Raw genomic sequence first — 144179 nt, 5'->3', positions numbered from 1 at the left:
AAAAAGCAGACACAAGATCTTACAGCGACGTGGTTTGGAGGAGTATCTGCTACACAAAATATGTAATCTATATATATGGTTGTTATAGAGGTTGCACACATGGAAATATGTATTGTACCAAAAGTAGATTTTCTGTTCAAGAATCTGGGGTGGACTCTAGACCTCGTAAACCCACATCATAAAGATGACACACTGTTTTTCTCCTCCTATCAAGGAAGAGAGGTGACCCTGACCAATTCCTGTCCAAGGGGTGCACTTAGGATAAACCAGCACACACACCCCTTTATCATAAGCATAAATAGAGACAGCTCAGCACTCAGAAAGACACACAGATTCACCCACTAAACCATTTGCTGACGGAGCACCCTGCAGCAGAACATCCATCTTACTTGCTCCAGACTCCAGAACCTTGGCAAAGCAGAAAGGCCCATTCCATAGCTGAACCATTCTCAGCTAGGCCTTAAAATTCCAGAACCAGAAACCCAGAAACTTAAGGGGAATCAAAATACAGCCGGGCTGTGCTGTACTGCTTGCCTGCTGAAAATAATTATCATCAGAACAAAGAGATCCAATCCAGTCCTGTGCCGAACCGTGACCAGAGCCATTGCAGACCCAGTCCAATCCGGTGTGCCCAGCAGTCTGTCTGAACAGAATCCCTGACCAGAATCCCTGACCAGAATCCTGACGGTTCCGTTCAAAACATATCTAGTGAGTATCTATAGAATAGAACTGTGTCACTAGCCTATGTACTTGGCTTAGTCCAATCCCTATCTGAAATCCATCCTATCTTGTCTTCAGAACCTGCATTGTTAGAAATATTTTTGAATTGCCTGAACTCTCTATCCTATCTCTTCTATCTTTCCTCTTGTGTTAGTTTTGTTAAAACTATTTCTGCGCTGACCTTTTCTCCTCTGAAGTAGGTGAGCTCCACTGCAAGCAGTCGCCGTGGCTGTGTTCTTGTGTGGTATTCGTTTATTCATAGTCATCCTCTAGTTTAAGAAATCCTTTTTGTCATTTTAAAGTGCATTCCTGTTTCCCATTCTTGCGCCTATCTGAGAAAAACGACCTCCATTAAAACGTCCATAACTTCTTCATATGAATAGTTCTCCCGTAATCGCAATTATCGTGCACGGAAAAGTTTGCCGCAAATTTTCATTTAGGGAATTTCTGACACGTGTAAAACAGCTTTTGATTGCTTACAACCTCAGTTTTAAGATTTCACATTGTTTCTTACTATTACATCATTGCTAGTGTTTGTCTATAACTATATAAAGTGGCTCCCATAAGAATTTAAACCATTTCAGCAATTTAGCCCATATTTAGTGTTTTACCCAATCCATTCTCAAGATAACTTTAAAACCATTGTGACAGCTTGCCAATCAATTCTGTTTTTCTCTTGTGTTGCTGGGGGGGAAATTGCGATTGATATTCTGTGTTGAATTCTGCCATTCCTGAATACCTGCTCTCTCCTCCTCCTCTTTACATTGCCTATTGGGGGGTAGAGGGGTGTTGTGCAGGGGGAAATAGTAACCACACTGCTATCCGTTCTGAACACACACACAAAGCATGATTTCTGTGCTGAATTGTTTTGCTCACTATTGCTCTCTGTGCATTAAAGAGATTACTTAGGGTTACCATTGGTGATTATTGTATACCCATTAAACATAGTGGCCCTCATTACGACCCTGGCGGAAATCGTGGTGCAAAATGCACCATGGAGCACGGCGGAAAGCTGCCGATAGCGCCATGGGGGTTGGCGGATTTTCCGCCCCATTCCGACCTTGGCGGGGCGGTAAATCCCCATCCCCCATTTTACCCTTCCCCATTCCCATTTTTGCCCCATAGGGTATAATGGGAGTGGGGAAGGCGTTAATTACGCCACCGTAAAATACGGTGGCGTAATTAACAACAAGGTCCCGTAGCGCCATGGATTTCTCCGCCCGGAAAAACCAGGCGGAAAACGCTCCATGGCGCTACGGGAACTCGTAGTAGGGCGGACGGGTCCGCCGCGAATACCGCTGGCGTAAACCCACTCCGCCAGGGTCGTAATGAGGCCCAGTGTCATTAATTTGTAACTACATAAATAAATATTTTAACTTTGCAAACCAGCCTGATTCCTGGTTCAGTGTGACCGAGGGGGGGGGTGGGAGATTCCAAGAGAGGGGCGTGATATGAGTGGTACATCGTTCAGAATAAAAGAACTTTTAGACACAAATAAATAAGGATTTCAGTTGTGCATTACACGCTAGACGTTGACTTATGTGAAGTGCCGGATTGAAATCACTTACATGTTCTATTGTTTTAACACACCTGTTCATTTTCAAAATAGTTTATTAAAACAGGCCTGCAGAATGTCTTAGATGTGATGTCTGTAAATCCTGAAAGAGTAAAGGTGAAAAGAAAAGGCCTGGAAAGTCATCTTTTGATACTGTTATTTCACTGCACAAACACACTCTCATAGTTCAATGATACATCTGAACACTTCAGTTGAAGTCAGAAGTTTAGATTGAGAGTTTGTAGATCCGATTGGTAGATACCTCTGTTGCTGAATGTAGCCAACCAGAGTCCGTTGGGTAGAAAGTGAAGAAGGGATCTTGGGTGCCCCTAAATTGATCTCTATGGGCACATATAGTTGCTCTTGGATGGGTCACACATGCCATCCGGGCACTCTGCCACAACGTTTTCACACACCCTCAGGGAAACTCGCGGCTGTCCAGGGACATGATAAGGGCCAAACACCTGTTTTGTTTCTGGAGAAAGAGTTGAAATTGAAATTAAAAAAATAAGTAGTTAATTTCATTCTGTAAATTGCTAAAAGCATGGAGCTGTACAACAAGACTATTTGTGTGATTGGACAGTCATGGGTTCATTGGTTGCACTTGTATGTAAAGCAGCTTGCTACCTTACATGAACTTAGTTTTAGTGATTAGTTGGGCTGTGGTATGCAGTTTGTGGTATGAAGTGGGATTCAGTGTTACCAAATCTATCTATGCATGTGGACACATGAGACATCATAACTAAAGTTCAAGCCCATCCAATGCATGATCAATGCACAAGTTGAACCCCCCCCCCCAAATCCACACTACACATGTCCCTAATGAAAGTTGGGGTAAGAGGGGCATGTGGAATCATCACAACTGAAGTACAAGTCCCTCATCTCGCATGACCCATACACAAATTGACCCCAACCCTGCCACCCAATACGTGCCTGGTGAAAGTGGGGGCAATTGGGCATGTAAAAGCATGAGACATTGCAAGTAAAGGTGAAGCCCACAATGCATTAGCAATATACAAGTTGACCCCCGCCACACATCCCTAATGAAAGTCATGGTAATAGAGGCACGTGTAAGCATGAGACATCACAACTCAAGTAAAAGCCCCTCACCTTGCATGGGAGATACACAAGTTTCCCCTCAACCCCTGCCACCCTACACATCCCTAATGAAAGTGGGGGGTGAGAGGGATATGTGGAAGAACGAGGAGACAACCCAACTTAAGTATAAACCCCCACAATGCATGTGTAATACACAGGTTGACCCCCTGTCACACTACACATTTCTCTACTGAGAGCGGGGCAAGAGGGACATGTGGAAGCATGAGACATCACAACTTAAGTTCAAGCTCCCGCACATGCATGACCAATACACAAACCCATTGCCACACTGCACATGTCCCTAATGAAAGTGAGGGTAAGAGGGACATGTGGCAGCATGAGACATCACAATTCACGTTCAAGCCCCTCCAATGCATGAGCAATACCCAAGCTGACCCAGGCTACCCACATCCCTAATGAAAGAGGGAAGAGGAAGCATGAGAAATAACTCATGTACAAACCCCTAACCTTGCATGAGCGATACACGAGTTGACCCCACCACCGCAACCCTACATGTCCCTAATGAATGTGGGGGTAAGGCGGACATGTGGAATCATGAGGAGACAACACAACTTAAATACCAGTTGCCAAAACGCATGGGAAATACACAAGTGGTCCCCCCACCACCCTACAGATGTCCCTTAATGAAGGTGGGGGTAAGTGAGGCATGTAAAATGCATGAGCAACACAAGTTGACCTCCTCACCTCACTACAAGCCTCCTTAGTGACATTGGGAGCAAGAGGGGCATGTGGACACATGAGGCATCACAACTCAGGTACAAGTCCTTGACCGCGCATGAGCGACACACAAGTTGATCACCCCACCACCCTTCACGTCTCTAATGAAAGTGAGGTTAAGGGGGACATGTGGAAGCATGACAGACAGCACAACTCAAGTACAAGCCCCCATAATGCATGAGCAATACACAAGTGGACCCCTCCCCCCACACTATACATGTCCATAATGAAAGTGGGGGTAAGAGGGGCATGTGGAAGCATGAGACTTCATAACTCAAGTTCAAGTCCCACCCATGCATAAGCAATACACAAGTTGAGCCCCCGCCATACGACACACGTCGCTACTGAAAGTTCGGGTAAGCGAGGCATGCAGAAGCATAAGACATCACAAGTCAAGTTCAAGCCCCCAATTCATGAGCAATACACACACTGACCTCTCTGCAAATATCAATAATGAAAGTGGGGGTAAAAGGTGCATGTGGAAGCATGAGCCATCGGACCTCAAGTACAAACCCCTCACCTTGCATAAGCAACACACAAGCTGACCCCCTGCAATCCCACACGTCCCTAATGAAAGTAAGGGTAAGGGGAACATGTGGAAGCATGTGGAAACAACACAACTCCAGTTCAAACACCAACAATGCATGAGTAATATACAGGTTTCCCCCCACCACCCTACAGACGTCACTTCATGAAAGTGTGCATATGGGTGACATGTGGAAAAAGAGTAGACAACACAACTCAAGTACAAGTCCCCACAATGCATGAGCAATACACAGCCATGGCACGAAACAACCAGAAATCGGGGAAACCCATGAAAAGTTTATCTTTCGGGACATTAAACGAACATGGGTCGAAAAGAGAGACACGCAAAGTTTCTTGTTTCGTTATGAAAAACCAAAACTGGTTTCTCGTAACGCTGCACAAAATCAACTCGGGTCAGAAAAAGAACAGAGTAAAGTTTCTCATGTCCCTGCTCAAAAGCAACAGAGTCAGCAAAGTTCTTATGCCGTTGTGTGGCACTAGTGTGTTTTGACAAATTTGCATAAAGCTTATTTCTCTACACAAAACCAACACGGAAATGAAACAAAACAAAGTTTCGCCACATGATACAAAGCAAAACCAGAACCAATCTGATTTTTTATTGTACGCATGGCTGGTCCCACAACATGACAGGGTGGGCAGTGAATGGTTCGCTCAGGTGAAATTGGTCACTAATGTACGAAAGTACCAAAGCTGTGCACAAAACTGCAATAGGGCTGACCAAAATATTTTGGTTGTTGTGTGAAATGTCTGTGGTGGTGGAATTTCTGTGCAGTGGAACCGAAACATTGATTGTGTTGAACGGGTGCAAGCAGATTCTATTGCATATTTGGCATCTTTCGCTTTGTGGGGGGAAGTTTCACCTACCCATAGTTTTGGTATTTGCCTAGCACCTTGTTTTGTGAGGTGCAGATTTTGGTCCTGATTCACAAAGCATGTTTCAATGTGTAAAGACAATTGAAAACTCTTTTTGAATGAATCAGGCCTTTTGTCTTTTCGGTCAGGGGAGTTGGAAGGACAGAACTAGACAGAGGAATATGTGGAGCTCTTAAAGGACAGTTCAACAGAGAATATTCTGTACACACTTAGCCTGCCCGCTGTATGTTTTTGTATAAGAATACATGTTATTGGCACAACTCTCTTTGGGAGGCAATAACGTTATATTTTCAGCTTTGTATATGAAAAAAAAACTACATTGGATAGCTGTGTGGAAGAAAATCAGTAAAACTCTTATTTCAGAGATAGCAAAAAGAGGTGATTTTATTAATTGGTTTGCAGGTCAAGGAACACAGTATAGTAACACTAGTAACTCTACCTACCTAACCTAGACCACCTTCCAGGCCCGGTTTCTTTATACTTTGATGATCACTGCACTAGAAAAACTTCAGGAAAACCCACCAGCTTGGCCGTGTCGGAAAATTCATCCCTCCTTGGTGAGACCAATAGCCCCAATCATGAGCCTGGGAGTCCATTGTCTGTTTTTATGGAAAAGTATTACATTCTGGTGTGATGTAACCTGCCGGGGTTGATGATTGCATTTACGAGATTCCTTTCTGGTCAGCTGAATCAGTGAAAGGGATTCGCCCATCTCCCATATGACTACTTCCGTTATCATACAGCAGTCCACTATCCACACAGGTTTAGACCGGTTGAATCTGTTAGACACAATCCCATTCCTTGCTCCAGAACCCCTAGAGGGGACAGCACAGGACAGCCCGTTAAATCACGTAATCATGTGTAAACGTCCAGCATTGCCTTCAGTAAAAAAGAGAAAAGGGAGGCCTAATAAATGTCTGCAAAAAGGAAAAAATTAGGCACACACAAAACATGATATCATAGAAAAGTTTATACAAGGAGTTCCAAATCCCTTCTGTAAAGGAACTCCCCCGCCCTCATCACATCCTCTTCACTTACTTTCATTTATTCATGTATTCAATTTTTTGAAGAATGATCCACTGCTGCCCCATCCCCCTTTTGTGCTGTTATTGCACCTCTGTATATTTTTTCTTTTTTTCTTTCTAATGTGATGAATCTGATGATGTCAATACCCCTTTTCTGAAGGTTACCTCTCCTCATGTGGCCAGGGAACGGCGGCCACTGCCTGATCCCTTTGGATTGGCTATGAGAGGGAGGATCACCTGAAGTGAGGCAACCCTCGGGGGGTGGGAGGACAGGCATCATCAGATGAGACATGGTATCCCCCTTTTCCTTTTAAGAATACCCCTCAATTTCCCATGCCCTGATGTCATATTGTGATAAGCTCCTACAACACCCTGCAAAGGCTGATGTCAAAACACATGAACATTTTACACCTTTTGAACCAACATGTACTGAGACAAGGAAGAGGACTGCCATGAGCAAGAGTGCGAACCATAATGCACAGTCTAATGTTTGGAGCAATGCTATTGATCCAGGACACCTTCCAACCTGGAGCCAGGAGCTTAAATCAGCTGCTGAAAGAAGATGAGAGATCTTCCTTTTTTCAAGCATCTGCTTGGAAACTGGCGAGATACGTGGCATGCAGTGTCGAGCAGAGGGTGTCCTAACTTGGCGGTGAACCCTAGCGGCGAGAGTGGGACCCGATACCCAGCACTCCATACCGGTTGGGCAGAACAAGAGGCAGGTGGAACCGGGAGCCGGGGCTGTAGAGCGCTGCAAGTGGGACACGTAGTGAAGAGGCGAGCTGCGGACTGGTCGCACAGTAGAGAGGAGCTAGTTAACCAGAGGAGCGCCCAAAGAAGAAGTAAGTTGCGGAGGGAACTAGAAGCCAGGAAAGACTTCACTCCCATGCAAGGAGCGAAAATGCTCCATGTAGCTGACTGGGGAAAGCCGCTGGATACTGTCAGACACTAAGGCGAGTACCCAAATGAATGCAAGTGGCTTGAGAGAAAGCAGAGGTTGTCAGTGTAGCCCAGAGGGGAGAAGGGGATACCGAAGCTGAGGCACAGAGACCCTGAAAGTGTTAATTGATTGCCAAGTGTGGGGGGAACAAGTAATATTCATTGTAATCAATGCCATATTCATTGTTACAGTACTTTGCCATAAAGAATTGTTTGTTTAAGTAACTAGGGGAAGACCCATGTCCCCTTGTGCTGAATGAGAAAGATGAATCATGTTATAAAGTCCTGGCAGGGCAGTATACCAGGTGAAGAGTGGATCTGGGATTTACACCAATAAAGAATGTATTTATTTATGTTTTATTTATTTTTACATTTATAAAGCACACTAAGCCCAGGAACATCTAGGCCCTGAATTGTTAAAGTAAATAAGTAACTAGGGGAAGAGCCATGCTCCTTGTGCTGAATGAGAAAGTGAGATTGCATTATAAAGTCCTGGCAGGAGAGTATACCAGGTGAAGAGCGGATCTGGGATTTGCACCCATAAATAAATCTGAAAGAGAACCTGGCAGGGGAGAATGCCAGGTGTTTTGTGAGTCTAAGACTCAGACACAAGTTGTGTTGTATTGGAATGGGAATCCTAAGAAAGATTCATACCCTTAACAATTGGATTATATTGAATGTGAAATCCAGAGGAAGGAGTCCTTTCCCCTGGAGTGAGTTGCAACACAAGAGTAGGGAGGTATCCTATTCGGTTACCAGTCAATTGGTCGAAAACATTTGGTCGACAGGACAACTGGTCGACACCATTTGGTCGAATGCCAAATGGTCGAATTTTTTTTTTTTCTTTTTTACCCTTTTTGTGGTTTTTTTTGGGGGGGTCACCCGCCCAACCCCCTTTTTTTTCTTTTTTTTTTTCCCCACACGAAAACCCACAAAACACATAAATAAAAAAAATAAAAAAAATTCGACCATTTGGCATTCGACCAAATGGTGTCGACCAAATTGCAGTCGACCAGTTTGCTGTCGACCAATTGACTGGACACCATCCTATTCAGCTATAAAGAACTTGGTTATTTCTTTGAACCTTTTGTTTTGGTGAAGCAAACCCTGGGGAAGGGAGCCAACCCTTTCGGACTGTGAACATTGATTACTGCAACCTTCTTGTTGGAGTTATACCTTTTGCTGAACTTAACCTTAACCATTTGACCACCTTTTTGCACAGAAGACAATGCCACTTCACACCTTATAGTTCGTTTTTGAATGTGAGGGCTAGGATAGGATTTCAGACACACAACATTTTTTCTTTGGACATCTTGACACTTGACAGACCCTTAGTTTTGGTTGAGATAGGGAAATAACTCCTAGATTAGGGATAGTGAGGCATTTTCCAACTCCTTTATTGTTTCTATAAAGGTTAGTGACACATACCATGAGCTCTCTGTGTCTGTGTCTCATTCTTGGCTCCTCACACTAAACATCAGTACTTTTGTTACATGAAATTATACTATGGGGTCTGGGCCAATGCACAGAGGCCTTTACTGTTGCCTTCGTTTACAATATAAAACTTCTCTCACACACACACACACACACACACACACACACACACACACACACACACACACACACACACACACACACACACACACACACACACACACACACACACACACACACACACACACACACACACACACACACACACACACACACACACACACACACACACACACACACACACACACACACACACACACACACACACACACACACACACACACACACACACACCACCTTATTGTTGAACACATAACCCAGTTCTCTTAACAGAAACAGCAGCATTTAACAGTAGTTAGGGAAACAGAAAAGAGTGTTCTCAACACTAATGAGTGAAAATATATTTTTTCCACTAACTGAGCCGATAATACATGAAGGCCTAAAAGTCTAGTTAGATGCCTTGCAAGTAAGAAAAGCCTCACCACTGCAGAAAACATTAGCCAGACCCTTGCAAAGAACCGCACACATCTCAAGCCGCAAATTCCCAGAGCAAAAGACTAAATGCCACGTAGTGATTGGTTACGAAAAAGGGGGTAAACCACTTCCCAGGTGTGAGCTGCGGTAGAGCAACAAAGAGAGATAGTAGACTGCAGAGCTAAAAGACAGAACTATGCACACTGATTGGTCAAAATGCATTGGCTTAGCCAAGTTTCTGAGCCAGTATTCAAAAGAGATATAGCAATTTATGTTCATGAACAGTACATCAAAATGTATTATAATGAAGGACACAAGTCAGTAAGAACAGAACAATACACAGTGTGAAAACATGCCTGATGAGATAGAATGAATAGGGGACACCACTGTCCTCTGTAGTATACATTACACTAACAGGGCTCCAATTGCTAAGTGAGAAGCCATGCAAAACCCTATTGCATATGAAGTAGAATTGATTAGGATTTTTACAGAAGCTCACACATAACTGGGAACCACTTCTGATGGTGACGGTGCATGGTACAAATTCCTTTAACATAACATAAGATACCATAAGATAACATAAAATAAGCTAAGATAAGATAAGATAAGATAACATAACATAACATAACATACCCTCATGACATGTACATAATAGTAGTAAAGACAATTTCATGAAATCACAACTTAATATACAATGACAATATAAATACAGGCACATATGCTTGTATACATACACACATACATATACACATATTCATGTCATTGTAAGAGAATTAAGTTTGCAAGCAGCTAAACCCCAGTGCACAAGGTCAAAGGCAGGATAGATGAAATCATGAGAAAGGAAGCCAAGCAAATAATGTTTCCAATTAAAATGTGCAAAGTGTACTAGAGACAAAAAGTTCAAAATTATCTGAATGATATGATGGTGCCAATCGCTTAGGTCACTGAGAAAGGATTTTAGGTTAAAATTTCAATGTCACACTGTCACATCTCACATAGGGATTGGTTGAAATGTATGTAGTAATTTACTCCACACATACTCCTCTTGGAGCAACCAATTGGAAGTTGTGTTTAACTGATACATGTTCAAAAGAGTGTCATCCAATTAGCATATGTGTGAAAGGAGATGCACTAAATGCAAGATAGTTAATAGTTCAATATATTAATGTGCACCTATAGTGTGAATGACGATAGACAATCAGAGATGTGGAAACTGTGATTGATTTGTAACATTTGTTTGTCTTTTCCATACTGTAATTTGCTATAAAACTGGATTTCATACGATGTGTAAATGAATGTCTTTTTGAGATATTTCCCTGCCTACGCTGTTATAATGAATTGTTGTTTTTCTCATATCTTGTGCATTCATTTTTTGGCTCTTTTGGATTGATTTTTGATTCTTGGAGAGGGACTTGCCTTACATATTTGGTGGCCCGAGTATCATCCAGGTTTTTCATAAAGCCGTTCACACTTTAGGGCAGGCAAACACACTCGGAGAGAGCAGAAGGATGTGCAAACCATGAGGAGGTAGCAGGTGCCAGGGTTACCCAGAAGACCTGCCTGTTTGCTCCATGGCCCAGCCCAGCCCTTCGAGTGCAGGCCATTGTGGTGTGAGGTGGCCCCGGAAGACTATGGATGACCATAGTGAGCTAATGCACTTGATCTGAGAACTCCAATGGAGAAATTAGTATGAATGGAGAAGTTGAGTGAATGACGGCGTGAGTCACGTGTGTTGTTTGCTTTGTTTTCTTTTCTTTTAAGTAGAAAAAATGAAGAGGGCTCCTGTAGTGAGACGAGGTAACATCACGTAATTTTAAAATTTGGTAGGTGATGTGTACACATTTCATAGTAAAGGAAAAATAAGAGTGGGGAGTACTGCACTAGCGAGGACGGTACCCTCTCCCCCCAGTAAGGGGTGAGAGGAAGAGAATAGTCAAAAGTTGTAGAACTGTGATTTTTTTCTTGCATTGTATATATTTTCACTTATTGATAAATGATCAGAGGCAAATGTTGCTAAGACTGTGGGCCTCATTACACAGAAGGCGGTAATGGTTAACGGCCACCGTTAATGGTAACGGTGACCGTTAACCATTACCGCCTTACTACGAGGTCCCTTAGCGGGCAACCAACCCGCTAAGGGACCTCGGAGCTAATTATGGCACCGCAAAATTGCGGTGCCGTAATTAGCGCCTTCCCCATTCCCATAGAGCCCTATGGGGCAGAATTGGGAATGGGGAAGGGCAATGGCGGAAGGGGGATTTACCGCCCCTCCAACCTTGGAATGGGGCGGTAAATCCCCTTTCCGCCAAGGCGGTGCCGGTATTTTACCGGCATGAGCCATGGCGCTTATAGCGCCATGGCTCACCGCCTTCCGTGTAATGAGGCCCTGTGAGTGGGGAACGCATTTGGGATGGGTTGTGGTTTTAGAAATGTCTGTTTATGCACATGAGCAGACTGTGATTTTGTGTACAGGTGTTGGGTTTCATATTGAATTTTATGTTTTGTGGTTTTTGAAGCAGGTTAGGGGTGCGCCACTAAGGGGCAGCCCTTCAAGGTACTGTTGAAGGCATTGGGCCTCATTACGACCCTGGCGTTAAGGGTTTAACGGCGCCGTAAAAGGTGTCGGCGCCATTAAACCCTTAACGCCTCATTACGAGTCCCCTTTGCGGGACCTGACCTTAACGCCTGCTTTTAGCAGGCGTTAAAGTAGGGTGCTGCAAAGGGACCCTGGTGCTAAGTACGGTGCCGCAATTTGCGGCACCGTACTTAGCGCCTTCCCCATTCCCATTGAGCCCTATGGGGCAAAAATGGGAATGGGGAAGGGCCCATGGGGAATTACCGCCCCGCCAACCTTGGAATGGGGCGGTAATTCTGCCATTCACCATGGCGGACCCCGGCATGGACCATGGTGCTAATAGCACCATGGTTTAGCGCCGGGGTCGTAATGAGGCCCATTCTTTTGATTTCCTTCTCTGTGCAAATATTCATACTGATCATCTGTGCTTGTGATTTGTTATATAAAAGAAAAATGAGCACTCCATCAGAGCACATCTGTAAAGAGTTTCTAACTTATAGGAAAACAATAGTTAAATATAATCAGGAATGATCGGTAGGAACGGAAGGAAAAGTGTTTACAGCTTGACCAGCTGCAGCCATGCATGATAAGAGTATCATAGAGCACATGTATCCTCACTTATTGTCCACACATAAGGGTAAGAAGCTGACAAAGAGGCAAAGTATATTAGAACTATGAAAGAGATATGAAGAAGATGAGAGCTGTACTAAAGGAAAGAGGAATATTGAGGGTGTATGCACCCCGCCCAGTCAGCTAGCACAAATAGAACAAAGGCTTCAACGCCTATGCACTCAGTAACCAAGACGAGTGTAGAGAAAGGAACCCAGTTGGCACAGGCTCCAGTCCTGCGCATCCGACAGCCCCAACCATAATGGGCCATTATCCATTAAAACCAGCTGCAGCATATACAAACCACTGATATAAACCCCCAGCATATTAAGAAACAAACCCATTGAAGGGAGCAAGTGCACTGAATGACAGATGAGACCAGACAATAGCGAAATTAGAAAAAAAAGTGTGCAAAGATTCAGTAGCAGTGATCTTTCAGGCAGAAGAGGAATTTCGAAGGGTGACAAGGAAAAGGGAGAGGCCTTGCCCTACAGTAGATGCCAAAATGTGTGCAGCAGGAGAAATATTATTGAAATGATTATTAAAAGCAGTAATTAAAGATGTCAAATTAGAAACTGAAGAACCAGATCACTAGGATGTAGACTATGAATCTGTGCTGATTGAAAATGAAGATGCACAGTAAGGAAGTGAGGAGAACTGGGAAACTGAAGAGGATCAGGACGAGAGGACTACTTGGGGAAACAATTAAGACCTCGCCCTAGAAACATGGAAGTGGTTAGAGGGAGGAAAAAGGCTAGAAAACATCATAACCCATAATGGGGAAGTGAATTCCCATTGATACAGAAGGAAGTGGGCAGATCGCAATATATAAAATGGTCACATATGACAAGATTAATTTGATTAAAATATTGCCACCTCTTACAACAAGGTCGGGTAAGTAGATTGGTTTAGTAGAAAAACATACAGCAGGGGCTACTGTTGCAATTGCAGACCTGAAAAGCCTACTAGCCAGCATAATCAGAGATCAGACAAACACAATTTGGGAATGTGCAGTGTATCCATAAGTTCGACTAGAGAGTAATGCACTTGATGGGGCTCCATTTAGTAACTGCTGAGCCCAGGTATGGGTTGCATTAAGAAGGACATACCTTGACAGACCTGGTGTAGGAGCTATAATGACACGCACAATAAAACATGATGAAAACCCCACTTTGTATATTTAATGCCCATCCAAGAACCGTGGTGAGAAGAGACAGGGGAAACATGGGAAAAGAATTTGCTATTTTTCTATCATGTATTACGAAAAGGCCTTCCCACTGAGGTGCAAGTAGAATTAGATAGAATAGTAGGTATGGAACCAAAAGGATGGGGTGATATACAGGTACACATTTCTTTAAGCTCAAGCGGGAGAATGAAAGAGCAATGGAAGAAAAGGTGCAGCGTTCAGAAACCAAACTAGTGCAAAAGAAACTAGTGAAAGTCAGTATGGAGGGAGCGATAGTGACTAACCCCACAAATGCACAACAGCAGTCAGGATCAACACAAGAATGGATACACAGGATAATAATAACAGTAGGTGAGACAAGGGAGGAGTCCAAGGGGCAAGCAGTAATTCACATAGGGAACAAGGGGGCATTTGAGGGATTACAACCTCAAATTGGTGGGGCATGTTGGAGATGCAGGAAGATGGGACACATGTCTAAGGATTGTCGAAGAAGACCTCCCATGCAATATAACCCAGGAGCACCCCTAGTTCTGTGCTGTGCACAAGGGCCAACACAGGGATTTTATGCCCCACAGCAAGCCACTTCCCCAGTGCCAATGCATGCCCCAAGATCTGCACAACCACAGAACATAGGGCCAATACAAATGAGCACACCCACACAGGGACAGCCCATACAATATCTAACTCCACATGTGATGCAGAATGTCACCCAACAGGCCCCAGTACAAGTAACTACAATACAATGGGAACTGAGTGCCCTTCCATGAGGGACTGTAAAACATTGCACTGGAGCTAGCAACTTAGGGAGCAATGCTTTCCCACTTCCAGGGTCCTATACATGCACACAATAGGACAACCCATGGCAAGCCCTGATGTGCCGAGTTATTTCAATCACTTCAAATTAGGGGTGCAGACATGGAGCTGAATGTTTACCTTCATGGTAGACAATGAAGCCACCTGATCTTGCATAAGGGAAGGATGGTTTCCTTTCACAAACAACAGCATGGATACTGAGGGAGTTGCTGGTTCAATTGTAAGGGTTTCTTTCACAGAAGACGTACCACTCACTATAGGGACTCAAGAGATAGTCCCACCATTATTGTACAGTACAGAAATGCCAATAAACTTACTAGGGCACTAGGCTTACTTTTTAAGCAACAGATCCATGCAGGTTTTCTCCCCATCACCATCTGCTGACCCTGCTCCCATTTACTGTCGTGTTCCTCAAGGTTCATGTGTGTCACCCACACTATATAATGTGTTCACCAAACCTCTATCCGATGTTCTTGACTATTTGGGTGTCTCATACACCAACTATACTGATGACACCCAGATACTCATCCCCATCACAGGTGATTATGCACTGGACACCAAATCCTTGAATGACGTTTACATGGTTATTCAGGCATGGATGGCGCAACATGAACTTTACCTCAACGATGATAAGATGGAACTCCTCATTCTGGGTTCACATCAACGTCTTAATAAACTTGACGAGGCCTTCAAGGCATTCATCATTGATAGCAAAGTCATTAAGGTTTATAAGGATACTAAAATGTTAGAAATGTACCTTGACTCCACACTATCACTTTGCAGACAAACTAATGCTGTCAGTTCAACATCCGCCTATGCATGCAAACTCTTTACTGCTTGTAGACCATTCTTAACCACTCCCAACTGCATCATCCTGGCCAGAACACATGTTATGTCCAAGATAGACTATTGCAGCACCCTTTATCTAGGGACTAGCCAGTCTAACCTTAACAAACTGCAAGTCACTCAGAACAATGCCATTAGAGCGGCATTAAACATACCTAGAAACCATCACATCTCCAACCACAGAAGTCATCTACATTGGCTTCCTGTTAAGCATAGAATCTCATTGACAACACTTGCCCTGACTCACAAGTGTCTGTCTAACTATGCCCTAGTTACCTAGCCAACTGACTCACACCCTACACCTCTACTTGGCCTATGGGAGCTGCCAAACCCATAGCCTATCCCTTCCTAGATTCAAACTACAACAAGCCGGTGGTGTGAGCTTCCCTGTCTTGGCCTCCAAGCTCTGGAATACTCTTGCCAATGCTATCATAGCTGAGTCGTCCTTCCAATCTTTCAAGAGTAAAACCACATCATGGCTCTATGCTCAAAATACATGAAATACTTGTTGCTCTACTCCTGATACTGCCACACTGTTACTCACTCTTGTACTCTGCCACCTAGTATGTGTTTTTACGCCTGTATGATTGTATGATTCATTGTATAAATCTCTTGTACCTAACTTATTGCTCCTATATTGTCCTGCCAGCACCCCTGACTTTCTTGACTTGATTTTTAAGATATGCCTTTGCTTTCCCTTGCCTGTACATTATTTTTGTGCATACTCTTGTCACACTGTAGTCCTACCAGCATGTTGACCGTAAGTTGGTGAGCTACTCACTGTTGTCTCTGAATGTAACTGTAACTCTGTTCTCCTAAGATTATGCCCCCAGATGCCTTTGGGGCCTGGTGCGCTTTACAAATAAACATAATACAAATAGGGAGAGATCTCCTTCGGACGCTAAGTATGACCATTTCATTCACTGACAAAGGAATCATGTGTTCAACACAAAGGCTTGCATTACAACAGAATAGCCACAGTAATACAGGCACTTTGCAGAACCAGCACAATACAAGCATTACCATTGCACAGGGATCTGTTTATATGCAGTGACCATTTTAATTGGTTGGTTACCAGGTGTGCAACATGTAATATTTCACCTGTTAGCAGAGTTCTTATTCAGACCATCAGTGCCCACAAGGAAGCCCCAGGAACAGTCTTCACATAACGCATTGAGGCAGTGATCATGAGGAAAGACACACTAATCATATCAGGCACAGATGAGGAAGGGATGGAGTGGAGAACAGTACTAATCACAGACCCCACACTGCCACTAAGAGAGATCATAGATGAACAACTATTTGCAAACATGGATACAGATGGAGAAATAGTTTTTGAAATCAGTATACCCTGTCAGATGGTAATACAGCATAGGGAAGTACCTCAGACAATACTGACAGCCGCAGCAACACCATCACAGATCCACAAGGACTTAGCCCAAGTGCCTAGTCAACTATGGACCAGTAACCCACTTGATGTAGGGTGACCGGCCAGCATAGGAGACGTTAAATTCAAACTCAAGCCAGGGGTCATACTCCCTAAAGTAAAGCTATATTCATTTTCCAAAGAAGCATATGAGGGTTTTTATGACACAATCAAAGCACTGCTTGAGCAAGGCATCATCGTGCCTTCATATTCATCATGCAACACAGCTATATATCCCCCGAAGGAAGCAAAGGGATCATTGTGTCGATTCATCCAGGGTCTCTGTGCTCTGAACAATATAGTGCAAGCAGAATATCCGCTAATGCCAAAACCTGTATCAAAATTGTGCAAAATACCTGCTGACGCAGTTGACTTTTCTGTGATAAATCGTAAGAACACATTTTTCACAAGACCACTAGATCCAGACTCACAATACTTGACCACGTTTTTTTATCACAGAAAAAGATTCCAGCACATGTGTTTGACCCAAGGGTAATGTGAATCCCCCAGTGTTTTAACAGGGTCCTTGAGATGGACTTAGGAAACATCAACATGACTAGTGCAGTTCTACAATATGTAGATGCCTTGTTTGTGTGCAGCACAACAGAAGTACAGTGTAGAAAGGACACAGTGCAACTCCTGACAATGCTTGCAGGTAAAGGGTACAAGGTGGACAGAGACACGTTACAAAACTGCCAGTAAGAAGTGGTGTACTTGGGACAGATCATATCATTAATAGGGAAAAAAGAAAAGCCAAGACAGAGCCATAGTAGTGAGGAACACACCACAGATTAAAACAATCAGAGAAATCCAGCAATTCCTAAGCCTATGCAATTATTGCCGAACATGGGTATTCGATTACTCAACATACGGCAGGCCCCTATTGCAGGCACTGAAGGAAGCACAAACATTTAATGGAACACTTTCATGGACATTAGAGTTGGCAGAATGTTTTGAGGACCTAACAATAGCAATCAACAGTGCATCAATACTAGTAACACCAGATTAGAACAAGCCATTCTTTCTATTCTCACATTCAAATGACTGCAATACTCACAGAGCGATCATCACAGAAACACACGCCTTGAGCATACCATGGTGGTTTGTTTGTTTGTTTGTTTGTTTGTATTTTTATTTATTTATTGTGCGCGCCGGACCCTGAGGTAGCAGGGCACATGAGACGTGGAGATTTACAGCTTGGTTACAGAAGTTTACAGGTTACAGAACATGGAAAATACAAGAAATTCTTGGCTCTACAAGGTGAGACAAGTACAAGTGCAGACAATGCGCAGCCAAGCAGTCAACGTATGACTGGTGTTTACATAATAGCAAGTCAGTCTGTATTAGGTGCAAAACATGTGGAGGTACATGGGGAGAGTGCCGGTTCTATAGCATTCACGGTGAGCCATTTTATTGTGTTCTTTCTGAAACTGTTGAACATTTGGTCAGATCTAAGTGCATGAGGTAGAGCGTTCCACAATTGAGCTGCCTTGACTGGGAAGCTGGATCCTCCAATAGTGGTTAGTTTAAATCTGGGCACTAGAAGGCATTTAGGGCTGACTGTTCTTGTGAGTCTAGTAGGAGTTTTTCTAATAAATCGTTCTGTTAGATAGCGGGGGGCTTTGTTATTTAAGCATTTATGAATGAGGGAGGCAGATTTAAGGTTGATTTTTTCTTGGGTGGAAAGCCATTTGTGTTTACGTCTTATTTCAGAAATATGTGCTCTTCTGGGGATACTTAGGGCCGCTCTAAGTGCATTATTTTGGAGCACTTGTATTCTGTTGATAATTTGATTGGTTGTCCCTATGTTGAGTGAATTACAATAGTCTAATTTTGATAAGATGAGGGTTCTGGCTAGGATAAGACAACTGTCATCTGATAAGAATTGTTTCCCGGCTCATATTAATTTGCATGTGTATGCCGTGGATGAGGCCAGTGAATTCACCTGTTTGGTAAGGGATAGTGTTGAGTCGAGGTAAAAACCTAGGGCTTTTACTTCTCTAGCGACCTTGATAGTGTTCCCATCAATGATAAATGCTGAGTAGTATTGGTTGAGTTTAGAAATGTGAGCTGCAGTGCCCAAGATGATGAGCTCTGTTTTGTCATCGTTCAAGCATAGGCCGTGGTTGGCCATCCATGCTTGAACGATGCTATAGACTCTGTTCACCAAAGCCAGATCTTCCCCATAATCCCCGGTGAGTGATAGGAGAATCTGGGTATCATCTGCATAGTTGGTATAGGTGATACCCAGATTGTCAAGATCGTCAAAGAGTGGCTTGGTGAAGATATTGTAGAGTGTTGGCGAGACGCAAGGTCCATGGGGCACTCCACAGGTGATGGGTATCGGATCTGCTGCCGCTGAGGGGGCGAACACCCTCATGGTCCTGGCACTAAGGAATGATTGTATCCAGACTATACCCTCCCCTGAGAAGTGGGCCGCAGAGTCCAAGTGGTTACATAGGACTCTGTGGTCCACCAGGTCAAAGGCAGCTGAGAGGTCTAGAAGGAGGAGGAGAGCTGATTTACGCTCGTCTCTGAGTGAGTCTATTTGGGGCTTTAAGTCAATAAGGGCAGTCTCTGTGCCATGTTGAGGTCGGAAACCGGATTGGCGGACACCAAGGAGATGGTTCACCTCAGGGAAGTTCTGAATTTGGGTTTAAGCTACCTTGTCTAGAATTTTTAGTAAGAAAAGCACTGTGGTGATGGGCCTGTAGTTAGTGGGAATGTTGGGGTCCAGTGTTTGTTTTTTCAGAAGGGGGAGTACACTGGATTCCTTTAGGTTACGTGGAATGGTACCTGTAGTGAAGGAGGCATTGATAAGTTTTGTGATGAAGGGGGCTAGATCTCTAGCCGCGCCCTTGATCAGTTGTGCAGGGCATTGGTCACCTTTGCAATTAGATGGTTTAAGAGCCAGAATAGTTTTCTCTACCTCGATCACTAAGACCATGGGGAAACAGAATTGGGTAGATTCTTTGGGTTTAAGTATATGGGTTTTGTCCAAGGGAGTTTGGGATTTGGGCTGGTAATGAGGCTTTCTTTAGGGCAATTTTGGTTTGGAGGTTAGACACTTTATTGGTTAGTGCCAGCTGTATGTCTGTGCACCAGGTTTTATCTTTTATTGAGTCATCCTGTACTGCGATAGGAGTTTCCAGTTCTTTTAGGATGGAGAAGAGCTCCTTCATACTGGAGTTGGCTTGGGTATTCCTATTATTATACATTTCTTGTTTGGCCAGGATGATATCCTTTTTGTATTGCGTAGAAATGTTTATTAGATTGGTTTTATTATCAGCAGTGGGATGTAGGTTCCATGCGGTTTCGCATTTTCTCTTATGTAGTCTTAGGTTTTTTAGGTGGGGTGTAAAACAGGTGCTTTTTTGGTTTAAGCGGAGCAATGCTGTCAAGGGCAATGGTCATAGCATTATTGAATTCCTCCACTAGAAGGCCTGGGTCAGTATAGTCTGGTAGAGAGTTAAGTTTAGGTAGGATGTGGGGCAAGATATTGTCCGCTGTGATGTTTTTCTTGTTTCTAGTCAAAGTGGATACGGCGGGGGCGGGGGGTGTTGGGGCTATGGGTATTTTAGTGTTGAGTGTGAAGGAGATTAGGTAGTGGTCCGTCCATATTTGGGGGGCGATGGCTATTATGGAGGGGTTCCAGTTGTGACTGACAATCCAGTCGAGAGTTCTCCCTTTGGTATGGGTGGGAGTATTCACCTTCTGCGTGAAACCTAGTTCTGACAGAGTATTGGCTATGGCAGTGGCTTGGTGATCATTAATATCATTGTACCCTAGGTCAAAATCTCCTAGCACTAAGGTTTGTGAGGAGTTTTATAGCTTCTCAGCGATAACATTAGTGATATCTTCATTGAAGGTGCTGATAGGGCCTGGGGGTCTATAGAGGAGATGGATGTTTAGTGTTTGAGAATTGGCGGTAGGTAATTTGATAGAAAGAAATTCACATGATTTGAGGTTATGTGTGGAAGAGATTCTCAAGGAGAGGTTAGTTTTGGTGATAATTGCCTTTTGGATCCAGTATTGCAAGGCCACTCCCATGCGAGCATGTGCTAGCGCAGGGATCCCCAACGTGTAGCTCGGGAGCAACATGTTGCTCGCGGCACCCTAAATTGTTGCTCGCCAGTTGCTCTGGGCCATGGTGTGGAGCCCTAGAAGGAGGTGCTGAATGGATGAGACCTCAGTAGCACTGTAGTCAGGACAGAGTCCTGGACAGTGCAAGAATGTTGGCCAATGAGCTGCTGTGTTTCCAACTGGCTTATTTTTATACTTGCAAGATTTGTGTTTGGTGCCACCATGCACATAATTTTTCAGTAAATGTCTTTACTTGTTATGGTAGTGTCATTGTTAAAACCCTGTCATCTCCAGTTACTTTACCCAGCTGACAAATGTATTAATGAGTAAAATATTTGAACCATGTTTGTGTCATGGAGAAAATTGGCATATTCTGTTCCTTGGTACAGCTATTATGAGCATAATGAGGTGATATGCATACCCAACTTTCCTTTATTAAATAATGTGCATGCACACTTTCTGTGTAAGTGAGGTATGTGTTTGAAGCTACCATGCATATTTATCGACACTATTCATTTTGGTGTCACCTATATTTATTATTACATAGTATCCTAGTGGAAAAATGGTAATTGTTTGATACTCTGCCCATCTGGCTCATGGTTAATGGGCAGATACGGTAAATGCAAGCCACATTTTCCACATTTTTCACAATTACTTTGCCCTCTATTCCAATCTGATTAAGTTATTGTTAATAGGTTTAAACTAACAAGCCACTTAATTGATTCAAATACTTAGTTAACACCACCACACCCCTCTATGAAGTGGTCATCAAATGCTCAAAGGTTTGACCAATGTTTGCCACTAAGTTTTGTGTAAAATCTCTTTTGGCCAGAGAAAATAGGCTCCAAATAATTGAGAAAGGTATTCTTTTTTATTCCTAACCACTTTTTCACCAATGCAACAGCCTTCAGGAGTTTTAAAACAAAACATTTGCCATAACATTCCCAAATAATTCACAGGAGGTAACCTGCAAAGGCCCAATGAAGTGATCTTTAAAGCCTACCATGTAATGACCTGAAGTACTAATTAATATTTAATCGTACTTCTCCATTAAGTCAGCAACATTTATAAACATGTTTCATATTTTTCATACAATTCACACAGAGAAGCCCAAAATAAAAAAACAACTTTAACATATTCAAACTTGCTATATATAAAAGCCTGATCATTACACTTAATTATATATAACATAGCTCCCATGCATTCCACGCTTATGCAAAACAGAGAAGCAACGGCAAATGCACAGAAAATGAACTCTTTGACTCCTATTTTGCAATTGCACTTTGTGCTTCCTCCTGCACACTTTCTTAATTTGTTGAGGAGTAGGTACATTTAAACTTACCATTACCACCAGCCTCCTGCACTCTGGGGATCTTATTTCACAGATTTCTCCTTGCCATCTTATCTGTGTACGCAAGTCTGTATATAAGGCTAAAGTGGGCAGCCTATGTATATTTTGGACATCTGACTTTTTCCATTGGACAAGCTCTTGCTTTTGGAGCTATTTTGAGTTGACTTAATGAACCAAATTTAATTATATCCCATCCCTAGCCAAATGGATAGTGCCTTACATCCGCCCATAACCACAAGTATTTTTCTTCACCAGGGGAGGCTATAATCACACTTGCACTGAAATTCACTTTATGATTAGCAGAAAATCCCAGACGTGCTTTTAAAAAATAAGGAACTTTCTTAACTGGCCTGACACTTTAAAATTGAACACCTCCATTTCAGCTCACAAGGCGCTACCAGGTGTATCTGCAGGGAGACCCATTTGGCACAGGAATTTATTTTGCAACCCCTCCAGGAAATAACAGTTCTAACCACCCTAGATTTTGCGGCCTTAAAATCATGGAACAGGCCTTTGTCTTATATACCTCCAGATACTTCTCCAATCAGAATGCCGCAAACTTGAAATAACAAATTAAAAAGCCATTTAATCATTAATGATGCCTTTTCAGCAATCTTCTTAAAATGGCTGACACAAGCACTGCTCTTTCAGAACAGTAGGCTCAAATAAAAATGAGACTGCCTCCTCATCTCTACATTCATTTAAAAACTAGCTACAAGGTTTCACCCTTTGCCTGAACACCATTATTTTTGTTTTTGCTATATTTAATTTCAAACTTTAATTCCCAAAATAGTAACTTGTGTTTAGCAGGCCCTGTTGGAGACCTGCTGGGGGCAAGTCCAAAATAGCTGTGTCTTCTGCAGGTGGAGGGTGGATTAACTTTCCTAACAGAAGTACTCGAATCAACATCCAAAAGGAATACATTGGGACCAACTGACATCCCTGCTTGTCACCTTTATTGGTGTTAGAAAACAATGTATAATTCCACAATCTTGTATATTGGACAGATGCTGAGATGTCTGTGTATCACCGTTGGATAAGACTTAAAAAAACATTAGTGACCTTTAAGAGTGTAGAAGTAGAACTCGGACACAGTAGGCTCATGTTGATTGACATATACTTTTATTGAATGTAAAAGGGTGGGGGACTGGGGAAACTCCTGCCTTTCCCTAAAGATAAGAGGGGTTTCCCTACCTCAACCAAAACTAAGGAAACTGTTAAGATGTCTTGTCTAAAGCAAATAGTCCACTGTCACAAGTTCGAAGACTATTTCCATCCCTCACACTATTGACTAAACTATAAAAAACAAAAGGTCTTGTTAATTCATAAGACTATGTTGTAGATCCAATCAAAGGGTTCCAAGTAACAAAGGTCCCAAAACCAAAGTTCTCAAATGTAAATCAAAGTTTCATAAAATTCTTAGATATTTCTCTGTTGCATAAACTTTGCAACAACCAGGGGCAACAACTCCCTTGTCCTGGTTCCTTCTCTTGGCAATTCTCCATTTCTTGAACCACAACCAGGGGCAATGACTCCTTTGCCCTGGTGCCTCCTCTTGTAGGTCCCAGATCTCTGCTTCTCTCATTCCGGTTGGGCCAACTTGGTTCACTTCCCTTCCAAGAACGCTCCTTAGTAAATTACTCTGTGGTTTTGCTTGTTCTCATGGGATTGGGTGCCAGACCACGCTTTATGTTCGGGGAACTGGGAGCCCTCTACTCCCAAGTACCACCACGAAGAAGAGGACTTGTGTGTTTCTCATGTAGTGGGTCCCAGACCCCCCTTCTTTGTGTGAGGGTACTTGGAGCCCTCTTCTCCCATGTACCACCATGAGGAAGATGACTTGTGTGGTTCTCGTGTAGTGGGTTCCAGACACCTCTTCTTTGTGTGTGGGTACTTGGAGCACTTTCCTCCCAAGTACCGCCACAAGGAAGAGCACTCATGTTGCTTTTGTTTGGTGGGTCCCAGACACTTAGGTTTCTCTTGTTGGGGGACAGACCTGGTTCCCGTGCCTGCCAGGGACTGTGACTATTTAGATGCAGACTGCGGCGTCTTAGTTTCCCACCAGCCAGCCTGAGTGATCACCCTTTGTAGAGGGCTCTGGTCTGCCCGGGAACACTGCAGTGTCAATCTTTCCCAGGCAGCGTGGTCTTACTTTCACACACTTCCCAGTCTGCAGGAACACCGGGAGCTTCTCTCTGCCAGCTTGCCTTCTGGTCATTCCACTGTGGACTGGCCCTTGTCCTCCCAGCTCCTCTCTTGGCATCCTGATGTGCTTCCTTGCACCTTCCTGCACCTTGCTGGCTCCTGCAGCTCCTCCATGGAGGACTAGACAACTTCTTCCTGAGTCTCTCTTCCTTTTCTATGAGCAGCCAGCAACAACTAAACTGCTCATTGTGGTTTTTAGGAGAACTCTTCATGCCTCCGCTCCTCCTCTTCATCCCAGTACTTATTCCAAGTTGTCTAGAATGCTCAAGTTGGTTATGCGAAACACTCTACATTCCTCCAGTCATCTTCTTTGTCTCAGTGGTTTTCAATAGCATATCTTTCAACTCTTCTCCATTCTTACTCATCTTAGTATTTCTACACTTGATCTCCCTTGGGTTAGTTGTGCTGATCATAGTCCCAGTACTTATCTAGGGAAATGGCAGGGCGACTATAGCTCATGAGCCTATTAGGGAAGGGGTTGTTCTTTGGTTATAGGAAGGGGTGTCTAGGGCCTGGTGATTGGTGGGGATATCGCGTTCTCAGGGGAGGGGTTTCCTCTCCCATGTGACCCTCTCCCTGTGCACCACCCTCAGGAGAACTATTGTACCAAGGACATCACGCCCTGGCCCCATGGGAATGGTCTCCCCCCCCCCCCCCTAGGGGAGAAGGGACAGCATCCACAGATTTGTCACAGACTCCAATAAAATGTAAAACTTACACCACATTACTATCAATCAAATACCGACAAAATCCACCCTGGAGTGCTACGGACTCCATAATTGGGGACTAACACCGCCAAACCACCATTTGGAATCTGGCAGTGATACCGCTGGATCAAGTGGCAGTAACGGTACCATTGAGATGCCACCAAACTCCTAATGAGCCCCAATGTCCAGTAAGGGAATTGGCGAATAACCGTCAGGGGCTGGTGATCCAAGAAATACTTGTCTAACGGGATGGCATAATGCCTGTCTTGACAACAGCAATAAACATAAACCGATTTTGTGTCTTTCAAAAAAGCTCCCATTGTTTCTTTTTTTTTTCTCAAAACTTTATTAAACTTCAAACCTAGTATGGCCCATTGTTTCTCAAATTCTTTTGCCCTAAGGCAATTTTTTATGCCATTTTGAAACTATGAATCTGACCAGCAGTGTACACACCACTCATTAAATCATGGTTCAGTTTTCTTTTCTTTTCTTTTCGAGATTCTACATTCTGCATCGAACCATGGTGCATCCCTTTGTATAACCTGGACCTCCTGAACTTGGGGGCATGGTTTGCCAATAGCTCTGTCCTGGATAGTTTCTCCTAAAGACTCAAAAAACGGGACACTTTTCCTTTGTGGCCTCTGAACTGTTCAACAGTTTTAAGGATATATCTTATTTTCTTGTGAATTAGTAATTCTTTCCAATGCCTCCTTTTGGAGCGTAGGCATCGGCAACCAGCTTCTTTGTGGTGCCTACCCTGGCCATTGGAAAATGAACTCAAGAGGATTGTGTTTACTCTTTGAACAACAAGAAATGTAAAATTTCATAACATGAATGAAGAAAAAAACAATCCACAATACAGTCATCAATGACTGTGGAACAGTATTGGTGATATTGTATGCTTAGGAATGCACCATTTCCCATTAAAGATCCCATAAAATCCTAGCCAGAATCCCAGGTCACCTGAAAAATCAGTGCTCCGTTTGTGGCCATTTTTACTGTCATATTTGCACTAATATTTTGCTAAGGAGCCTGAAACCCCTGGTAATGTTTATTTACTCCTATTCAATTTTTGAACAGCTGGACTGGTCTTATATGTCTCAAAATGTACAACTCATCACTTAATTTCCTCAAAATTGCTTGTAAACAACCACTTAACGTCAAATGAAGTTAAAGACCTTGCACATTTCCTTGACTAGAATAACACGTGGTCTAGAAAACTATTAAGTACTGCAAATTAAATCTTCTATACGCAGTTTTAACTTTGTTACATTTCTAATTTGTGTTGCAATCATTTGTCCGCCAACTGTGCGCCGATATGTTCCGTCGAAAAATTGATGTTGCTCACCATTTAATTTGATATGCCAATTTTGCTCATTGCGCACAAAAGGTTGCGGCAGCAGCATTTGCTGTACAGAAATCTGCCACCATAGTAATGGGATGTCCACTCATTTTGTACATTGTGCATGCAGTGTGTTCCATCTTAGAAAGAAACAAATCAACACTCACTACACAGAGAGCAAGTGGGTATGAGGTAATTTTGACAAATCCAGCCATCAACATAGTGAGGTGCCAAACAATTAACCCAGAAACATACATCATCACACCTGTTGAGCCTCAGGACTGTACAGTATCAAGGAAAGCCAGACGAATATAGCATGGTGAGCGAAGACCCCCTTGACACAGGAGAAGTAATTTATGTAGATGGGCCATCAAGCATGGATCAAGAGAGTCGTCAGAGACATACAGGAGCAGCAGTAGTAAAATATGTGAAGGATCAAGAGGACAGCATCCAAATAGTGATGCAACAGAGACTACCTGCACATTATTCACCAAAACAAGCAGAACTTGTAACACTCATTAAAGCCCTAGAAAAAGCATATGAATATGTTACTATATATGCCAACTCTGCCTACATGACATATAGAGTACACTCAGGACTATCAACGTGGAAGAGAAGAGGATATAGAAGGGCAGATGGGCCACCAGTTCAGCATGCAATCCTGTTAGTCAGACTAATTGAAGCATGGAAAGGTCCCTTGCATGTAGCCATAGCAAAGTGCACAGCACACTCCAAGGGGAAATATTTAGTTTCAGGCAGAAATGGAGTTGTGGGCACAGCTGCAAAGCAGGGAGCACATATTCTCTTTCCTGAGGAAAGTCAAACACCTCTTAAAGCAGTAGAGCAAGGAAGGCTACCAGAAGCTTACAGTGCATTATCAAAGGAACACATCATTGAGTTTCAGGAGACAGATACAGCTCCAGAAGAGGAAAATGCATTATGATTAAAATTAAGTTTTACACATTTACCCACGGATATCATATGAAGACAAAATAGCATAGGAAAAGTAGTAATGCCTCAATTTTCCTAAGCAGCACATTGTTACCGACATCAGCGAGGACTGGTTAATGCCTAATTTGGCTTAACAAGCCAAACGTTTGTGGAAAATTGCACCACATGCCACAAATTTCATTCTGGACACACAGTGAAGACACTGAAGGCAAAATTGCCTCGCCCCACATGGCCGTTCAAGACACTCCATATTTGTTATATCGATATGATGAACCGATGCAACATATACAGGTATGTACTAGTGGTAGTTATTGCATATTCTCGCTGTATAGTGATAAGACCTTGTGTCAATGCAGATGCCAAATTCACTGTTAGGTTTCTAGTGAGGGAGGTAGTCCACCAGATTGGGTATATGTGAGATTCTGAGATCCGATAATTGGCCCCACTTTGTGAATGAGTTCCTAGGAGAGGTTACCCAACTGTTAGGAATAAGACATAAGTTAAGTAACGCTTACCACTCACAAGCAAATGGGGTGGTGGAAAGGATGAACTGCTTGCTAAAACTAAAGCTAGCTAAACTCTGTGACACTCTTAAAAAGAGCTGACTTTACTGCTTGCCCTTGGCTTTATTCAGTTTACGTAATCAGCCCAAAAAGGACCACCAACTTACACCCCATGAGGAAGTGACAGGAAGGAGAATACATGCCCCAGCTTTACCCTCCCAAACAGTTTCTGATACACACGGACGTTCAGATTTATTGGGAGAGGAATTCAATGTATATCTTAAGCCTATGTCAACCCGTGCAAAGTTCATGTCTTTACAGATAAACATAAAAGCTTGTAACGAGGCCCCAGCTGATCAGCACAACACAGTCACAGAAGAGCCTGTTCAGTTACAACCCTGAGACCAAGTTTACACCAGACAGCATGGTCGACCATGGAACTAACCTAAATTCACTGGTGGAAAAGGCAACAGTGACTGCAGCCAAGATGAAAGATCATCATGCCTGGGTTCACCTTAGATATTTGCACAAAGACATAAGCAAAGCACTGCAACATTGATGAGCAACAGACATTGATCCTTAAACAAAGGAGCAACAATGAAAGTTGAGTATTAGTATTGAACTGTAGAACAAGTTCAAGACAAGAATGAGCCTTTAGGACACAACAGAACAAGTGCAGCAGTTGATATGCAGAAAGTTAAGGAAGATAATCGTAGACATGTTAAGAATGTGTTCAAAGGGATATGTTGTTTATTCTTCTCTCTCCTTCTTTCCTTTTCTTTAATGGAACTGCTGAGGTTAGGTTTTAAAGGTACTAAGCATAATAATACAAATGTAAAGACTACACCTATATTTAGAAATAACCTTGTGACCAGGAATAAACGGCAGCTGAGTGAAGAAGTCAGTAGCATATTAGACGAACATCATTCAGAGTGTCAAATGTGTGGTATGACCTCATGAAAGACATTAGTAGGGCCCAGGTAAATGAATCATGTTATATATGTGGCCTTATTCCACATGTGGTTGACACCCCCAGACTGTTCTTATCTAAGGAAGTGCTAGCTTTAGAGGCACAGTGATTAGCACATTTAATAATTTGCAGAATGCAAGGACAATTTCAGGGACAAACAGTCTAAATAAAAAAATGGACAAAAGATCCAAAGATGAGGGTGAAGGGATTTGAAGATATGAAGAAGCACTGTGTTGGGCAAAACCACAGATGATTATAGAAGGTACAACATTTTAGAACAAGAAATGGATGAAGGGGCAGGCAGTGTTTAATGCCGAGGTACTAATTGGATTTACAGAAGAAGAAATAATGCACAAAGATGAGGGCTGTAGACATGTATGGACATTGTATGTGAATAAGTTGACAAGTCTGTATCAACATGATCTACCTGTAAATGTTCAGAAACTCACTCTATCTTCATTTTGTTTCAGAGGCAAAGCGAGTGTGCCCCTTGGCACCAACAGTAATTGTAATCAAACATACACAATGACAGCACTAAGTGAGGGCACAGCCGCTATCATGGATTTCCTATGGCAGTGCGGAATCAAGGGCTATTTCTACCTTCCACCCTCTTGGAATGGCCTCCGCCCGCTGGAAACTCTTCATGCCCCTGTGATGATGATACCTGAGAAGCATGTGCTGTTTCCTTTGTCTTCGCTGTCATGGTGATGGTTTAATGTTGCACCCTTAAACCTCCAGGTCATGTGGTGCGCATTATAAAGGATTAAAGTAAAAAATTGTCCAAAGGACAATCCAATTCCCCTGAACAGCCCCCACAGTTGTTGGACACATGAACTCACCCAGGAAGCAAAGATGGAAAGGTCTGGTTATTTTTCGAAGGAAACTGACGATGACTTAGGGAAGGTACCTGTGCAGTACCGGTTGTTTTCAAAGACTGAGGTAGTCTTTGCCTCACTGCTAGTTCCAGGGATACATACTGCCACCAATTATAAATGGATCCAGATCATCCACTGGACATTGCCACCAATTATAAATGGATCCAGATCATCCACTGGACATTGATGGAGCTCTCAGACACCACAGAAAATAGTCTCAATGCAATCCGTGAGGATCTTCGTGCCGTCAGGCTCATGGCACTGCATAATCGAATGGTACTCAATATACCAATAGCAATGGAGGGTGGGGTCTGGAAGAAACTAGGCAGCACCACTGTATCTACATGCCTCCCAACGATGCAGAAAAATTGATCTTTGACCCTTGCCATAAAACTAATGACCAAGTTGACAATAGGCATGTATAGAGCAGGAGGAATCGTCAAGGATGATGATTGGCTAGTGGTTCTTACATCATGGATGCCCCAGCGGCTCATAAGCTTTAGCCAAGTTTTGTTTCCTATCACTGTTCTTTTAATAATACTCTGGTGTACTGATCAAATAATCGCAACTTGTTGTGTGTGCCACAGTAAGAAATGTAACCTCCTTGCTGTTATGACAGATAGTGCCACTCCTCGTTGGAAAGATAAAATCTGTCAAACAGATGAGCAGCCACAGGTAGGAGTAACCAAAATCCGCCCAACAAATGAGCATGGTTGCCCAGAAGATGCACTTGGTCACTAGATCCATATAATTACTTTGAGTGCTATATAAACACCAAATCAGATTGGCTAACCAATTACTTAAGATGCACTCCTGGGATTATGCCTAATGTGGAGGAGATTTAAGACATGTGTGTAAAATATGGATACTCAGAAGTGCATATGAATACGAGAGAGAATTAGCTAGGGGGTTCATCCCTCATGGGACAAAAGGGGTGAATATTGGAGAATACAGGAACATTGGAGAATACATCAAGCACCCTAAACGTGCACAAAAGTACAAGCTGTGAAAGTTCCTATAAAATGAGTGCACAGCATGATAGCCAGCATTCACAAACACACATAAAGAGATTTCCTTGTGTAGGCCCTATAAAGCACAAGTAGCCATGCTTCAGTGAGCTAAAGCACATCCACATTATAGTTGAACATAACCCAATGCCCTTAATAGAAACAGCAGCATTTAACAGTAGTTAGGAAAACATAAAATAGTAATAATGAGTGACAATAACTCTTTTACACTAACTGAGCATGCAGTACATGTAGGCCTCGAGTTCTAGTTAGATGCCTCAGAAGGAAGATAATCCTCATCCCCACAGAAAAAAACATAAGCCAGACCCTTGCAAAGAAGCACACACATCTCAAGTTGCAACTTCCCAGAGCAAAATACTAAGGGGCTGATTCATGGAATTTGTGCGCTGAAAAATGGGGATTTGTGCGCCAATCTTTTTGGCGCACAAATTCCATGAATCAGCCCCATAATGCAATGCAGTGATCGGTTAAGACAAGGGGGGCAAACCACTTCCCAGTTTTGAGTTGCGGTAGTGAGGTTATGAAATAGCAACAAATAGAGATAGCAGGCCCAAGAGCCAAAGGGCCCACTGATTGGTAAAAATGCATCGGCTTAGCTGAATTCCCAAGCCAATTTATCAAAAGAGATATAACAATTTATGTTCCTGAGCAGTACATCAACATCTATTATGATGAAGGTCACAAGCCAGTGAGAATAGAACAATAAACAGTGTGAAAACATGCCTAACGAGATCGAATTAATAAGGCAAAATAATGCCTTCTGTCAGATACATTAAACTAACAGAGCGCCAATTGCTAAGTGAGACCCATGCTAAACCCTAGTGCACATGAAGTAGAATTGATTAGGAATCAGTGATTTTTACAGAAGTTCACACATAGCCCTCATGATTTGTACATAATAGTAGTAAAGACAATTTAATGAAACTACAAGTTATATAAATACAGGCACATATGCTTATATGTACACATATTCTTGTTAATGTAAGAGTTTCGTATGCAGCTATGCCCCAGTGTCAAGAATGCCTTGTAACTTGCCCATATCATGTAGATGACGAATTCTATCCAACAATGTAACCCTGTGTATGGATTGATAACCAATACCAAGGGATCTATTATTTGGAGGAATGGACCCAAACGCATGCAGCAGACATCCTAGAATCGGAAAGGAAAGGAAAATTAGCAACAACCCTTTCTTTAGGCGAGAACAATAATAGTGTATATAAATATAACTAGCCTCACTGTTGATAGGGTTAGTAATGTATAACACCACACTGGTAGGAACTACTGGACAAAATCAACAGGCTTCAAAGGGAGGAATGAGGTATATGTAGCAGAAAGAGTAATCTAGAAATAAAGTAAAGCAATGCTTGAGTAGAACAAAAAGAATAAAGCGAAAAAATAACCAGAAGATCCTTACCACGATCTGAGATGAAACAGCTATGAAGTCTACAGCAGCAGATGACAAATGCTACACGTAAGACCTGGAGGCACTGATATGGGACAGGGCTATTCCCGACGGCACGCAAATGCCTAGAGGTCAGGAAGTCTAAAGCAATGAACAACGGAACAAGGACGCTCCCTACTCACCCCCCCCCCCCAAGGTACACAGGAAGTCTCTAGTCTGTACCGGGGTGAGGTAGAGACAAGAGTGCCTTCCAGTGTTAACAGGTAGCTTGTGTAGAAGGTAGGATCCAGGAAACAAAGCAGTCCATAGGAGTATCTGGGTCGGCAACAGGAGGATGAAACCTAAGTGCAGTAAAGCGAGAGGCGGAGGCAATCCTTATGGAGGTCCGAGTCGGCAACAGGAGTATGAAGCCTAAGTGTAGTAAAGAGGGAGGCAGATGCAATCCTTATGGAGGTCCGGGTTGGCAACAGGAGTATCAAGTCTAGTGCAGTAACACAGGAGGCAAGGGCAATCCTTATGGAGGTCCGGGTTGGCTACAGGAGATCAAGTAATTAGCAAGAGTGAGTAAACAAGAGCAAGATCGAGGTGAAATGAAACAAAGTTAACCAGTCTTCAGATAGAGGACAGAATCCAAGGATTAATGTAGCAGGCAGGGAGCAAGAAAAGACAGAGTCCATGAAACGGGCCAAGAGTCAGAGTGTAGGAAACATAGAATCTCGAGCATACAGAACATAACGCACTTCAGTCAATCAGAAACACCGGTCAATCATCAAGAAGAGGTTAAAGAGCCTGAAGTCACATGACAATTACGTGCCCATGACGTAGAAAGGAGCTAATGTATACGCCCCAATTTCCATGGCAACCGCCACCGCATAGCAAAAGGGGTATGTCTTCTAACGGGTGTAGTTTTCTGGTAAAGACTACGAGATTGTAGTGAAACATCCTTTGATCGTTTGCAATGAGGCAGTAAGCCTGACTGTGTGCATGGATTTTGTAATCTGGTAAGCGTACTCCGTAGGGAACAAGACTGAAGAATGGAAACACCATCTCAATTCCTAACACCCAGTGTGTGAGGTCAAAGGTAGGATAGATGAAATCATGAGAAAGCAAGCCAAGCAAATAATGTTTCCAACGATGAGTCGCAAAGTGTACTAGAGATAAACAGTTCACAATGATCAGAATGGTAAGAAGATGCCAAACGCTCAATGAGGTCAATGAGAAAGGATGTTAGGTTATAATTACAATGCCACACTGTCACACCTCACATAGGGATTGGTTGAAATATAAATATTCATTTACTCCACACATGCTCCTCTTGGAGCAACAAATTGCAAGTTGTGTTAAACTGGTACAAGTTTAAAAGAGTGTCATCCAATAGGAAACATGTGTAAGGAGAGGAGCTCAATGCAAATGAGTTAATAGTTCAACATATGAATGTGGTCATGAGGCTAGAATAAATCCATGAAGTTAGATAATGTATGGAAGCACCTACGATGCCAATGAAGATGGCCAATTGGAGACGTTGCAACTCTGATTGATTTGTAACATTTGTTGTCTTTTCCTTTCAGTAATTTGCTATACAACCAGCCATGGTACAATGAGTAAATTAATGTCTTTTGGGATATTTCCCTGCCTAGGTTGTGATAATACATTTTTGTTTTTCTCAGATCTCATGCATTCATTTTCTGTCTCTTTTGGGTAGACTTTTGAGACATAGAGAGGGACTTGCCTTACAGTCCATCTGTTGAGATTTTCAATTTCACTCCGGCTCTGTAAGGGCTATTTACCATCACTATCCCACTGTCTCTACATCAGCACCTTTGGCTGCAGAATATTATCCCTAATAAGAAGATAAAGACAATAATCAGACACACACCACCTGTACGATAATGTTGCTCAGTCATTTTATTACCAGCAGAACATATGACATCATAGGGAGTACATAAGGTGGCAGTGCGATGGGCTATCTGGAAAGCTTTTTCCCCATAATAATATATAACGTCTAACACTTGTGGAATCTTCTTCACATCTCTAATCCTTCTAACCTCAGAAAATAACTGCAACAAATTATCAAAGTGCCGTAGCAACACTTTAGGTCTCTTTGAGTGTATTCCAAATGCCATGTTATCAACCTTCAGACCTCTGCAGGCCAAAAGACGTCAAACTGGTGACTTTTGAGTCAGCAAAGCAAAATTAATGTCACTGAGGGCATAGACACAGCTCCACACAGAAATTATTCTTCTTGACCAAAAACCTAACATGCAAAACAGCCCCTGATACCATCCTATCCCAACAAACCCTATTACCCACTGACAAAACTGCCCCTTTTGCTAAGACATTGCAGCTGAGCAGGATGACAGGAGCATCATTTCTAGCTGGAACCTCTCCATAGCCGTAAGTCAAGAGTTTTCACAGGGGAAATTAAATACTTTTTTTTTTAAAAACTTTTTGTTGACAGAGGCATATAGCATACACTTGCATCAGGACAGTAAAAACAAATTTGGTACATATATAGATGAATACCAGGGCATATGAACAACAGTAGGACAACAGTAGTTGAGTAACGACATATCACAGAGCACCAAGTTCTCAAACAGTTAATGGAGAGGGCTGGGATGACTCGTCCACCGAGGAGGTATCATTTAAGCTATTCAAGTAGCTGTTGAAGGGCTGGGAGCATGCCCAGGAACTCTTCCTCGCAATTTCGGGACCACGTGAGTAAATTTAACCATTTCTGGAATGAAGGGGGGTGGGGCTCTTCCAGCTCTGCAAGACACATTTCTTGGCTACTACACAGCTCAGGTTCAGGAACTTAACAATGTCCTTAGCCCCCCCAGGCTGCCACACCCCAAACAGAACCCCGATCGGGTCAGGATCTACAACAGAATCAGTGATTGCAGACAGTGTCTCTATGATCCTACTCCAGAATGTGTCCAGTTCCGGGCAATCCCAAAACATGTGCAAATGATCAGCCCCCTCCGCGCCGCAGCAAGGGCAGAGCCGAGGATCGGAGCGTGTAAACCTTGAGATTCTATGCGGAGTGTAATACAGCCTGTTGAGCAATTTATATTGTATGGTGCGGTAGCGGAAGTTTAGGGACACCCTGTTGGTATGAGAGCACATCCTCTCCCTCTGTTGATCAGTGAGTTCCAGCTCCAGCTCGGAAGCCCAGTCGTCCTGGGCCCTGGATGGCTGGGGGGGAGGCAGTGGTCAGTAGGAGTTTGTATAGTGAAGAAACCACCCCACGGGCGCCACCCCAGTTGGCGATGTAGGTAATCCCAGGGGAGTCCTGGGGTTCATTGGGGAAGTCAGGCCAAGCATTTCGGAAAGCAGCGCGGAGTCTGTAGAACTGCAGAAGTTCCAGAACGGAACCCGAGTGACCTGGTCTCCACATCTGCGGTGTTATAAACTGCCCCTCTGGATAGAAATCAGTGAGGGCGCAATATCCCAGGGCCTCCCAGTGTCGTGCCAGGGCGGTGTCATGTGTGGGTTCCAACCCTTCCAGGCGGGGAGCCACTTGTAGTACGGGTATTGTTTGTCACAGGTTTTGAACAACTGGCCCCAGGCCTGCACCGTGGCCCAGACCGGATCAATGGGCGAATCCGGTTCATACTGCCGGTGCAGAATCAAGGACATTACATTGGTGCCTGCTGCTGCCAGAGCCTCCAGTTTGACATAAAGACGGGGGGGAGGGGCCCAGGGTACCAGTAAGATGCAAACTGTGCCTGTGATGCAGTCCAATATCGCAGCAAGTCCGGGGCGGTGAAGCCCCTTCTATCGTAGGGTAGTGACATGTCTGACCACTTTTTACGCACCGCACCAGAGTGCCATAAGAATTGAGCGAACAACTTGTGCAGGTTCGTGAAGTATCTCCTACCCGGCCAGACGGGGACATTACCGAATAGTATAGCAACTTGGGGAGCAAGATCATCTTTACCAGCGAGAGTCTTACAGCTAGTGATAGTGGGAGGGTGCACCAGCGCGTAATTTTGGCCTCAGCCTGCTCTGCCACAGCCCGGTAGTTGTCTGCTAGTAGCGAATCTTTGGTCAGGGACACCTGGACTCCCAAGTACCTGATCCCATCCGGGGACCAACGGAGCGGGTACCCAGTTGTGGGTTGTAGCGTGGAGCTAGTAAGGGGGAAGATCTCGGATTTAGTATAATTTATAGTAAACCCAGAGTAAGTACCTATATGGGTGATATCCCCTAAATGAACAGCTGGGTCTCTTATGAAAAGTAACACATCGTCCGCATAGAGCAAGATGATCTCAGGGGAGTCTTTCATCCATATCCCTTTGTGCACGTGCCGCTCCCCGACGTAGTCGGCTATTGGCTCTATAGCCAAGGCACAGGATTGGGGAAAACAGGCATCCCTGTCAGGTGCCTCTAAAGAGAGGGAACAGACCAGATGTCTGGGAGTTAACTCAAACCCTGGCCACCGGGGAAGTGTGCAGTAACTTAATAAATGCAATCATATTGGGCCCTATACCCATAGTTTCCAACACCAACCAAACATATTTCCAAGACACCATGTCGAACGCCTTCTGGGCATCCAGCGTGACCACAACCGCACTCACACCTTGTTCGATGCGCGACATGACATTAAGCAGCCTTGCAATGTTGTGGGATGTTGATCTCTCAGGTGAAAAGCCTGATTGATCGTCGTGGACCATGTATGACATGACCGGGAGGAAGCGGTTAGCAATCACTTTGGAGAAGATTTTGGTGTACAAATTCATTAACGAGAGGGGCCTATAAAAGCTGCACTCATCAGCGGGTTTGCTGGGTTTGAGTAAGACCGTAATGACAGCCTCACGCAGTGTTGGGGGAAGGGTGCCCAGCTGAAGTGACTCGTTCCAAACTTCAAGTAGCTTGGGGGCCAGAATGGCCACGTGCTCCTGATAGAACTCTCCCGTCAGCCTGTCAGGGTCGGGTGCTTTTCCTTTGGGGAATTTGGATATAGCCTCGACTATTTCGTCCAGCAGGATGGGAGAATCCAGTTGGTCTCTGGTTGAGGGGGAGATGATAGTCGTGGGGATCTGCTCGAGGAGGTCGCACATATGGGACTCACTGTGCTGGGGGGGTTGGAGTACAGCTCTGAGTAGTAGTCCGTGAAGACCTCCAAGATCTGTTGGTCAGACCACCGTTCCGACCCCAGGCTGTCCTTGACGCAAGCAATCTGTGCTTGGCCCCACTCACCTCTGGCCAATGCAGCCAGCGTCCTGCCGGGTCTGTCCCCCTCTCCATATTTACGAGCCGCCTGTGGACGACCGAAGTATTGAACTTCCCTGGTGGCCTGTTCATTAAAGAATTGGAGTTCCTTGCTGATCTGGGAGAGGGTGGCAGGGTCAACGGATGTAGGATGGGCACTCTCTAGTTCGCGTAATTTGGCTTCAAATTCAGACATTCCAGGACATCACTGTTGTAGACATATCAGGAGACTAGGGTACATCCCACAACTGTTGTCTAAATTTACATGGAGAATGAAGGGAGCCCCCGTGGGGGCGCCCCGATGTCATGCGCTCTGCCAAACTGCCCCTGTCATTTACAATACCGTTACCCCGATCCCCAACAATTCCACCCCCCACCCTCACGGCCCACCCCCAACTTGCAGTGGAAATCCCTCCCCCCAGATGCAGGTGCCACCAACTAAACCGACACTCACTGAAAAGTAGAGGTCGGAGGGCAAAATCCAACAGGGAAATGCCCCTACCAGGGTCCAACTGGGGCCAACAAGCAGTAACATCCAACAAAACATAAGCATTGCAATTGCAGTGAGGTGCACTGTGGCTGTGTGGGCGGCTACTTGAGAGTTATGTAAGACAGTGTGGGCTGTCAGAAACGGGTTTCTGCAGAAGACAAAGTCTGTGTAGGGCCCCAAAGCCAGTGAGCCGTCGGAGGCAAGGTGAGATTAAAGAGGTATCCAAAGCCAGACACCAGCTCCACTCCCTCAGAGGGAGAAGGAGATCATTGACCATGGCGCCAGAACTGGGCCATGGCCCGGAAGTATGTCGAGGGGGCCTAGTTTGCATGGTTAGTGGTAGATTAGTGCCATTGTCACATATGAAGTGAAGGATTACCAGCCAAGATGAGCCACGTCGGGTTGGGTCACATTTAGTTAGTCATCGTTGGCACGGTCAGCTGCCGGGTTTTGAAGTGGTATGTGCGCCTCAATGAATTTCACCGCTTCATCCGGGACAGTGAAGAAGTACAGTTTGCCATTGTGAGTAATTTTGAGACGTGCCGGAAACAATATGGCGTATGGGACATTGTGTTCTCTAAGCAATTTCTTACCCCAAGGAATTGGCGCCGTTCCTGCTGCACCGCTATTGAAAAGTCTGGGAAAATCCTGACGGTGTGGGACTCGAGGCGTAGATCTCCCTTTTCACGCGCCAGGCGGAGGATAAGGTCTCTGTCCCGGTAGCTAAGAATCCTGGAGATGATGGGCCTTGGGATATCCCCTGGTTTGGGGCGCGGTGATAGGGCTCTGTGTGCAGACAGTAAAGTACGGTGAGAGAGCCGGATTTCCTAGTATATCCTTGAGTAGGGCATCAACGGCGTCCTCCATGCGCCCCTTAAGAGTGTTCTCAGGGACCCCAATTAAGCGTAAGTTATTTCTACGAGAGCGCGATTCGAGGTCATCGCACTTAGCTCTCACACTCTCATTGTCGCGCGACAGGTAGGCAACAGTGTTCTGTAGCACATGGATCTCATCTTCATTCGTGGATATCCTGCTCTCAGCTTCAGTAATTCTGGTGCATGCCTGATCCACTCAGGTTTTTAGGGAGGCAACATTAGCGTTAATGTCATCTAATTTCTCGTGGAAGGAGGCAAATTCTTGGCCATGGACTCCAAGAGTGTAGTCAGATCGGGGGTCCTCACCCCAGAGGGAGTATCATTTTCAGGGTCCTCCTGTAAGGATGATGTGTGCCCCGTCTCCGCCCTTGGAACTGACTTGGTAAATGTATCCATGGCTCCCCTCGCACAAGCCCCTCTGGATCTATTTGGTATTATTGACACAAACTCGGCGATGGTGGAGGGCCACCAGAGCCGTCAATGAAGAAGAATGGGCAGCCCAGGGACTAAGATGTCGGAGAACCATGGGCACTGCCCCAGTGGCAGACGGGAGACCAGACTCCAGGAGCAGCAGAGACGAGGAGGGCGCAGCAAGGTAAGAGGCGTTGGGCCACCCATGCAGCCAAGTAGGTTAAGGCGCCAGCTAACAGTAGGAAGTAGTAGCTATGATGCGAGGATACTCTCCTACATATGGCTGGGAGGCGCTGTATGGGGCCAACTCGCCAGGGTTCACCTCTCCAGGAGCCGACCAATCGGTGCGGTAGAAGAATGGGCGCTCCTCGCGCAGTATATGTGGAAGGCAACAGGGTCCTCATGGCATGCAGCAAAGAGGCGGATGAGACTTGATAGCGGTGTGATGGCACCGGGGAATGCAGAGGCACTTAATATTGAATTCAGTGAGAGCATGCATCTCCAGTGAGGCAGGTGGGCATACAGTTGCCAGTGGGTGCCGCCACGTTATGGCTTCGGGAGAACGTGGGCTGTCAGGGTGAATCTATAGCAAAAGTCTCATAGGGGACAGCTGGCATGCAAGGCCACACACAACAGTCACAAGCCCCTGCTCCTCACCTGTCCCACTGTCGCTCCCCTGCAGGCTCGTCGCACCGTTGAGTCCGGATGTTGGTGGGCCCAGTCTCATGAGCGGAGGGGCCAGGAGCGTGTCCCCTCCCGGGCCCGAGACATCAGTCCGGCCCCCGGGGCCGCCCAGAGCAGCCGGAGTGGAGCCGGAGCGTGGGCTGGGACCGCCGCAGCCCCAGCCGCCTCAGGCTGGAGGATTCGGAGGATTCGGAAGGCAGAGGTTCAGTGGTGCTCCGTTGGAGGGGGCAGAGCGGCCCCAGATGTCGCCGCTGCAGCAGGGGGCCCAGTTCGGGGACGGCCAGACTCCAGTCCGTGGGCCGCAAATTAAGGCGGGCCCGGCCCCAGGAGCAAACGAAGCGCATCTCCGCCGGGCCCAGGCTCCGGTCCGCCCCCCCCGGGCTGCGCACCGCCCAGGAGGCAAGCACCACGGATGGCCGAGGTCACAGCACCCGGGCCGAGCCCCGAGTGAAGAATTCAGCTGATGGGGCCGGCGGGCGCACCTCCAGCAGTTTCAGTGGGCCCCGCCACCGCAGGCAGGCAGGCGCAGGGGATCAGGTGCCCTAAGGGGCCGAGGTGCCCAAGGGACCTGGCCACCACCACAGGTGCTGCAGTTCGGTCCCAGCGCTCGGGACCCAGACCAAATTCACAGCGAGTGAGCAGGAGGGCACCAGCTACCGGTCCTTGAAGTATCAGAGCATTATAATGCTTTAATCCGCAGATGTGGCCGGTTTCTTGTAGATCCCACACAGAGCTTGGGAGCTAGGCAGCCATCTTGGGCTGCTCAACAGCACCACCTCTGACGGTCTATCAGGGAATTTAAATACTTGACTGGACTTCCAGGTGGTTGCACTTCCCCCATGTGAGTTACCCAGTCCCAGTTGCAGGCTGCCCATGCACCAGGAATGATCTTGCTGGTCTACCCTACTCCAACAATTCCTTTCACCAATTCGTCAAAGACGTTTTAGGTAATCATGCTTAGAGTTCCAATGGCATGTTGCTCTCCAAGGTTAGTGTCTGTATTTGTCAACTGTTGTGCCCCAGTAATACGTCCTGCCACTCATTTGTTTTGTCTCAATCGGTCATTTAATCCTCGGCCCTGGTAATTTCCAGTTCTGCCAGGGTTGTATTTGCACCACCCCATACCCTGTCCAACATTTCCCTTTTATTCCTTCTGGCAAACATTTCATCACACTCTTGCTGTAATCAAATATGGGCAACTTCTGAGTCAATGGGGAACTGTGTGGTGACCCAGTAAGTGGATAAAGGGAGAAAGAATCGCATAGTGCCTAGGGTGGCATTTATAATAACATAACATAAACCAGGATCTAGTTATCATAAGAGCAGGGTCATACCATAATGACTTAGAATTCTACTCGTTTGTTATTAAAAAACTCATTAGCATATGTGTCATGGGAAAACAGGTATTGGACCAAAGTACCTGATTGATTAACTCCTGTATCATATTAACATATTACTTGCAATTCATTAGAACACCTCCTTGTTGGCACACTGTTGTTCCTGAAATCCAATATTGTTATCTGAAAACAAACCAAACAAGCAATCATCATGGTTACATCTCTCACCCTGCATCTCTCTCCCCATGCTCTTTCTAGTTACTCCATCCCACAACTGCCCAGCTGTGCCACGTGATGAACCCCATTAGGTGTTTTGTCTAACTGGGTATAGTTTTCCTAGTTTTCATTTTGACTGAAAACTCTCACCTCTGCTGTAGTTACTGATCCATTCCTGAACCAATAAACCATTCTCTGCATCCATTGACCCCATCTTCTAAAATGCAGAATAGAGAAGCGATATTGCATTAACTTACAAACGGGTGTTATTCAGGTAATACTACAGTCTCCTCTTCAGGCTCAGAGCCATGTTTTCCTCATGCCAGTGGCATTCAAAGCCATTGGAGAGCCGGAATATAAGGGCTGCTCAACAGCCAGTGCACGGGCATAGTCTTCGTCCAAAATCAAATTAGGAAGCAGTTTGCATTCATGAGGAACCAGACGCAGCTGACATTGTGCTGGCTTTGGTAGACATCTTAGAAAAAAGTTCAACTCCACAATTCTAAACCCACAAGCCCGACCATGCCATGCCACAATAGTTCTCCTGCGATACCAAGGCTAGGATTCACTAACCGAGGTGTTGACCATTTGCGATAAAGTCATTGCTTTCCCTTGCCCATAATGTATTGGAACAGGTTGCAGATCCATTGAAGAGAGGAGCCGACTGGACAAGACAACAATGTAGCAGATAGCTTGAGTCAATAAAAATGTAAATTTTCCTCAATTAATGGTGCCGTTGCACCCTCACAAAGGCATGCATGAGTCCAAGTAGGAATCTCACATTCCTTGACCACCGTGTTGTTAGTCGGGATTCCCTGCAAAGGCCACTTCCACTTGGGAGCAAGAGCAGACTTCCACTGATAGCTTCTGACCATCACTCTCTCCTCCGGCACCACGGAGAGGCACGCCTTCGTAGGATTTTTTGGAAGTGCGCCCTTCACCTGGGAGTGGATATGACTGACAGACAAAATCAGTCTCTTATCATAGTCAAGTAGTACATTGTCTAATAAGTATACATTTATATGGGACATTTCAACTAGAGCTGAGGGCAGTTGTCTAATTGGCCTGCCAACAATACCCAAGCCCAATGGCTCAGCGCAGTACTTTCGGTTGGTGCACTGTGAATGTGGAGAGAAACCCAGAGGGAGGGCGTCTGGCCCTTGACACAACTTAAACAACTGATCATTCTTGCTACTGCCTCTGTAGATTAAGGACAGGGTGGACAATGAAGGGCATGTTGCACATTTAAGGCAGTAAGGAGGCATTTGATGATATGCTTAATATGACAAAATGAGCCACTTGGCTACTGTTAATGGTAACCAGGACCCAAATCATGGTGTAACATTTCTCAACAGGATCTTGGCTACCCTTATTGCATCTTCTCAGCAGCATAGCTACACATCTACCCAGCCAGAGAAGGCATCCAACACAATGAGTGCATACTGAAAGTTATTGGTTTCCACATCATGCATTATGCAAAATATGGGCCCAGATCTTAGCTTTTTGAATCACCTGCATCAAACAGGACGTTCAGGATGTTGAGATGAGGAGACCTTTTACAGGTCTGCAGACCTGGACTCGCTTTATCTCTCACCATGCTATGACCATTGACTATGTTGGCTAGGGTTGATGGGATGTGTAGTCCAAAACATCTGCAGAGCCAAAGGTTGCAGAGCGCTGAATAGCCAAACCCTATTTGGCGAGCAATGGAGTGCTGTATACACACACACTTACAAGTAAGCGTGCAGGGGTCTTGTGCCTTCAGCAGAGAGGCTAAGGGATGGGTCTGACGAGTTTCAGACATTTTTATTCAGAGAATATTTTGCATTCCGCATCATTTAAAATGAGTAGATGTTCTGTGTGCCAATGGTTTGCTTCACTTTTACAGTGGTTCACATCTGTGCCTGTAACCGAAAGAAAGGCACTTGTTCGCAAACCAATCTCTTCTTCTATTTCTGAACACGGGGTAGCTGTACGTTGTGTTATTTCCCTCGGTCAAACTCTGTATCCGGTGCGCATCTCTGTCTGACACGATCACAGAGCTGTTGTTCTTGTGCTAGGCTCCCTTTTGGAAATGTAATTACGCTCTCTGTTGGATTTGCCGCCAACTGGAAAGGAGGCTTTTCAACCAGGACCTTTTTTTAATTTGTCTGAACAGTCAAGATTGATAAAGCTACCTGTCTAACAGAACGGAGAGAATTAAGGGGAAACGAAGGAAGGGTGAACGAAGGAAGGTTATTAAGAGAGGGGGAGACCAAGGAGCAAAAGAAAATGACTAAGCAGGAGTATTACACAAGTAGACAACAGCAGTCATAGGGACAGGGATCTCTCTCTATCTATAATTATTCATCATAATTAGTTTTTTATAACGTGCTTAATACCCAGCGGTTTCTAAGCGCGGACCTGGGGATCAAACCAGTGTTGCTCTGCAGCTTACTTCCAAGGTAAGCGTGCTGCGGCTGAGCTATCCTCCCGGGAACGGGATCTATCTATCTATCTATCTATCTATCTATCTATCTATCTATCTATCTATCTATCTATCTATCTATCTATCTATCTATACATCTATCTATCCACCCATCAACAAATCTATCTATCTATCTATCTATCTATCTTTCTATCTATCTATCTATCTATCTATCTATCTATCTATCTATCTATCTATCTATCTATCTATCTATCTATCTATCTATCTATCTATCCATCCACAAATCTATCTATCTATCTATCTATCTATCTATCTATCTATCTATCTATCTATCTATCTATCTATCTACCATTCTATCTATCTCACTACACATCAACATAATACTACCTCTCTATCTATCTCACTACACATCAACCCATCTACCTATTACATATCTATCTATCTATCTATCTATCTATCTATCTATCTATCTATCTATCTATCTATCTATCTGCACATCTATATATCTCCACATCGACATATCTATCTATCTGGTTATCTATCTGTCTATGTACCTACCCACATTTCCATTTATCTATTTATCAATCTATCTATATGTTTAGAGAGTGAAAGTGAGAGCTGCTACAGGCACTATATGTTTCTTAATGTGCTACATGTTTAAGGCACACCACATTGTAATGAATCACAGATTTGAACATGTCAGTCATTTAATATTATGCCATGTCTGAGAAGTAGCTTTGGTGCAAGCCAGGAGGGCTAATAGACAATTACATATTTTAATGCACTTTCCTAAGGACAGTAGGCGATGGAAGGAACGTACATGAATGCTGCCTTCAGCATGCCATGCTTGCATCTGTCTCAACTGTTTGTAACTTTGCTGAACGGTGGTCATATTGCATAATAGCTAGTGTATCAATCGGCGGCGCAGACATATGTGTGTATATATGGATGTCAGTGATTAAGATAAGCACCCTATAGATTAGCACGTGCACTTAAGTAGACACAGTCGGACCCCTCTTCAAGCACTTGCATTATGAAAGTGGGGGTGCTTAGCAGATCGAATGCAGGATTCATTTGCATGAGGTGCTGACATTTGAAAACAAAGACAAACGTGTCTCCTAGGGGATGGAAATGTATCAGACTGGGCCACAACCTAACTGCAACAATATAGGATGGCCAGCCACCTCATTTCAGGCAACAGGGGAGGCATGCATCCCGGGTGGTCTCAGTGACAGATCTCTGTGTGTCTTGTCACTTGCACATTTCCCAAAAAAGCATGGCAGGTTTGTTGACAGCAGCATCATTGCGGACATATTTGTCTTTATATCTCCCTGCATCATTGGAACCAATATTCATCGGTTTCCAGGGTAACCAACAATGGTATTGCACCATCTATTGCTTCTCCTGGAAACGTTGTGGGGCTAGTGCTAAAGGGCACGTTGAGCTGCTGCCAAAGTGAGAGACACACACACACACACTCTCTCTCTCTCTCTCTCTCTCTCTCTCTCTCTCTCTCTCTCTCTCTCTCTCTCACACACACACTCTTGCTCCACTCCTGCATGCACAGAAACAGACAGCTGTGGATGCCATCAACTGAATACCTATATACTGAGTCAGTCACAAATATACTCCCAGGTGCCCCTTATTCCTAGCTGTTTTTGTGAATGTATAAGGAGGCAAAGTATGCTGGGACACTGAATAGCCCAATATTGGCTAAGGAAATAATACCCCTTTCAGTGCCCTGTCATCCACAAGGGTAAACTGAAAATAAAAATGGAGGTGCTCCCTTACACTTTGGGCCTCATTACGACCCTGGCGGAAAGTGACTGACCGGACCGCAACAGCGTAAATAGCGTTTCCGCCATTGCACGAAGGAGCAAAGTGCGGCCAATCACGACCCATCGGGCACGAGCATTACGCCATGGCGGAATCCGAAAGGCTGCGATGGCGGAAATGACCCCAAAACGGCCATTACCGCCGCCGTACGCTGCACCAGGTGCAATACCGCCACCCATCTTAGCGGTCACCGTAATGAGCGGTCACCGTAACGAGCGTGCACCGCAAATTACGGCCACCGTAAATATACGGAAACGGAAGTAAAAGCATGTGGCCGGAACGGGAAACAGCACGCCGCACAACTATAAAATCCGAATCCCAACACAACCATAAAAAATCCGACCCTGACACACATCCCAACCCGTTAGCAACCCCAGTTAAAAAAATAAATATGGGAAAGGTAGCCAAGAAAGCGTGTGACCGCAAGCGGCAGGTACACTTCTCCCGAGAGGAACTGACCGTGCTCACCGAGACCCTCCAGGAAAATTCCGCCGTCGTCTTCTCCAGTCAAATGACCAGGACGGCCCTTGCCAACAAGAAGGCCATATGGGCCCTGGTGGCACAGCGCGTAAGTGCGGTGGGGACAACACCCCGCACGCCACAGCAATGTCGCAAGCGGTGGGACGACCTGCGGATCCGCGTACGCAGCATACTTTCTGCGAACAGGAACATCGCCACAGCTACCGGGGGGGGTTCAGAGTCGCCCATCAAGTTGACCCCCTGGGAGGAAATCTGCGCCTCCACCATAGGAATGGAGAGCATAGAGGGAGTCGGAGGGATGGAGAAAGGAGTGCCGACATCCGGAGAATCAGGTAGGTTGGCCAAGAGAAACAATGCGAAATCCACAAACCACGAACATGTGCAGTACCATGTGACCCCATAGTGCAATACATACTTTGCCCTGACAGCGCCCTCTAAAAGTCAGAATGAACAAACAAATCAATCAAGAAGCCATAAACAACCCCTACATGTGCAGCATGCACCCCCTAACTGCAGGCAGCCAAATGAATGCATCCTCAATCCACACGAAAATGAGACCACCTCCAAGGCCCAGTCCCAAATCAGCCTCATGTACCACCCCAATGCATTTGATACGTTGCCATTCCAAATCCGACAGACCCATAACTAACGCTCGCCCCTCTTTACTCCACCACAGGGTCCGATACCAACGACGAGCTGCAGGACACCCCTACCAGCACGCCTGCAAAGAGGGCCAGGACCAACGTCCCAAGAGCCTCCACCTCAGGTGCAAGGATCAAGACACGGCAGCAGCAGGAATCAAGTGGCAGCACACTGGAGGGGACTGCAACAGGCACCCCAGCAGCCAGCAAGTCCACAACCCCAGCACCACAGGTCCCCCCAAAGAACGTATCTGATGGCACTGCCTCTGGTGGTAGCAGCACCATAGGTGACACAGCTGTCATGCCAGCATGCTCCGACACGGAAAACAGTGCTGGCGACGTAGGTACCATCCATGACCTTTCCCAATCCCCCTGCATGTTCCATCCCCTACACCATGACGAAACCACGCAGGGGCACCCTGAAGACGACGACTGGCCAACCCCCACAAGTCCTGTGCCAAGGCAACATGTGTTGAGCAGCCCCCCTGTCACACCACCGCAAATGTCCATGGCCCAGCAGAGGCAACAGTCCCTCGACCTGCTGATCGAGCAACAGCAGGAAGCGTCCACGCTACTCAAGGACCATGCAAATGAATGCGGGGGTTCCAGGGCAGCCATGGAAACATCCACCGAGACACTCAGGGCACAAATAGAGAAAAGTAGTGAGAGCCTCAGGGGAGAAATGGAGAGAAGCACCGAGAGCCTGAGAGCACAAATGGAGAAAAGCACCGAGAGCCTGAGAGCACAAATGGAGAAAAGCACCGAGAGCCTGAGGGGGGAACTGCATGCGACGTCCAAAGACGTTTGTGCTGAACTTGCTGCTGTGCGCCGTGTGCTCTCGGAGCTCTCACAAACCCTCAGAGACATGCATGGACGCGAGCAGGCAGAGACATCATCCGTGGCAAGTTCCGTCCAGGGCAGCCCCCAACGCAGATCTGGCAGGAACCTGCGCTCCACGGGCAGGGGTGCCCCTGATACCCGTAGAGGGGGCTTGCAATAGCGTCTACCCACGGACAGCATGCATATTTGGACACTGGTGTTGGGGGGGGAGGTAGTAGGGTGGAGGGGGTGTGTTGGGCTTCACTGGGTGGCGGGTCCATAGGGTGTATAAATCAAATCACATTAACAATACAGCACCTCATTATCATCCAATGACATGTGTGGACATTGATATTTGCGTACGAGGCCTTCATAGGTGTACAGTCCACAATGTGCCTGTACTACACACACACAGTGCCACAGGTCCCCTTTCCGTGTAATAGGCACCATGCGTGGTTGCTAGAAGCATGCATCTATGATGCTCTGTCGGATTGCACGTACATCCTGTGCCTCATGGACTCCTTGAGGTGCCTCCACATCCCCACCCTCATCATCATCATCATCTTCAGGTGCATGCAGTACAGCGTCAGGGGGCATGGGCACATTCCTACGTATGCACATGTTGTGCAGCATGACACATGCCATGACCATCTTAGAAACCTTCTCATGGCTGTACATGAGTGCCCCGCCAGACCTGCTGAGGCTGCGGAAACGAGCCTTCAGTAGGCCGAATGCCTGTTCAATGACCACACGGGTACGTGAGTGGGCATGGTTGTAGTCCTCCTCATGCTCGTTCTGTGGGTTCCGGATTGGTGTAAGGAGCCATCTCTTCAGTGGATACCCGGCATCACCTGTATGAGACGAATAAAGGGTGTCAGTGGAATGATAGTGCTAAGTAGCCCCCCCCCCCCCCTGCAAGGTCATTGACGCATCAAATGGGCCACGATGTCATGCATGGAATGAGACTCACCGAGTAGCCAGGATCTGTGCCCTGCGTGTCGCTCCATGTAGTGTGGTATTTTTGTGTTCCTCAGGACCATAGAATCATGGGTAGATCCTGGAAATCTGGCACAACAATGCGTAAATATCTTGTTGGAGTCACACACCATTTGCACATTGATTGAATGAAATTGTTTCCGGTTGCGGTACTGGACCTCCATGGCATGTGGGACAACCAATTCAACATGGGTGCAGTCGATGGCACCAATGCAACCCGGGATGCCGCCAAGTGCATGGAATCCCACTTTAGCGTTGGTAATCTCCTGGTACGTGCGTGGTAGTGTGATGTGGTCGTCGGCGTGCTTCAGGAGGGCATCGTGCACTTGGAAGAGTGTCCGTGAGAACAGTGGCTGTGAAATGCCATGCAACTGTCCCACTGTGTGCTGGTAGGTGCCTGTGGCCAGGAAGTGGAGTGCAGACACCACCTTCAGTAGGGGTGGGATGGCGGTTGGGCTATCTATCATGCTCACGAGGTCAGCATGTGTCATGTCCACAATGGCGATTATGGTGTCCCGGTCCAAACGGTAGAGGGTGTGGATCTGCTCAGCAGTGAGGTTGAACGGATCGGCTCGGAGGCGTGGGATTGCGGGCCGCCTGCGTGGTGGTAGTGGCAGTGCTTGTGGGCCTTGCTGACCCTGCCTTGCCCTCCTCCTCCTCCTTCTCCTCCGTCTCCCCTGTGCGCCCGGTTGTTGTACCTGTTGTTGTTCGTCGTCTTCTTGTAGTTGTAGCACTTGCAGTGCTATCTGGTACCCCAGGCCCAACATCGCTAGTCCTGCCGGTAGCATTTTGGAGTGGGAGTGGTTGTGGGAGGGGTTTGGGTCTGCAATATATGTGCTGTCGGCCTGTATGGCCTCCACCTGTGCTGATTGAATGAATCTGTGGCAGATGCAATCCCTTCTGGCCGAGCACGTCCCGCACGTAAGGCTGCATTTGGCCGCATGGCATCTTGGGATTTGAATCATGTATCAAATCCCGATGGCAGTGTGATGTACTTTGACTGATCTTCATGCTATGCTCCCATTGTTACACATGCTATGATTGCAGCCGCTTACATACCTGTGAAGAGTCAGTGGTATGTAGGGCTCGATCGATGGCCGACCCTCATGCAGCACAGTAACGTACTTCACCGACGGGCGTGGCGTGCCATTTGTGATTGCAGCCAGTTAGCATCATGACACACAGCCGCACTACATTGATGTAATTGTGAATGCAAGCGTTCACAGAAGCCTTTTCGACGTAATGTTGCAAGTGAGGAATTCGAAGGCCAGCATTTTGGGTTTTGAAGTAGCGGCGAGGATACGCCCACAGGTCTGGCTGGAAATGTAACGTTCTATTGTAGAATGTCCTTGGGACATGGCCCATAACGAGCAGGCAATGAATGATATGAATTGAATGGGATGCGCAACAGCGTAGTGGACGATAAGGCAGGACGTTCCCAAATCCATCTTGCTTCACAACACTACAGATCCGGCCAGGGGCACAGTGGTTTTTGCGGACTGCATTACGCACAGACGCGATGGAAGTTTCACATATTATGTGAGTGAATATTCATGCGTTTTCATTGCGGGATGAGGGAATGATGTGTGGATGCATGGACTGATGATTCCGTTTAGGGTCTGCCATGTACATGGGTTTTTTGATTCACTCCACTTCCCCTGCGTTATGTGATGCAAGGCTGCCATAGTGGGACATACGTCTATCTGCCCTTGTCGGATCCTCCCTGTCTCGACGCGCCTTCATACACTTGTGTCTAGGCACGTTACTAATCCCATGTCATGGGTTCTATCTTGACGGACGCATGCACAGTAACCGACGTTGACAATGGTGTATTTAGCTCGATTGGTTTCGTTATGATTCGATACTGATTTAGGGGTGTGTATATTCCTTTGGAGTGGGCTAGCATGCATATGGGTGTGGATTTGGTGTGTTGAATGAAGATTGTAATGCATCATGAGTCCCGTAATGCAATCGGTTGATTTGTGTTTCTTTTGGGTGACAGGTATCTCCTGCCCTATTGCAGATGCCATCTCTACGCCACTCCTCCAGATGGTTTTTACTCTCGACTCCTGCAGCTTCGGGTGAATCAGTGGAGCACCATTTCGATCATATGGGACGATCGCCAATGGGCCACATGCCCTTACGCTGTACTGGTGGCTAGGTGCAACATTTCGGCCTTTCAGCTCGACTAGTGCCTGCCTCATGGGACGGACCTGCGGTTCTTGCCGCTTCCATGTTGCCTTTTGGAACGTTGATGTAGGCCCTGTGTGCCATGATGGTACAGGGCGTCACACAAGTGGAAGCCGGTCAATTATTGCAGATGCAGCCCTCGGTGATGATGGTTGTTTTGGTGGGATTTTGCAAATTGCTGTGGGGCCTTTGTCATTTGGATGTGCATTTAAATTGTATTCCGATATTTGTCGTGTTGCGTTGTTCTTTGCAGGTGATGTGGCGATTTTCGCTTTGTGGCGGTATGTATTGCGTGATGATCTGCATTGTGTTCCGGCTTCTGAGTTGAGTTGTGTGGTACAGTACTGGCCGCGTTTGCCTACGTAGCACAGTATGGTCACGGATAGGGGCTGCCATTGTGACTGTTTACATGATGTGCTGTTCAGGGGCGGGGGATTGGCTTTTGGCCGACTGGTGCCTGTCAGCCAGGTCGATTGGTGGAATGATGGGTTGTTCAGAATGTGGCTGGTCACAGGTGACTGTGTTTGCGTGCGTTTGTTGGAGGGGGACTGGGGTCATGTCCATTGGAATAGCTTCTGTATTGATGCCATCTGTGCCCTGCAGCTCCCATCGGCCCCTCTTGGGATGAGCCTGGCTGCTCAGTCACTCTGCCGACTTGTGTGGTACATGCTTCTGCTGATGGTTGGTTTGTTTACTGGCATGAGTACAGGGCTGGTGCAATCCCCCTCAGGATGCTGTTTTGGATGTTGCCTTGCGCTGGTGGCAAGCGATGGGGGACTACTGTTGTTTTGTGTCATGTGTTCTTGATTTTCATTTTGATGTATTGTAGCTTCACATGCCTGTGCTGCGTCAGTACGGCTATGGTGACATGCCGTACATGGATGCCCACTCACGGGGCGCTTTGAGCCCCTGCATGCTTTTCTACGTTGGCATGCATGGGTGAATTGTGGATTTCACTGGTTGCATAGTGTGAGTACATTGCGCCTGCCAGGAGTTGTGCAATGAGGCCAGGGAGTGGAGTACAGGCACTCAGTGGGCCATTTACGGTTGGTTCGCGTTGCCGTATTTCTCGCCATGGCGGAATGGTACTTTACGACGTGCTTGATGGCGTTCAGTACATGTCCGCTAGGGTCAGAATTCGCGTACCGTTGCGCCATGGCGGTGATTCCGGTTTTGCAAGGCGCGCGTGCGCGTACTTGGTGCAGTTAGCGTTGCCGTTCACTGCGGTGTCGCTAATGGCATCGTACTTTACGGTGACGGGTCATGATCGCAACGAGCGGTGTTCGATGGCGGTATTGCATTTCCGCCATCATTTTTCCATTTCCGCAAGGGTCGTAATGAGGCCCTTTGTGTTTTAGTGATAGAGTTTGAATGGGGATGTTTGGTGGGGGACTGATTTACCTGCAAACACAGATATACTGGCTGCTTAATGAGTTGCCCCCATCTGTTCTTGCATCCTCCAGGTACCTACCCTTCCACAAATCTGCTGTCGATTGATTGATTGATTGATAGTTTATTTGGATAGCGCCTACACAATGGGTTTCAACGCGCTTCAAGGCAAGGGAGGGAGCAATGGAAAATACAATTATATTCCTACAAGGCCTTGAGACATTAAGAATGTGAAATCAACTATCGTACTAGGCCTGAGAACATTTCAGATAGTGCAAGAGCTTTAACAATGATAAGGAAGGAAGGGAGGGAGAGTTAGGAGATGAGACCGACAAGCGACTATCATACTAGGCCTGACGATATTTCTGGTAGTGCCGGGAAATGACAAAAGGTGAGGGAAATGGGGGGGAGAGGATAAGAGAGTAACTAAGCAAGCGACTATCACACTAGGCCTGACGGAATTTATGGTAGTTCTGGAGATTGACAAAAGTTGAGGGAGGGGGGCGGGGAGGAACATAACAAGCGACTAACGTACTAGGCCTGTGGACATTTCGGAAGGAGAGGAACATAACAAGCCACTATCGTACTAGGCCTGACAACATTTCTGGTAGTGCTGGAGATTGACAAAAAAGTGAGGGAGAGGGGTGGGGTGGGTAAGGGAGAGGAACAAACAAGTGACTATCGTACTAGGTCTGATGACAATTCTGGTAGAGCAAATGCATGGAATATAGTGAGGGGGGAGAGGAGAGAAGGAAAAGACAGGGAGAGGAAAAGAAGACTGAAGGCTGTGTCACTGAAAGCAGCTGAGGCAGGTTTTTACCCAAACAAGCCACTGGAACAATGAAGATATCTGTGTAGGCTATCTACCCCAGACTTGTTCCTAGACACTTTCGCTTACCTTCTAGATACGTTAACACTCTGAAGAGCAGTCCCAAGTCCAGAGGTGTAGACAGTGTAGGGCCTGAGCGGGCAAATCCCACCCAAAATCTGTAAATGCCCACTCAGCAGAGCTGTGTGGACATTTACAGATTTGAATGTCACTGCAGTCGGCCTGGCAAAATTAGCAGCAGGCGCCACTTTTTAGACAATCCTCCCAACCAACCCACAGGAGAAAATAAAAATCAAGACAACATATGAATAGTTACAAAGTCACTGCTGCAGTCCAACAATGCAAATGCAAAGATGTGCACTGCAAACATGAATAGGTCTTAAGTGTGTCAAACGATAGCCACAGTTCATATGTCAGATTGCCTACATAAATTCAACCATTCTCCGATCCACTAAAAAACACAGGTGGTGGCATGACTTCGCCCAGGCCCCATGAACATTGCAAGGCTCCCAGTAATAGATTATGGCGGCCATTTTGTTCTAGTTTCTTGGTTCAAGTATTGATGGACATACGTGTGAGAATATAGGACACTCGAATGATTTCAAGGCCGGTTCTATATTAAGGCATTATGCTGGTCTTTTGCTCAATAGAAGTTGATTACATTGGCTGGGTGTGATTGGGCCTCTTCATGGCATTTTCTAATAGTGCTATACAAATGAGAATGCAATGTATGGGCTGCTAATAAAGGGACTATTACCAGCTGACGAGACTTGCCAGGAAGAGGTGCACATCCAGACAATATTACAGATCTTGATTTTGAGTTCTGAAATCTCCTTATGGTTTTTAATGCTATATGAAATTATGAAATTAGCAGATCATGTTCTTTTAGTTTTTAGTGATGTTCACGTGAATTAATATGTTATTTATGTTTTTTGTGAAAGGTTCTATATGAACTAAACACAATATAAATGAATAAATGCAATTGCTGGATATTGTAGCGCAGACCCCACTTTCAGTGCAAAATAAAAACAATGATTAGATTACAATGGATGGGCTTGATGCAGAACAGCCACGCTGTGGTGGGATATGTGTTGTGACTTTGGATGGCTCAATATTGTGCAGTATTGGATCCTCCCCGAGGCTGTAGGGCAAAGCTCACATGTATGTGAGGCAAGAAGCCACAGTGGACGTGCGGTTGTGTGATTGGAAGTCATACCCGTTGTTACTTCAGAGGACACAAGGCTCCACCTGCAATACGAGTGTGTGGATGTGGGGCTGTGGGTAAGCATGGCTGAGAGCAAATCTTCACAGCACAGCCCTCCATGTATATGTGGCAAGTGCAGACAACTCAGAGGAGTGTTGACTTCCAGGAGGCTGGGCTGAATATATCCGGGATGTTGAGGGGGCTAATTTCAAACGCTGTTTGGCGACTCCCCTTGCCTGCAGTTGGGGGGGGGGCATATCCGGCAGCTGTGTGGTTATAATGGCAATCTCCAACGGGTGATTTCCCAAGTTTTATTGTAACAGGAGCCTCAACTAGAACATTATTACCCTCCAAACTGCGTCATACCAAAGAGCTGAAAGCAGGGTAAAACATTTTCTGTGATAAGTTAACACCTTTTAAAGAGGTCTGTCTTGGGCTGTGAAGTGCACATTTTAAGTGACAGAGCCATGTATTTGTGAAGACTGATAATGCCTTAGGAAATATGTACATAACATCAGCCCCGCCTTGTGACGTCATTAATGGAATCATCCTACAGCAATGGAGGGAGAGGTTTAGTAGCTACATATTATCACATATGTGAGTTATTGGCCTCTCCATGGAAGAATAAGGAAAGGCAGCAGCGAGGAGCTGAAAACCTAAATGACCACTTGGAAAAGCTATTAAGCGTTGTCATCAAGTTGCAAATGTAATAATGGTGTAGACTGCTGGAGACTGCAAGACGGGAAGGGGATGGACTAATGGTGCCAGCATAGATAGCATGTAACATGCGTGCTGAAAAGAGAGCAAATGATGTCCTCAGTTAAAGATGAATTAGCTTCATTATAGGATAGTCAACATGGGTGCAGAGACTCGGGGCTCCAAAGAGGCTTGTGGCATTTTCAACTGACCCCTGGGTGAGCACTACGAACTTTCTGATTTTTCGAGGACCCCAACCTTTCACCCACATGGGTGGTAGAAGCACATTTCAAAAGACAGGCTTTAAAGAGAGAGCACACTAGTTAAACTGCTGTTTTACATTTCCACACATACGTTACAGGTGGAAATAAAAGCCAAAACTGAAATGGCCATTTTTCGGGCGCGGCAAGATGGACAAGGGTCTGAAAAGGTGAAGGTCTGCCTTGCGCTTTCCCCTGCACCAAGGCCCACACTAGGGGAGAGCAAAACAAAAGAGTTGATGGCTGGAAGGTTTAGAATAAATCTTAACCTCTGGCATTGCTCTGGGCAGCCCTCCAGACCATCGTTCTTCGCCTGCCAAGCCATTACAGAAGTGGAAAGACCATTTGCAAACCAGCCTTAGTCCCACCCCCAAAGGGGTAATCCAGCCCAAACTATTTGGTCACATCCCTTCTGCACGAGTCCACAGGCATCTCCAGACATGTTTCAGCCTTGTTGGGCATCATCAGTGAGGAGTAGCTTGGGTCTCTAGGCCCAGCAGGCACGGGACCCACATCTGGGCATACCCGTCCCACTCGGGGTGACAATATGTGGGATGTTTTTATCCACGCATCCAAGCCCTACCTCAAAACTGTGCAGTACTGACATGGAAAACATCATGATGGCCAGAGCTTCCCAGAAAATGCACAGGGAAATGCATGAAGAATAGGCTGCCACTCATTTTTGCCGATGTTATGGGCACAGAAGGACACTGCCTAAAACCACCATTGGACTACCCACACAGTAGTCTGAAACCATTGGGAATGGCAATGCTGATTGCCAAAAGCAAACCCATAACTGTGGAGAATTCATTTTCTTAAATCCCAAAAAGGGGTGCAGTACCAGTACTCACCACTATCAGAAAGCCGGCGTTTTAAAACAACACCAGATTTTACTTTTTTGTAGAAAACTGAATAAATGAACCCAAAACATGCCAAAGAAAGACTTACTGAGAGGGGGATACAATGTAAAGTTATATTCTGAAGTGACTTGAAGGTTTATAACAAGACCGGCTTAGTAAATTTGGACTGAAAGACACTAAAAATCTAAATGTTTAAAAGAAATGAGTGACCTACTTTTGAGTGTCACATAGGTTTCAATTGTTTAAATGTCATAGTTTTAAACTTAGAATCAGCATTCTAGCTGCATATGTAAAAATGTTTAGTTTTATTTGAATGCAGAAAACTGGGTAACAAAAAGTGACATTTTATCTGAAACCTGGCTTAAGGAACTGAATTCTGCCCACCAGCTACCCCCGACAGGAGATGAGACTTGAGTCACAGCTGTGTTCCCAGGCCTATCTGCCTTTTGCTGGCCACACTAAGGATATGCCATCTCTCTGATAATTGAATTAAGGGGAGCCCCCACAGAATACAGGAGCTCTGAACAAAGCCCTGTCCTGACTCAGGCAAATGTTTTATTGGCGGGAGTCGTAAATGGAGCTTCCTCCTGGAAGGACAGGGGAGGAGCACTGCCTGTGAGAGCAAGCTGGCTTGGCAGAACTGGAAAAACCAGAAATTCAACCTTGTGCTGGGGGGAAACCACACCCCTTTGGGGCCAGAACATAACTCTAAAAAGATGGATCATTCATAGAGCGGACTTGTGAAAATTACTTAAATGATATCATAATTCTTGTGATTTTTCTGCCCACATTTTAAGACGTGTTAGGACCCGGTGGTATGTTCAGGGGGGTTTTAGCGGAAAAGAGGAGATTACTCAAAATGTGTGCATGTGAAAAATCTGACACTTCATCAACTAATGTCCATACTCCTTGCGCACATGTGTGTAAATTTGGGTTAATGTCCGAAATTGCAAAATCAGTTAAAAAGTGCAAATGTTGCCATTTCTGAATGCAAGCCCCCAGGAAGAGCAGAGTTTGAACAGGGGATACCTCCTGTGATATGTGAAGGGTGCATGTAATTTTAAACAGATGTGTACCTGTGCAAATATGTCTTTTTTTTAATCAAATATAGATTGTGTCCTCTCTGCAAGCCATCAAATGACATCGCTCTGACTCACAGTTCCTTCCCCAATCATGGGAGAGGGGAGAATTGGGCCAATGACAAGTGGAGAGGGGTAGGGTCTAGTGATGCTGCACACACACCCATTTTAAAAACAGATAAAAGCAGACAGACAGGACAGATAGGGACCTTCAAATCCATTTGCAGCTGGAAGCTCTGCCGGGAAAATCCATACTTTACCTCCCTCAACCTTCAGAGAGCAGACATAGAGACTTCAAATCTATCAAATTTCCAGAACCAGAGAGAGAGCAGAGCTGACCCAGATCACTGTTAGCAGAACCAGAGACCCAGACCAGACCAGCAGAGTAGAGCTGACCCAGACGCTGTGCGCAGAGACCGTCCGGGGCGAGTGAAGAAAACCTGACCAGATCCGTGGCGAGGCCCATTCTATTTCTAAATATATTGTGAGTACATAGCAGAACTGTGCAGAACCAATCTCTTAGTTAAAATAATATAATTCAATCCTATTTTAATCTAAGTAGAACTGTCTCCTAACTGTCACCTGTCATTTGAAAAGCTGTCACCTGTCATTTTCTAGTTGCAAGCTGCACTTGTCTTTTTGAACTTTAAAATTTCAAATCCGAAAAACAACCTTCACAAAATCGCTCATATCTCCGCGACCGTTTGTCGTAGAGACTTGCAGTAACTTTCCTCTGAAAGCTGGGAATCGTGGCTTTTCTACGAACCTAGAACCGCATTCCTACCCCCTATAGTTTTGCCGCAATCGTGAAAAACGCACTCGCGAATTTACCGCGATTTGCAAATTTCTCAACGTGTGAAAACAGCAGTTTTCTTGCTTTCATTTGCCAAAAATTCGTTTAACCTGCTAGTTACACCCTAGATCCTTGCTAAAGTGAGCCTGAACTCATCCCAAGTATATTTCACTCACCTAGAACCTCTAGAGGGAATTAAAAGCATTTTAGCATATTTTCACTTCATTGCCAGCACATATAAAAGCATTTAGGGCCTGTGTTTAAAACTCCGATCTGTAATCTAAGCTTGCTGGGGTGAACTGAATTACATTTGATTGCATTTCTGAGAACTGTGTGCTTCCTTCCATTTCCTTGCATTGCATAAAGGGGGGGAGTGGATTGCCAGAGAAAAGTGATTACATTGTTTTGTTGAAATCATATTGAGTATTTTCTTTACTGCCTTTCATTCAACATTGCATCCATCTGAACTTATATAAAGCATTCTCTACCACCTTCTTCTTCGGTTCCTATTCACAAGTGTGCTAGTGCCAGATTCTCCGTTGTTAATCTTTATCATATCAGATTAAGTGTGATATCCAATTATTAATTTATTATAAAGTGTGATCTATATCTATATTGTTTAAATTCTCAAATATACCTTTTAACTTGCAAAACAGAACTACTTCTTGGCTCAGTGGGGTCAGGGGGATTCCAAGGGAGGGGTGTTATATAGGGGTAGTCATCCAGAACGCATGAACTGGACATAAAGATATATCAATAAGGGTTTCCATTCAGTATCCCAGACTAGGCATTGACTTAGCTGTAGTGTTGAACTGAATCCTCTTACAAATTGGGGGCTCGTGCCGGATGTTTGGATTAGATCTATCACTTGTGCAGATTAATACAGTGTGCCAGCTGACCAGATACACATATCCGGTCGGATCACCACGCTGTGTTACGCTGTAAAGCACTCCTCAAAGGAACGCTCTAAGAAAAAGGTCTGTTTTGCAAAAATAAAATACTAATTTCTGTAAGTCAGGACAGAGACCAATCTCTAGAATGACAACCTTAGTAGACATGAAAATAGCCAGAGAGCACTTCTTACATAAGTTATTTGTGAGAGGTGAGTGGACAAACCAGGACCGCATGGTCTGGTTGCAGGCCATCACGCAACAGGTCACTGAAACAGGGTCAGATATATGGGGAGATCAGTGTCCCCTACATGTGGCCCTGAGTGAACTATACATGGCTCCTAAAGCTAAGGATGAACAAGACAAGATGGTTAGGATAGCCGCATACCTGTACCTATATATGGGAGACATGCAGGATAAATGTACTGAAAGCCAAGATTTGGCGAATAAGCGACAGATGGCATTAGAGAAGGTCCAATCTGACCTGGTCTCTTCTGAGCAGAGGCTGCAGGGGAGCCAGGAGTCAGAAAATGAGAGTAGACAGCACATCATTAAAATAAAGAGGGATATGGACATCCTGCAACAGGAAAAGGCTGACCAGGATACCAGATTTCTGGCCTTGCAGAAGGAGTACCAAGAAGGTTTGGACTCCCTACTGCAGAGCCAGAAAAAGCTGGAGCAACAGTTAGACTTCAATAGGGCATGTGCTGAGCAGGTAGTCACCCTGCAAAGCCACCTAGATAGGGAGAAGGCAGAGAGCAATAAACTGATTTTGAAAGACCTGGATACCCAGGCAGAATTTGACCAGGAGCGCCAGAAAGCTGGTGCCTTCCAAAGGCAAAGGGACGACCTGGCGGCACAGATGCAGGCTCTTAGTCAGGAAAGGGATACCTTAGGCCAGGAAGTCTGCCACTTAAAAAGGAAATTGGAAGAAAATCACCTGGCCCTCCAGGGACTGGGTGACCTCCAAAAAGAACACCATAACTTGTTAGAGCACACCAGGAAGGTGGAGGATGCTCTGGCAAGAAAGGAGCAGGCCAATAGGGACACAGCTCAGGAAGTAACCCTCCTGCAGCAAAGACTGGCCCAGTGCTCCAGGACCAATCAGGAAACGCAGAGAGAGAATGAGGCTCTCTGCCAGCACAATGATAGGCTCCAACAACAGGTAGCGATGCAAGGGAGACTGATAGAGTCTAGTAAGGCCTTAACTGAGGAACTGAAGGCACAGGCTCTTGCATTGCAACAGGGAGCAGGGGCGGATAGAGATGAGGTTCGCTGGGAAAGAGAAACTCCTGAGCATAACCCCAGGAGCCCTAGTACCAGAGGCCTTTATCTCTCTCAGTCCCTGGACTCTGTCACCCCCATGTCCCCTGGCGCACATGAGCACAGGGCCACAGGGATGGCAGATTACTATCCAGCCAGAAGCATGGGGCTCATAGGCCAGTACCACCCAGGAATGGAGGGGCGGGCATCCGGGTATGGGCACCCAAGCACGGTGCAATTTGATGGGGAACCCCAGGTGAGTAGGCCCATTAAGGGCATCCTGAAAACCTCTGCCCAGTTAGGTCAGTGGGAGGGGTACCCATCAAATCCTGGCAGCAAGGAGGGATCTGAAGACTCCTCTGAGCGGTACAGGACACAGGAGACCAGGTCCCCACATTCTGCCAGCCATTCCCAGGCTCGCAGAATCCGGGAAAACCTGGAAGATCTGACGGGAACCTCGGGGAGCAGTGCCTCTGAGTCAGAAGATGAATGGACCAGGGTTACCCGAACCAAAAGGGCCAGTAAGGCAAAAAGGGCCTTGCTTAAGGACCCCTTAAAGCAGATTAAGGCGATCAGGAGTGTCATCACGCCTTATCATAAGAACGCCAAGTATTCTGTTTGGGAACACTTGGAGCTCTATGAGCAAATGATGGAGACTTTTCATTTGAAGGACAGCCAAAGCTGTATTCAATATGTAAAGTGGACCTTCTCCCCGGAATACTCCAGTTTCTTTGCGGGGCTGGAGGACCAAAATCATTTAAGATGGTCCACCTATAAGGCGGCCATCTTGAAACATTTTTCTGTTCACAGAAATCCTCAAGAGGCTCGCAAGGCAGCCTACAATTTGCAATGTGGGGAGGATCAGGCCCCACAAGAATTTGTGCAAGAACTGAAACGTGCTTTTGCGCAGACCACCAGAAGGGTGCGCACAGACAGTAGAGAATTCATTAATACATTTTTTCATGCCTTGCCCAAATACATAATGACCCAGCTCGTGAGGGATTTTCACGAGAAAAGATCTTTAGACTGGGTCATTGAACAGGCTACCCGGATCTATGAGGTGCAGAAACCGGTAGATAGCAAAAGTAATGCGCCCAAAAACCCCAAAGTCAACAACACCCCTGCTGCTGCCAAGGTGGCAGAGGTAAAGGTCACCCCCGTTTTGGATTTGGAGATGGGGGGGCGTAAAAACATACCTGCACCTAATAATGCTAGGCCCAGAATGTCCTCGGGCCAGTCACAGACAGGGAGCCAGGGAGGCAGCCCCACAAATGGGGTCCCTCGCTCTCCTGATTATGTAAGCCCCCGTTACAAGGGAAACAGACCCATCCTGGGTTATGTGTGGACTCCTCCAGCCCAAGGGGGGGGATCCAGCCAAGCACCAAAACCCAGGGAACTTCCCTCCCAACTTCCCACAGGAGGGCAGAAATTCTCCAAATCCTGGGCAGAACTTTTTCCCCAGGTATCCACCCAATTTCCAGCCCCAAAATCATCCACCCTTCTTTCCCCAATTCCCTGAGCCCAGACCACTGAATCCGGGAGAGGGGAGGCCAAGGGTGGAGGGGTACCCAAATCTTCCCAACCCGGGGTATTACCAGAGGAGGGACAGCTACCCTTCCCGGGATCAGCCCAGGGGAGAAAACAGGGCCCCGTATCAGCCTGAGCGGGTTTCCCAGTTAGAGCGCCAGGTCCAAAATATGGCACGGGATCTGGGTCAAATACTGAGGGCGCAGCAGAACCCTCAGATGGGCATGCCGGCACAGAATGCCCCAAACTCTGGACCTGGTACTCCAGAGCAATGACGGGGGCAGCACCCCGATAACTCACCGGTTCCCAGGGAGGAGGCACAAAGGGAAGGGGGGTGTAAAGCCTTGGAGGAAGCTTCCTTCCTCACTTGTAAACAGCCCCTGGAAACCCAGGAACCGGAAACAAAATCTCTTGCCCCTGAAAGTCTGCCTCCTAAGGAGCAGAGGGGGGGTAGGAGAAACAAAAGACCCAAACAGACTCAGTTTGAGGAGGAGGTACAGATCTTCCAATTTGAGGGAGAGGGATCCTCAGAGGATCCTGGGAAAAGGATCTTCTCCTTCAGAGAGGGGGGAACTCCTCCCTAAGAAAAATGGGTCCCTAGGGATGCAAATCCAGACTGGGGAGATGTGGAGACTGAGCTACCGCCGCCCACCATCTCCTCCCAGAACCAACCGCAAGAAAATCCCCTGGTTCATACCCATCCTGGTGACTGCCTCCAAAAAGGGGAGGGCGGCCCAGAACTGGAGCCAGGGGAACCCACACTGGCTCTGATCTCCAGTTGCCAAATTTTTCTTTCAGATTCCCAAGGCTCTCCACAGAATTCTGCCCAAATCTCTTCGCTAGCGATGTCCAAAACCAGAAAGTTAGCCCACCAGTTGTCCAAAAATGTGCATTATCTGTGCCCCCTTGAGGAGAAGGAGGGAAGATACTATGCCCCGGTACAAGTACAGGGGCAGGGTACAATTTTGGCACTGGTGGACACTGGATCTCAAGCTACCCTTCTGTCCAGAAGGGCCTTTGACGAACTGAATGCAGGAAGGGGAGAGAATTACCAAATTCCTCTCACCTCTCTTCCTGGACAACTGCAGAACTTTGACGGGAAGGAAATTCCCGTTGAGGGGACTGCAGACTTGGACATTAAGATCGGGCGACACAAGGTGAAACACCCGGTCATAGTGGTGACTCCAGAGGGCACCCCTTGTTTACTGGGGAATGACCTCCTGAGGAGGTGGTCACCCCTAATAGATTGCGTAAACAAGGTCCTCTGGACCCAGACTAGTCGACCAATAAAATTAAAACAGAGTGTCAACCATGTTAGTTTAAACGGCACCTGCCACATGGTTGAACAAAAACCTGACCAAGTAGAATTTCACTTCCAGAATAGCCAAATTCCAGACGTGACAGTAATAGCAGTAGGACAACAGACTGGTGATGGAGGGTCCTCTCTATTTCTGAAAATCAACCTTCCTTCCAGTCTAAAGTGGTACTCCACGCTGGAAGGAAACACTCTGAAATTCTTTACAAATCCACAATCAGATATTACCACTCCTATAGTCCAGAAAGATGTGAAATCAGCTCAGAGCCTGGCTGATATTCAGCAAATTCTAGAGCAGTTGTTCATCCCTGTCCAGTTAAATGATGGGAAGGACTCTGTTCTCGCTCGAGTGTGTGTGAACAACGGTAAGAGCTTCATCAGCGAAGCCATGTTCCGCCAACTCCCAAAAGATCCAGCCATTCCCACATTCAAACTCATAGACAAATGGGAAATGGACCTGGAAGCACCTAATTCCAAACATCTCCTGCCAAGCAGGTGTATGCTCAAAATCTCCATTGGCAACAAGAGCATAGTCCATAATTGTTGGGTCGTGCGAGACGTCACTGCCGCCTTTTACTTAGGCAGTGACATTCTCAATCGCTTTGCCATTAGTTTGGACCTAATAAACTTCAAAGCTTGGTCCCGATTAGCGGATAATCCCATGGGCTTTGATGATCCAGAAAAAGCATTTAGGTCAGCTCAATTGCTACCTTATGCAGTTGAAATTCAGATCAAAGAGGAAGTCACCATCCCAGAAAGGACCCGACAATTCTCCCTGGAAGTGAAAGTTAAAAGAGGACAACATTTGCAAAACCCTGATGCTTACATACATCTAAACAGTTCTCTCCAACAGCAAGGGTTGGGGGTAAACCCAACTCCATTAGTCAACATAGAACATGACACCATTCCAATAGAGGTGGATAACAGCGACTTAAAGAGTATTACTCTAGCCGCAGGCACCATTATTGGAATGGCGGTTGATGACCGACATTTTTCCATAGATTTAGGTAATGAACTGTTAGGGCCAATCCCCAAGGACTGCTTTGACAGTGACAGTGATGACAATACAACACCAGACAGGATTTTTACCCGGCATGGGGGCAACTTCCTGGTGTACACTTCCTGCCCCTATGGTAAGGAAGATGTGACTTGTGACTTCGGGAGGGATGAGGTGATTTTCCAGGTCCATGAGGGCTGCCTTTCCCACCTGAAGCCTCCAGTCCAAATCAGCACTCTGACCAGGGACTTCTCCACCCAGCTGGAGGAGGCCGCTGAGATAGCCAAACCAGAAGTCTTTCCAGGCTTCAGGCAGATGGTGGAAGAGAGAGTCAACCTAGCTGATGCCTGTGTGACTCTGGAACAGAAGCAAAAGTTGAAACAAGTTTTCTTGGATTTCCAAGATCTCTTTGCGGTAGACTCATATGACTGTGGTCGCACCGACATCCACAAAACAACAATCCCCACGGACCCTGGCATGACTCCAGTGTTTGTGAAGCAATATCGCTTGCCTCTCGCATCAATGGAGTCCCTTACTGAAATAATTAAGAACCTTGAGTCCCGGGGAATAATCCGTCCAGTCCACAGCACCTTCAATAATCCGGTGCTGGGAATATTAAAGCCAAACGGCCAGTGGAGACTCTGCGCTGACCTTAGGGAGCTCAACAAACGGGTCCATACTTCCCGATGGCCTCTGCCCTACATTGACCAAGGGCTGGCCCAGATCCAGGGGTCACAGGTATTCACTGCAATAGACCTGACCAATGGATACTGGACCATGCCTGTCAGCAGGGAGGACCAATACAAACTGGCTTTTACCTTTGGGGGCCAGCAGTACACATGGACCCGGACTCCCTTCGGATACCTTAACTCCGGTAATGAGTTCAACATTTTCCTACATAAGGCCATGCCCGACCTGGGTGCGAGGGGTAACCTGGCTTATGTAGATGATGTCCTCATCAAAAGTTCATCTGTGGAGGAACACATAGCGGAGATCTGTTATGTTCTGACCCAGTTGAGGGCCGCCGGAGCAAAACTTTCCTTTCAGAAAGCACAGTGGTGTAGAACCCGTGTTAATTTCTTGGGGCATGAGATTACTCCTCAGGGTCTCTGTCCCCAGGAAAAGAAAGTGGAAGCACTTCAGAAACTGAAAGACCCCACAACTCTGCGGGAACTAAGGAGCCTCCTTGGACTGACTAATTACAGCAGAAAGTTCATTGAGGGCTACGCAGAGATCACCAGACCCCTGATTCATCTCCTGAAGGGGGGGGTCAAGTGGGAATGGGGTCCAGAACAATCCGAGGCAGTAAGACAACTCAAAAGAAGCCTCTCACAAGCACCTTGCCTAGCTTACCCTGTCAGAAACAAGGAGTTCTTCCTCGAGACGGGGTTCTCTAATACGTGCTTGATGGCGGTATTATACCAAAAGCATGACAAGGTCAATAAAGTAATCTCCTATGCGAGCAAAACTTTATCCTCTGTGGAGGAAAAATTCAACGATTGTGAGAAGGCACTCCTGGCAACGGTGTGGGCATTGAAGAATTACCGCCCGTTCATCCAGGGGGAACACATCATAGTGGAGACTCCACACCAGCCTCTGCAATATCTCCAAAGTGACAGAATCCGGGCCGGAAATGTGAGTAATTCCCGAATTACTTCCTGGATTCTGTCAATGCAAGGCTTTCCTATGGAGGTCAGATATGGCCAAAACAAGAAGAGTCCCCTCGCGCAAGGTCTGGCTGACTTGCATGATTGTGCCAGAGAAAACTGTCTCGAGGACGAAAGTCTAAAAATCAAGGACAACACGGAGGCATACCTTAATTCCCCACACAAAGTCTTTGAAGAAGACAAGTGTGTGGGAATGCCCACTGTGTATGTGGATGGATGCTCTTACCATGTTGACAACAACGGGGAGAAAGAACTGGTGGCCGTCGTAGGGAATGCATGGGTGAAGGAGTTCCCAGAACCCTTAGCTGGTTACAAAATTGGTCCCCGAAGTAGTCAGGTGGCAGAATTGATGGCTGTGCATCAGGCCATCCTCGCTGCTGTCCAGCATCAACTCCACGAACTGGTCATAATCACAGATTCGGATTATGTACGGAACGGGTTCGTGGAGCACCTGGTTAATTGGAAAACCAGAGGCATGTTGTGTGCTAACAACAAACCCTTGAAACATGGGAAGTTGATCCAAAACATTGATGATCTGGTCACCTCGAATGAGATGACCATCTATTGGAAAAAGATCAAGGGTCATTCCAAAGTAGAGGGACCAGACAAAACTGGAAATGACTTAGCTGATCAGCTGGCCAAAACCGGGGCCATCCAAGGGGATCTAATTGAGATTGAGTCCCTATTGGGGGAAATCCAGGTCACTGCTATCACTAGGTCCCAGACAAATGCTCACAACGACCTTTCAATTGCACAATGGAGTAAGGAGACCCCTGATGCTGATTTGATTACCGCTCAGAAGGGGGATCCAATTATTGGAAGTTTTACCAACACCTTGAGGACCCTGAGAACTTTCCCCTGACGGATACCGATTATATTGGGAAAGAGGACCTAAGAGTGTTGATGAAATGTCCAAAAATGTTCCGGATCCAAGACGGTTTGCTGGTAAGGAAATCCAAAGCTGGCCACGATCAGTGGGTGGTTCCTACCTCATTCCGAAGCCTGATGTTAAGTCACGCCCATGATGCGGCCACCGCCGGTCATAGGGGGTTTCACACAACACTGGAAATCTTAAGAGAGGTTGCATACTGGCCACACATGGGGCAGGACCTCGACCAATACTTGAAGGGGTGTCTTGTGTGTGCACAATTTCAGCCATCATCCCTCACGCACCGTGCGCCTCTCCAAAAGAGGGGGATGACACTGCCATGGTCAGATTTACAAATCGACTTTGTAGGCCCCGTGATTCGCTCTGCTAGGGGGAATAAGTACATGTTGACTGTGACATGCTTGTTTACCAAGTGGGTGGAATGTCTCCCAGCCCCAAATTGCAAGGCAGAAACAGCAGCTGCCCTGATGATTAACCACATCTTTTCCCGTTTTGGTCTACCTCAAAGGATTGAGTCAGACAGGGGTAGCCACTTCACCAGTGAAGTAATGACAAAGATGTGGGAGATACTGGGGGTCAAAAGGAAGTTACATATTGCTTACAGGCCAGCTTCTTCTGGAGCAGTGGAACGCTACAACCGGACAATTGTGAGCATATTAAAGAAGTTTGTGGCAGATTCTGGGCCAAGTTGGGATATCCGATTACCTCTGGTCCTAATGGCCATCAGATCTACCCCTTCATCTGCAACCAAAATGTCACCATTCGAGTTGATGACTGGGCGCAAGATGGTGCTTCCTCAGCATTTGCTCTACAGGACCCAAGAGCAGACACTGATAAATGCCTCCACTACTCATGAGTATGTGGAGAATTTAAGGAAACACCTCCAACATGCTTTTGCTTACGCTCAGCGGAATCTAGAAAGATCGGCTGATAGCATGAAGACCCACTATGACCTGAAGACTTCCAGGAAGGAATATCAGGTGGGGGACCGGGTCTATCTATACAACTTCCAAAGAAACCAGGCAAAACAGCGGAAATTCTTGTCTACATGGAAGGGACCCTTTGAGATTATAGACAAAATCTCCCCTGTGGCCTACAAAATCCACATCCCCAAAGGTCCTTTGGCAGCGGGGGAAGACAAGTTGGTCCACATCAACCAGTTGAAATGTTGCCATCCCAGGCACACTCTGCAACAACTGGAGGAATCCTCTGGAATCCTAGCGGGTACTGTCTCAGACTAATTCAGTTCCAACCATAAAACATACCACATCTAGTCTCTAAAATATTGTGATTTGCATGAAACTGTCTCTTAGTTATACTGTTTGTTTTTTCAAAATAAGAATGTAATGTTTCGTTATGAAGAAATACATATGCTGCCCCACTATCTCAAAAGTGGTGGAAAAACGTCTATGAATAGGTATTGCCGCTCTTCCTTTGTCGTCCTAGGAAAAAGAAAACCTTGAGACGGGCCAAGGAGGACGATCCGGAGACCGGGAGCAGAGACGCAACGGGCCCGGGGTACCGCCCAATCTTCCCATCAGGACCGGCGAGGAGAACCGATCGATCCGACTGGATGGAGAAAAAGATGCTGAACTGTGCCATCTATTGGAAGAAGATGAGGAAACATCCCAGGTCTTGCGAGTCCCATTAGTGAAATAGAATGGCCATCGCAAGAGGGGGGCTTGTGGGATGTTTTTATCCACGCATCCAAGCCCTACCTCAAAACTGTGCAGTACTGACATGGAAAACATCATGATGGCCAGAGCTTCCCAGAAAATGCACAGGGAAATGCATGAAGAATAGGCTGCCACTCATTTTTGCCGATGTTATGGGCACAGAAGGACACTGCCTAAAACCACCATTGGACTACCCACACAGTAGTCTGAAACCATTGGGAATGGCAATGCTGATTGCCAAAAGCAAACCCATAACTGTGGAGAATTCATTTTCTTAAATCCCAAAAAGGGGTGCAGTACCAGTACTCACCACTATCAGAAAGCCGGCGTTTTAAAACAACACCAGATTTTACTTTTTTGTAGAAAACTGAATAAATGAACCCAAAACATGCCAAAGAAAGACTTACTGAGAGGGGGATACAATGTAAAGTTATATTCTGAAGTGACTTGAAGGTTTATGACAAGACTGGCTTAGTAAATTTGGACTGAAAGACACTAAAAATCTAAATGTTTAAAAGAAATGAATGACCTACTTTTGAGTGTCACATAGGTTTCAATTGTTTAAATGTCATAGTTTTAAACTTAGAATCAGCATTCTAGCTGCATATGTAAAAATGTTTAGTTTTATTTGAATGCAGAAAACTGGGTAACAAAAAGTGACATTTTATCTGAAACCTGGCTTAAGGAACTGAATTCTGCCCACCAGCTACCCCCGACAGGAGATGAGACTTGAGTCACAGCTGTGTTCCCAGGCCTATCTGCCTTTTGCTGGCCCCACTAAGGATATGCCATCTCTCTGATAATTGAATTAAGGGGAGCCCCCACAGAATACAGGAGCTCTGAACAAAGCCCTGTCCTGACTCAGGCAAATGTTTTATTGGCGGGAGTCGTAAATGGAGCTTCCTCCTGGAAGGACAGGGGAGGAGCACTGCCTGTGAGAGCAAGCTGGCTTGGCAGAACTGGAAAAACCAGAAATTCAACCTTGTGCTGGGGGGAAACCACACCCCTTTGGGGCCAGAACATAACTCTAAAAAGATGGATCATTCATAGAGCGGACTTGTGAAAATTATTTAAATGATACCATAATTCTTGTGATTTTTCTGCCCACATTTTAAGACGTGTTAGGACCCGGTGGTATGTTCAGGGGGGTTTTAGCGGAAAAGAGGAGATTACTCAAAATGTGTGCATGTGAAAAATCTGACACTTCATCAACTAATGTCCATACTCCTTGCGCACATGTGTGTAAATTTGGGTTAATGTCCGAAATTGCAAAATCAGTTAAAAAGTGCAAATGTTGCCATTTCTGAATGCAAGCCCCCAGGAAGAGCAGATTTGGACAGGGTATACCTCCTGTGATATGTGAGGGGTGCATGCAATTTTAAACAGATGTGTACCTGTGCAAATATGTCTTTTTTTATCAAATATAGATTGTGTGCAATTTGACAGGGGAGTGTCCTCTCTGCAAGCCATCAAATGACATCGCTCTGACTCACAGTTCCTTCCCCAATCATGGGAGAGGGGAGAATTGGGCCAATGACAAGTGGAGAGGGGTAGGGTCTAGTGATGCTGCACACACACCCATTTTAAAAACAGATAAAAGCAGACAGACAGGACAGATAGGGACCTTCAAATCCATTTGCAGCTGGAAGCTCTGCCGGGAAAATCCATACTTTACCCCCCTCAACCTTCAGAGAGCAGACATAGAGACTTCAAATCTATCAAATTTCCAGAACCAGAGAGAGAGCAGAGCTGACCCAGATCACTGTTAGCAGAACCAGAGACCCAGACCAGACCAGCAGAGTAGAGCTGACCCAGACGCTGTGCGCAGAGACCGTTCAGGGCGAGTGAAGAAAACCTGACCAGATCCGTGGCGAGGCCCATTCTATTTCTAAATATATTGTGAGTACATAGCAGAACTGTGCAGAACCAATCTCTTAGTTAAAATAATATAATTCAATCCTATTTTAATCTAAGTAGAACTGTCTCCTAACTGTCACCTGTCATTTGTAAAGCTGTCACCTGTCATTTTCTAGTTGCAAGCTGCACTTGTCTTTTTGAACTTTAAAATTTCAAATCCGAAAAACAACCTTCACAAAATCGCTCATATCTCCGCGACCGTTTGTCGTAGAGACTTGCAGTAACTTTCCTCTGAAAGCTGGGAATCGTGGCTTTTCTACGAACCTAGAACCGCATTCCTACCCCCTATAGTTTTGCCGCAATCGTGAAAAACGCACTCGCGAATTTACCGCGATTTGCAAATTTCTCAACGTGTGAAAACAGCAGTTTTCTTGCTTTCATTTGCCAAAAATTCGTTTAACCTGCTAGTTACACCCTAGATCCTTGCTAAAGTGAGCCTGAACTCATCCCAAGTATATTTCACTCACCTAGAACCTCTAGAGGGAATTAAAAGCATTTTAGCATATTTTCACTTCATTGCCAGCACATATAAAAGCATTTTGGGCCTGTGTTTAAAACTCCGATCTGTAATCTAAGCTTGCTGGGGTGAACTGAATTACATTTGATTGCATTTCTGAGAACTGTGTGCTTCCTTCCATTTCCTTGCATTGCATAAAGGGGGGGAGTGGATTGCCAGAGAAAAGTGATTACATTGTTTTGTTGAAATCATATTGAGTATTTTCTGTACTGCCTTTCATTCAACATTGCATCCATCTGAACTTATATAAAGCATTCTCTACCACCTTCTTCTTCGGTTCTTATTCACAAGTGTGCTAGTGCCAGATTCTCCGTTGTTAATCTTTATCATATCAGATTAAGTGTGATATCCAATTATTAATTTATTATAAAGTGTGATCTATATCTATATTGTTTAAATTCTCAAATATACCTTTTAACTTGCAAAACAGAACTACTTCTTGGCTCAGTGGGGTCAGGGGGATTCCAAGGGAGGGGTGTTATATAGGGGTAGTCATCCAGAACGCATGAACTGTACATAAAGATATATCAATAAGGGTTTCCATTCAGTATCCCAGACTAGGCATTGACTTAGCTGTAGTGTTGAATTGAATCCTCTTACAAATAGCAAAACAAAAGAGGTGATGGCTGGAAGGTTTAGAATAAATCTTAACTTCTGGGGTGGGGCCAACCCTGAGCAAACTGACTCAAGGTCCCTATGGCATGGAGCTCACCTATTCGTATCTCGCTGCCTGTAAGCTCAGCCCCAGATATGAGCCTGGTGGCCTTCTCTAGTTGATGTAAATTTGAGCCCAGCTCCCACATAGCAATTGCAGTATTAGCCCCACTCCACATTTTGTCCAACACTTCACTTTTTCTGCCGTCCTTCTAACATCTCCTTTTTTTGCTGAGCTAATTGTATACTTGCCCCCGAGTACAATTCTGTTAATGGGAAGGCAAACAAAGGAACAGTAAACAAAATCGTTGCTACAATTGCATTTAGTACCATGTATCTATAACCTGTTTTTTTCTGGGTTTAACACTGCATTGTACCATAACCTTTGATTATATACTTGATTGTATTTTATAAAATCTTTCATTTGTACTTCTGGTGATTGTACATGCCGAATCATAGTGCATGTGCAGTTCTCTAAACTATTTGAAAAATAACACTGAGCTTCTGTAGAATTCGAACACACCGTCACCGACCTGGAATTGTTACACCCATCCTCTATGATTAATAAATAACACTCGTCCATTCTATTTCCCTATTATGGCACAGAGATCTTCCATCTCCCAATATCTTGGCAACACCAGCCGGTGCATTGCCATGGGCAAGTCTACCACATCTGGAACTATGCTTGCTGCATTGTCATGGGCAAGTCTACCACAACTGGAACTATGCTTGCTGCATTGCCATGGGCAAGTCCACCACATCTGGAGCTATGCTTGCACTACCACCAAGTCTCTCTTTGTTTTCAGGACTGAGGTCCCAGTACACTGCTTAAAACATGATCTTTGAAATCATTTTATTTCTCCTCATAATAAAAAGAAAACAGTTACAATAATATGATAAAACAGAAACATGTGATGGTTCAGGGTACAATATTGTTAGTTTTGCAGTTATCATTGTAAGTATATTAGTAACAGTACTTATATCTCTGTCTCTAAGGTTAGGCGGGGGTTTCCATGTGGGTTGCTATATTGGTGAGCTCAAAACAATCAAATAGTCTTCATCACTCATCCAATTTGGTAGAGCCTCACAGGGAGATGGTACTACTTCGACTGAACACTCGGCTTGCCATGGTATAAATCCCAACCAATGATCTACTGCGCAATGCCATGTTCCATTTAGATCACAGGTTCCTCCTTGACACTTCGCTAGCCATTTTTTTTTAGACCACAGCCAAGCCTTGACATCTGCTGATGTCACAACATTAGTCAAGTATCTCATTGCTAATATGCTTTATACAATAAAATCATGTTTCTTAAAACTACATTAACATGAGCCAATATAGAAAGACAAATCAGCCAGAAAATAGCAGCTACACTGCTGGGGCTACCACCCATTTCCAGTGGCTTAAATGAACCCATGCTGTGTGTCCCTGAACCTTCACAGTTAGAAGTTGGTAGAATCAGGCAGGGCCCCTTCCACCTTGGGGCTAGAGCAATCTTTCTCAGATGGACCTTTATCAGAACACTGTCGCTGGGTTGTAATGAATGACCTGGAGAGTCTGGTTCCCTTGGCAGAGCAGATTGAACCTGATTGTGAATGAAACTGATAGAGGACATTAGTGTGTTAAAATATTCCAACAATCAATCATCTGATAATTGCAAATTATCTGGTACACTTTTCATATGTGATAATGTCATAGGTCTTCCATGGAAGATTTCATACTGATGCAACCCAGTTTTCCAGGAGGGTGTGCTTCTCATGCTAAAAAGAACCAGTGGGAGGGCGTCTGGTCATTTGAACACTGTTTCTTGGCAAAATTTGGCCAATTTATTTTTCAATATTCCGTTTCATCTCTCAAATGACCTGACTGATCGGCGGTGCTGAGGACAATGCAAATTATGCTGGACCTTCAAACTAGACAACAGTGTTTTGATAATATTATTATCAAAATGAGTTTCCTGATCACTGTTAATACATACCAGTATCTCAAATCTAGGCACACATTTCCGAATAAAAATGTTCACCTCCATCCATCCTAAAAAGATGTCCACTATTACTAGCCGGTATTGCCACTGATTACATTTTGGCAGTTGTAGAAAACCAATTTGTAGCCCCACAAACGGGCCATACAGTGGAGGGTGGGCCCAAGGTCTGATTGGCACACTCTTTCCCACATTATTTTGTAAACATATTACACATCTTTGACAGTACTATTGAGCCATTGTTGTAAACTCTGGTGCAAACCAGGATTGTCCCACTAACATTGCTATTCCATCTCCACCAACATGTGCCTACCCCTGATACATTCTTATTAGATGCAACAATAATATTTTTGGAGACAGTAACCAACCCTCATGCAACCTGCACACCTTTCTTATCCATTTGTCATTTTCATAGGTAGGCATATACTCTTTCATTTACACAATGCCCTCTAACATTTTATATGATGTTCCCTCTGATACAACTTGCACCAGCAAGATGTACACATGTCTGCCAATTTGGTAGTTTGATCATCAAAATCATTTCTGCAACAGGATCATCCAGTGCCTAGTGGGCAGCACATTTGATGATAGCAATCCTCTCGGGCAACATTATGGCATCTAACAATGCTAGCACATAATGACTGTTTTTAATGGGTGTACTGATTTAAGTCATGAATCCTCTCTGCTTCCAGAGTTGAACAAAGCCGTCGGCTATGCCAATGGTTTATCTCAATTCAGTATAAATGTTAACAGATTGCTGAGCTGCCACTTGACAGGCTTTCGTAAGGGCCACTAATTTGGCCACTTGCCCTGATGTTACTTGCAGCCATTTCCTGCTCTCCACTACTTCTCCTAGTGCACATATTGTGTATCCATGAACTACTTGGCCATTCTGATTTCTGAAACACGATGCATCAATGAAATACTCCAGATCTGGGTCTAGCAGCGGTTGATAGGTCTGCCCGAGGCATTAGCAGACACGGCATCACTGACACAATCGTGTCGGGTGGAATTGTGTCGCTCCCCTTCTTTACTTTACTTTTTGCGCAGCCATAGACCCTAGGGTGTGAGGGCGCGGACAAGACTAACATAACAGAAAACACAAACAAGCTGTTCCAGGAGTTCATGGTGACAGAAGGATGAGATGCAGAGAATTGAGACTTTAAAAAAGGAATGTTTTAAGCCCTTTTTTAAAAGTGCTCAATGACGATGAGTTTCTCAGGTGAGTTGGCAGGGTGTTCCAGAGCTTAGGGGCCGCACAGAAAAGGGCACCCAATTGCGCTTTCTTAATTTTGGATCTAGGCTGGTAGAGGAGATTTTGGTTATTAGAGCACAGGTTTCTAAGACAGGGTTTTTCCCCAATGTACCTTTGTAAATATGGGGCATAGTTCCCGTGCTGCATTTAAATGTGATGACCAGAAGTCTGAAGGAGATACGAGCCTCTACAGGGAGCCAGTGCAATGCTCGACGAGCTTCAGTGACATGGGAACGATAACAGAGTTGGAAACAATGACGCTGGGTTTAAGACCGAACATTAAGTCAACGTGATATTTGAAGAATTTCACAACAGAATTTCATATTTACTGGCTCTTGAAACTCACATGTGCTAGTTTTGTTTTTCAATAATATTGATACTGCCATGTACAGGGCGCCCACCTCTAACGGTGATCCTAATACAATATTTTCACTCTGTTTCACTACCAGAGCTGCTGCAGCTACTGATGGGAGACGCAGCAGCATTTTTGACACACCTGGATCTAATTCTTTACTATCGCATGAAAAAGTGTGCAGGGGGAAGGGAGAGGGGAAAGTGCAGTACATGGGAAAGTAGAATAAATAAGATGAATAAAACGGCCAGATAGTGGCAAGTTCAAGGAAGTGCAGACATAAGTGCTGGTAGGGGGACTGTAGGGATACAGAAAAACATGTCCCCAGGTGCAGGGGTAGCCAGGGAGGAAGTGCAGGTGGGCAATTGATGGGGCCTGGGCCAGATATCAGAAAAGGTGGCCAGGTAACCAGTACAGTTTCAGCCAGGAGGTCAGCAGGGGCGAGGAGGAGAGAAAGCAGAAGCAAAGAGGAAGTTTTTTAGGTGCTTCTGGAACCAGAGATGGTTCTCCTCGAGTTTCAAGGAGGCAGGAAGGTTATTCCAGAGAGAGGCCCCTGCTGAAGAGAGTGATCTGCCACCAACTCGTTGCTTGGAGAAGCGACTGACCCAGAGGGAGTTGGAGGCGGATGAGCAAATAGCTCGAGAGGGAAGATATTTAGGAAGAGAGAGTTGAAGGTATTTCGGCCCCAGACCGCAGAAGGCCTTGTATACAATGCAGAGGGTTTTGAACTTAATCCTCGCAGCCACTGGAAGCCAGTGCAGAGATTTCAGTCCTGGAGAGATACGATCCCTGTGCTTGAGGCCAAGGACAAGTCTCGCAGTCCTATTCTGGATAAGTTGCAGAGGGCGAAGAGTGGAGGCAGGCAGATTTAGATAGAGGCTGTTACAATAGTCCAGCTTAGATAGTACCAAGGCTCTGGCGACAGTGAGATTCTGTGGGAAGGAGAGGAAAGGAAGAATACCTCTAAGGAGGTGCAGCTGGTAGTGTGACTTCTTAGAGACGTCAGCGATGTGAGGGGTGAAGGAGAGTGCAGAGTCAAAGATGACCCCAAGGATTTTTTGCCTTGCAGTAGGGAGTAGGAGAAAGGCCAAGAGAGGCCGGCCAGAGAGCTGCAGGGAAGGAGGGAGTGGGTGTACCGATGAGTAGAATCTCGGTCTTACTGGCATTGAGGCAGAGGTCATTGGCGGCAAACCATTCCTGGATGGCAGACAGACAATCAGAGATGAGGGAAGGAGAGGAGGAGGAGGCTGAGGGTAGCCTGAAAATGAGCTGGGTATGATCCGCATAGCACTGGAAGTTGGGACAGAGAGCAGCGATGCAGTGGGCAAGGAGTGCCAGATATTGGTTGAACAGCCAGGGAGAGAGGTTAGATCCCTGGGGGACACTACAGGTAGAGAAAAAGATGTCGGAGAGGAAGGATCCAAGTTGGACCTGGGAGGGTCGGTTGGAGAGGAAAGAAGTCAGCCATGCCAGAGCCTGACCAGTGATACCCAGGTTATCGTGGAGACGGTTGAGCAGGATGGCATGGTTGACAGTGTCAAAGGCAGAATCAAGCAAGATAAGAACGCACAGGGTGTTAGAGTCAAAGTTGGCGAGCAGGTCTTCACGGATGTTCAGGAGAGCAGTTTCCGTACTTCTGGCAGCTTCGAAGCCATACTGATAGCCATGAAAACAACCAACAGATTCAGTGTGGAGATTGAGCTGGGAGATGGCAAATTTCCCCAGGAGCTTGCCCAGGAAGGGAATGATGGAGATTGGGTGATAGTTAGCTGGACAGGAGGGGTCGGCAGAGGGTTTCTTAAGATGAGGGTGCACAAGGGAGTGCTTCAGGGGGGAGGGGAAGACTCCAGTGGTGAAGGAGTGATTGCAGAAATCAGCCAGGGCAGGAGCCAGAGAGTCGATGTGGTCCTTGATAGTTTTGGAGGAACAGGGGTGAACCCGTTTCGACGAGACTTGCATAGATCGGACTTGTCTAGAAACCTTGTCTGTAGAGAAAAGGGGAAAGGCAGAAAAGGAGGGAGGAGAGGTAGCTGCAGAAGGGCCAAAGGAAGAGCAGGAAATAGCAGAAGGGAGGCAAGAGGGGGAGAGTGAGGACAGGATGTCCTGAGTATTAGAAATGAAGTGAGAAGCCAGTGCCGTGCAGAGGGCCTGGGAAGGGACAGGGGAGGTACAGACTGCGGCAGGATTGGCCAGGCCCTTGCAGATTTTAAAGAGTTCGGCCGAGTTGTTAGATGCCGCAGAGACGCGGGCTTGGATGTGAGCTCTCTTCTTGGTGAGGACAGAGAGCTGGTATGGCCTTTGCAGCAGGCGGCAGGCCAGTTTGTCAGAGGATGAACTTGAAGCACACCATTTACTCTCGGAAATGCCAAATAGTGCACCCTAAGGGCACAAAGGTGTAACTATGTTTTCAATGCCTTGTGTCCTTTCTCTGTCAATGCTGTTAGAGGAGGATCGTATCTACTTTACAAGCCTTGTACGAGGGAGAGGCGATTAAAAAATCATCAATGTACTGCAGGAGTACAGATTTTACTGGTAATTTGATGTAATATAAATCATTCTTTAACTATGTGAGAAGATGGTTGGGGACTTGTATACCCCTGGGGCAGCCAGGTCCAAGCATACTGGACTCACCTATGCAGAAACGTGAATAAATACTGACTGTCCTTCTGTATAGGAACTGAAAAGAAAGCTGTGCATAAGTCAACCACTGTAAAATGCGTGGAGTCTGGTGGATTACCTGACAATATGGTCACTGGGTTTGGTACCACAGGAAAGGATGGTATCACCACTGCATTAATAGCGCATAGGTCCTGTAAAACTGATATACATCCTTCCCGGGATTCTTCACAGGAAAAATCGTAGTATTACATATACTGGTAGTTGGACTCAAAAATGTTTCGATCATTGGGGTAATTCTGTCCTCGCCTTAGGTTCCAAGGGATACTGGGGTGTATGGGGCAACCATTTAAACATATCTAATTATATCCTTACTGGTTCAGCTGTGTGTATATATCCTACTTTGTTGTTATGGGTGGCCATCATTGTCACTGCATCATCCGCGGGCACACTTAGAAGCACACCGTCTGGAGTGCAGTATATAGTGCATCCATCTTGCACAGCAAATCTCTTCCTGGCGAATTCACGGGAGAAATGGGACTTAAAAGAAATGCATGTTTATCAGTAAAAGGGCCCGATGGGATGGATAGTGGTTCTGTCACCTGGTGTATTACAGTGGTATTCGATATTCCTACTGGTCTTACTGTCTCACCAGATGTGGGGATGTGTGATGAATTATTCAATCGTAAAGTGGATCAGTTTGCACCCGTATCTACCAGACATGGTACTGGTATTCCCTCAACCAGGAATTGTACAAAAGGACCGTCCTGGTTAATCAGTATCATCAGTGCTTCCAGAGTCCCCTACCCTTCTGATTGTCAATAACTGATTAAGGGCACCCTTGTCCTTGTGTGGTTTCTAGGGCATTCTAGGGAATACCACCATAACCATTATCACTATCCTATCCCTGGCCTGCATCAGGGCGTCCCCTGTGCCTGGATCAGCGGCTGGCCAAGCCGCCCTTTCCGTTAATCGTTGTCTTACCTCTGGTAGCATCACTACGCTCATAGGTTGATTCATGTCTACCCATGATGGGTTTTAACTCTGCATTATTGTCTGTAATTCCTCCACAAATCATTTCGGTTCTTCCCTTATATCAGGGAAATATTTTCTTAATGTCCTAAGGTCTCCTTTGTCCATGGTTCATGGACTATCATTAATGCCTGTGGATTTTCCGCATCTTTTCCCCATCTTGTGAAGCTGGCACTTTTCTAAGTTAAGCTTCAAATCTTTGTGAATGCCTTCCATATTTCATCCCTTTCCTTGTTACTGAGGGATTGTACATCAGTGAAGGTCCCATGAGTGATGGTGCTCCACTGGGTCTCTGTCCTCTCGGTCCTGATGTTTATGGTGCTGTACATGCTATCAGGGCATTAACCTCTATGATTGGACCTTCCCCTAACTGTCATCTGTCCAGGTTTACAAAAAAAAACAAGTATATCCTCTCGTGTCTCACTATCCAAATTCTCTGCTTTGTCCTCATCCATCGACCCCTCCTTTGCTAATATCTGTGGGCATATTTGGCCCCCCTCTAGTGCTCTCCTACTGCTTAAAAATGTGATTTGACTTCTCAATCAGTCAGTACTCTCTCTTAATTCCCTGACTTTCCTGTGAACTCTTCTAGGTGCGTCCTCTTCCAATCACATGTTGAATGCCCCCCATTGTACTGCTGGTATTTTCGTACCTTCCTTTTCCAATGCCTGCCTTAGATCTCCTGATTTATCTAAGTTAACCGTTCCCTCAATCGGGAATTGAGTCTGTCTGTTTTGTCGGGTCAAATATTGCCATGAGTCCAAAAAATTACAAGACAAACTGTTGAACCGTCTAAACATATAAATGGGAGCGTCCCCGTGGGGGGCTCCTCCACCTCTTTTGACTGTTGTTTGCCCATCTTAATTTCCTGATTGAAGCCTTCTTTCACTCCTCACTTACCCGTTACCCAGGCACCCCTGCTCCACTCATTCTTTGACTCCACTCCTTTGTGGTTCAGAGGGGGGGTAACAGATCAATAATCATAGAAACTGCAGAGTGAGCCTGATAGGGATAAGGGCTCTCACCATGCACTTGTCCACCTATTCCTGTTTACTAATGGGCTTTGCCCTTTTCCCTGACTGTTACTTTTAACCAATACCTGTGCCAGGCTTCATTCCCTACCTTGATATTTTGATAGGCTAATCGCTGATGTGACGAATCTCAGGATATCGTCCCTGCTTCCCTCATGGGAGCCCCTTCCCATGTGGCCAGACAGGTGAGGCCACTGCCCAATAGTCTCCCTGGGGGTGTTACTCAGCAGGTGGATTGCACAGGAGGGAATCCCCCCCTGTGGAACTGGGGGTGATTATCGGGAAAGAATGTGGTACACCCCAAATATACCATACCCTCCTTCATATCCCTACCCTATACAGGGTAACGCGATTCCACACTCTTCCATGTACCTATGTAAGGTAGAGCATCCAAACACCCCCAGTAGAGACTTCATTCCCTCTATGAATCATGCAAAAGACGAAGAAGATTCCAAACAACCCAGTCGAGAGGAATAACACTAGTACTGGGACAAAGAAGAGATGTGGAGTAATGGAGAGAACTCTGTGGTGCCAACTCCATCAGGCTAGTCAATACGGAGAATCAGTATGCTTCCAATTCATGAAGAGGGAAGGAGGACTGAATAGTTCGAACAGCCCTCCCTCGAAGAGCCACAATCAGGTCTACATAGCAGAGAAGGAATACCGGAGGTACCAGGACTTGAGAAGCAGAAGCCTCCAGAGAGGGTCGAAGGAAGAAGGATCCTTCATCCTGCTGGAAGAGTAGCTGTGATGACATTATGTATGGTGACCATTTGTGAGGGGAGCGAGGCTGTCTCCTGCTCGACTTGGGGGGGGGGTAATATATACATTTTTTAAAACCAGGATTGCAGGGGTGTCCCCCGCAGATTCACAGTGATAATGATGCTGCAATACACAGCCTTTTTGCAGTGACTTTTTTGCCACAAAGACTTTTTGCGGGACATTATCACATTATCACATGGAACCGCTGGAAGCAGTCCATGGAGTTCTGCCTGAGAGAGGCGACTGCACTGTGCATGCCAGAAACAGAAAGTACCAACAAGCAGCAGCTATGGAGACACTGTAGCTGGGACACACGACAAAGAGAGCACGGGCAGAAAAGATCGACTCCTGGAGCAACAGTGCCTGATAGGATAGTGAACCAGGTCTGCTATACAATCTAAAGAAGCCATAATGCAAACAACCATAGTAGCTGGCAGGATAGTGGACCAGGTCCATCTTACAAATAGCAGAGAAGCTGGGATATATAAGAAAACCAAGGGCAGAAACCATATCTCATAGCATTATGAATTATGAAAGCCTAAGAAGGCCAAGGGAAGAACCATACCCCTTGGTGTTGTGAACTTTGAAAGCCCAAGAAGAGCCTGAGGGGAAGGAGCCATCCCCCAGGTATTGGGAATAGAATAAGTAATTTGAAGAGACTTTCCTTACTGTGCCCACTATTGATGGATAAATCCACCAAGAGAAATTGTTAGAACGTTTTGTTTATGCAAATGGAGAACATGTCTTATCACGAGGAGGTGAACACAAAACCTCAGTCCAGAAGAAGGGAGTCACTCTTCTGGACTAAGAAGATTCTTGTTTTTTCTTAGTTAAGAGTGTAAGGGACGTAAATAGGTTCTGACACACAATAGTGGACTATTTATTTTCGATGGACATCCTGATCAGGTTCTTACTATTTAGTTGAGGAAGGGAAACCCCTCTTAGTATTAGGGACAGTTAGGGTTTTCCTCTATTATTTTTATCCAAATGAAAGTCTTTAAGCACAACGATGTCGCATGTGTGTCGATCTCCTCCTTCCACACCATTACACATGGTAAAAAATAGATAACACCTAAATAATCACAGTCATAACACATGCAAACACTACTAACAATGCTTCATACCCCAACCAGAATGTCCATTCCATTTCAGCATTTCCCCAAAATACATCCCATCCCACGTTGTCCATTCCCTGGTCCCAAGTGGCACCCTCAGTTCCCCAAGCGGCTTTGCATGCACTCTCACCACCCCTAATCTCCTCCTCCATAAGCTCCCTAAGGAGATTTTCAAGTAGGTCTTCTACCTTTTCATGTTGAGCACTTGTGGGGTGTCCGGATAGAGGCCCTCGGGGTTCAGTGCTCGGCAGCATTGTGCAACAAGACTGAGTCGCGGGCACCATCTATGAACATAAATATCAGACAAAACCACTCAGGAGTCGTATCGGAAATGGACAAAGCAAGACTATGTTTATTACATTTTTTTCTGGTTACAACCTTTATAAACAGTTAGCATCCTATCAACCCACCTCCCAAATTAATAACCAAACCCACCCCAGTTCATCTTCCCTTATATCCTCTCAAGGTCTTGTCCCCCTACATTGGTTGTACATACTTTTAGGTATCGCCACCTCCCTTTTATAACAATATAACACATTGTAACCAATCATAGTCCTTTGGTTTCCGTCTATCCTCCTGGGACCGCATGGTTCTTCCTTTCCGGTTCAGTCGCTGTAATCTGATGATATCCTGTGTCTTCCTCTTCAGGTGAGGGGTGTGGAATGTAGGGAATGCAAGGGCTTGCCTTCCATGCTGGTACCACTTAAAGATTGGCAGAGAGTTGTCAGATCTAGTCATGGGCATTGCTCTGCTACGGTAGAAAGATGTGAGTGACAAGTAGTGCATCTCTCAATTCGCTCAGGAACCACCTGGCAGGCAGGAAAGAGTGACCTATGGCTCCTTTCACCAGAGTGGTGCATGGCATCCCTGTGCTCCCTTAGACATGTCCAACGTTTACTACTAGCAATAGGTATAAGAGGCTGTGCATTTGATGCAGAACATGGAAGATGATATCACCAGAGGACTTGATGTTAATACCTGGCAAATGGTGTGAGCAATTCTGAATATGAACGCAATAGCCGGCTAATAATGCAAGTAACTGGGCATGCGATGGCACATCCCGAACCTGGGCATATGATAGCAATACCTGCACAAATGTGCAAACACCTTGGTTTATGGAGAAAAAAGGCAAAGATGCCCAGAAAACTACAGTGCTTGCTTGCCTTGAATTAATGTATGTTACCGGCTGCAGGTAATTATTAAGGTGTGGATGTAACAAGCTCCCTGGAATCATTCCGAGGCCGAGAGGCGGACAGTGAATATTGTGATTCAATGCAACAGCATTCATTCAAGATTAAGGGGAAGACATATTTTCTTGTGAGCTCAATTTAATTGTGACCTGAACATTGTAGACAAGTGGAATTGCCTCAGAAGAAGAGCCAAGTCTCGAAACACGTGTCAGGCTGATCTGATGAACAAATTAAATAATGTTAAATTGTACACTTGAAATCACATTGTTTGGCGCGGTTTAATTGTTTAACCTTATCTCAGCACCTTGGTATATGATGGCAACATCTGGCAAAATGTGACCACACCTGTCATATGATGTGAGTATATAGGCAAATGATGTCACTGACTGGCAAATGGTACACATATTTGGGCACAGGTTAGCAATAAATAGAAAATGGGTAATAGCTGGCAAATGGTATACATGGGCAGGATAGCGATACCATGAGAAAGGTTGGAGTACCTTGCCATATATTGCTACAATAAGTCAAATGCTGGCAAGGCGTCGCCACCACGCCAGTGCAACAGTGCCAGTGTAAAATAACATTATAAAAACACTGAAACTATCACCTATGCATGTTTATTTTTATATTTTTCATTTATTTTATTATTTAGAGCAGGGATTTAGCTCGAGAGCAGCAGAGCACAGTACAGGGTGTGGGTAGCCAGTGTTTGGGCTGGCATCTTTTAACAAGAGCGAAGTTCGTGAGGTCTGTGCATCGTTATGTGCATCCATTGGAGTTAGTCCTTGGTCAGTTGTTGAAAACGCCATGTTTTGAGATAGTTATGAACTGGAGAATTGTGGGGGCAATCCAAGCCGACACTGCAATTGAGTTCTAGAGGGTAGGATGCGTGACAAGAGAAGGATTGTTTGCATGCCCTCTCTTTGCAGATGAGTTGTGATTCAAGCCGGTTGGTTGATTTGCTGTCTGAGGAGCGTGAACCACCAGATATGTGGAGCTAAGCCGCCAGGTACGCTAGTGTGCTACTCGTGACTGCTTTGTTGATGGTACATGACCTCTTGAACAGTATCCTGGCCTGGAGAGTATGCCAATGCAATTTGAATAGGACGGGGTGATTCGATCAAATGTCCGTGCACCCATAATAAGATGTGCTGCAGGGAGCGTGTTGTGCTGGTTTTAGCTGGGGGATCCGTCAGGCGGGCATTTCCCCCATTGATGTTGGAGATCACATGGGTCTGCACTACTTTCTGGAAGTCCTGCGGCGGAATGAAGGGTTTGAGCTTGCAAAGGTTGAGATTCAGAGCCAGGCAGGTTGTTATATTAAATATATATGTATATATTGAATTACTCAGATTAGTATCCCCCTGAGAGTTTGGTTGGAAAGGATAAACGCAGATCACAGTTGAAACATGTCCCTTGGAGAGCTATTTAGATGACAACCACGATAAAATGCAAATATTTTCATGAAGGCAAAACGGCTCTGAAGCCATCAGCCAGGTTCGCGCATACGGCTAATGATGCATATGCGTAAGGGTGAATAATTAACGACCGCAAAAGCTGGAAGACGTTCCTGCTCGTGGTAATTAACAGCCTGCGAAACATTCTCTCCCTCCGGGCGTTCGACTGTTATTCAAGTGTCTTTTCTCATAACGGTTAAGCGTAGTTTAAGCAGCAGTGCAATACGCACAGGCTGACTGCGTTCTACGGCCGTGGGTCTTCACTGGAGTGGTAATGATGGGAAGGTACCCCCACAGCTGCTAAGAGGACACGGTTAATCTCCTGGCATTTATGAGAGAACAAGGGAGGAAATGGCAAATTAATTGCTATAGACACCATTCCCATTATACCCGTCATTATATTTCTTTAGAAAAATGTTAACACGTTTTTAAAAATACATTGTTCTGTGTCAATAAAGTCAGCAAATCATTGTGCAATTGTGATTTGTGATTGATTGTATAATGCATTGTTTTATTAAGATCTTAGTTTGAATTTTATAGAGTTGTATTGTGATAACATTTTTGTAAAAGTTATTTTAGAACTATAAATAAATACATTGTGCAATTAATACATTTTAACAGTGGAACTGTTGAAAAAGGTTCTATGTAAATGTGAATTTTTGATATTTCATGCAAATGTGCAATTCCGCATCTATTAAAGTGCAGCTCCTTTGAATCATTTCATTTAAACTAATTTGCTAGATGTCTTCGCCAGGGAATGTGCCTGCACTTGACCAGTGCCGGGGCTACAATGAGGCAATTGTAATCGGCTGCCTACGCCACCACCAGCATAGGGACCCCAGGGGCCAAAGAACAGCCACAGAAATCATTACGACTTGTCTGGATTTTGGAGCAGATATTCTGCTGTAATTATTCGCCATTACCGCCAGCGGTATTTCTGAAAATCTGCCTAATTCATAGATTTCCACTGCCCTAGTATTCCAGCCTCACCACTTGCTGTACTTTTCTAAATATTCTTTTGACATTTTTCCACCCTCTTATAGTGCAGATGTTTTTTAATGCATAATAGGTGCTGCCTTACAAGGGTATGGTTATGAGAGTGTACCCACCAGACATGGACATGTTTACATGCAGTCATTCTTCTCGGATCGGTAAGGTCAGGTGATGACTCCATGTCACCATGGTAATGCACAGCGGTCTGGCTCTGTGGTCTCAGTTGCTTACAGTGGCTATCACCTTGCTGGCATTTGAACAGCCAATAGTATAAATACCCAGGTGCACCAGGCAATGCTCCAAATACAGGTGCGGTTGGGGTACGCTCAGTGGCCTGTGCAAATTCGGTCACACTCTTTTTCTGGATTTTTAACACTTATACAAATAAGGGTCACTGTTAAAACTGGACTCCCTGGGCAAGCATCGATTGAACCCCCCCACCCGCAGGGCTTTAAGTGGTGCAAGAAATTGAGGGAGGGGCCTAATTTGGGGGTCCATTTTGGGGGCGTGGCTTGTGGGATGGGCGTGGCCTAAACAAGTACTACACACTATGATTTGTGTAGTATGCAAGCTATCTTTTATAAACAAAGAAATATATAGCATATTTCTATCTTTATAAAAATGGCTTGAAAAGTACACAAATCATGGTATGGTACACAAACAAATATATACAATTTATACATTTGTTTGCGTACCTTATGGTTCGCATACTTTTCAAGCCATCTTTTTTAAACCTTTCTATGTTTGTAAAAGATGGCTTGAAAAGTACACAATTCAATCCATCTTTTATAAAGCTTTGACGACGGACAAAGCCTGAGGCGGCTTTGTCCTCGGCGACCTGGGGGGGGGGGGTATGGGAAACAAAAGGACAGTAACTTTCTCTGGTGACCCCTCGCACATATCATATCATATCATGATCTGCCTTGCTACTCGGCTCTCGATTATTTCCATTGGCGTAGCGTGGCTTGTTAAGGCCCTTTAGCACTGTTACACTATGCTAATTATCATCAACCAAAGCATACTTTCGATCCGGGGTTCAGGGTAAAAAGAGCAGCTCTTCACTTACCGGCTCTGGCACGGGATGCGATCATTCGTGCGTCAAAATGCAAGTGCACAAATTGGTTGCGCTCACCTAAGGCAATACCATATCAAAATGATGGGGAAGCTATGCTACATGCAATGGCCTCTAAAAATATGTCTAAAATGTGGTCACTGTTGAATGTAGCCGCACACACAAGACAACTAGCAGTGCAAATTAATGGCGTGTTACAACATGAATGGATTACCCCCTTCTCCAAAATATATGAATGTCCTGATAATGGAATTCAGAGTAGACCTGAAACATACTCTGATTTCCAAAATGTAATATTATCAGAGGAGGACATTTATTATTACATAATTAGATCTAATTAGATCTGACGGCCTGAGTAACTGCATATTTAAATTACATCCTCATTTGTGGGCCAAAATCTTGTACATCATCTTCCGTCAGATTGTAAGGAGCATTTTCATACCGGAATCTTGGAGACGTTCCATGGTTGTTCCCATCTTCAAGAAGGCCGATGGGTCCTGTCCTGCTAATTACAGGCTGATCGCCCTTCTTGATATGCCCGGAAAGATCTTTTCAAGATTTATATTGAGGGATTTCAATTTATGGACATCAGAGAAACTTCGGCGTGATCCATTTCAGATGGGGTTTGTTCCCGGAATGGGCACGTCAATGAATGTATTGACTATCAAAGCAATTATAACACCATGCCCAAATGAAGCAACCAGTCTATCTTGCTTATGTAGATTTAAGGGCAGCCTTTGATTCTGTCTCAAGAAAGCTGTTATTTGAAAAAATGGTGCAAGCAGGCTGTCCCTCTTATTTAGTTAACTTGATTCAAGCGTTACATACTAGTAGCACAATGCGAGTAAGGGTGGACCTAAAGGGCACATTGATCCCTTTGATTGAAACACGAAGAGGAGAGAGGCAAGGGTGTATATCCTTGCCTCGGCCTTATCTAATGTTTTTCTCTCAGATGTGCAGAATTCATTTGTGGGAGTGATATCTGATGCTCCAAAACAGGCATCTAAACCCATTGCAGCTATGCTTTATGCGGACGATCTTGTTCTCATCTTAAAGACCCCACAGGGATTACAACGTTTGCTAATTGCATTAGATCAGCATGTTAAGAACAATCTTCTCACCATTAACACCAAGAAAACCAAAATCATGGTTTGTAATCCAAATAAAAGATAAGTCATGACAAAATCTAAATGGTCATTACAGGGGATAGGTCTAGAATGTGTTGTCAAATACACTTATTTGGGTGTAACCATTGCCAATGATAACGATGAAGAAGTACATATGATGTGTCTCGAAGGAAAACAAAATATGGCCATTTCTAAAGCCACATTGATTCAAAGCAAATCTGGCAAATTTTCAATTGGTCCTGCACTAAAGTTTTTTATGCAGAAAACCACGCCGATAGTAATATATGGAGCGGAAACTGAGAAAATCGTCCCTGAACTGTGGTGGAATACACTTGAAGCTAAATTTTAGAGGAGGCTTTTAAAACTACCAGTTTGCCTTCCAGGTTCGTGGATTAGACACAAACTGGGTTTAATTTCGCTTGATGCAAGATATTTGTGGAACTTGGTAGAACTTTATCATAAATGCATTATGGCAACAGGCTCCTCAATGATAATTGGAATATTGGCAGAGCACAAGTGTAAAAGTGATGACCCGTTCGTGCGGAAATGGAGAAAAACAGTTGAGCAAGCACTTTCCAATGCTGACATATCATTAGATGTGTTAATGCAGAACCCGACAAGGGCTAAAACAAAACTATTTCAAATGGATTGGATTCGGACTAGAGCTAAGTGTATGTAGTATTGTGATTTTGCCAATCAACCATTTGGCCATAAAAAATACAGTGGACCTGAATTGGAATTGAAAAAATCTCCCTTTCCGCACCACAGGTGTGACTTCATGTGGTTGAGGTTTAATCTGTGGCTGACTAAAGAAGTTCCGGCAAAAAGAAAAATGGTAACTGATTCTAAATGTTGTTTTTTTGCAATAACCCAGGTCATGAGGAAACATTGTACCATCTATTAGTAACAAATGAAGCACTTCTTTTACTACGAACTAAGTATTTTACACCAATTTTTGGAAAATATAAAGATCTTTCGCCAAAGTCATTCTGGCAATGAATATTCAGTGGACAACTTTCTTCACATAGAAATGGTGCAATAGCTTTTCTTCACACACTAAAACTGGGAATGATGTAATTATGATGAAAACTTTTAGAGGATTGTAAGTAGTTGAGAGCGAAGTAATCATTGGAACTAAGCAAAATGTGTGATTCTGTCAAAGGGTGAAAATCCGTTTCGGATAATTACTGCTAAAAACCTTTCTTATCTTTTTAATGTCGAAAAGAAGAAATTATTTACACATGGCTTATGTTGATTTGATCCTGTTTTCTGTGGATATGCGTATCGTACTCTGGTCAATTTAATGATAAGAAACAATTTTTTTAGTTTTGCTTTTTTCACTCTTCTTTTCTTCTTTTATTTAATAAGTTTTACATTTTTGAATTATTGTAATAATGTGAAATAGGTTGTTATCTTATTGTAAAGTTGACAGTGTCAGCTGTATGAATAAAAAATAAATTTAAAAAAGTATAACACGGGTAAAGCAACCATGATGAGAAAATGGATGTTGACTCTGTATAAATAGTAAATGAGAAGCCTGAAGGAGAGAGACCATGGCTGCAGAGCTGACAGGCACTGGAAATGGACAAAGGGTATTGCTTGGCTTAGGATCAAGGATGCCACATCAAGAAGCAATTGCAAAGTATGAAAGGAGTCGAAGGGGATAAGCTACATACACACAGCATATTTCTCTTAGATTAAGCAAAGGAGTGAACATTTGCAAGTGCCAAGTATTGAACAATCAAAGATGCAGAAAGCATATGCAAGAGGGAGCAACCAAGTCTCCAGAGGCCAAGAAGAGTAATAACACCCAGTATAATTGAATCAAATAACGCTATATAGAAGGCCATGATGGACAACATGGTGCTTTCCTCACACGTGGTGCAAGACCAGGAAACAAGGCCTATTTATTAAGCTCCAGACGAAGATATCAAGGTACCTTTGTTAGTCAAGATTGTATGCAGTAGCCTGTGGGAGACTGCACCAGCCTTGCCCTCCTGGCAATAGTTAACCCAACCTTTGGTATAAGCATGTACTACACAAGTTGGTAGACTGACTGAGCAGCCAGGCTTATCTCAAGAGGGGTCAATGTGAGCTGTAGGGTTGCAACATAGAGTTTCATAGTGACAAGTATCAAAATAACACTTACACTCAATGTTTCTTGATTAAACAATTGTTTATTAATTTAGCAGTCAGTTTGAATAATCCTTCTTTAGAAGGGAGAAAATATGTAACACTTAAATATACTTCAAAAATACACACTCTCAGTTTCAATAAATCAGTAGGTGCCCATTTGGGATGGCACACAGACACTTCCTACACCCTGAGGTGATTTAAATAACTAGGGCACTGTGGACATTGATACACCACTGGTACATTTCGAGCAATACTTGGTGTCAACAGGAAAATGTTAGGCGATGAAACAATAGTTAACAAGTTTCTTAAAAAGGTAAGTACTTTTGAACCCCCCCCTCAATGCAATGTAGATTAACCCTTTCCCAGCTATACAAGTAAAGAAAATATGACCTTTTAGAGGGAGAGTTAAAACACAAAGTCAGAGGTTAGAAGAGTCTTCAGGGAACCAGGACAGCCAAGGTCACTTGAGCAAAGTCTAGGGAAGCTGAGGCACGCCTTGAAGGTAAGTAACAAGTCTTGCACAATGTTTTAGAGATCTTTGTAGAAAATGAAATCACTGTTGGGCCACACGCTGTGAGACTTGTGATGGGCAAAGCTGCAAGAGAATCTGCAAAAGGCAGCAAAGGCAAGTCTCAACTGAGAGCTAGAAATGCTACACAACAAGAGGTAAGTGCCCCTTAGTTTACAGTAGCTTAGGTCTGAAGAAATTGGTTCCAGCTGGCTTCTGTTCCTGTTGTAGTATCGAAGATCCTGTTGTTCCTGGGCCTTAATCGTGGGGACAAGGAGGAGGATGTCTGGGTACTCCTGCACTATGATTCGAAGGTCGGCGGCAGCAATGGGAAAACTTCATATCAGCAGCACTTCACGGTTTCAGCTTCTCGCGAATAGCACTATGGTTCTCGAATACCTTGTGGCTTTCCTTGCTTCTGGGGTCAAGCACTCTGTTGAGGTGGCTCCGGCTTGGTTAGTCCTGCTTCGAGAGAGTCCAGATGATCTTCCCGGAGCTCGGGTCTCACTTAAAAATGATACACCCGATTCTGGTGTTCCTCTCCCTGGCACTGAGTTCCTGCAGCAGCAAATAGATGTACAGCCATCAACAAGAGGATTTCCAGATGAGTTTGTCTTGGGGACGATTGGCCCTACCAACACAAGGGGAGAAGTCGTCCTCACAGGGCTTCTCTAGTCCAGGCGAATTCAGAGCTTCAGCACTGCAGCAGGGCTTCACCAGGCAAACCAACGGTCCAGCAGTTGCAGCAAACATCTCTTCCAGGTTATTCTTCAGATTCCTTTGTCCAGTGGTCGACTCTGCCTTTCTTGCAAAAGACCTCACAGTTTATGCAAGTTTCTCCCATTCATTTGCAGCCTAGCTGTCACTCACACAGCAGGGTGGCTGGCCTCAAAGGGCAGCCAGCTGGTCAATCACCTGTGGGTACATTCCTGTAACCAAGGAGACTAAGCACAGGGAGTTTCGGAACGTCCCTCGCTTCCTTCCGTGCCAGACACGCTGGAGCCAGAGGAGGGTTTCACCAGTCAACCTAGCCAATGATAAAATGAACAAAGGGACCAAACCAGGTTTAGCGCGCAGAGTAAATCTCATGTAGGACCTTTCCAACAAGAAATGATGAAAAAAGAAGACTGGGGCCATTTTGACAAAGTGCGCACCCATGGGAGCTTTACTTCAGCAGCAATTGCAGCCCGCGGTAGAAACATACAATGGTAGGAAAAAGAAATCCCCTGCCACCAGCCATTAATTGTTGAAAGGGTAACATACATTTGTTTACATGAGAAGTAGACAAAGGGGTTACTAAGTAACCCCTCCAGCACTCTTTGTAAGATAGTGTGTGTTGGGTCTACAAAGTTACAAAAGGTAAGTAAAGTCAATTTCACTTTACTGCTCTTGTAAACAGTAGCTTAACCAAGAGAAGGTATTTAAACCTTTGGGAAATCTGAAAGACTTCCCTGTGCAACTGCCCCAAAGGTGCTGTTTGTCACAATGTAAAAAGATGATGCCTAAGGAGTTTGTCAGACTCCAAAACTAAATGATACACAGTATTAAAATCAAAGAAAAATACATGAGAGAGTGGGGAAAAGGTCTCACTCTCTCCAGGATAAAAATTAAAAGTCCTAAAGTCCAGCAAAAGAGTTGGGGATCTCTAAGGTAGAAGGGAATTAACACATTTCTGAGAATTCTCCCTAACACTGTCCCCCCCAGACTTAGGGACAGGAGGATTTATTCCACTCCTGGATGAATATCAGAATACAGTTGGTCATACTTTCTGGAGAGAGCATCGGCATTTCGGTGATTAAACCCTGACCTGTGTCTGTGGTGAAATGAAACCTCTGAAGGCTGATTGACCATCTTAACAATTTAGGATTCTCCCCTTTATCTGCATTAACCATGTAAAGGGTTGGTGGTCAGCATGCCTTACAAAAGTAAATCCATAAAAGTATTGTCTAAACTTTTTCAAAGACCATACAATTGTACAATATTCTCTTTCAACTGTTGCCCACCTTGTTTCAGGGTCCTTCAGTTTCCTACAGATGAAGCAAATAGGGTGTTCCCTACCTTTCTCATCCAGCTTACTCAGAACTGCACTTATTCCTGTATTTGAAGAATCCGTTTGTACAATAAAGGATTGGTTGCAGTCAGGAGCTCTCAAGACTGGAGCTTGACAAAGGGCCTTCTTAAGTCCTTCAAGTGTCTTGGTACACTCCTGATTTCACCTGACCTTCTTGGGGAATTTGGGTGAGGAGATCGCATTCAAGGGAGAAGCTATGGTCCCATAGTTCTCAATGAATTTCCTATAGTAACGAGTGAGACCTAGAAAGACTCTCTTTTGGGTTTGAGTAGTAGGGGTGGCCCAGTCTTGTACAGATTGTAGCTTGCTGGGTAATTGCTGATGATCCGGAGTGATGTTAAATCGATGAGCTGCTATTCAGGTGAGTGTTTATTGATGTTATGCTTGTTTCTTCTTCACTTTTGCAGATTACAATGCATCCAAAATGGAAGAGTGTAGCACAATGTCAGGACCCGCTGCTTGCCAGGTACGGGTTATTGCTAATGCTGTCCTTTTCTTTACCTCTATAGGTTGCGGTGCAATCCGTAAATGGGCATGACCACTCAGTGCGGATGGATGTAGGAGCTACTATTCACAGGTAAATGTTCCTTGTTAACGCTGTTCTTGTTCTTTCAGGTAGCCGGTGGAATCCAGGTCGATGGCTTCAGGTTCAGGCCACCGGGAGAAGTAGATGAGCTGGAGCTGGACACAGTGAGCGTTACGCTGCAGGAGTGCCGAATAGTGCAAAGTGTGCATCCCAGTTCAGGCGTGGCTTATGTAGCCAGCCACACCTGAAGATCCTGCCACACCCAAAACACTAGTTTGCACGGCTCGGTTCATGGAACTGAGCTGTGTAATGGACCTCCATGTTAAATTTAGGCCCAAAGTGGGTACCTGTCTTATTCTTGATAATGAGCGTTGCGCCAAAGGCACCAGGACTGACTCCATGTCTTTTGTTGATGGGCTTTTAAGACCCTTGGAGCCCTTGTGGGGGGCTGTAGCCCCACTGCAGTCAGGGGGCTGTTGCATCTGATGGGGTCAGGGATATGGGTCGTGACAAAACCCTAGGGGCCTTCTTGGGATTGCCCAAGTCAACTAAGTAATTGACCTCTCCAGGTTTGCCCACAACCTTGAAGGATCCAATCAATTTGTCTTGTAAGGCCCTCTGCCTTGTAGGCACCGTAACAGGAAATGGCTGGTCTGGAGTAAACTCCACCATGTTGGCGTTCTGGTCATGCCAATGTTTAACCAGAGCCTGACCTGCTTTCAAGTTATCAGAAGCGTCTGTCATCATTTGTGTCATTCTCCTTCATAGACCTAACACATAGTCAGTGACTCTCACTGGCTTGAGGGAAAGATCACTCTCCAACCCTTCCTTAATTAGGGCCAATGGACCACTAACCGGATGACCATAGAGGAGCTCAAAGGGGCTGAACCTAACCCCTTCCTGAGGGACTTCTCTATAACCAAAGACAAGGTATGGAAGTAGAAGGTCTCACTTTCTTCTAAGGAGTTCCTCTAAAGCACCAATCATGCTCTTCATAGTTCTATTACATTTCTCTACCAACCCATTGGTTTGGGGATGATAGGCTGTTGAGAACTTGCAGGACACGCCACAGTTTTTCCACATTGCTTGCTTGTAGTGGGACATAAAATAGGACCCCTGTTGAGATGACCTCCTTAGGAAAACCAACCCTGGTAAAAATACCAAGGAGGGCCTTAGCTACTGCCTGAGCAGTAACAGTCCTCACAGGTATGGCCTCAGGATACCTGGTAGCATGGTCTACCACAACCAATATAAATCGGTTGCCTGAAGATGTGGAAGGGTCTAGGGGACCAACAATGTCAATCCCTACCCTCTCAAAAGGAACACCCACCAGTGGGAGAGGCACAAAGGGTGCCACATTCATGTCTCCACTCTTGCCAGAAGTCTGACAAGTGTCAAAGTTTCTACAGAATGTATGTACCTCAGATCCCATTTTGGGCTGGTAGAAATACAGAGAACTCCTCGCCTTTGTCTTCCTAGAACTTAAGTGACCAGCCAGAGGAATCTCATGGACTAACTGTAGAAACTGGGGTCTCACCACCTGAGACACTACAAGTCTTCTGTAGTCCCCTGGGGTAGACTCAATATGCTTATTGTAAAGTACAGCCTGTGCTACCCTCGCTCTTGCCTTTCCAGCTGGGAAGCTGCTTGTTGGCAAAGTCCTTCAAGATTCGGACACTCCTTTTGACCTTTGCTGAAGTCTGCTCTAGAGGGTCCACCTTCTGCAAGCAAAGTCTGCAGCTCAGAATGGTTTTTAGGATTAAGACCACCAACATAGGGAAGGGCTTCTTTTAGCTCGGTTTCACCAGCAGCTGATTCACCATTTCCTGGTTGTTCCTCACACTCAGCCTCAGCTGGTGAAGGGGTCTCAGGTGTGACCTTGGACTGCCCTCTCAGGGATGTTCTTGTCCTTTGAACAGGTGTGGCACCTTCCTTCTTTCCTGAGACCTTGGATTTCCCCTTTGCCTCCTTCTTTGGCTTGGTATTAGAAGGGTGTCCTTCCCATGGACTGGAAGTTATAGGTACCTCTGTAACTTCCCATTGAGAGTCATCTAAAGTTGCCTCTCTGGCCAATCTAGTTTGCTCCTGCTTGTTTTTACTGGGAGGCCTGGGGGTGCTTGATATAACTCCAAGAGTGTTTAAGTCATTCCCCAACAGGACTCTTCCAGGAACCTCACTCTGTACACTGACAGATATTCTTACAGTTATGTTGTTGCACTGGATGAGAGCTGGTGGTCTAGGTATCATTTGGAGGGGCCTCCAGCAAGTTTAGTGGGAGGCTTGGGTGCTTTAGCAACATCCTCAGGCTTGAAAAAAGTTGCATCCACTACTGTAATGCTGGCCCCAGGGTCTCTAATGGCAGGGGTCTCCTGTCCATTTACAAGTACACTGTTCTTGAAGTATTCTTTTGTGCTATCTGGAATAGAGTTATACATATCTACATTCTGCTGTTCCCACATACCCAGGGATACTAAAGAAACAATGGATGAGACTCCCATGGGGTCTTAAGCCAATTGTTGAAAGTTCCCACTTGCCATATTAACTTCTTCCTCGTGGATCAAGGCTAAGGAGGCAGTGTGGACCACTGAAGGGTTACCCTTGCATCTGGGATCCCCTTTTACATGGTCAGTTGACCCACAAGCATAACATTTACCAAATGTTTTGTGTATTGGGGGCTTCTGCTGACCTCCCTCTGGTTTAGCACCAGAGGCTTCACTCGACTGACCTGGTGACTGACCAGGTTATGTTGGAATTGAAATGATATTATGCCTCCTATCGCAGTATTTGAATGTGTATTGGCCTACGCCAAGGTGTCTAAAATATCATGTAAATAGACTCTGCGGCAAGGTCTTGACCTTAACGAAAAATTGTGTAAGTTACCATCTTGGATTTAGCTGCCATTTAAGGTTCTCTTGTAATGTGGAAGTCACCCTGAACATCAAAATGGAGGCCGAATGACATTCTGAGTGAGATTCTGGCCGTTGTAACCTCCGCACACATGAATAAGTAATATGCCTGCAGGCCACTTGTCGGGGTCGCGAACTAAGACCTATGTGTAAATGAACAACTGTATCAGCGGAACTGATCAAAATGCATACATTATGGGATTGACCTGGCAAGGAACCCTAGGCCTGGTCCCAAGAATGGTTAACCTGCGAGGGGGTTGGCCAGGGCTAGATAAAGAATATAAAAGGCCAAGTATTCCAATGTACGGTCTCTCTACTAATGCATCGAACCTTCGTTGAAGTTCGTTACGTTACTCTGAGAGCCGAATAGCTATCCGTTTGTCAATTGACTTTTTGGTAACTGTTGTAGCTTTTAAATAAAGCACTTGTATGTCCTTTGTAACCTGTGTTGGTGTGTTTCCTTTGGGCTTCCCAGCCTCGTATAAATTTTTATGTTTTCACAGTTACCCATGGTGTTGAGCTGACAATTAAGTAGCATTTTGCCATATTCTTTGAATCTGTCCGATTATTTGGGCCTGATATAATTTATTGGTAATTCCATTCGGCACTTGTGGTATGCAGGAACATTTCACAGCACTATATCTCTAGCACACGTGGTCAGGAGTTCTTGCTCTAAACATTCTCTCCTTTTAATGTATTTATTTGCACATTGTCAGCTTTTGCACATGACTGTTGTATTTGCACCTGCATACAGGGTTACCTCGCAGTCTCTTTCCCTGGATAATCTGCATTTATATGGATTATGTGGGGGAAAGACCATAAAATGTGATTGTGTCATTGTGTTTAACCAGACTAGCTCAGAAATTGCACAATAAGTGGGTGCACCAATTGATTGACTGATATCTGAGCTATTTCGTCGTCGTTGAATGAGGGTGTGTGCGTCGACTGTGAATTGCTTCTGACTTAATATCTAATGCACATGTTCTAGTCATGGTATCAGTTGTTTCATGTCATGCAATTGTTGGTAAAATATAACTCTACACACCTTTAAGAGGCCGCCACTTTGCTAAGTAGACTCAGCAGTATTTGGTGCACAACGCATTCCTTCATTATTGGTTCTGCATCTGTGTTGTCGGGCAAAGAGAAATGCGAAAAGCAATACTCATCCACTGAAGAACCTGTTAATGTTTCACCGGTAATTAAAATGTATTGATTTTTCTCAATTACATTTCATTACCGCTTGATGTGGTGTCTGTGAAGGAGAGGGATATTAATATTGATTTAACAAGAATGTTTTCTTCTTTTAAAGGATGAGCTTCAAGATTTCCAGGCTCTTCAAGGGAGTTATCACTATCTAGCGAAACGGAAAGAATCATAATTAGGGCTACATCTCTAATGATGCAAGCAAACTATTGACACACAGCTGGTTTATTAAGGACATTAGCAGCCGGCCGCAGCCTCGCTGCCAATCATGTTGTTCCGAGTCCTGACAATTGCCCCTGTTATTGCCCCGCAGTAAAGAGCAACCAGAGAGACTTGGATCACCTCGCACAGTTCTCTTTTTTGTATTCTCTTACCTGATATCCCCTGGTTGTGTTTCTTCCTTTCATTGGAGGCCTACGTGGCTTAGCGTCTTAGTCGTACTGGAAATAGAAAAGGGACTCTTTCATGTGTAATAGATCCCTTTGCGTTCCTCATGGCAGCTATGGTAACAGGTAGATTTTTCAATCAGGGAAATGTGTGCCTTTTCCGATTTCGCAGCATTCCGAGAGCAAACAGTTCCCCCTCAATGGGAAAAAAATATACCGGGGTGGACCGACTTCTAAGGCCTTTAAACTGATCTCTTGACCTTTAAGGGGGAGGAAAGTGAGCTTTTCGGCTGCTGTATTTCTTCTTTGTTGAAGAAAGTGAGACCACCACAAGTGGCGCAAGGGTGCAATGCATGACCACTTACATCACATCAGCTCACCATCTTTGTCACCTTCACTGTCTCACACACTCCCATACTGCCATGCTGGTTGGATGCCATGCTTGTTCTATTTCTGTTCAATGGTATAGAGACAAGACAGGCAGTGCTGGTCATTGGGCCGGCTCTCGGGGAATCTGAGATCCGGCACCAGATATGGAGCCGGATCTCGGGATCCGGCCAGAGTCAGCCGTCCAAGACCATAAACTGCGATAGAATAGATTAAAAAAAAAAAAACGAAAGAAAGGCGCACACGACGGCAGCAGGGCAGGCCAGGCGACCGTGGCGCCAAGCCCCCTCAGGGCGCCACTAGCCCCCTGCCAGCCAGCACTAGGGAGTCTTTCAAAGGCTCCCCCAAGCTGGGAGATGGCGCGGCAGGCGCCCTTTTCTTATTCAATGCACCCGCGGCTCAAATGAGCCCCCCCTCCACACACTCAATGGGATTCTGGGCGGATCTGAGCTGAAACAGTAAAAGATCTGCCATAATGTGCATATGTGTGGACATCACCGGACACAACAAGGAGTTAAGTCAGCCTTTGATTCTCGGTGCGTCGTGGGAGGCTGCATTACAAGAAGTTAACAAGTGTGTGATGTGCATTCCATTGGTTCGCATTTCCACTATGACTGCTCTGTTTGCAAAGCCTACACTGAGTCGCTTCTACCGACTCCGCATTTTGGCAGATGGGGCGCAGCAAAAGAAAACATTGTGCCCAATGTCACAAGATTTATTAATAGGCTGTGAAGCTGGGATTTGAACCCAGTCAATTAGCTTGCTCTGGCTGGTAAAAATATTCATTAAAACATGCCCGCATGGCATGAGTTAACGCTCAAGGAAGACTGCTCTACATAAAGACTGTGTGAGGCTCCTAAAGGTGCGCAGGGAGGGCAGGGGCGCCAATTCAGCCAGGGCGCTGCTGCTGCTAAGGCCGGTGGCCCTGGACGGCAGCATTGCCTTTTACCGCAGCTTTGGCACTGGTGAGTAATGCACAATACTCGCTGCATGTACAACTGATTGTACATGTAGCGACCATTGTGCATTACACACCAGTGCCAAAAGCGAGCATTGTGCATTACACACCAGTGCCAAAGCCGCGGTAAAAGGCAATGCTGCCGTCGCAGGTGTTTATTTATTTTATTTTTTCAAGTATTCCAGCATTGCTGGATGTCCACTACGAGCCCCGCCCCTCTAGACAATGCCCCCTCGGGCACAGCCCATCACCAAACTCCTCCCCCACCTGGCCCCTGTGGTGTGGGATCCCCACCTACATGTTTTCCATTTCCACCACTGAAGACAGGGGACAATGAAACCTCAGATTTCCTGTCAGCCTCAGAGGAATGTCTATCCCTGGTGTTTCTGGCCCTGGCCTGATGGCCTGTGCAACAGTGAGTAGAGAGCTCGCTTTGACATCGTGCAGAGCAGGTTCAAATCTTGGCAGGGTCGAGAAATGAGCACCACAGAAGCAGCCCTCAGCGGTATATGAATGCAAAATTATTTATTTATTATTATGCTACTTAACCCAGGCCAGGGAGGGTTCCCTGAACCCACCCGAGCCCCTCCAGACCAGCTGGACAATAAGGGGAACTGAGCAACCTGCAACACAAAGATACTAGCCTCACAGGAGATGGGCTTTCCCTCTTACTTCCTTTCACTGCAGCACACACTACACAAGGAACTCTTTAAGGGATCCAATGGAGACCACTTTTTATTTGACACATAAAACAATATTTAATACAACTTTCCATTTTAACCTACACAACAATCCCTTCACCAATATGCTGTAGCGTGCATTTCTCCCTGGCTTCCTGCTCTGCCACCCCTCCCTCCCTGAGAAGGGTAATCAAAAGACACTTAGGGAAGTATTGACAGAACAGGACCCTCCTTTTACTACACTGGCACCACCCACTGTGAAGAATCTCTGAGGAAGGGACCCAGTGAGTTGTCTCTTCCAAAAGACGGTCTTTGGCAGGCAGTCACTTCCTTTTCCTGCTTCTTGCCAGGGTAGCCACTCTTCCCTCTTATCTATGACATTCCCGTGCAATAAACTATGACCCCGGGTCTTATAACTAAATAAATAGGCATACTCACATCAATAAATACGTACATCAATTTAAATATAGAAATAAACATATGCACATCCCTAAATTTAAAATACAGAGATTTGAAACTATGTCCACTATATGCAGGGGTGTGGCTGGACTGTTGCGGTCAGTCACCTCCTCTCCCCACACTACCTTGCTCGCGTTTTTTGGTATGGCGAGGCAAAGAAACAATGAATGGGGATATTTATCGCTGTGTTTTTCCTTGGGAAGAATGATGAGAAATAGTGTGTTTTAAAGTACATACATGGACAGCAAAGCCTTTCAATGAACAGCAATGTGTTTCAATGAACAATGACATAACAGAGCAGAAACGTTTCTCAGCTCAGAACTGTGACGCTCATCATGTAAGGAGAAGGAGGTTTGTTGCAGTTGCCCTTTGCCAATCTTGCTGGTTGCAGTGTCCTGAGACCCAACTCAGTGGGAAGTACTTGAGTTAGAATCCCACTTCCAGCTACCATACAACCTCACGTTTACGCCAGTCTGAACTTGCCCGAGCACCTTATCACTTGAAAGAGCAAGCATTCCCCATAAAGTCCTGCTCGGATAATCGGCCAACGTTCTAAAAGACAGTGTAAATAAGGATTTGTAATCAATATTCAAGTTGTAATTGGATAATAAGAGGTTATTGGAGGTGAGATGCCTTGGTCTCTCTTCATTTTTTTTAAATGTGTACAGAGTTAATCTGATCCCAGTCATAGCTACTCTTGTGTGCATATATTTTGAAGCTTTGACATTTCTCGTGTGAACTATATAAACCAGGTTTTAGTTAACATCGACACCTAGTGGCTGTTTAAAAAACATACAGTGTACCCTTCTAAGATTTATCTTATGTTTGAAGTCTTAACTCATCAGATGTGACTTTACCAAAGAAAGTTGATTCAGTGTCCCAGTAGAAGTGCAGCATTTAATTTGAACCGTTTCAGTTGCCACTGTATACAGAATATCACAAGCATATTTTGAAGTGCCTAATTGAAATGTTCCCCACTGATGTGTGTAAATATTACTTTTATATTATCTCACTCATGTCAGAGTAAGCTGTGATTATTGAGTCTTCTATACATGTGTATATTGTTTGCATTTACTTGGCATTGTATTCTGCCAATTTATTTGAACTTAAACCCAGTTCTGGCCAGGATCCCCGTTGTTAGTATTCTTTCTATTGGGTCTTACATCATTCATTTTTTTTGGTCACTATATATCTTTTTATTGTTTTTTCTTTGTAACAGTATTTACATTTAAGAATATATTACAATATAGCAAAGGAATTCTCAGGCAACTGACTATCAGAAGCGCTCTATTACTCAACATATCATCATCCTGTGATGAATTGGATAAGGCTCTGCAGGAGTGCAAGGATGAGTAGGGGTAAAATGACCCACTCAGGCCTCACACTTCTGCAAACCAAAACACAACGCAATCATATAGGTAAAACAGGGACAGTTATACCTTCTTCGTCTTTTGTGGTAACTCGGGCCAAAGGAAGGCTATGCTCTTAAAAGGGGTGTGAAATCGAACCAGTAGTCACCCAAACTATACAGTTCCATAGTCCAAAATAATGGGAATGTCCAACCAAGCTTCTATGAAAATATAAACACTTTAATGAGAACACACCATCTGTACATAGAAGAAATAGAAACACTGTACAAAGATACACCCCAAAAGAAGTACAGAGAAGATGCAACATACTGGATAAAGTTGCGCTTTGAGTCTAGTTCTAGGGGTCGTAGGTAAGGTAGAACCATCAAAAGGATATCTTGTTAGAAAACAGGAGCTATCATGACCTAACTAGACTCTAGGGTCCAAGTGGACCAAGCGGGCAGTTGAACATTAGCAGGATTCAGTTCTTGGTGGGCTGATGTCATCAGACGAAGTGAGCTGATTAGGCTCAGTTTGGGCATGTAGGATTGTGGAAGCCCTGGCAGTTAGCAGGAGTCAAGTAGGGGCGAATGCGGGTGCTCTGTGTGGTAGAATGGTGGCTTTTGAAAGATGCCGGTCGGGGCCGTCCCAGGAACGTTTTTGCAGTTGGCCATGCCGAGTGAGTCTTTAGATGCTGGAAGGGGGTGATGAGTGATGATCCAGTGGTTCGAGTTGACATGCGTCGGTCATCGAAGTAACGATTTTGGATGCAGCGATGTATGATCAATGAGGCGGACGTTTATGTATTGGCTGGACCAAGCTGTGGTTCTAACCCCCGGTTAGAGTCAGTGTGTGACTCCCCAGTGTTTCGGTTCAGGGCACAGCATTTCAGAAGTCACTTCAGGACTACCAGGTGACAATCTTTGGCTGTGAAATGATGCTCTGTCGATCTGGTTGAAGGTGCAAGCAAATATTTGATTAGTGGAGGAGCACAGCAACCAGCGCCAGCGACTTCTCACTTGTTCCAGGTGTGGTGAACCCAGAGTACCGGTTTGGTGCATTGAACAGGGAGCTTCGGTTGGCCTGGTCCTCCGATTGCTGTGAGGCCATTTCAGGGGGACTCAAGGGTAGGTTGAATTCTTTTCAGGGTCTGCTTTCCCAGTTTAGGAGATTTGGTTCAGAGTGGTATGTTGAGTGGTATGTCCAGATCCACAGCCGATGTTACTCTCAATGTGCTTGGGAGTGGTAGGGGACAGATCTCCTTTTGTCTTGGATGATTCCTCCTTCACCTCTCTCAAAGAAAGTCCAGTGAGACTTTCAGAATGAATCTGCAGACTTTAAGGATCCAAGAGGAACTGAGTGAATCTGCTGACGTGGTGGAAGACCCCTTCCTTTAAGGACAAACGTCCACAGGCAATTGGACTAAAGCTAGCTTGCCTAGTGGTCCAATCCCTGTTCAGGATGGAGTGAATTTTCTCATGTTGATGTCACACCCAAAGTGCTTTGCTCCAGAGGAAGTGGAGGTGACAGGAAAGAGAGAGAAGGACAGTGAGAATCAAAATGGTGGAAACTTCTTCCTTTGACCAGTGCCCTCCTGCCTATCATAATCCCACCCTTTTCACCCTTACTGATAATAACCACTTTAGAGATGCTGCACCCTGGTGTGAGGCTACTCATTTTGAATGGGTGTGCTCCATTGAGGTACAGGCCTGGGACAGCTGACTGCTGTGCTGCTATCTTGGGTGGAGAGTGTTACCGGCCCTCACAAAGAGATTAAAGAGGAGGTCCGGCCTTCCAGGTTCTAGTCCTGCATTTGGCGGGCTACACCCAGCTGACCAGAATACACTACACCTTCCATAGTGAAGCTGGCTCACAGGAGCTGACACATGTGATATCAATTGGAATGTGGCAGCTGTGATAAGTAGAACCATGTAATATGCCACCAGCAGGGGTGACTCATGATCACCATAATGTGGGTACAGTGGGGCAAAACTTAAATCCAGGGACTTGATTGTCAAGTGGGCACTTCATGGCCTTCCAACTTGCTCTATTTTCCCCCGAGTAGAGTGGGTGCCATGGATCAGGCTACTGTTGCTGCATGGCATCAGTGCACTTTGCTTTTGGCATGAAGTAGACGGGAAAATGAGAATCTGGTTGGCATATTACCTCTTTTGAGATGGAATTACCCTCATCTTTCTATTTGTTAATAACAAATGTAAAAACCAGGGCTTTGCGCCCTTGCCAAATGGCAATACTTGCAAAACACACACCATGTTTTTCTGCTAATTAATCGCCTACATTCTCTGCTCCTAGCTTTGTCTGCGTTTTTTCCATGTTTTGCATTCTGGTCAAATTTGAAGCATATACATTAAACAGAAAAAGGAAATGAAAACAAAAACAACCAAGAATGGAAACTATAACAATAAAATATGGTATTTGATCAAGTAGAGAAAATAAGATACTACCTTCATCTTGCGCACCTATATGAGAATATACCTATATGTGACTGTGATGCTGGAAATACATTGGAGGGACAGGGCCTCCCTGTCCTTGTCCTGTAGTCCATTTTCATTTGTGTTCTGTATTGTCTTCTGCCCAGGAGTCCATGTGGGACTCTTGCCAGTGCAGCTCTTCTTGTTTTTAGTTTAGTGTACAGACCAATGGGATACCCTTATGGTACCCAGGGTGGAGGTACAACCCTGTGCCCCTAGTGTATGTTTTTGGACACCTGTGTGTGACCCACAGAGCAGGGTATGAGCTGGTGGCAGCTCAATGCTGAATTTGACAGGGCTCTCAGTATCCTGCATTTTGGGGTACCAGGCCCTGCCATTGGAATCAGTTGATTCCTGATAGGAAACAAGATGGCCCTTGTGGCCTCTTGCTTTCTATTGCCTGATACCTTGTTTTTCCAAAGTTCTGGGAAGCCCTGACTCTGTCCCTTCCCCCTGACTGGCTGTTGTGTGGAAGTTCCATAAATGGTGTTGTTGTGAAGTCCAGATCAGACTGGCTGGAGCCTTCCCAGTGACTGTATGCTGTGGGTACACCCTGTGGGTGGGACCTGGGTGAATGGAGTGTGTGACCAACATGGACTTCTTGTTGTGGATGTCTGGTTTCTGGTGTTTGACACAATGACTGAGACAGCCCTGCCCAAAACTGGTATGACTGCGGTGTGTAGTTTTGAATGGCTGGGTACTTGTCCCAATTCACATTCCTTGTTGTGAGTGTCTGAGAGGGAGGAAAATGGCCTGAATGCACTATATGCCTGATTGGCTGACTGACTGCTGAATGCCCTTATGAGTGATTGGTTGCCCCGAGTGTGAGCCAGCAGAATGAATGGGAGATTAACTAGTATACCGGGGGGCCTCTCACTGCTAGAATTCGTTCAGAAGCTGGAGTTCAAACTAACATTGAAACTGAAGCTGAATCTCGAAGCCGAGCCTGAAGAAGAAGGTTGACTGCTGTCTCCCTTTGCCAAAATCCGAAAGCCGTCGAGACTGATCCATGAGAGGACCTGGTTAGGTGCCCTCTTCCTGTGCTCCGAGGGACCATTGAGCACTGCTAACCTTTGCCGAAGCTCCTTGGCAGTCATTCCCTTGAAAGGCTGCCGACTGGAAACTGGGACCGCCGAGGAGAACGAAGATAAGCACCAGACATTCCGTCCATTGTTGCCGACCAGGGTTCACAGGTTTGCTATAACCACTGGAGGCCCATCAAAGCCGTGTTGCCCAGAAGAGGGGACCACTTGACCCTGTGCCATCGATGACCAGAGCCCCAACGCTCCTTTGCCTGAGACTTTTGATTCACGGATGCGCTCGTACACACCGCCGCCCGCCTTATCTCACCGGAGAAGGCCAGGCCATCGATGTGCCGAGGAGCATCTGCCGGTGGGTTTCCTGCCACCGAAGGACCATGGAGACGACGGACAACTCGATGCCCATGCTGGACCAGAGTTCTTCACAAACCCTTTGCGGTCCTGAACTATCGACATTGAGGTGCCCCGCATGCCTCTTCCTTGCAGGACATCTTCGCATCGTCGTCGGCGAGCACCGCAGGGACCGAAGCTACCGCCTCGACGCCGAGTTCACTTTCTTCGAGGGATCTCGACGATCCGTGGCTCCTGCTTTAAAAGGAGCCACTCCAGAAGGATCAGTTGACGACCCGTCTACGTACTCTACTATTCCAGGTACATTGGGGTGATAGAAACATTATAGAAGGAAATAAGACTTATAGAGCAATATATGGACTGGGCTTGTGATATATCTTTACTTTACAGGTTGCCCAGGTTGTGGGATCTCCACAACTGTGTTTAACGGTAGAGGCCTGTATTCTGCCAATTGTTCTTACCAACTGCTTTCCTCCTATGTCTATTGTTGGTTACCTTTATTACGTGATTTGTGTGACATTTAACCCGAGTATAGTTGATGCACTTTAATGAAATCTGATAATAATTGCGGTACCACTTAGAACTATATATATTTGCCATTGCAGATTTACTAAGCACAAAGTGAGTTATTGTGATTGTGTACATAACCTTGAACTTAATTATATAAAGACTGTGTTTTAACTAATACAGTGTGTGGACATTCCATTGTGGGTGCTTGGGGACTACACTGTACTTAAGAAACAGCCTGCATCACCTCCTTAGAAGCTAGGCTCTGATTGGTCGTCCATTGCTACCAACAATAGAGAATCTTGGCTGGGGTCCTCTGTGCCTCTCCTCTACCATATAGAGAGCAGAAGTACAGACCCCCCTCCAGTCTTTACAGTACTCCTCTGTAGGGAATGTAAGGTAGCTTTTGCTTTTATTCTGAGTGCTTTATTTCCTACTCCTAGCTGCTGTCTCATAGTACTTGCCTATATGTCCAAAAATTCCCCCTTTCTATCTTGTGCAGTGTAGTTCAGTCTTTCATAGGTCGCCATATTTTTCATCTCTTCCTCCCAGCGCATAGCTTGGGATTTGTATGGTGTGCACCATTGCCTCGGTTTGCCTTGTTTTTCCACTAGCAGGACTATGTTTAGCCATTTGCCTTCTTGAGCAGTGAGGCCTATCATGTCAGAAGTGTTGTGCAGTATGCATAATCCAGGTGCTAATGGCACCTTTTTTTCTAACATTTCTTTAGCTTCTTTGATTAATGACGCCCAGTATGCATAACCATAGTATGTGCTAGATATTACTCGTTGGCACCTGGCAGCTCCAACGTGTAACCTGCTGTCGTAGAACCGCTGCCTCTAATTTCTTTGGGGTCCAATACCATCACTACAGTATCTTAAAATGGGTCAGCTTCAGTCTTGATTCTCTTGCACCCTTTTCGTAGTTTGCTATGATACTGTCTATAGACTCTTCTTTAAACAGTTCACCTAAAACCTTTGGCCACCTGTCTGTGATTTCATTCATGCAAGTCGTACCTTATAGCGGGTCTATCCAGTGTATCAGTGTACCATAAAGATGTCCTACCAGTCCATTCCTATTCCCCCAGTTCTTTATAGCTTTGGCCACAGGAGAGCTACTTATGGTTTGGTTGCCTCTCTTTAAACCGCTAGTATGCTGTGCGTAAATTTTAGGTATCTCCAAAATTCAGAGGTATCTGGGTTATATTTGGAGTTTAGGACACTATGGTTGTGTGGTATTTATCCTCCCATCATATGCTTAATTTGTCGCGTCTGGTTCATTCCACCTTGCCCAAAATCAGGGACGTAATTTCACCAAAATGCCAGGGGTAGCGGAAGTGACATCACATGACCCTTGACCTCTGATAACATCACAGGAAGTGATGGCATTTGACCCCACCCCAAAGTGATATCACGAGAAGCAATGAAACACAACCTTTCAACCCTTGACAAAACAGGAAGTGGCATCACATAGCATTGTTCCTAAGTACACTATGAAAAATATGGTTACGATATCACTATAATGTGATATAAATTTCATACAAGAATGGATCGCCATATGTATCATTAAGATCAATGTGAATAGGCCCATATTAGCAAATTACTGTTAATGGAAGCAGACGTCCATGGCCAAATGATAATTATGTGTTATTATATGGCACTTACGCTCAAGCGCTTTATATAAAAAAAATATACGTACAATATCACCCAACCTGTGTTGGTACTCATTTATCGACCTCAGAAGGATGAAAGGCTGAGTTGGTATTTAAGAACAGACTAAAAACAGCAACTCACCCCCTGAAGTGTGCCTGAAATAAATATATAACAAATCTAGCAATTATTGTATTGCATTCCAGAAAGACACATTTTTTGGTATTCCTATTCTTTCTTATTTAGGTTCACTGCTGAAAGTGTTAGACTTGTGGAATCCCTGTTCTTTTTTTAATGTTATTTTTAACAAGAAAGCCAGCCAATCCAGAAGCAAAGAGCCACATGGCGCGAGCCACAGCTCAGGAGCTTGCATTGTTAAGTGACTTCAATTCAGCAATCCCACTAAGTCAGTGCCTCATCTGGGACGCCCAAGGGAAGCCCTTATTTATATATTTTTATGACAAGTTATAATCTGGATGATAAACCCTTATATAACGCCCCTCTCTTTGAATCTGTCAGGACTTGATGGTCGTGTAGGCGATGATACCTCTGTCCCCAAGATCCACTCGAGCAAACAGTCAATATACTGCCCGAGCAGCCCTTGAGGCCACAGGTGGTGAATGTCGTCAGCCGGAACCAGAAATGCCGGAAGGTGTTTTCCCCTGACCACTGTAAGGCAAACACGCGGGTTAGATAACCATTACACCCTGTGCCCAATCCTAAATGTTTACCTATAAGAAGCTTACCCTGAGTGGTTGTCTGGAATGTGATGTAGGGTGTCTGTCTGAGGGGCCGGCAGGGTGGACGACAAGGTTGCAGCCTGGCAAAGCACTTGAAGGATGAAGTCACCACCTGATACGGAACCTGGTACTGTGAGCCAAACTAGATGGCACGTGATGCAGAGAGCTGAGTTCAAACCAAAGGATAATCCAATTGCAGTCCAGGAGAAAAGCCAAGGTTGTGTCCAGGGGGAGCGGTTCAAGACAAGGTACCAAACAAGGGAAATCCAAGAAGCAGTCCGTGGGAGTAGCCGAGGTCAAAACCAGGAAGAAGCAGGTCCAGGCGAGGTACAAAAAGAGGAAGCGGTTCGGACTCCAAAGGCAAAATCCAAGATCAAGGATAGCAGCGTCTGTAGTCCAACCAAGATCAGCTGTGAAGCGTAGATGGGAGTTCGCGCGTCACTCTTGAACGCTCGCTCCAGTGATCACGTGACTCACACACGTGATTGGCGTACACGCGATTGGACATGAGGAGGAAGAACGTCCAAGCGTCGGCAGCGGAGACGCGGAATGCTCATGGCGCGTCTCCACGGCAACCGCCAATGCAGGAATGGAGAGCGAGGCATAAACCAGCGTCGCAGATTTCGGCCAGCCCCTTGTCGGCAAACCTGAAGGCGAGAATGTGCAATGGTGCGTGTGGTGTCTTGTTGTGTACTATGATTCTGCCGTATATTGATTGAATTACGGGATGCAATAGGAGGGCTTGTGGATGTGGATGGGGGCGTGACAGAATCCCCCTGACCTCACTGAGCAAAGAAATAGGTCTGTTTTGCAATTTAAACGGTTTATTGGGAAAGTAAACAATATATATATATATATAAATCACACTTTTATGAATAAATTAATATTCGATCGCACCCTTAGGTATTGGATGATGTTACACTAGCACACAGATTTAATTACTTAGGAGTTAGTATAGGGAGGATAAGGTAGCTGAGAATACTTTTATGATTTCAAGGAAATGCAATGATGAATAAAAATGCAGTACAGAAATAAACTGATAGGGTTTCACAAGAGATAATATGTTCACTTTTCCCCTTGTGGCAATTCACTCCCCCCCTATGCAATATAAGGAGATGGAAGTAGAGCACACAGTTTTCAGGATTACAATGACAATACAATATGAATTTCAGTTCCCCCCTAGCAAGCTTAGAGAAACAGGGATGGTTTAAACAGAGGCAAAAGTACTTTTAAATGTGGGATGCAAAGAAGGGAAAAATATGCTAAAAATGATTTTAATTCCCTGTAGGAGGTTCAGGGTAGGTGATAGCTATTAAGATTAGTTCAAGTCACACTGGCAATGATTCAGGAATCATTACCAGAGGTAAAACGGATTTCAGCAGTTGCGAGCAAAAGCGGCTATTTTGACAGGTGAAGAAATTTGAGCCAAATCGCAAATCGCACGAACTTTTCCCGAGTGCATCGAGCGCGATTATGGAAAAACTATGAGGAGTTTATGGGCTTGTTGGAAAGCTTTGATTTGTAGCTTTGAAATGAAAGTTATATCTCGTTCCTAGCACATGCGGTTCCAAAGATACAGATGATTTTGTGAGGGTAGTTTTTCAGAAATTAAATAATGATTCAAAATGGCAAAACAACACTTTTACAGCTTTGAAATGATAGAATGAACACACAATTCCTATGATGCAGTTCTGGACAGGTTAAAATGGTTTGAATCAGATTATTTTAGACTAAGAGATTGGTTCTGGCACAGTTCTAGCTGAGAACTCACACTATAAATTTGAAATAGGCCGTCAGGGTCTGGTCAGGTCTGCTCTCTCTGGTACTGGTTCTGCTCACAGTGATCTGGTCTGGGTCTGCTAGCGGCACTTCACAGCGGTCTGGTCTCTGGTTCTGGCAAAAGGTCTTGGCACTGCACAGCGGTCTGGTCTCTGGTTATGGATACAACTCTGCTTTCTGGGTGTTTCTGGCACAGGGTTCTAGGCCAGAATCAAACAGCTTGCCCGGCTGTTGAATAGTTTGGTTAGGTTTGCTGGATGCTGAGGCCTCTGAAAAGGATTCAGCTTTTGGACTAGGCCTCTCTGCTGCAAGTTCTGAAATCTGGAGTCTGGTTTTCTAAGTTCTGGAGATTGTCCTTCTGGATATTGTCTGGTTTGGCAAAATGCTTCGCAAGAAAATGGAAAGTGAGTGTCTCTACCTGGGTTTCAGTGTTCCTTTTATGTCTTTTGAAAATGGGTGTGAGCGTGGGCATAACTAAGCCTGCCCCTCACAACCTATCATTGACCAAGCTCTCCTCTCTCCCTTGATTGGGGGAAGGAATGGAGTTTCATTAGGCATCATTTTTATGGCATACAGAAAGAACACTCCCTTTGTCAATTTGCACACAAATCATTTTTGATCCAAATACATATTTATCTATGTACCATTTTTCTAATATTATATGTCCAGTTAACATATTTTCTGTAGCACCAAACCATCCGATCACTGTCTTTGTAAGATGTCATGTCCACTTATGACAGAATTCTGCAATTTTCATCAATAACATAACCTGTAAACTTTTCCAGAATTTACACAAACATGCACAAGGAATATGGGCATCAGGTGATAAAGTGTCAGATTTTTAACATACAGACATTCGGAGTAATACCTTATTTTCTGCTACAAACCCCCAGGAAATACCATAGAGTCCTAACACCTCTTAAAATGTGCACAGAAAAATCACAAGAATAATGATATTAATTATATAATTTTGACAAGTCCGTACTTTGAATTATCCATCTTTTTAAAATTATGCTCTGGCCCAGAGGGGTGTGGTTTCCCAAAGCACACAGTGGAATTTCTGGTTTGCCCACTTCCTCCAACTCAGGTTGCTCACAGAGGCACTGCTCCTCCCAGTTTCTTCCAAGAGGAAACCATTTACGACCCCCCCCTTAATTTCACATTTGCCTGCGCCAAGGAAAGCTCATTGTTCTGTTTCCCTGCTCCCAGGTGCTCCTCCCCTGATTCAATCAGAGAAGTGTAATCTCCTTTTGGTCGGAACAACAGAAGGCAGCCAGGCCTGCAAATGCAGTTGCTGGGCAAGTTTCAACTCCTGTCGGGGGTAGTTGCCGGGCAGAATTCAATCTCTTCAAGCCAGGCTTCAGCTAAATGTCACTTTTGTTCCAGTTTTCTTCATTCAAATCAAACTTACAATTTTTACACATGCAGCTAGAACGCTGATTCTAAGTTCAAAACTATGACCTTTAAACAGTTGCAACCTATGTGACACTCAAAAGTAGGTCACTCATTTATTTTAAACATTTCGATTTTAGTGGTTTTAAATCCAATTTCAGCTAAGCTGCTGACATCCACAGCTCAGCCAGTTTTGTTATAAACATTGGTTTGGACTCTTCATCTTTCCAGCTTTTGTATGCACACAAGACTACATTCTGCCAAATGTCTGCTGGTGTTCAGTGAAATTTTTGAATATCTTGCAATGTTTAAAATAGGCATTTTTAGTTTGCATTTCATAGAAACAAAGGTGATTTCAAAGCGCTTTTTTTGAGCTAACAGGCACTGCTGTTTTTCCTTTGGCACCACGTTTCACTCATGGCGCTTTTGGCCCATCATGCTCGCACTGGTGGGTGGCAGGTTAGGCGACCATTTTGGTGTGCGCAAAAACTGCACGGTTTTCCTGGATTCTGGCGCAATGTGGGCTTTTCGACCATCTTGGATTTTCTAAGCCCACAGCACCAAATGTTGTAGCCTAATAATTCAAACGTGGGTCAAGACACGCCGACAGCATGTAAAAAAAAGTAATCTTTTTTTAATGTATATTTTAGGAGTAGCAAGGGAGACTACATGGGTAGCAAGGGAGACCGCAGTTGCGACAGCTGACGACCTCTAAATGACGTCCCTGCCCAAAATACCCTGTTCCCTCTGATCTTTCCAGGTGGGGGCTGCTATTGCCAGTATTTTCAGAAGCGTGTGGGCCCGCCTCCAGGCATTTATAGTCATCCCTATAATCGGGTTTGCATTATCCATTTTGTTCTCATTTTAAATAATTGCAGCCCCCTCTTTTCCTCCGATAACTTGGTCTAGGTGGGTCCATGTGGGTCTGTTTTCAAGCTCTCTAAAGAAAACTGCTGCTTGCGATATTTGTAGTGCGAGGTAGAATAATTCTCCCTAGATTCAGGCCTCCTGTCTGTTTTGGTGTGCAGAGTTTTACCAGCTTAAGTCTCAGCCGTATACTAACCCTTATAAAGTCTTCTATTTTCCGTGATACCTTTTTCATTAGAATGGTTGGGACTTTCAGAGATGTCATGATGAAGGTCTGATTTAGTTATGCTATTATAACCCTTTTTTAAATGTGACCACGCCCCCATACGGACACGTTTAATGAGACCCACTTGTTCATCTGCAGGCATGTTTTGTTCCACACTTTTTCTGTGTTGTCTTCGACCTTGTCTGCTAGGCCCTGCTTTAGGTTAATTCCAAGATATTTCATGCTTTTCATCACCCAATGAAACTGCAGCTTTTCATTGGATTGTTTGGATGTGCTTTTGTTCAATGGTATAAGTTCACACTTGCCCCAATTTATTTGATACCCTGAAAAGATAGAGAAGGCCTGAACGACGTTCGTTAGCTCTCTAATGGATGCCCTGATGCACTGGTGGTGTTGGTCACCGTTAACATGATGCCATCTGCATATAGTTTTATCTCTCCTATCAGTGTTTTTGATGCCTGTAGTCTCCTTGTTCTGATGGAAAGCCATGGATAGGGGTTCTGGTGCCAGGCTGAAGAACAGCCGCTGAAGTAGACATCCTTGTCTGGTCGCCCTGTTGATATAAAAATGTTCTGAAATGTAACCCCCTGTGTTCACCCTGGCACTGGGCTGAGAGTATAAGGTTTTACCTTCCTGATAACCACGTCTCCTAAGCCACATTTTTGTGCATTTGAAACCGTTACCCATCACTCTACCTGGTTGAAGGCTTTCTCTAAGTCCGGAGAAAGCACTACAGTAGGTTATTTTCCACCTCGCTCCTGCCAGAGCATGTGCATTAATTCTCTCATGTTATCCCTTAAAGAGCATACCGGCATACATCCCACTTGGGTGTTATGTTCAATTTTCATTACTACTTTCCTAAGTCTGCCAATATCTTCGCCAGGATTTTAATGTCTGTATTTTTCAGAGATATCGGTGATAGCTGCCACATTGCGAAGGGTCCCACCCAGGCTGGTTGCAGGATCCCATCTCTATCTGCTTCTTTAAAGAGAAGTTTTAGTATTTCTGACATCTTGGTGCCCCCATCTTGTAGAATTCTGTGAGCAGCCCGTTCTCCAGCAGAGATGTTCTGTGTTTATCCCATTGATGGCATCGTTGACCTCCTCTATTAGAACTGGGCCCCTTAACATTTGCAGATCTTCCATCCCTAGGGCAGGAAGGGGTACTTTGCCCATGAAGCTATTTTGCTCCATTTGGTCAGGGGGTGCTTCCGTGGTATACAGAGCTCCAAAGAGGTCTCAGAATTCCTTCCCTATTTCATTTGGGTCTGTGACACCCCTGCCCAATTCCTCATTCCTGATCTAAGTGATCACTTGCTGTTTTAAGTGGGCAGTGCAGTGAATATGAAGTTGAGGTTATTACCTGTCCTGTGAGTTGGTCCTTTTGTGTGCAATATGAGTTTCAGTTTGTTGAGTAGGCATTGGAAATCTTTCCTCATTGACTTGATTGCTGGGTTGCCAGGGATGTTGAAGTCAATGAGGAAGGTGGTGTTGGCATGCGTGAGAGACATGGTAGTGACCAAGTCTGTGAAGTCTTCAATGAAGGAGGTGTTATGCTTGGATGGTCTGCATGCATGCAAAAGGGAATACGTTGGATTGGATAGCAGGTTGCAATATTGCTCTAGCCAGTCAGAACATCTCTCTGTGTCTGTGGTCCAACCATTTCTTTTTACACTTTGAGGTTATACTGATAAAAAGGCTATAAGGAAGAAAGCTACTACATCTACGATACGATGTAGAAACATCAAAAATATTACATCTAAAGCCCTTTACCCTTGGCTGAACCCTTTGCACCAGAATATAAATGACTCCGCTTCTGCAAACTAAATTGTAGAGGTATACCAAGATACATTGCAGATAGATATGAATACACCAGCGCCATGGCGTAATAAGAACATCCTCCAAAGAGAGACCAACCCATGGTTTACCACAGATCTGCAAGTCTTAAAAAGCAAAGAAAATTAAAACACTCTACAAATGGAACACATCTCTTACAGAGATGGATAAAGAGATATATAAAACTGCAGTGAAAAGCTTTAAGTCAGCTGTTATCACAGGAAAAAAAACATACTTGGATGTTCGTATATGTACATCTCATTCCCAACCTAGGGAACTCTTTACAGTACTAACGGAACTAGAAAATCGTAAGCACGATAACAATGAGGTAGTTATCAGAGATGCCGACTGGTGCAATCTATTAGAGGATGCTATGGGCATTCGGGACTCGATTGTCTCATCCAAAAAGGATACTACCATCAAAGATCTTAATAGCACAAATACTAGATGTAGAATTTGGAAACCAGAAGAACAGTTCACTTTTAAACCTATATGTGAATCCGAATTGGCTGTGATCATTGAAAAACTGAAGCCTACGAATTGTAAAGGGGATATCTGTCCGGCCCTGTCCATAAAGGCATGCTCTTCTGCGCTGATTCCTATACTTTGTAGATTTGACGATGCTTCTTTTATGGATTTCTCTGTCCCTAAGAGTATCAAAAACACATGGATTACCTCCTTACTAAAAAAACAGGTTTGTGTCCTCTGAACCCTTTGAATTATATGTCCCATCTCCAACTCCCCTTTTCTCCTCAAGATTTTGGGCCGTGTGGCGTACTCGCAAGTCTTGAGCCACTTTCGATCTAACAACATCTTGAATAAATGGCAGTCGGTTTTCAAGAGGATCAAGGGACAGATACAGCATTGTTGGACCATAAGTCTAGGCTACTTCGACACATGGACCATGGACAAACTGTCACGCTGATGCTTTTGGACTTGTCCACCGCCTTCGACCTGGCTGACCATGCTCTGCTGGTCAACAGGTTGGGGGAGGTGGCAGGGTTCTCTACATCAACTATGCAGTGGGTCAAATCCTTTCTAAGTGAATTCCAGTGTAGGCTGAGTAGCGTACTGGCAGATGATGGACCCATTGAATTGTCACAGGGAGTGCCACAGGGGGCTTGCTTATCTCCAATTGTTCATAACATCTTCACTGTCCACTTCCTCGAAAACAACGAAATGGAGTTTACTAGCTACGCAGATGACACACAGTGTGTCATCTCCCTGTCTGACAATTTCATAGAAACAATACTGGATGTGCATCAATGGCCTTTCACTTAACACCAGCAAAACAGAACTGATGATAGTGGGGACTGAAGCGAAAACCCGTAAAATGGAGACGGAATATGCTCAACTGCAGACCGACGGGTGTGTGATTAAAACTAAAACTAAAGTCAAGACTCTCGGGGTATACTTGGATCATAACTTGAATATGAAAGCCCAAGTTAGTAGCCTTGTTTCCTCGGCATCATACTTTATCAAGCTACTGACCCATGCGCGCCTCTTTATCTCGAGAGAGAATCGAGAAATCCTGGCGAGAACACTGATAGGTTAAGAAAGAAGCCTTTTTTGCAGCTGCCCTGGACGTCTGTAATACACTTCCTCTGAGTATTAGAGAGGAATCTTCAAGCTTAGTCTTTAGGGAAAAACTCTGCTGTCTCCTTACTGGCCTTGCACTATTCATGGTGGAACACTGGACCCAAGCTTGCTCAAGCCTCCTTTAGTGTCATCCACTCTTTGTGAGTTTTCTATAAGGATATGTCTTTATCCTACCTGTTCTGTCTATCTGTCTATTTGTGCGCCCTTAATCCTACGAGGCAGTGGCCGCGCAGTATAAATAAACAAAGTAAAGTACAGTAAATATAGATGAGATGAAAGGTGACTGTGTCCTTTGGGAAGAGAGGGGAATGGCAGGACAAGGTTTTGAAAGGGTTCCATGTCATTTCGCCGACAGGCATCTTTACGACTGCCTTTTTTACGTGGACACTATTATGAGAAAAGTCATCTAATTTTTATTTTTATTTTGGGGGGGTAATCCCTAAATCCCTGCTCCCCCACCTATTTTTAAGTATTCCCAACCCACCAACCCCTTATCTGCCCTTTCCGCCTGCAAAAAGAATTTCAATGACTTTTTTGTAATAATGTCCACGTAAAAAAGGTAGTCGTAAAAATGCCTGTCGTTGAAACAACAGTATACCTTTGAAAGAGCCAATGGTGGCGACATCCAGTTGTGTGCATGGCTATGACGTCTTGTGAATGATGGTGAGGCCTCCGTCGATCTTGTTTGGAAAGTATCGTAGAATTCAGTAGCCATTGGGGGTGAGGACATGCAGGATTTGGGTGAATGTGGATGTCATCCAGGTCTCAGAAATGAAGATGGCATCCAAGTCATGCATGGCGATGAGGTGGACGATATCAGCTGCATGTTTGATTGCTGAGCAGACTTTGGCGAGCACCAATTTTCCTGTAATGGTAGATGATGGAGTGGTGATGGGGTGTATGTGACATGGGCGAGGTTGCTGCAATGCAGTGGCCATGATGTTGCTGGTGAGTGGTGTGGTTGGCAATGAGTGGTGATGGTAGGAATGGGCTGTTGGGAGAGAGCCTACCCAATTTTAAGAGGGGCAAGGGTTTTGGTCCTGGTTCCTCCCGGTTCGAACAGGTCCAAACAGGAAGTGTGCTTCTCTTGGTCTGCCCATCAGATGGTTTGGGAGAAACAAAATAAGCGTGAGACAGCTGCTTTTTCAATAGGTGACCCATCATAACAGGAAACAAACCATTATTAAGTGGCTAAGAATCGCACCAGCGGTGCCAACTAGTGCTGCTGTGGATTCAAAACTAATGGTGTGGTTATATGTAATGGAGTTAAAACATAGGCATCCCATATTAGCAGCCCATATATTGAACAGTAGTTTGCCTTTTATCTCTGAAGCACCAGCAGGCGTGCATTTGCAAGATTCCACAATGGTTTATGAGTTCCGCCCCCAGGCTATTCAAGATTTGTGTTTTCATCCTGCCTGCTTGATTAATTCTTCGACACGAACTTTTACTGCACTTGCGCAAATAGCACCAGCAAAATTGATTTAGTCCCAAACTCCTAGTAGGTGGCAACGATTGAGGAGGAGGGAATATTAAAATACTTGCTAATAAATAAAAGCCCTAATGCAACTTCCCTTGTTATAGACGTTCAGACAATGTCGCTCATAAAGGGAACCTTTCCCTGTGGAAGCGAATGTGATTTAGTGGGGAGTGCTTTATGAGTGGGCTGTGTCAAGATAATTGGTTAACAATGGGGGCGCCATTGATTTCCCTGTCATTGGGCGGAGTGCGATCATTGTGTGTTCTGGAGGAAATAGAAGCAATTACAGAGCAGGCAATAATGGAGATGCTGCTTCTGCTCCAGTGAGCAATGCCTGTTCTCTCATGAATTATATATATATATGGGCTCTGGATGCTGGCAAACTATTCGCTGTGCCTTGAAGCTTTGAACAAGCGGCGCCTCCTGTGCTGAATGATGGATTTGAATGTGATGCACAGGGTGCGTGACATTTGACCTGGAGCGTTATAGCAAGCATTCACCTGATTGAAAATCATGGCAAAGGTGGATGCTGTTTCCTTTGGGCTCTGTGCTTATATGTGTAATACAATGACAAATCCTGTGCATGTGTTTGTTTCTATTGCTTTTTAAGGTGGTTTCCTTATTTGCACCTCCTGGAGATGGTCAACAAGAAACATGTCCGGGGACCTATCCAGATTTCTGAGGATATCAGAGTGACCTGACCTGATCAAGACTGAGGGACAACTCATTGGTCAAGAACCCGGAAGCTCCAAGTAGCAGAAATGTCAAATGTACCATGTTAAGGATGAGTCCTAGCAGTTAATCTGCCTCTGTTTCCTTTGCATCCTGGTACATGTAGTCCTACTCAAACCTTACACGGTAATGCTTTGAAGAAATTCTATATTCAATATCTGTGAAATGAGACATGGTCAAATATTATAATAAAAATGTGAAACTATGCTCAATACTGCTAGACAAAGATGGCCCTTGGAAGGGGCTAGAAACAAGAGGAGCACAGGGCATCATTTTCTTAAAAAGTGCAAATAGCATGCAGGGAGTCCCGAACATCAGCACTTACTTGCTTTTGGGCCCTGTGCAGGCAATTTTGCAAGGCAGTGTGTAATCACCTTTACTCTTCCCTTTTATGCTCTGTTTTGCAAACTAACTTTTTCAACGGGCTTTATTAATGGAATCCTGTTGAATCCACCTGTTTATTAGCAGCTGCATATGCAAAGCGGATTCCTTATTAGTTTTGTGCTTGCATGAACATCTCATAAAGGTGTAAAACCTGGTGCTCTACCAAGATGGAGGAGGAAAGCAAAGCAGAGATGCAAACTCCGCATTGTGCCCTTTCTATGCCTTGAAAGGGAATGGAAAGGAGCTGCAGCAGAAAATGAAACCGTAAAAGCATTACAACTTGCTCTCATGCTTTATTTTGCACTTTGCTCAGTGCAGAATGACCCCCATAGTCTGGCTCGTCAACATTGCGCTTCCCATCTCTTTCATGGACTGGCCAACATGTCATCCCCTTACTCCCTACCCTACTGACTTCCCTTGGGAGCTAATTGCCCAAAATGTTTCCCTTTCACATAACTTGTCTTTCCACTCTCTCCTAGTTGCACAGTGCAACCAATCATGTCCCATTCAGCACATTGTTATATACATGTGTGCACTAGAGAGGGAATTCTGATTGATATGACTTTTGGAAACTGAATTTGGAGTTGATTTCAGCAGGTCACTGCTCAAGTGAAAAAGATCTCAACTTACATTTAGGGAATTCAGGAACATGATCTACTTTGGTGATCTTGAGAGCCCCCAAAGATGAACTATTTGGTATCCAACTAGTAGGGAGAGCTGACCTGAAGAATCTTGCGTCGGAGACGTGCACATTTATAAGAAATTCTTGACTCAAGGGGCATTCAGTTTAGTTATTTTAAAAGTGCAGGGTGTGCTTGCATTTCCGGCTCTAAATGACCCGGCTGCAGCAAAGAAGAATACCAGCAGCTGGCTTTCAGAGAACCCCGATAACAATAGGAGACTTATCCAGCAGCTGAACATGAAGAAGAAGTGATGAAGCTGAAACTAAAGTAAAACCCCAGGTTTTAGCCCTGGTGCAGGATACAACGTGCTCACCTTGGAAGAAAGACGACACAGAGGAACCGTGCTTAGAAACCTCTGGGTATTAAGCACGTTATAAATCACCTATTATAGGATATCATGTAGGATGCCCCCGCAAACAAGAATGATCAGGGATGGTAGAAGCAGAGCTGGAAAAGATCAAACATTCAGTTATAGAGGTGTGTAGTATTAAATAGTGAGTGGCCAGCTACAACCCCATCCTCACAAGGCAGCAGGCTTTGATCTCCCAGCCACTTCATGTAAATATTGAATAACATTAGTGTTAGGATAGAGCAGGTTTCTGCAACATATGGCTATCCAGATGTGTTGGTCTACAAGTCCCTTGATCCCTCTCCATTCACTCTGATCTCTAGGGTGGTGGTAGTTGTAGTCCCAACACATCTGGAGATCCAAATGTTGCAGACCCCTGCGAGAGAGCGTTGGAATACTCCAAAGTGGATGAAGAAAAGGGAAAAAACTGGTTTCCTGGATCAGGATCAGCTGGTCCGCAAGAAAAACGAAAACGAGGACAACATCCTGCCCCACATTTTCATGGACCCTAGGCAACCTGAACCCCTGGCCTCATCTTGGGCATTAACGACCTGTTAGCCCCCTACACTAGACTAAGGGATTATTTTATGTTTGTGTTTCGCTTTTTCATAATTTTGACATGCCCTCTTGCAGTGCCATTATACTCAGCCTGCTTGACTGAGAGTTTTCCCATGCAGGTGATGGCCATTCCTGTGCTTAGTAGTTATGCACTGTCATGCTGGAGAGTTTTCCCATGCAGGGGTTGGCTATTCATGTGCTTAGTAGTTATGCACTGTCATGCTGGAGAGAGTTCCCATGCAGGGGTTGGCCATTAGTGTGCTTGTTAGGCAAGATTGTATGCAGTACCCTTTGGGTGCACTACAACAACCCTGACCTCCTGGCAATAGAAACCCAACATTTGGTATAAGTCTGCACTACACAGGTTGGTAACGTGTGGAGCAGCCAGGCTTATCTCAAGAGGGGTCAATGTGACCTGTAGGAGAGTTACACAGAAAGCCACAGTGACAAGAATCTAAATAAACTCTTACACACAAGGTTTCTTGATAAAAGAATTATTAATTTATTTATCCGTCAGTTAGAATAAGCCTTCTTTAGAAGAGAGCAATATAAATCACCACACAAATATACTTCCAAAATACACACTCTTAGTTATCTAAACCAGCAAATACCCACTTGGGATGACACAAAGGCAGACCCTACAGCCTTAGGTGACTTCAATAGCTAGGGTGCTGTTGACATTAATATATCACTGTTGCATTTCGCATATTCTTAGGAGTAGGGTTAAAGAGAAGAGAGTTCAGAATGAAACAAGTATTCACACAGTTATTCTCAAGCAGGTAAGTACTTTCAATACAACCCCCCAATGCAAATTCAGTTAACCCTTTTCTGGAAGGAAGGTAAGTTACATAAGCAGCAGAGAGAAGAGTCATTCAAGGAGCTTAGGCCAGCCAATGTTAAGTTAGCAAAAGTCAAGGTGAACTGAAGCACTTCTTGCAGGTAATTAGAAAGTCTTTTCCAATGTCTAAAAAGTCTTTGTAGAAAAGAAGTAAATCAAAGCAGGGCCACAAGGTGATTAGGCTTGTGAAGTAAAGAAGTTGGCAGCAACTCTACACATGCAACCAAGCAAGTCTCCAACGAGGACAAGTGGCTACACAACAAGAGGTACGTTCTCTTAGACTTTACTGTACTTTTAGGTTGCAGATAAAGTGCAGCAGATGACTTCTGGTGCTGTGCAGCTCTGCAGATCTTGCTGTTCCTGGGCCTCAGTCATGGGGACAAGAGGGAGGATTTCTGGGGACTCCTGCACTGCAATGGGACGACCAGCGCTCGCAACTGGAGAACTTCAAACAAGTGGCTATTCGGTGTTTCAGCTCCTCGCATCTACCGCAAATAGCAACATCCCGGTTCCTGGCTGTCGAGATGGGCTTTCCTTGCTTCTGGGTCCTGCACTCTGTGGAGGGGGCTCAGGCTCGGTCAGTCCTGCTTCCTGAGAGTACGGAGGATCTTCTTGGAGCTCTTGGCCAGCTTAAAAGCTACGCACACAAACTGGTGTTCCTCTCCCTGGCTATCCGGTTCCAGCAGCGACTGCAGTGAATACTCGACCAGTGTTGAGAGGATGTTCAGGTGGCTTACTTTGGAGTTGATTGGTCCCACCAACTCAAAGGGAGAAGTCGTCCTTGCAGGAGCTTCTCTGTTGATAGGAATTTGTGGTTTTAGCACAGCAGCAGGCCTGCAGCAACTCCTAGACCAATGGTCTAGTAGTTGCAGCAGGCACCCTCTTCAAATTCTTCTTCAGATTCCTTCGTCCAGTGGTCGACTCTGCCTTCCAAGCCAAAAAGCCTTGCCTTTTATGCAGCTTGCTCCCATAAATTCCATCCTAGCTGTCAGTCACCCAGCAGGGAGGATGTCCTTGCCTGGCAGTCAGAGGCCAATCACTAAAGAGTGCATTTGGGTCTCCTAGGAGACTAAGCACAGGGAGTTTCGGACACCTCCCTTACTTCCTGCCCCACCTGACACCTTGGAGGCAGCGGCGGGTTTCACTCGTGAAGCTCGCCAAAGGCTGAAATGAACAAAGGGACGAAACCTGGTTTGGCACGCAGAGTAAATCTCAAGAAGAACGTTTCCACAAAGAAATGGTGAAAAAAGAAGACCCAGGCCATGTTGATAAAAATGGCACCTATGGCTGCTTTACCGTGGCTGTGAAGGCAACCTGAGGTAAAATCCCATAATGGAAGTAAAAAGTAAACCACTGCACCAGCCATTCAGTGAGGAAATGGTAACATAAAAATGTTATATGAGAAATGTTATGGACAAAGGAGATACTAAGTAACCCTTCCAGCACCCTATGGTAAGATAGTGTGTGCTGGGACTAGAAAGTTACAGATGTAAGTAAAGTCAATTTCACTTCCCTGCCCTGGAAAACAGTAGTTTATCCCAGAGAAGGTATTTACCCATTTGGGAAATCTGAAAGACTTCCCTGTGGTACTGCACTGAAGGTGCTGTGTGACACAATGTAAAATATGATGCCTATGGAGTTTGTCAGACTCCACAACCAAAAGAAACACAGAGTACAAAATCACATTAGAACACATGAGAGAGTGGAAAAAAGGGTCTCACTCTCTCCAGGTTAAAAAATCAAGTCCTCAAAATCCAGTAAGTTGCTGGGGGTCTCTAAGGTAGAGGGAATTAGCACATTTCTGAGAATTCTCCCTAACCGTGCTTAGTAGTTATGCACTTTTATGCTGGAGAGTTGTGCCTGCCGTTGGCCCATTTTACCATTGACAGATGAAGGAAGAATCCCATCAGGATTTGTCTTTTGAAATCTTCTGACTAAGCAGCTCTCAGACAAGCTGTGGTGCACATTTCGGCGAAGCAGCCTTTGCTCCTCCTTGCTCTTATTCTGGACAGAAATAGATGTCATCAGACTCATCATAGCCTTTAAACAAGAGAGGAACCTTTACAAGTGATCTTCAATGTCTTGTTATAAATAAAGGAACATCCCAGTAGACATACGGTTGCAATCCGACACGAACTAGGGCTACAGTCACTCCAAAATAAAGTTTGTTGGACGCTGCTCGATCTTTTTAGGAAACTGCAGTGCTGCCCAAAAGATAAGGTTTATGCAGGCAACTGGGCAAAGGGGGAATGCTTAGAGACAATTTGATCAGTCTATTCGTGGCACACTGCTCCAGGCTTCTGGCCAATGCGGGAAGCTCGTTGGAATCTCTGATTGCTAATCCGGATAAAGTAGAAAGGTTAATACAGTCTAATGATTGGATCAGTATGAGGGAAACTCTGCAAAACTCTCCCCTGTACTCTCATTTGACCCTACGTCACACATGTATGGGACCCACTGAGCTATATCTGAGTCTGTTTCCAGCAAGACATATTACAAATGGCTTTAATGCGTTTTAGACTAGATTCATGGAACGTTTTCCCATGGGATTACACCATTATAAAACACTTCCATGAATCAGGCCCAAATGTTCTGCTTACAAATTAGATCGTTTATTTATTTATTTTTACATGTGTAGAGCGCACAAAGCCCACCGGCATCCAGGCGCAATTGATTTGACCAGTTACTTAGAAGGGTAGTACAGGCATGACAAAACATACAATGTGCTTGGAATGACAATTCTTGAGGTGATGATCGTCCGATGGGGTTAGTTGAACAGCAACTAACCTTGGTACCAGAGGGGCATCAGAGGGGCCACCCGGTGGAAGCAGCTACCTGCAAATGTTGTACCAAGAGTAGGACAAATTTGCTTACTGCACATTGTATTACATAAATTGTCTTACTTCCTTTTCCTTGTTCTTAACCTATCTTATGTGCATCGATTTTATGTTGTATTGTTCTAACTTAATACCTTTTTGTGAAGGTTTTATTCTTAAACCATATACACATTTTTTTAAAAGATCCGCCAAGCAACCTGTTGACTTTCAGGTCAAAATTCAGGAAGCATCGGTTACACTCCCTGGAGGAACCAGCGCTGGAATCCGCCAAAAGTCCATAGGACCTATTCCATTAATAAAAGTGAATAAGCAACAAATAAATAAACGCACATACAATCATGGTTTGCTGCATTCGTTTTTAAGTTTGCTTTTCTTTCGATATTAAAAAGAGGAACTGTGAATGCTGCTTCTTGCTGCAGGCACATGGAAATAAATTGAAAATCCTTTGCCCTCGCTTTTATTCAGGCTTCAAGTTATTATGCGCAAATGTCCGACACACTGCAAAGGCACTTCCCAAGCAGGATTGGCAGCCAATTACAAGCACATCCCACAAAGCTCTATCGAGATACAGAGCGGAGACACATGTCAAGACACTGCTTAGCCATCATTCTGGATGACAAGTTATGCTGGCCATCCTCGGGATACTAAATTGGGGTGAGGAAGATCCTTTTTTGTGGATGTGACACAGAATCCTCTGTAAATCGTTGACGCTCTTCTGACATGTGCTGCGGAGCCAGTAATGGGAATCTTGGTTGGCTCAGCGAGGCGTGTTCTGATCCGCACAGGAGATAGCACTCACATGCAGTCAGCCTACCTTCAGAAGAGTGCAGGTCCACAGCTTGCAAGATGGGAGGAACCTGTCCCGGCTTCCACAGGAGACCCTGCTCCGTAAAATCACCTTCAGTTCAACACACATATGCCAATCATTCTTCACAATTGGCAGGCGCTCTGTGGTGGATGTTCAGCAAAGTGATGACAGAATGTGCACCCTCTGTGAGCCCTGCTGCATTTGAAGTGGCAGTTCATTCCACTCTAGGGTTATGACACTGAAACGTCCTATTATATTATTATTTAAAAATTACAAAAACACTCTTCTAGTTTGATTTTAGCAGCAAGATATATCAGGAGTAAATGCTAGCCTTCTAATCCCTCCATCACCAATCCCCTTGGACACTCCCCCCATATTACACTTATACTCTCTATTGAAAGCCAGTAAATTCAAGGCTCAGTCTCTTTTTCTTTCTGCTCCCTGTGCAAAAAGGACGCGAGGACCTCTAGTCTGTCCTTCTTGCTAGACAGAAAACACCTGCAGGGTTTCATATGCTTGCTTAAAATCTTCATGCTGCCAGGGACCAACCAGCAGTGTTGATCATCAAGCCCAGTAATTAGTTATGATTTAAATTTAAGCTTCATAGTTAACATTTTAGACAAATGTAAAGTTTGTCTCTGGCCTTGTGTTCCTACCGTATGTGAGCGGTGGGTTTTGGGGATCATCATTGCCCCATTTCAGTTTTGGGCTGTGGGAAGGGTGGGCTTTCAGTTTCCCTTGAGTCGCATTGTGTGGCACCATTTGTGTGTATTCAGGAAATTTTTGGATTGGTCCAAGTCATACGAGTACTTTTGTGTGTAGTTGAGGACATTGAGTGATTGCTTCACGTCATGAGGGTTCCTTTGTGTGTGTTTCAGGGGAGTGAGGGATGCTGGTGATTGGCGCCTTCATTGAATGTTTCTTATTACTCTCTGACCTTTACGTTCCGATTCAGATGTACTTCTTCGCGACCGCGCACATGTCCAACTTCTGAGATTTTTCAGATGGAGGGAAGATCTGCCTGTGGAAGCCATGGAATGCATGTTTTCACATGTGGACTTCATTTGAATTCCTAGGAGATTCCTTCAAGTGCGACTGCGGACAATGGTGGTAACCATGATCATGACATTTGGGCCATCTCAGGCATGGTATTCAGTGCTTGTTATCAGATTTCGGGAGTTGCCTGTATCCTCTGGTGTTATCAGGTAACCTAACATATGGCCTGGCTAGTTTCAGGGTACATGTGCACCCAGAGGCCTTTTGAAGGGTTTTTTTTCTCTCATATGGGGGACTTGGCCGTCCAGTAAACTTAGTGTTGCTTGGAAGTTTGGATTCCATTACAGTGGTTGTTGTAAAGGTGTTGCATTTTTTAACACATTTGGTTTCTGCTTTTGCTTATCACCCTCTACATCAGTGTTAGGGAGAATTCTCAGAAATGTGCTAATACCCTCTACCTTAGAGGCCCACAGCAACTTTGCTAGATTTTGAAGACTTGATTTTTTTTAACCTGGAGTGAGTGAGACCCTTTTTCCCACTCTCTGATGTATTTTACTGTGATTTTAAAACTGTGTTTCTTTTGGTTGTGGAGTCTGACAAACTCCATAGGCATCATCTTTTACATTGTGTCCCACAGCACCTTCAGTGCAGTGACATAGGAAAGTCTTTCAGATGTCCCAAAGGTTTAAATGCCTTCTCTGGGATAAACTTCTGTTTCCCAGAGTAGTAAGGTGAAATTGACTTTACTTACATTTGTAACTTTCTAGACCCAGCACACACTATCTTACCATAGGGTGCTGGAGGGGCTACTTAGTATCCCCTTTGTCTAGCTTCTCATGTAACATTTGTATGTTGCCCTTTGCTCACTGAATGGTTGTTGGCAGTGATTTACTACCATTATGGGATGATTTTACCGCAGGCTGCATTCACAGCCATGGTAAAGCACCCATGGGTGCCATTTTTGTCAAAATGGACCTGGTCTTCTTTTTTTGCCATTTCTTTGAGGAAAGGCCCTTCTTGATATTTACTCTTCGTGCCAAACCAGAATTGGTCCCTTTGTTCATTTTGCCTTTTGCGGGATTCACGAGTGAAGCCTGCCTCTGGCTCCAGGGTGTCTGGCAGGGACAGGAAGCAAGGGATGTGCCCGAACCTCCTGGGGCTTAGTCTCCTAAGAGACAGGAATGCACTTTTAGGTGATTGGCTGGTTGGCTGTCTGACAAGGACAGGCACCCTGCTGGGTGAATGACAGCTAGGCTGGGATGAATGGGAGCAAGCTGCATAAAAGACGAGGCTTTATAGCTTAGAAGGCAGAGTCGACCACTGGACGAAGGAATCAAAGGAAGAACTTTAAGAGGACACTTGCTGCAACTCCTCGACCGTTGGTTTGCCCGGTGAAGCCCTGCTGCTGTGCTGAAACTCCAAATTTGTATCAACAGAGAAGCCCCTACAAGGACGACTTCTCCCTTTAAGTTGGTGGGTCCAATAAACTCGAAAGTAAGCCACCTGGACATCTTCTCAAAGGTGGTCGAATATCCACTGCCGTTGCTGCTGGAACCGGATAGCCAGGTAGAGGAACACCAGTTTGTGTGTGTTGCTTTTAAGCTGGCCAAGAGCTCCAGTAAGATCCTCCAGACTCCCAGGAAGCAGGACTGACCGAGCCTGAGCCCCCCCCCCCAACAGAGGGCAGGACCCCAGATGCAAGGGAAGCCCATCTTGACAGCCAGGAACCGCAGTGTTTCTATTTGCGGGAGACACGAGGAGCTGAAACACTGAACAGCCACTTGTTTGAAGTTTGCTGGTTGCAAGTGGTGTCCATCCCATTGCAGTGCAGGAGTCCCCAGAGGTCCTCTCTCTTGTCCCCACGACTAAGGCCCAGGAACAGTAAGATCTGCAGAGCTGCACAGGACCAGAAGTCTTCTTCTGCACTTTTTCTTCAACCTAAAGGTACTGCAAATTCTAAGAGAACTTACCTCTTGCAGTGTAGCCACTTGTCCTCTTTGGAGACTTGCTTGGTTGCATGTGTAGAGTTTCTAGCAGCTTCTCTATTTCAGAAGCCTAATCTGCTTGTGGCCCTACTTTATTGCTTCAATTTTTACAAAGACTTTTTAAACATTGGGAAATACTCTCTACTTACCTGCGAGAAGAGCTTCAGTTCACCTTGACTTTTGCTATCTTAACATTGGCTGGCCTGGCTCCCTGAATGACTCTTCTCCCTTCTGCTTATGTGTTTTGCCTTCCTTCCAGGAAAGGGTTAACTGAATTTGCATTCAGGGGTTGTTTTGAAAGTACTGACCTACTAAAGAATAACTCTGTGAATACTTGTTTTATTCTGAACTCTCTTATTTTTTAGCACTACTCCCAAGAATATTCTAAATGTAACAGCGATATATTAATGCCAACAGCAACCTAGCTATTGAAGTCACCTGGGGTGAAGGTAGTGCCTGTGTGACATCCCAAATGGGTATTTGCAGAGTTAGATAACAAAGGGCCTCATTATAAGTTTGCCGGTCCGGGCACTAGGGTACCAGTAAGCTTGCCGGTACCATAGTTCCTGTACCGGCAAACTACGAGTTGTGCTCGCGAGTGCCTTTCTGCCCGCCAGGTCGGCGCCTGGGCAGAACGGCACCTGCGAGCACAGCATGTCGGATGCACCGGCACCGTTCATAACGGTGCCGGTGCATCCAGCTTCCCCATTCCCATTGAGCCCAATAGGGCTCAATGGGAATGGGGAAGAATTTTTTGCGGCGCCCAGGAATGGCCAAATACCGGGTCTGGCAAGGCCATAATGACCCGGTAATTGCCTATTTCTGGCCGCCGTAAAAAATAAAATACCGACGGCCACCTCGTAATGAGGCCCACAGAGTGTGTATTTTTGAAGTGCATTTGTGTATTGTTTTACATTTCTCCCTTCTGAAGAAGGCTTACTCTAGCTGACTGGTAAATAAATTAATACATGTTCAAGAAACCTTGTGTGTAAGAGTTTATTTGAATACTTGTCACTGTGAATCTACGTGTAACTCTCCTACAGCTCACATTGACCCCTCTTGAGATAAGCCTGGCTGCTCAAAACACTACCAACCTGTGTAGTACAAGCTAATAACAAAGATTGGGTTCCTATTGCCAGGAGGTCAGGGTTCTTGTAGAGCACCCAAAGGGTACTGCATACAATCTTGCCTAACAGTCATTCTCATTCAGCTATTCCTACTATGCCTTTATGGCTTGGTGAGTTCACTCAAGGTCTGCGTATTATGTTATGTGGGATGCAAATGTGGTTTATTCTCTCTTTCGGCATTACCAATCCTTGCAAGCTCTTTCGGCTAGCATGTGGATGCTTATGTGTTTTGGTTCTTTTGGAAGAGTATCGATTGTGAGAGTGGTGTGTCTGGTATGCTGTGTGTTTTCCTTTTGCTTTAATTTTCATACAATTAGGAGGACTGAAACAGGTGGAAATTCCTTGAGGAATCAGAGTTTCTCACATTTTCAGTTACATGTGGTTCATTGCTTAAAGCAAGATGAGTTGTTGACCAATCACACGAAAATGTCCCGAGTATTAATTTATTTTTGAAAGCCATTTCACCCAGTTAAATCACCAAACCTAATTATGTGGTTTACATGGGCCATGCATGAGGTGGGTATCGATATTTCGACATGTGCGGCCGACTAGTCTAGCAGAGGATATGAATTCCAAGGATGTGTGGTCAGGAGAAGGTTACTGGAGCTATTCTAAGGTCTGTGGATTAGCCTAGTGATGTATTTAAAAACTTCTATTGTCTATGGTGTGCGACTCAACTGCTTGATAGGGTGCGTGTAGCCCATGCCATAGAATGTTGGCTATTCCTAGTAGTTAGTAGGGTAAGCCAGAAGTGGGCAGAGCCTACAATGATTCCTTATGGGAATTCAGGGTGACCAGGCACGCCTTTAGCACTTAAAGGTTTGGAACAGAGGGCAGTATTAGCTCTCATTTCTGCCCATCTATTGTATGTTCCTTTGGTCTTCATTTTCTGTTGTCAACGAAAAGGGTGGTGAACAGTTGTTCTAATCAAGATGGTGGAGCTTGTTTGCTAAAGGAATTGTACAGCACTTCTTGGCTGTTCCAAGTCAAGGCATTTCTGTTCTATAAGTCTAGTCCTGATATCGTTCCAGCCTCCTATAGACAGTTAAAGTTGGATATGGGAAGAATGTTTAGGGTGACTGGCGAAAGAGGGATTGTGGGAGTTGTAGTTGTCCCTAATATTTCTTGCTGCTGAAATAAACCCAGACATTAATTTCCTGCATAATTCGTATCTCTGTGCCAACGGAGTGGCGGAGAGTGGCAGTCGTGCAGATTTCTCTGGTGCTGAGTCTGTTCACCCTGCCTGTTCTTTCTTGAAGGAGGAGTTACAGAAGCTACCTACAATTACCTACTAGTCCGCGGAGCGGACGCGGAGTGGCGGAGAGTGGCAGTCGTGCAGATTTCTCTGGTGCTGAGTCTGTTCACCCTGCCTGTTCTTTCTTGAAGGAGGAGTTACAGAAGCTACCTACAATTACCTACTAGTCCGCGGATCGGACGCGGAGTGGCGGAGAGTGGCAGTCGTGCAGATTTCTCTGGTGCTGAGTCTGTTCACCCTGCCTGTTCTTTCTTGAAGGAGGAGTTACAGAAGCTACCTACAATTACCTACTAGTCCGCGGAGCGGACGCGGAGTGGTGGAGAGTGGCAGTCGTGCAGATTTCTCTGGTGCTGAGTCTGTTCACCCTGCCTGTTCTTTCTTGAAGGAGGAGTTACAGAAGCTACCTACAATTACCTACTAGTCCGCGGAGCGGACGCGGAGTGGCGGAGAGTGGCAGTCGTGCAGATTTCTCTGGTGCTGAGTCTGTTCACCCTGCCTGTTCTTTCTTGAAGGAGGAGTTACAGAAGCTACCTACAATTACCTACTAGTCCGCGGAGCGGACGCGGAGTGGCGGAGAGTGGCAGTCGTGCAGATTTCTCTGGTGCTGAGTCTGTTCACCCTGCCTGTTCTTTCTTGAAGGAGGAGTTACAGAAGCTACCTACAATTACCTACTAGTCCGCGGAGCGGACGCGGAGTGGCGGAGAGTGGCAGTCGTGCAGTCATGACAGTCGTGACTGGATCGACTGCCCCCCCCTTGGTTCACCTGGAAGAAGAAAATGGCCGTTTACGAAGCTGGCGTGCACGCCAGCAAACTGACAAAACCTTGCTGCAAGATCCAGCCGAATCCATAAAGACTCTGTACAACCCAACAAATGCATTAAAACCTCCGAACAAAAAAGTTGGCAAAAAAGTGCTCAAACTTCCATCCCTACAGAAGGAAGAAGACCCACTGATAAATGCGACTCAACAAGGACTCGCTGACCAAACACTCCTCTCAGTTCTGTCAAGCCATGCTCCAGAGACACAATTTCAAGAAAAGACTATCGAGCCCTCTACTACCTTCTCCTTCGAGTTCCCGTCCGCTCGCTTACCAGTTTTCCCCGGAGGGGGGACTGAGTTCGCAGTCGGTCGGACATACCTCGACAAGGAGGAGGCTGAGTCTGAGCCGGGGAGCGGCGCCGGCTCCGCGAGTGGAGAACATCGAGGCTGAGCCGTCTCGGAACACCGGAGTGCCGTTTCCACCCAAGCCGTCTTGGCGGAGTGTACCTCCGACGAGGGGCTTGGAGCCGGTCCCGAAACGAGACAGGCGGGGCTTGCGCCTACCTCGGCGACGTCGATTGTCCGCCTCGTCTCCGTCCAGGTGCACGCTGAGCCGACGGAGGCTGACGAGCTGAGCTCACCGGGGGCGACTGAGGGCCCCGAAACGCGGACGTCTGCTCTGGACGAGGACGCGGAGAATACACCCAACGCGGTGCCATCAGAGCAAGGGGCGAGAGGCCCTTCTGAACCATCCAAACTCCGCCCCCGATGCCCGCAGCAATTTACATTCCTGCTCGAAGACTCGTCAACAAATACAAATACAAAGATAAATATAAAAAAACGTTCACGATCATCGCCGACCCGAATCACTGAAAAAAGAAAGGAAAAGAAAAAAAAAAAACTTAAAAGCAAAAAGTAGCAAAGCAAGGCTACCAAAATCCCAAACAAATGAGCACATAACAAATCAACCTGCAAAAGAAAACTGCAAGAACAAAGAACCCATAACGAAACCCCGGGATTTCGCTCACCTCCCATCGGGAAGCTTGAAAACTTTCTTCAAAAAAAAACTTCAAACTAAAAATGGTAACATCTCACTGACAGAGATAACGGACGCAGAACTTCTAGGCGCAGTTCTTGAGCTACAACCACAAACTAAATTAAGAAGAACTGAAGAGGGCCCATCTTACAGACCTGACCTTTTGAATTCAAAACACCCTACTACAGAAAAAAGATCACAACCTTTAATAGCTAAAGAAAACAAATTCATCTTTGGCCAAATGCCTCTATTCCCTGCACCTACGGAGTTTGTTTTCAATTTAAACTCGGCTGTGAACCAACCTTTTAACCCTTCACTGCCTTTAATAGATCCTCAGGCCTCTACAGCAACAAGTCTCCATCCTGTCGACGACACCTTACCTCAGTCGACGAACCAAAGAATTCAACTTCTGGAAGATGTAAGCTCGCCCTCCCTGACTCTGACACGACAAATTGCTTCACAAAACAAATCAGAAAATATTTCTACTTGTGCAATGGAAATGATGATCCCAACCTCCAAAGAATCAGACACTCAACATGAGTGCCATCAAGCTGCGCCTCAGACTCCACCTAGCGCTGACCCGAGAGCCAACAGAAAACCTTACCAAAATCCTGATTCCTGTTCGGACAGCCAAAGCGCTTCTATTCATATTACCCCTTTACATGAGCCTGCCCGTGTGTCTTCGTCAACTACTAAAGACGCATCATCAAAAAAGCCGGACTTATTTTCCTATATGTCGGCACTATCCATCGCCCTGGTCCCCTTTACTAAACTATACGAGTCACTGTATGACACCCTAAAGGACCATACCGTTTTGCAAGCGATGATTCACACCAAACTAATCTTCTTAGAAGGCCACATTACTGCCCAAAAAGAAACAAATCAACCACCAACAACAACCATGACGACCATAGAAACACGGCTCCAAGAAATCGAAGAAACACTGAGCCGTCTGGAGAAACATGTCCTTCCAAACACTCACAGGGAGGCACTCCCTGTCCCGGTCCAGTCCATTGATCAGACACTTGACACCCCGCAGACTTCCACTATTCGTACGAAAACGAAATTGCCTTTGAAAAAACCATCACTATTACCGCCACAAACCACAAACGGAGACGTTCCCAGTACCGTTTTGGTGATTGACGAAGAGGAATACTCAAACAAAACACCTTTACACCAACCTGAGCAACCCTACTCAATTTTTTCCACAAAATCAAAACCTCACACTTCTGTACCGCCTGCGAAAATCTCTGATTCAACCATGGCCCGTGCAAAAGTGATGGATCCAGCCGAAAAACTAGCCTCCGAGCCACATACTCATTGCACCGACCAAAACCACCTTTCCCATCAAGACTCGGCTTTGTTGAACTGTCTGTATTCACTTGCGAATAACGACTCAAAGACAGCAACAAATCCTACAGAGGACTCAAATTCCATCACAGATTTGACAAACCTCTCAGTACATTGTGATGAACTTACCTCTACGACGTCACCAATTCAACGGAGAGTACAGCTGGAAAACCATATTTCCTCTGATTTACATACAAAGACCCCTTCGTCACCCACCGCCTGTGATGAAAATCACTGGCCACAGTTCATGACCCTAGAAGAGAGACGAAAGAAGATCGAATTAACAACGTCAGCCAAAGCAAAGGCTCTCTCTACAAAAAAAAAAAATAGAGACTCCTTCTCTCCTCTGAATGAAAGAAAAGAAAATAACACCAATAAACCCCGCCTAGATCGGCGTTCGCGATTCTCAGCAGACTCTCAACAATTTCCAGACTCACAAGATTCCTCTCGACACTCTCGAAACACTTCAGCATGGAAACGCTTGCGCGAGGATTCCCCTAAGAAAAACAAACATCACTCATCAAAGCTCATCGGCACAAAGACAACTCCTCCTCGTCAAACGACAAAAAAACAGGGCAAACCACTGGGGAAATGGATCCTAAAACTAGAACAAATAAGAGAAAACCGAGACAATGTCACCTTGAATAGAGGTGGTATGCTGACTCTGATTCATCTAATCCCCAAACTGACATGGATTTCGTCTGACGACTTGTGGTTAGTCGAACCTAGCCACCACCATGGAAGAGCTGAGTGTTACCTTCACATCGTCTCAAGAAAAGTCAAAGACAAACTGATCGACCGGAAAAAAGATTTTCTAAGTCTGGGCTACCACCTCTCGTCAAAAACTACGTTAACAGAAGAAAACTCTGATCAAATAAGGGAAACTACCGGAACCCCCCGTAAGAATTCGAAAAAAAAACACCAGAGTTGAAAGTGAACACCGTAACTCTGAGACCTCACAGGCGCATCAAAACCTAGCTGATCGAGTAGACCCACCAAGTCGCCATTGCAGTTCAAAAGTGACCTTCTCAAACAAAACCAAATATGATTCACATCATACCTCAACAACACTGAATACCAAAAGAACAAATTCAAATTTAGAAAATCCCGAAGAAAAAATTAGTTTCCGCAAAGAACGACAAGAAAGCATCAGGAAGCTAAACAGAACCATCCAACGGGAAAAAAATGCTCCAAAAACATCTCCCGACGAAAAATCAATTTCATCCAGCTTCTGGGCATGGCTCCCAAAAGCCCTAGCATCACATCGCTCAAAATAGCAACACAAGAACTTGACCGTCGCTCCACCTTCGTCGAAAAACTGCAACAAAACCCTTCTTGAACTCAAGCTTGCCTCCTGGAACACCAGGGGATTTAAACACCTCACCTCGCCCAGTGACACAAACTTGGGCTCCTTTGACATACTGTGTCTCCAGGAAACTTGGCTGACTAAACTACCAACACTTGATGGATATAACCTTTTTTTGGCTCCAGCAGCGAAAGGCCCAATGGGCAGACCTTCCTCGGGCCTGCTTATCGGCCTCCGAATGGACAGAGGTCTCACAGCAATTAACATCATTGCTTCAAACTACTCGGTATTGGCCCTTTTACTAACTTGGTATTCACGATCACTAGACGGAGTTTACCAACATCCTATCTCCGTAGCAATTCTCAACACATACTGGAACCCGGCGGCAATTGACCAAAAGAACTTTATAAAACTGATTGAAAACATAATCGATGAAATACAGACGAAGTACAACACCTTTCACCTTATAATATGTGGTGACTTAAACTTGTGCTGCAACCAGAAAACTACCAACAAAAAATCCCTGAGTGAAGAGCGAGGAAACAAATGGACAAAACTGATGAACTCAAGAAAACTGCACAATCTTGACGCAGTATCTAAAAACACCAACAGATTACCAACTTGGTCAAATGGAGTACTAAACTCAACCATCGATTACACTTTTGTTTCGGAACCCATGCTACACCTAACGACTGCCTTCGACGTCGTTCACACATCATCGAGTGATCATAACATTCTTCAAACCACCTTGAAAACATCCTATTTCAATTCTGACAGGTACGAATCTGCGGTGGAACAAACTCCTCAAGGCACAAGAATACGCTTAACAGCGCATGACATTAGAGAACTCACAAACCGGTACACAAACTCGTGCCTACCACATACCCCCGATTTGGTCGATTATGGCCCACTACTAACTACCTACAGAACTTCGAGAGGTAAACTAAACCAAAAGAAGCAAGCGCCTCCTCACTCGTACGACAAAGTGATCGTCCAGAAACGAAGGATCTTCAGAAATGCCAAAAGAAACGCTCTAAAACTCTCGAGCAATGAAAGAACGCAAGCGATTAAAGATCTCACCAGGAACTACAAAAACTGGGTACGATCATACAGATGGCAACTTCACCAACAAGACGCAGAAGCCATACTAAAAGCGATTTGCCATAAAAATCCGAAAGAATTTTGGTCTCTGATGAACAAAACAACTTTACCGAATGGTCTGAACATCGCAAACAGCATCAGCGAATCCACCTGGGCTGCCCACTTTAGCGCCCTTTTTGAGAAACCTTCATCTGACGAAACAGCCGGCACGAGCACTCAGGTGACCCAACCTATTGCTAAAAACATAAAAACCAAAGACTCCTGGACGAAACTCGACGATCTAGATGATATACGATCCATCTTGAATAATCTGAAAAAATCCAGGGCCCCGGGCCCCGACGGGATCACAAACTTTGAACTAAAAACCCATCCGAAAGAGTGGGCAAAATTCATAAGATCAGTCTTCACAAGGTGTATGGTTTCTCAATCGGTACCCCCTTCATGGCTCTCTGCCATTGTGGTTCCGATCTATAAAAAAGGAGGCAAACAAGATCCTACAAACTATCGCCCCATCGCCTTACTGGACCCTATAGGGAAGGTTTTTGGAACACTACTCCTGAAAAAATTTCAAGCATGGGCTGCTAGTGCGCCTTGTAATGATCACTTCCAAGCAGGCTTTAAGAAGTCGTTAGGGACAGCTATTAACATCTTCATGATATCCACTTTGAAAGCCAAGGTAAAAGAGGGAAATCCGAAAATATACATGGCTTTCATCGACTTCTCCAAGGCTTTCGACCGAGTAGATCGTTCTAGACTTTGGGAAAAATTGTCATTATGGAACTGCCCAAGTGCTATTCTAAATCCTATCAAAGCCCTCCACACAGACACCAACATTAAGATACGGCTGAATCAACTAGGAAGCCTTTCTTCTGAAATCGCAACCAGTAGAGGTGTTAAACAGGGCTGCCCTCTGGCCCCGGCACTCTTTCTCGCCTATATGGGAGACTTTCAACATACAGAATCCCGGATCAGGTCTTTTCCACCAAAACTTGCAAAAACGAACATCAGCAGACTATTTTACGCGGACGATCTTATCTTACTAGACATGACCCCGATAGGCCTTCAACGCCAACTCTCAAACCTACATGAGTTCTGTTCCGAAAACAATCTGGAAATTAACATCGAAAAAACAAAGATAATGGTGATGGAAGGCCAGTCACAGAAACAGGAAAAATTCAACTGGACCATTGAGAAAACAACGATTGAAAAAGTTAAAAACTACAAATATTTGGGTGCGTTCCTCGATACTACAACAAAAGAATCAGCAATGCAAGAACACCTCTGGGACAAAATTCGCACCCTAGCCACAAAGGGAAAAGCCATTGACAAAAAATTTGGGAAATTTTCGACAATTCCTCTCTTAAACTTCTACAAAGCAAAGGTGGTCCCTTCCGTGACATACGCTGCTGAAGCCATGCCTTACCTTCCTAAAACTCTCTGGCCTAAGCTAGAAGCCTACTTCTGGAGATCGACTCTCTTTCTACCAAACTCAACTCCTATACCACTGATCCGTCGAGAATTGAGTCTGTTATCCCTCCGGAGTACGGTCGATTGCAACTCAATTATGCTTTACAGAAAATGCATACTTCCAAACGGTACTTTCGCTCACGGCCTGATCCTTAAAGAATTACAAACATCAAGCTGCAAAATGCTGACCCAGTGGAAAAAAGAAAACGCATACCTACTAAACACAATAGAGTGCACTGAAGACGAACTGATTAACAATCCATCAAGGATACTTAAGAAACTAAAAGAAATGGATTGGATCAATACACTAAATACAACAACTAACTACAAACTCACCTCACATTTGCCGCCTATGGCAATGAAACTGAATACCTTACAAAACTACATTAAAAAATTCCCGAGCCGAGCAGCACGCAACTTGATAATGCGAGCAAGACTAAACCTCCTTGATACAAATGAAATACGACACATCAGAGGCTTGTCAGAATCAAACAGTTGCAGATTCTGTAATACAGAAAAGGAATCACTGCGCCATTTATTGCTTTCATGCCCAGACACAAAAGAGATTCGTTCGCCCTACCTTAAAACTTTTCTGCTACATTCTTTCATGACTGATGAAGACACTTGGTGGGCTCGGCTGATTGGCGGCCACCGAACAACATGGCAACTGGCGACCTTCAAGATCTTACAACAGTTAACAGAAAAGCTAGAACTCAAACGAAAGGAACATAACTAGGATTCTCTGTCCTCAGACTTAACATTGCAAGTATAAATGTTGCAAAAAAATCAATTATTTGATTAAAAATTGCAAAATAAAAAAAAAAAAAAAAAAAAAATAATAAAATTGCACCCATCCATCGTAAGTACTAGAAATTGCCGATATTATAACTTTGTTTAGCGCTTTTCCAGGTAGAACTGAAGGAACAAAGAAAGCCTGTCCCATGCATATATTTTCAGGAAAAAGCCTAATATGCTTGCACCTTGACACACATGGCGCAAACATTCAAATTCAAATGTTAGCATACCTTTCGAGAAGAATAAAGTATATTAATGTTGCCAAAGTCAATGCGGGACAATCAATGAACGAAAACATAATGTTTTATTTATTTAAATTTTATTGTTTGCTTGTTAGGCGCTTATACATCACATAAATTACTGTTACAAAGCGCCCAGAGGGCGAAGGGAGGAAACAAGGGAGTAAAACACATTACAAAACACAATGTTTAAGAGCAGTGGGAGGAAAAAGGAAAAAGGACAAACCTACTATGCCCTCTGAGTATTCAGAACGTGCTAGTGCAGTAAGGAAGAGGGCAGACAGGGTTACTGCTGAGGAGTCTGAGCTCATGGGTGAGCCCCAGATGAAGTGCTATGATTCTTGAGTGCTACACTGGCAGAGCCACATTAGGTGTAAATGTGAATCTCCGGTGTGAATGGTGTGCCAATGTAAGTACTGAGGGTAGACAGGAGCTGGGCTGATTGGGTGTGAGAGGTCAGGGGCCCGAGGATGCATAAAGGCCACGGACACCAATCACAAGAACTGTGGGATTAGCAGAGGAGAGTGGAAGGGAAGTAGGATGTAAAGATAACATTTTTAAGGAGCTTCTGGAATTTAAGAAAGTCCTGCTCAAGGAGCAAAGCGAGGGGGAGGCTTTTCCCCTGGAGGGAGCAAGCTGAGGAAAGAGAACAACCACCTACTCTCTGTTTAGCAAAACTCTTTACACACAATGGCCTCATAAGGAGTGTGGCTGCCGCGGAATTAATAGTGCCGGTAAGGGACCAGCACCGTTCATTCCGGCCTGCCACATTACGAGTTCTGCAGTGGGTCCCGCTCTGGACGCCTGGCCAGACTAGAATTGCAGAGTGGGACCCGCTAGCAGTCCAGGATGCTAACAATGGGCCCGTCATTAACAGGCCCATTGTTAGCATCCTCCCCATTCCCATTGAGCCCTATGGGGGCTCAGATGGGAATGGGGACATACTGGGTCCGGGTCCCGCGAAAGGGAATTACCGGGCCCTCCAAGGTCGGAATGGCCTCTTTTGTGGGACCCGGACCCGAGTTTAGGGGTAGCCATGCTGCTAGGAACGGCATGGCTACCTCCAAACTCGTAATGAGGCCCAAAGAGTTGGCGCCAGAGGAGCGTAGTGGTCTAGAGGGGGAGTATTTAGTAAGATGAAGTTGAATATTGTGTGGTTCCCGGATTCAGATAGTCTTTTGGATGATGCAGAGGGATTTTAATTTAATCCATGCAGCAACCGGGAGCCAGTGAAGACGTTTTAGGGCAGGAGAGATGCGGTCCCTGGGCTTAAGGCCAAGGATAAGTCTTGCTGCCCTATTCTGGATTAGCTGGGGGGTAGGACACAGAGTGGAAGAGGGTAGATTCAGGAGGAGGCTATTGCAATAGTCAAGCCTAGAGAGAACCAGGTCTCAGATTACATTGATCCTCTGCTGAGAGTGAGAAAAGGGAGAATTCCTTTGAGGAGAAAGAGCTGAACGTGGGACTTCTTGGCAATGTCCCGAGTGTGAGGGGGGAAGGAGAAAGAGGAGTCGAAGATGAGTCCAAGCTTTTTGGCTTCAGAAGGAGCATGGGGAGAGCCCAAGGAGGAAGGCCAGCGTGATGGGAAGAAGGAGGTAGCAGGGGTCCCGATGGGAAGGATCTCAATTTTACAAGCGTTGAGGGAGAGCTCGTTCAAGGTGCACCTCGACTGGATGACAGATAGGCAGTCAGGGATGATGATGGATGCAAGAGGGTCAGCAGGAAGTTTGAAAAAGAGCTGTGTGTCTGTTACACTCACCTGTTATCCACAGGGGCGCCACACGATACTGGATGGAGGTCTAAGCGCTATCCTGGACTCCTCTCTGCTTGGTTATGTGCCAGACGTTGGGTAGCGCCTATAACAGGAGAATGGAGGGTTAAGATACTGGTATAATGATGGGTGGACTCCCACCTCCCTCTGGTCCAAATCCTCTCCCTTGGGGTTATTGCTCACCTTAGGTTTTTGTGCGTTGAACTCTCCATCCTGCGTCTCTGTGTAGGGGCGCATGGTTTGTGCGGGCTTTCCATGGATCTAGTTGCTTCACTGGTTCGTGTGCCCTTATGTCGGGTCAGACCGACTGTGACTCCGACTCTGCTTGCTGTCTTCCAGGTGAGTTATAATGTCTTTTCCATCTTTATTCTGTCTCTTTCTTTCACTCCATTTTCTCTGTCTTCTTGGCGTCTTGCTCCACTACGCTATTCCCTAACAATGTCTCTTTTTTTTCACAGGGATGGTTGCGATCTCGGAGTTGCTGCGCCGATGGTGAAGACCACAGTGAGTTGTTGATGCGCGGAGCGCTGCGCTGTTTATTGGTGTTAATTGCGCATTGATGTTCCTGAGTGATGAGCGATCAAAGTGCTACTTGACCAGGTAAGTGCTTTGTTAATGCTGAACTTGTTCCTTCTCCCTTGCAGGTTGTGGTGAAACCCGGAGATGGGCAAGGTAAGAGAAGTGCAGGATGCTGCCAGGACCCGCTGCTTGCCCAAGTAAGAATTGTCATTAATGATGTCCTTGTTTCTTTACCTTTGCAGGTTGCGGCAAACTCCGGAGATGGGCGAGGTAAACGAATCACAGGATGGATTCAAGACCGGTTACTTCACAGGTAAATGTTCTTGCTCGCTAATGCTGTTCTTGTTCTTCCAGTTTATTAATGGAATCTGAATCTAGGGCTTCAGAATCGGGCTGCCGGAGAAGCAGATGAGCAGGAGCTGAACACAGTGAGCGTTACGCTGCAGGAGTGCAGAATACCGTGAAGCGTGTTCTGCTGTTTGGGTGTGGTTTAAATAGCCCAGGTAAAATATTTCCAGGCCAAGTAGAACCAGGCCCAGCCACACCCAAAACACTAGACCGCATGGCTTGGTTCTAAAGAACTGAGCTGTGCAATAGGCCTCCATGTTGGATTAAGGTCCAAAACTGGTATTGCTTTATTCCAGATAATGAGACTGGTGCCAAAGGCGCCAGGACTGACTCCATGTACGTTTCTTATGGAGTTTTAAGGCCCTTGGGGCCAGTGTGAAGGGCTTTAGCCACACTGCTGCCAGGGGGCTATTATACCTGAGGGGGTCAGGGGCATGGATCGTGACATCACTCCCCCCTAAGGTCCCTCTCAAGTTATTTCCTCCGTCTGGCCCTGGTTTGGCCGGATGGTTCTGATGAAATCGTCTTACCAGGCGTGGTGCCTGGACGTGCTCGGTAGGCTCCCAGGTCCTGTCCTGAGGGCCGTATCTCTTCCAGTCAACTAAGTAATATAACTTGGACCTGGGGAGTTTAGAATGTAGGATGTCCTTGACTTCAAATCCGGGTTCTCCATTAACCAGTACCGGGTTTGGTGGTGTTTTGACCCGAGTTCCTGGCTAAACAGGTTTTAAGAGTGACACATGGAATACGGGATGGATCTGCAAATTTGCTGGTAAAGCTAGTTTTACTGCCACAGGATTTATAATAACTTCGATGGTATAGGGCCCTAGATATATGGGACGAAATGTTTGAGTTCCTCTTATGGGCACGTGCCGAGACACCAAACAGACTTCATCTCCGACTTGGTAGTCTGGGGCTTTTCCTTGGTGTTGATCAGAGAATCTTTTCTGTGTTTCTTTGGCTTGGATCAAGTGTTCTGCTGCCTTTTGAAGGCTTGAGTGATGGTCGTATGTAAAGTCTTCCCCGTAGGCATTTCCAAGGCCATGGGGTATCTAATTTGTAAGTACGAGGTGTCTTCCATATATGGTATAGAATGGACTCTGTCCAGTACTGTTGTGTAGCAAGTTGTTGTAGGCATATTTGGCTATCCAGAGCACATCCTTCTAGCTTTCTTCCACTTGATGTAACATGCACCATAGGTATTGCTCTAGTGTCTGATTTGTCCGCTGCATTTGGCCATCAGTTTGGGGATGGTGACTAGTGGACGGACAAATATCAATTTGGGCAATTGCATAACTCTACCTCCAGAAGTTAGACACAAACTGACTCCCTTGGTCAGAAATCAGGACGGAGGGGAAACCATGTAATCGTTCGATGTGCTCTAAAAACACCTTTGCCAGACTGGATGCGTTTGGTAGTCCCTTAAACGGAATCAAATGGGCCATTTTAGAGAATAGGTCAACAACCACTAGGATAGTGTTGAACCCTTGACAGGGAGGCAGATCTGTGATGAAATCGATGGAGAGTGTTTGCCAAGGTGCAGGTGCAATTTCCAGGAGGTTGAAGAAGGCCCGCAGGTCTTTGTTTCTGGGATTTATTATGTGCACAAATGCCACATGACAGAATAAATTGTGTAATGTCCTTTTGCCAGGTCGGCCACCAATAATTTCTTTTCATCTTGGCTAGGGTCTTGGCAATTCGTGGATGTCCTTCTATCAGGGGGGTCGTGATAACCAGAAATGACTTGTTCTTGTAGTGCCTTATTTGGTAGATATAAATGCCCTCTGAAATACAGGAGTTGGTTTTTTGTTGTGTAATGTTCACCTTCAGTGGTCCAGTCTTGTAGAGCCTCATTGTTCATTAGGAGCCGAATTTCCTTTTGGAGTTCGTCCAGAGATAACGTTGTTGTAAGTCCTAGTAGTTTGTCACCTGGAATAATGGCCACCGGGTCTGGGGTTGAATATGCGTTCTCATCAATACCCATGCGGGATAGGGCATCGGCTTTTCTGTTCTGGACTCCAGGTCGGTACGTGATTATGTAATCATATTCTGCGAAGAATAAAGCCCATCTGAGTTGACGTGATGATTGAGCCTTTGCCGTCTTGAGGTATTGTAGGTTGCGATGGTTGATGATTACTGTGATTGTATGTCTGGTGCCTAGGAGGTAATGCCACCAAGCTTTAAAGGCTGCTTTGATCGCTAGGAGTTCCTTGTCTGTTATTGCATAGTTAGGTTCAGGTGTAGTACATTTTCGCAACCAAAAGGCCACGAGATTTAACTGGCCTGTTTCGTGATCCCTTTGTGAAAGAACAGCCCCCATTGCCATGCTGGAGGCATCTATTTCCACTACATATGGGAGATCGGGGCGGGGGTGTTGTAACACCGGGGCTGAGGTAAATCTTTTATTGAGTTCCTGGAAGGCCTTCTCTGCCCCTTCTGTCCATTGGAACAGTTTATTGTTTATTCGTATTAAAGAGGTGATCGATCGGGTGCACAATCTGGGAGAAACCCGGGATGAATCTGCGATAAAAGTTCACAAATCCGTGCATACTTTGGACACCTTTGACTGAAGACGGTGATGGACAGCTAAGGATGGCGTCTACTTTGTGCATATCCATCCGGATGCCTCTGGGAGTGAGCAGAAAACCAAGGAACTCGACTTCAGTGACATGGAAGGAGCATTTTTCAGGTTTGGCCTAAAGCTGGTGCTGTCAGAGTTTTGCAAGGACGGAGTGAACGTGCCTGACATGGTCCTGTTTAGAAGAGGAGTACACCAAGATGTCCTCAATGTAAACTAGGGCACATATGTCAATCAATTCCCCTAGTAAACCGTTCATGAAGTACTGGAACATGGCAGGAGCGTTGCAGAGCCCAAAGGGCATCACCTGATATTCGGTGTAAATTTGGGCATCCTTGGCTTGGTCCAGCAGTTCTGGGATAAGGGGTAGATGATGACGGTTTTTTACCTGTTACCTGGTTTAGTGTGCGGTAGTCAATGCACATTCTCAAGTCCCCCCCCTGCCTGGGATGCACATTCTCAAGTCCCCCCCCTGCCTGGGTACGAAGAATAGGGGCGAGACTGCTGGGGATTTGGACGGTCGGATAAAACCGTTTGCCAGGTATTGGTCCAGATATGATTTCAAGTGGAGATTTTCAGGTTCGGTGTGTGGATAAATTCGACTACACAGGATTTATGCACCAGGTACGAGGCCGATCTGACAGTTATATGGCCTGTGATGGGGTAAGGTATTAGCCTGTTATTTTTTGAAAACGTCTAGGAAATCGTGGTATTCGCTTGGTAGTGTACTTGTTACACCTAGTACCAATGCCCCTTTATCTTGGAGAGGTGTCACTGGGTCAGACAATGGCATTTCCACCTGGTAGCACGGATGAGCACACTCATTGGAGAAGGCTAATTTCTTGGCTCGCCTGTCGATATTCGGATTGTGAGCCACCAACCACGGCATTCCTAGAATTACCCGGAACTGAGGGGCCTTGATAAGGTCGAAGGCAATGGTTTCCTGATGTCCGTCTTGGCACAGAAGGGTCAATTCTGCTGTGCTTTGAGTTACAGGACCAGAAGCTATCTCTGTGCCATCGACAGTGGTGACCTTCTCAGTTGTCGTTTTCTGACAGAGGTGAAGCCCCATCCTTGTTGCCAGGCCTTGGTCTATGTAGTTACCAACAGCTCCGCTGTCATTGTATGTCTCCACACCATGCATCCAAGACGGTTGTTGGTGACTGATCAAAATCACAGGCACGGCAAGGTGTGAGGTCCGTGGCTCTTTTCCTTTGCTTGACAAACGGACCTCTACGCTTGCCAGGCCTGGAAGTTTTCTGACTCTTGTTCTCCTCCTTCTTTCTCTGTAGCTCCAACTGTTCTCCTAGGAGGTTTTACGGGACATTCTCTGAGGAAGTGACCTGATTTCCCGCAGTGCAGTCAATATTGCTGTTGTCTCCTTTTGTCTCTTTCGGTCTCGGTTGATGGGCTCCATACCCCCCAATTTGCATGGGTTCCGAAGTGTTTTCTGATGAACGCGGACTGTTCTCCTT

Source organism: Ambystoma mexicanum, chromosome 4q, assembly GCF_040938575.1.
Source record: "Ambystoma mexicanum isolate Mex_15411 chromosome 4q, UKY_AmexF1_1, whole genome shotgun sequence".
NCBI classification, from domain to species: domain Eukaryota; kingdom Metazoa; phylum Chordata; class Amphibia; order Caudata; family Ambystomatidae; genus Ambystoma; species Ambystoma mexicanum.
Note: the sequence above shows the minus strand (reverse complement) of the source record.